Source organism: Pistacia vera, unplaced genomic scaffold (assembly GCF_008641045.1).
Source record: "Pistacia vera cultivar Batoury unplaced genomic scaffold, PisVer_v2 Contig333, whole genome shotgun sequence".
Lineage (NCBI taxonomy): Eukaryota > Viridiplantae > Streptophyta > Magnoliopsida > Sapindales > Anacardiaceae > Pistacia > Pistacia vera.
This window is the reverse complement of record NW_022196150.1, coordinates 954,053-1,098,231: the sequence shown is the minus strand read 5'-3', so window position 1 is coordinate 1,098,231 and position 144,179 is coordinate 954,053. Positions and strand designations below refer to the sequence as shown.

The following is a 144,179-nucleotide window of genomic DNA, read 5'->3' as shown; positions in this document are numbered from 1 at the left end:
GCACACAAAAATTTCCAACAACATCACCAAGAGACAGAGTAGCCGAAAGCAATGGAACTAACATCCCACAACATCATGTTTAATATCAATTTCTTTGCACAACACATAAAAAGTAAATCAAAACTTTAACATGCAAGGATTATTAACATGCAAAGACATCAGTCAACATTTTTAAGGAAAAACAATTTTGGAAATATAAATTTCAGTGACTAGCAAATACACATAACCGATAATAATTGATTCCAGTATACATCCCTTATACATTTAAGTAAACCCCACTTGCAAAACCCATCAACTAGGGGAACCCAACACAAACACAGTCAACGACACATATCGACGTACAAGGAAAGCTCACACAAAATCTGTCAAAAAAACAAAAACAAACACACAAATTAGGGATTAGGGATTCATTACCAACCGACGAGGATGAGTGATGGCGACTGGCGACTATGGTACTGCCGAACCAGGAATGGGAATGACTGACGAGTGACGAATTGACGAAGTGACGAATTGATGAAGTGACGATTAATCGAAGAGGGAGACACTGAGATAGGGAGTTGAACTTTAGGCACGAAAAAGACTGATGACTGATGAGAGATTGAGAGGCAGGAGAGATTTGAGTTACTGAGAGTCTGAGAGATGAGATGCGGCCATCGCTGAGACTGAGACTGAGACTGAGAGATCAGAGATGAGATGAGAGTGAGAGGCGTGAATGCGTGATAAAAACTTAGGGATTCAAATTCATTAGTGAATTGAATAGTGAATAGTGACCAGCAAATACGGGTTCACCCGTATAAATCGTGAGTTATTGGACCAGGTATGGGTACAGGTCTCAAAAAATGGGTTTAATATATTGGACCCGTACCCTATATCTTTCACCCGGATATGGGCCGACCTGCGGGTCCAGACCTGTTTTGCTAGGTCTAGTATTTAAGGACATCTGTTATTACTGTCAACCAAGCACATTAATAATTTAAACCCGATAATCTACAATGTAATATTTCTTTTCGGTAATCTTATTACTAAGATAAAAAAAAATTATATGATCCAAACGGCCCCTTAATGTATTAGTGGAATCATAAAAAACTTTAAGAAATTAATAAAAAAGTTTGCAAACTGTCTAATCATCATAGCTGACAACTTCCTTCGGATAGTTCTTCTAGTTAATGAAATCTGTAATTTGTCTTGCGGTTGGCAAAGCTTTTTCCAACGTCAAGTAGGAGGAGTTCCAATGGATAGGCATGTCTATACCTAACTTCAAAGGTCGAACCAGTGGGTCCTCTTGCTTACAATATTTGACATACTCCTACTATCTTTTGTTGCTACCGCCGACGATGAATCCGATAGCTGTGCGTACCCTCTCAATTGTCGAATTTATAGCTTCTAAACCTACTTTAACAATCAAATTGATGATATGGCAAGCACATCTCTAGTGAAAATTTTTGCCTTCACCACGCGAATCCAATCTCTTTTCAAATAAAGAGATAGCCGCAGCTTTAGCAGCTGCATTATCTAGCATTAGCGCTACAACTCTATTAGTTAATACATATTCTTGTAAAACTTCAATAATTGTAAAATAAATAGTGTCAGCATTATATGCAGAACATAATGGTTTAAAACCTGTCAATTGTTTTTTTGTAAACCCCAACTATGATATAAATAATGTATTGTGATAGTTAAAAAATATGTTTTTGATCTACAAGCCCATATGTCTGAAGTAAGTGCAATAGATATATTCCTAAAATTTTGAAATTCCTTTTTAAGTTTAACATTTATTTTGTCATAAAGTTTTAGTATGTCCCTTCTACTTGTACCTCTACTAACGGTGGTATATGCTGGACAAAATGCATTTTTAATCATGTGAATAAAATATGGATTTTCAGATAAAGAAATGGGAGAGTCCATAGCAACTATGTATCTTGCTATTTCCTCTCGTGCTTGGAGTACATTGTATTGCCATGTTGACAGAGTTGATGATTGTGGACTAAAATTAAGTTTAGCTTGAATTTGCTTACCAGGTTTGGTTGAAGATGAACTGGACAACTACATTAATTAGGGATACTTCTTCTCCAAGTGTCACCGCATGGTCGAAATCCCGTTCTCAGCATTGATAATGGTTGTATAGAAATTACATACCATGCATGTTTCTTCCCCACCCCCCCCCCCCACCCCCCCCCCCCCCCCCCCCCGCCCCCCCCACCCCCCCCCCCCCGCGGTTTGTCTTTGTCGTTTTGATTTGGTGAAGTATCGCCATACCCCAGACAGACCCTCTTGATGGCCGAGGTCAATGTGGAGTCCTAGCTCGCTTATCTTTGTTACACCCAGTCCCGACTGAATGTGGTTATTGAATTGCAGTTACTGCCTTTGGAAAGGATAAAATGGATGAACCCTTCCATTTCTCAGTAGATGGAATGTAAAACTCATTTGAGGATGATCCTTCGAATGCATAATTTCGGAATCCACATAAACTATGATAAAATAATAAATAATTAAAATGAAAAAAATTGAATAATAATATGAATAAGAGATGAAATGAAAATAGAAGAAACTGAATAATATAAATAAATAATATATGAATAAATAATAAATATAAATTGAATTGAAGAGAATATGAATGAGAATTGGAGTAGAGAGATGAGAGTTGGTGAAAAAAACTGTAACACCCCACTTGAATACGTAGCCACTGTTACGGTATGGCCTAAAGAATTACTGAATTGCCCCTAAATGAGTTTATATATGATTCATGTTCTTTGGTTGAGTTTAGTTTTGGGTTCGGTTGAGTGTGTACCCTAGAATTGATCAAGACTTAGCAATTTTGGAGTTTCAGTCTTCGCCGGGGCGAGGGAGAAGCTTCGCGCGGCGAGTTGGTTCTGTGTGGGCAGTGTTGGTTCTGGGATGTTTGCCGGGGCGACAGAAAATTCTTCGCCGCGGCGACGATACGGCAGAAAAGTTTCTTGAGTTTTCTAGAGAATTCTTCTTTTGGGACACACATGACATTTACCCCTAATTAGGGAAAAGTGGGGAAGTAAAATGAAAGGAAATTTAATAGAGATTGTGTTGATGGGGGTGTATTTGTAAAGAATCAAGGATATAGATGAAATTTTCAAGAAAGAGTAAGGGCAAAATGGGAAAGAGTGGATATTATATGAGAGTTAATAAGGGTTGAGTTCTCTAAACCATTCATTTTACCCATTTCCACCGCCTCTTCATCTCCCATTTTCTCTCAATTTCTCACTCAATTTTCTAAAGGATTTTTGAGAGCTTTGAGTTGGAATTTGACAAAGAAGTGATCCTAAGCAAGAAGAGGTAAGAACCCTACTTTAGAGATGAGTTTTTTCATGTAAGGGTTAAGTTCTTACTAAGTTTATGCTTAGGAAATAAGGGAAAAGTCATGATCCAACAAGAGTAGAGAGCTTTAGTGGGACTACCAAGTATGAGGTAAGTAAATCCAACTCAAGCTAAAGTTTAAGAAATTCTTAAGTAGAGATTTATTTTGCATGTATATATGATGCTTATTGAGAAATTGAGTGAGAGATGTATGTTATTTGTTGAGAAATTGAGTTGAGAAGAGTATTATATTATGTTGTTGGGTATTTCCTTTATGGAAAGTGTTATGAGTAATAGTTTGAGATGAAATTGGAGGAGATTGAGTATGTATTTTGGGAGTGTTTTTCTATGATAGGGTTTATGCCCATAGAAGGGAATTACTTCCAATTCTGGATGGTTAAAAAGAGAAGGAGAGTTGTAGTTAGAGAAGAGTTTTTATAGCACATGAGTTGCTTGATGAAATGCCTAAGTGAAATCTGCCCTGTCACTGCCGTGACTTTCTAAGTGATTTTTTGGCATGTTACGAATTGAACTGGGCTGAGACACAAAACATAGAAGTTATAGTCCTGTTTCTAATCTTAAAACGAGACCAAAACCGTAGCAATCCGAGGTGGATAACGCAAGTTATGGTCTTTAGTGTGACCTGTGCAGAATGACTGTTTTGAGGAAATCTTGCATTTGGCATTTCAAAAGTGCATTAATAAGTATGAACCATCCATATGCATAATTTGTGCATTAAGAAGTAGTTGAGAAAGAATATAGAATGTGAGTATGAGGCTACCTGTGAGTACTAGCTTAAGAGTAAGAATTTTGAAGATAAGCTATACTATAAGTAATAGCTGAGTAAGAAAGAGTAGAGAATGTTGGAATAGAACTCTTAAGAGTAAAGAGAATGAGAATACTCTGATAGTAAAGAGAAAAGTTGAGAAAGAGTAGAGAATTACTCTAAGAGTTAAGCTACATTATGATGAGTAGCTAAAGAAAAAGTAGAGATCTTGTGCACAGAGTTAAAGAAGAGAATAGAATAAGTTGTGCGATGGGGAACCTGTGAGTGACGAGTAGAGTCACGCAGAGTGGAACACGAGGTTCCAGCCGTGCCTCGGTTAGATAAGGCCGTGACCATCACGCAGAGTGGAACAAGGTTCCAGTCGTGCCTCGGTCAGATGGGGCCGTGACATTCAGAGAGAGAGAGATTGTACATCATATGGCCAAAGGTTCGAATCATGCATAACTAAATCCGATCGGTAGCGAATTGAGCGGAAGTAGTAGAGTGGTAGCACCCAGCCATGCCTCCGGTCAGATGAGGTCGTGACATTCCAATGAGTAAGAATGAGAAGGAAAAAATAGATAGAACAGAGATGAGAAAAAGCTAAGAGTTAAGCTAATTATGAGTAGTAGCTTGAGTATGAGTACTAGCTTGAGAAAGAGATGAGCAAACATAAAAAAGAATAAGAGAGAGATAAGAGTATAGAGTAGGTTATGCGATGGGGAACCCGTGAGTAATGGGTAGAGTATTCCCGCATGTACGCGCATTGAGAGAGCGGCATGAGTATGAGATAGAGAAGTGGTGTAGCCCGTGAGAGTGCATGCGGATGAGGGCTATACCCGAGTACCGAGAGAGAGAGATATACACTCACGTGGCCAAGGGTTCGAATCCATGCATAACCAAGTCCGATCGGCTAGAATGAGAAGAAGTCACATAGAGCGGGGAGCGAGTCCCGACGTGGCATCCGGTAAGATGAGGCCGTGACTACTAAAAAGAGAGTTAACAGAAAAGAGTTATGAGAAAGAGACAGAAATGAGAATGAGACAATAGAAAGAATTAAGAATGAGAAAGCTTGAGAAAGAATGAGATATAAAGAGAGAGAGAGTATGAGAAAGAATGCGAAAGTTTAAGCTAGTAAGAATAGAGAGTAGAAGAAAGAAACATGCAGTTCGTTATATAATTTCATGTAGAGCTTGTACCAGCGAGAACCATGATTTTTTCATGGTGAGTATGATGAGAATAAGAGAACCATGATTGTCCTTCGTGGTGAGTAAGAATAAGAGAAAAAGAACAGAGAATAAGAATAGAGAGAAAGAAAGAAAAAAGAGAGAAACAGAGTTAAAGGAGAATAACAGTATTAGAAAGAAAGAGAAAAAACAGTGACAAATAGAAATAGCAGAACAGTCGAGTAAGGAAAGAACCAAAGAGTGAGTTGCGGGGATAGTAGTAGAGGATTACTTACTGAGCATTGTTGTGCTCACCCATTGTTCTTCTCTGTTTTGCAGGAAATAGGAGCAGCGGTCGGATGGACGTCGAGGGTAAAGAGTATTGGCACCACTGTCCACCAGCTATGATATTTGTATTAATTAGAAAGTTTTTAATACATGGTATTTTGTATTTATAAAGAAGTATATTTTTATGAGTAAAGAAAAATTTGAGCCCACTATCTTTCATATTATATACATATCTATATTTTACATGGTACGTATTATAAGAATAGTACTAAAGAGGAGTTGTTACAAAAACGGAGGTGTGGGATTAATTTATAGTGTAGGTTTTGTAAGTAATTGACCTACCATATGCAGCGGAAAACAAAAACTCAATCGGTAAATCAATTACCTTTCTTTGCTTAGATCCAAGTATAGATTATACCGTTTAGATGTTTATAAACAAAAATCTGTATAAAGTAAATCCATTCAATGATTAGAATACTTACGTACGTTTGGAGGATCCTTCGAATATCTTTGATTTCGGACAGGAACACTGTTCATAGCTACTGTTCACCGTCTACTGTTCACATGATTTTTCACCAATTGATCCAAAGTAGGATCGCACTCACGGAAGTCCATATGAAGATAATCCACAGGACCCTTGATTATTTTTCTAGAACAATCAAGCGCTTCAAGAATCAAGAAAGAAGAACAAGCGCTTCAAGAATCAAGAAAGAAGAACAAGAAAAGTTTTCTTCTTGAGAGAGAGAGATAGGGTGGCTAGGGTTTTAATTGAATGAATAATTCTATACTTGTTTTAATTTTAAGTTGCACTTATATAGTGCAACAATTCAAACCCTATTCTACATAAGATAGCCATAGGCTCTAACCCTAGTTCACCCTTACAACCAAACACACCCTTTATGATATTTTTATTAATTAATTATTATTATAATTAAAATCAATTAATATATAATAATATATTAACATTTAATTAATTAATAATAATTCATTTAAATATATATATATACAGAGATATATTTAAATATAATCTCACTAATTTAATTTTAATATTAAAATTAAATATAGGCAACAACATCAGCAAATTTAATTGTACTGTGAAATTACCAAAATACCCTTTCGTCCTAAAAGACGAAAATACCCTTGTCACAAATTGATTATTAAATTATCTTCTAAGTGTGTGACCCGTTGGCTCTTCATCATATTAGTAGTGTGTAATATCGCGATTAACACAAATTAATCGTCTCACTATGCACATACCAAGATTGGCCCCTAACATGGCATCATGGCCACCCGATAGATTCGGATTCAGCGAAACCACAACCTATCAATGGTATGGTTACCGTGCAATCAAATCCTTTCATCAACTGTTATCTCATCGAGTCCGAGGTACATAAATAATGTTAACCTCAGATATCCTCGACATGTTTGTATTCAGTTACTGGACCAATGACATGAATATTAAATTGGATTGAGCATCAACTCAATCCCACTATGGCCATATATTTAGTGTCATTGCCATTTACTGAATTACTTAGTGAGATAACTTCTCCCATACCTAGGAGCGATGAATCCTTTGTCGATCCACTGTAGTCTCAATACACTTCTCAATGTAGCCAATCACTACCGTATTGATAGCTCTGAATAGAACTACGTTGGGCTAGTGTCAAACTATACCAATTGGTGCACAAGGCGCTCCGGTGATCTCAAGTCTAAGGATCACATGCACCACCATCCGTTAGAGGATTTATTCCATAGACATTGGGGTTACCATCCATATGGAATCTTCTGGTGGGTTTGTCCAGTGAACTTGCCTCTAGCAAGCACCCATGCATTGTACCAGGTTATTGGCAAACAACCTTGACAAGTGAGATCAGTCACTGGCTTTCGACAGAGTCATTCAACACTATGATAGCCTTACCGTATTATCTGTGTCCTTGGTCAGAATAATACTGGGGCTATGGACGTTTCTAGAATGGCCACCATATGTAATTATAGGGTTCTCACTATCAAGATTTGAAACACTTGATACCCTTGTCATAGTTCTACAATCCTAAGGACGTATATCAATACATATAATATAATTTATGAGATATAGTAGAATATGCCTTTTATTGATAAATAAACATTTATTACAGAGTCAGTTTTACAATAATTGATTGGCTCTAGGGCACCTACTCTAACAATCTCCCACTTACACTATAGCCAATCATTCATGTATTTAATATCGAATGACCTTAAGTGTTTTTCATGCTTCTGCTACGACAAAGGCTTCGTCAATGGATAGGCGAGATTGTCATTAGTATGCACTTTACTGATCTGTACATCTTTCCTTTCAGCCATTTCTCTAATGAGATGAAAATATCTGAGTATGCGTTTGGACTTTTGGTGAAACCATGGTTCCTTTGCTTGAGCAATTGCTCCATTGTTGTCACAATAGACATCTATCGGATCAACAATCCTGGAAACCACAACAAGTTCGGTGGCGAACTTCTTAATCCAGACTGCCTCCTTGGCCACATCGGAAATGCACTATACTCATCCTCCATTAGAGAGTCCGCTACACTGCTTTGCTTGGAGCTCTTCCCGCTCACTACACCCCCATTGAGACAAAATACAAACCCTGATTGCGATCGATAATCATCTTTATCCGTTTGGAAACTAGCATCATTGTATCCTCTTACAGTGAGCTCATCTTCCCTTCCATAAACCAAGAACATGTCCTTACTCCTCTTTAGGTGCTTAAGGATGTTATTGACTGCTATCTAGTTTCACTCACTTGGATTCGATTGATATCTACTACAAGTGCTTAACGTACATGAGACATCAATCCGAGTACATAACATGGCATACATGATGGATCCAATTGCTGACGCATATGGGATCCTCTTCATTTTATCTCTCTCATCGTGTGTTTCAGGACACATATCTTTAGAGAGATAGACATCATGTGACATCGGAAGAAATCCCTTCTTGGATTCTTCAATATTGAATCTCTTCAGTATCTTGTCAATGTATGTACTCTAACTTAGGCCAAGCAACCTATGTGATCTATCTTAGTAGATCTTTATTCTGAGGATGTAAGCTGTTTCTCTTAAGTCTTTCATGGAGAAGCACTTGGATAACCAAGTCTTTACCGATTGCAAGTTCAATATATCATTCTCGATTAGAAGTATGTCATCGACATACAACACAAAGATTGCCACTGTGCTCCCACTCACTTTCTTGTAAACACGAGGCTCATCTTCATTCTTGATAAATTTGAATTCTTTTACGACCTCATCAAAACGAATGTTCTAGCTCCTTGAAGCTTTCTTGAGTCCATAAATGGATTTCTGCAACTAGCATAAATTCTCAACCTGCCCATCAAGAATGAAACCATCGGGTTGTGTCACATATACATCTTCTTCAAGGTTTCTGTTCAGGAAAGCCGTTTTGACATCCTTTTGCCAAATCTCATAATCATGATATGCAGCAATTGCAAGCATAATCCAGATGGATTTGATCATGGCAACCGGCAAAAAGGTTTAAATATAATCTCACTAATTTAATTTTAATATTAAAATTAAATACAGGCAACAACTTCAACAAATTTAATTACACTGTGAATTTACCAAAATATCCTTTCATCCTAAAAGACGAAAATACCCTTCTCACAAATTGACTCTTAAATTATTTTCTAAGTGTGTGACCCGTAGGTTCCTCATCATATCGGCAGTGTGTAGTATCGCTATTCACACCAGTTAATCGTCTCACTACACATAGACCAAGATTGACCCTTAGCAAGGCATCATAGCCACCCGATAGATTCAGATTTAGCAAAACCACAGCTTGTCAATGGTATGGTTACTGTGCAATCAAATCCTTTCATCAACTGTTATCTCATTGAGACTGAGGTATAGAAATAGTGTCAACCTTAGATATCCTCAACATGTTTGTATTAAGTTATCGGACCAATGATAGGAATATTAAATTGGATTAAGCATTAATTCAATCCCATTGTGGTCACAGATTTAGTTTCATTGTCATTTACTAAATTACCCAGTGAGATAACTTCTTCTGTACCCAAGAGTGATAAATCCTTTGTCGATCCACCATAGTCTCGATACACTTCTCAATGTGGCCAATCACTACTGTATTGATAGCTCTGAATATAACTACATTGGGCTAGTGTCAAACTACACCAATTGGTGCACAAGGCGCTCTGGTGATCTCAAGTCTAAAGATCACATGCACCACCGTTAGAGGATTTATTCCATAGACAGTAGGGTTACCATCCATATGGAATCCTCTGGTGGCTTTGTTAAGTGAACTTGCCTCTAGTAAGCACCCATGCTTTGCACCAGGTTGTCGGCAAACAACCTTGACAAGTGAGATCGGTCACTGCCTTTCGATAGGGTCGTTCAATACTATGATAGCCTTACCGTATTATCTGTGTCCTCGGTCAGAATAATACTAGGCTACAGATGTTTCTAGAATGGCCACCATATGTGATCATAGGGTTCTCACTATCAAGATTTGAAATACTTGATACCCTCGTCACGGTTCTACCATCCTAAGGACATATATCAATACATATAATATGATTTGCGTGATATAGTAGAATATGCCTTTTATTGATAAATAAACATTTATTACAGAGTCAAATTTATAATAATTGATTGGCTCTAGGGCACCTACTCTAACAGGTTTGGGGGGGAAAATGAAAACAAAAAAACCCCCCTCCCCCCCAAAAAAAACCACATGACCGTTGGCTACCGACGGTCACGTGTAATTTATTTTACTTTGTTTTTTTTTTTAATTTGGTAAAATAACAATTTAACCTTCAATTTCTTTGTCAATTTCAAAATTTACAGAGGGTTTTTGGATATTGTCTAGGGGCTCTTAGAAAAAAGAAAAAGGGGTTTGGGCTTGGGCCTTGGAAGAGGGACCGAACCAGGGCCCAAGCCCTCCTCAATGGGCCTGGTCCAGGTTTAAGACTAGGTCTCCTAAGACCAGTTTTTTGGGCCGATTTTTTGGGCCTGGTCCTAAATGCCTAGGTCGAGAATTAGTTATCCATGGAAAATAAGAAAACTAAAATATTATTCATAATAACAAATAATAGAAGCGATAAGAAAAGCTTAGGAAAACTTGGTTGATCAATGGAGTTGTTGTAGACTTCCTCCAACTCTCTTCTCCAAGCCTTTTTCAATCTTTCTTTCTCCCTTTATTATTGTGTCTCTTTTTTCTCTCTATTCTTTGTATCCCTAAAAATAGCTAAAGACATCTATTTATAGTGTTGTGGTTGTAGGAGTAATTGGAACATTCCTATTCAGATTAGGATAAGAAAAATCAAATTAAACTTAGCAAAATTCGCATAGAATTAGGATTCCAAGACACGAGCTGCGATGCCACTTTTTCCACGCCATGACACGTGTTCAAATCATAATGACTTGAGAGTGATATGTCATAGTGCCAAATTTCCCATGCTACGGGGAGAATAAATCCCATAACCAGACATCCAGACCTGAGACTGCAATGCCACAACACCAAATTTCCCATGCCACAGTGCTTAAAGATTTCAAAATTTGAGGATGATAACTTCTGAATCTGACAAAGTTGTAAACATACGAGTGTTATCCCTATGAGTCAGCTTCCAAATGGTTCAAGAATCATCAAAATCAAAGGTCTAAAGCTTAGGTTATCATCAAAATACCAAAGCATGTTCCAAACTCAAGTATGTCCAGGATTTGCAATTCATACTCAAAATGTCATAACTTCCTCGTTTCAACTCTAGTTCTCAAACTATTCATTTCCAATCGTCAAAAATTCTATTGCCAACGTCATTCTTCATCCAAATATTATTTTTGAACATTTATGACCTGAAAACACTCCAAACATACCCTATTAAAATTTTAATTAATTATAATTCATTTGTTGATTGGTCCTACCCTTTCAATAATTTGTAGTGTTAGTAAATGGGTAATTGTTGCATGCAGTTATTTCTCATTGGCAGCTGTCTTTGATGTAAAGGCAACTACATATGTAATGGGAGAGGTTATAGGTCCCCATTAATGCAATTTTAACCCAATATCATCACACTGGAAATTGTAGTTAATTGGAAGACTATAAAATTTTGAGGAGACAGAAGCATGAAGATTAAACAACAATTGCTGTGATGGGAGGTTAGTATTAAAATTAAATTACTTCTGCAATATTCCATGAGTGTTTGTAACATGTATATAATTGATAAATTGCGAATATATACATGTGTTGATGGAATTGAAATATAACTTGTGGCATGTTGTTGTTTTGCCATGACTTTTGAGTATGTTATGCCTTGTTGACTAGTGATATATACTGGAATTTTTAAATGCAAATTTGGAGTATATTGCATGAAAATTGTAACATTTTTATATTAAAACCTGTTATTGCAAATACGACATGACTTTTACTATAAAGCATATCTATTTTAGCTTTCGATATCACTAGAATCTTGTGGAAAGAGCTTTCTAACAATATATTATTTGCCAAAAATAGAGTTCGGATTGTAAAGTTATCAATAATTGGAATTGAAAGAAAATTATCGTTTTACCCTTTCAGTTACATCTTAATCCATTGAGATCATTTTTCAACTAATGAATAATAAAGACTATCGTGACTTATACGAATATAACATATCAATTTGATGAATTTAATCAGTAAATACTTGGACAAAATTTGTTAGGAATTAATCATAGCATAACGCAGTGGAAAACAAAATTTAATCGATTAAAACCTAAGGCCTAAAATCCTTATAAGATATTAAATGTTATTTACATGCCATAAAGAGATAAACGAACCATTCAAGGTTTCAATTTCATACCAAACATGGGCAGCTCCTTCAATTGATTGTAGAAAATGCTACCACTTCAAGAGTAGAAGTGAACGAATGGTAATCCACACAAAGACAAGAATCCACACAAGCTCAATTTGCTAGAGTGATGATGGTGGTTCAAAGAAGATGAAGGGAAGAAATTTTCCAAGAGAAATTTTCGCTCTCTCTCTTGGCTTGGGCGGCAAGACTTTCTCTTATGAGAGAAAAGGGAAAATTGCCCTTTTTATAAGGCGACCCTAATCTCCATTTGGAATATTTTTCCAAAAATATCACTCAATAATATTTAATATTTATTCCTAAATAATTAGATATAATTAATTCCCCAAGAAAGAGTTAGATGGGCATTTGATTATTATTATTTTAATCATTCAACAATAATAATTCAATATTTAAAACATATATAAACCAATATAGATATAGATATAGATATATAATGATTCTTTATTTATTTAAAATATGCATACACCAATATATATATTTAAATAAATATGTAATATTACAAATTAAATCCAATATGAAATTGCACATAGGTGATAACCTTTCTAGCAAATTTAATTGCTCCGTAAGATTTACTAAAATACCTCTTCATCTTGAAAAGACAAAATTGCCCTTATTCGTTATCTTCCTTTAATTGTCTTTGACCCGTAGGCTCCTTATCATGTTGGCAGTGGGTAGTATTGGGATTAACACCCTATTAATCGTCTCATTATACACATACCAAGATTAGCCTCTAGTAAGGCATCATGGTCACCCGACAAATTCGGATTCAACGAATTAGCTACTTGTCAACAGTACGGTTACCGTGTAATCAATCATTTCATCATCTATTATCTCATCATGGTTTAAAGCACAAAAGATGTCAGCTTCAAGTATGAAACACCTTGACATATTCATATTTAGTTATCAGACTAATCGACCATACAAGCAACAACTCGATTCCACTGTGACCATAGAATTAAGGTTGTTGCCTTTTATCGAATATCTCACTGAGATAATATCTCTTGTACCCAAGAGTGATGAATCCTATGTCGACCCACCATAGCCATAATGTACTTCTCAATGTAACCAATCACTACCATACTAATAACTCTAGATAGGATTACGTTTAGATAGGTCAAACTACACCAATGTTTACACACAACGCTCTAGTGATCTCAAGTCTAAGGATCACATGCACTATCATCAGTTAAAAGATTTATTCCATAGACACTGCGGTTACCATCTATATAGAATCCTTTGTATGGGCTAGTCTAGTGAACTCGTGAATAACAAGCACCTATGAGTCACATCAAATTGTCACCAAACAACTTTGACATGCGAGATCTGTCACTACCTTTCAGTAGGGTCATTCAACACTATGATAGTCTTACAGTATTATTTAATGCCATAAGTCAGAATAATACTGAGGCTATGGACGTTTCTGGAATAGCCACCAAATGTGTTTATAGGGATCTCACAATCAAGAATTATAACTGCTTGATTCCCTCGTCATGGTTCCACCACTCTAAGGACATATATTATTACATACATATGGTGTATTATTTAAATATATAAATGATGCCTTTTATTAATGGAATAACACAATGCATAGAGTCAATATACAATATTTGATTGGCTCTAGGGCACCTACTCTAACAATCTACCACTTGCACTTATAGCCAATCATTCATGTATTTAATACCAAATGAAGCTAGGTGCTTATCATGCTTCTGCTATGATAGAGCTTTTGTAAGCAACTATGTAATGTTTTCATCAGTAGATACTCTTCTTATTTGCACATCTCTTCTCTAAACAATTTCCTTAATAAGACGGGATCGTCTAAGTATGCGTTTGGATCTTTGATGAGGCAGCAATTCTTTAGCCTAAGCAATGGCCCTATTGTCATCACAAAATAACTCTACTAGTTCAATAATGTTGGGAACCACACCAATTTCAGCAATGAACTTCTTGACCCAAACCGCCTATTTGGTTGCATCTGATAATGTAATGTACTCAGCCTTCGTTGTAGAATCAGCTAAAATACTCTGCTTTGAGCTTTTCCAGCTCACTGCAGCTTTATTGAGACAAAAGACAAAACCTGATTGAGATTGATAATCATCTCTGTCAGTTTTAAAATTGGCATCACTGTATCCTCTTACAGTGAGTTCATCTTCTCCTCCATAAACCAAGAACATATCTTTAGTCCTCTTCAAGTACTTAAGAATGTTCTTGACTATTATCTAGTGACGCTCATCTGGATTCGATTGATCTCTACTACAAATGTTTAATGCATAAGAGACATCAATCGGAGTACATAATATGGCATACATTATAGATCCAATAGCAGATGCATATGGGATCCTAAGACACATGTCCTTTTAGAGATAAACACCATGTAACATAGGAAGAAATCTTTTCTTGGATTCTTCCATACTGAATATTTTCAGTACATCATGATGTATGTACTTTGACTTAGGCCAAGCAACCTATGTGATCTATCTCAATAGACTTTGATACCAAAGATGTAGGCTGCTTCCTCTAAGTCCTTCATGGATAGGTCTAGGCCTAACCCCTTGTCAAATTTCCAAAACCCCATATTTAATATCAAATTGACAATAAATGTAGGGTTTAAAATGTAATTTGATAAAAATTTAAAAATTGTATCGTTGCTCACAATCAAATTGGTGGTGGGGAGGGGGTTGCATTTTCCCCCATACCTAAACTATAAATAACCCCTAATTCCACCCATTTTCCTCTCAACTCCCAATCTCTCATTCTCTCCATTCCAGTTCTCAAACTCTCTTCAATTTAATATATTATTCAATTTATTATTTACATTTATTCATTATTCAATTTTATCTATTATTCATATTATTATTTATATTGTTCAATTTCATTCATTTTAGTTATTTATTATTTTATCATAATGGATATATTCCCCAAATTATGGATTTGGAGGATCATCATCCCCAAATGAGTATTATGTTCTAGTTCCTCCATCCACCCAAGAAATGGAAGGGTTCAATCCATTTTCACCCATTCCAGACGCAACAATTTTGAATTCAGAAGTGGTCGAGACTGTGTCCAACCAAACACAGGTGAGCTGCAACACCATGATAAGACCGACAAAGAGGGTCGTGTCTAGGGTATGACAATTTTTCACTAAAGCAAAATGGCCAAAGCCAAATGGGTTGGGGGAAGAGACGTGCGGGGTATGCAATTTTTGTCAGACCATGATCAGCACTAAGAACAAGACTTCTATGATAAGGCAACACCTGGAGAAGAAACACCCCTAATTAATGCAGCAAGGTTCAACTTCAACCGGAATCGATAAGCAAATACAAACTCAACTTCATTTTAATCCACAATCCCCAACTCTCTCAAACTGGCAATTGAATGCACTCGCTACACGAGAGGAAGTAGAAAAATATATAGTTGCTACAGACTCTCCAATTCTTTATCTCAAAATGTATTTTTTGTTGATATGATTAGAAAGGCTTTTTGTCCACAATATAGGCCTGTTAGTTGATAATCCTAGGATTATACTATTTTATCTATGCTTTTTGGCTGGATTTTGGATACTTTTTCTTAAGTTTGTGCCTGAATTGCAACTTAATTTCATATATTTTATATTTCAAGCCAAAACGTACAGTTAGAGCTAACACTAAGCGGAATTGAGTTTCTGGACCTAGAATCAAGCAAATTTCAGGATTCAGGAAGGTTCTAATGTGGATTCGAAGCACTATGAAGCTTGTTCCTATTGGAGATCACAAAGATTGAAGATTCAAGCAAAGAACCAAGCGGAGGGCAGTTTCTTAAATTCAGAATAGTTCAGAAAAGTTTGCCGTGGTTAAGTATATTCTTCGCCATGGGGAGAAAGTCTCGGGTTAGATTGTTCAATAAAAGCCAACTTGATGCCGCGGCGAAGTTTTTTCTTCATTGTGGCAAAAACTGCAATTTACAGTTTATTAAAACTATGCATTTTAATTGTATGGGATGAGTCTTAGGGTTAGGGGTTGACTATTTAAGAGAGACTTAGTTATTTTGAGAAGGAGTTCGACACTGTTTGGAGCAAAATGAGAGAAATTGGAGATTGGAAGCCTTTGGGTTCATCAAATAGGGAAGATTCACTCTTTTTTCATTATTCCATCATGTTGAACTTTGATGTTGCTTTCATATTCTATTGCTTGGATTATGTATTTATTCTTGTTTTAATTGAAATTTAATTGTTGAGCATGATGAGACTGAGAAGTGAATCATGCATTAGCCTCTTAGAGTAAATACCATTGATTGATTGAACACTAGAAATAGGTTCGAAGATCCATAAAATCAATTTAGGATTCCACTTAGCTTAACAAACTTAGAACTATTAACCTTCATTTTGTTGGTTGCGGAAGTTAATAGGAATAAGTAGGAAAACATAGCATGAGAAGGTATGTTTTACAGGTTAGGGTGTCCGATTTATAATCCTTGCATGTGAACTTAGAAGTAACAGAAATTGTAGATTAATTCCTAAATCCTAGTGAAGTCAAAACCCTAACCGCTTTGTCTTAATTGATATTTTTCTTGAATTGATATTGCTTTCATTATTTTGATTTTAAATTATGTTTTGAGTTTTGTTTTAATTTCAGCTTAATTGTCTCCCGCAAATCCAACCATTTTTTGTTTGATCCAACTTGATACAAATTAGGAAAATTAGTACTTGACACGCAATCCTTGTGGGAACGATACTCTACTCATCATTCTATTACTTGTTGCGACTAGTAAACTTGCTACACATTGCATGTTTATGAAAATAGACATCAAGTTTTTGGTGCCGTTGTCGGGGATTGATTTTTGTTAATATTAAGTTCTTCTGGTTTTAGCTAGATTGGAGTATAATTTAGTTTTAATTGTTTTCTAGTTTAGTTCTGTTGTTTCTTTTCCGTCGCTTGTGATCTCACACTCTCTTTCTTTTTGTGTAGTTTATGCGAAGAGCTAGACGTCATCCAGTGGTTCCTATTGATCCATAGATTGAAAGAATCGCAAGAAGACTTAACAAAGAGAGAAGAGAATGAGAAGTGATAGTGATTGAGATGGCTGAAACCAGAACTTTGAGGGAATTCTCAGTTCCCTCTGTTGACGGTAGTGGTCCAAGTATCACTAGACCACCAATGCAGGCCAATAATTTTGAAATAAAGTCAGCTCTCATCCAAATGATACAACAGTCAGTACAATTTAGAGGATATATGAAGGAAGACCCAAATTCACACATTGCAAACTTCTTAGAGATCCACGATACCTTCAAGTCAAATGGAGTGTAGACGACGCCCTCAGATTAAGATTATTTCCTTTTTCATTAAGGGATAAAGCAAAGGGATGGTTAATGGCACTACCAGCAGGAACAATCACAACTTGGAATGAATTGGCACAAAAGTTCCTGACTAAATACTTCCCTCTAGCGAATTCTGCAAAGATGAGAAATGATATCATATCATTTCTCCATGAAGAGAATGAGTCACTTTATGAAGCATGGGAGAGATATAAGGAACTGTTGAGAAAGTGTCCATACCATGGTTTGCCTATTTGGATGCAAGCCCAAACTTTCTATAATGGGTTACTAACAAATGTGCAAATAATGGTGGATGCAGCATCTAGAGGAGCATTGCAAAACAAGACACCTGAAGAAGCATATGAGTTACTTGAAGTCTTGGCAAGTAACAACTATCAAAGACCTAATGAAAGAATTCATTTGAAGAAGTCTATGGGTATTCATGAAGTTGATGCTTACACGGCCATTTCAACCCAAGTTACAACACTTCAGAAGCAATTACAGGGTATACAGGTAAATTCTATTCAAACACCTCAAACGACATGTGATTTTTGTGTAGGTAACCATGTGAGTAATGAATGCCAAGTGGGGAACACCTTTGCTTCAGCTTCTTCATCGTTAGAACAAGTCAATTATTTGGCAAAGACAATAGAACAATCATTTCTCCAACACGTACAATCTTGGTTAGAGAAATCATCCAAACTTGTCTTGGGGTAATCAAAACAATCAGAACAATAAGAATAATCAGAATAATCAATGGAATCAAAGAACAATGCCAAACAATCAAGTGGGGTGCAAAATCAACCAAGGGATCAATGAGTTTCGAAATTGGAGGATATGTTCGAGAAGTTCATGCAAGAGACCATAGGTCTTATGAGTGAGACAAGGGCAAATTTCAAAAACCAAGGGGCGTCCATTCGAAACTTGGAGGTACAAATGAGGAAATTAGCCAAAAAGCTGAATGAGCGACTACAAGGTTCCCTACCAAGTAACACGGTGACAAATCCACGTGAACAAGTAAATGCAATAACTTTAAGAAATGGAAAAGTCTTGGAAGAGGCTAAACAAAAAGGGAAGGATGAGAACCCACCAAGTAAAGCGAAGGAAGAATCCAATGAAGAAATCGAGGAAGAAGTCATGGTTGAAGAGAAGCCAACGAGTCCCAAAGAAGAAGAACCGAAGAGGGAAGAGAGGCCAAAGCAAAAGAAGGAAAAATTGCCATTTCCTGAGATACCATTGGAGTTGGCACATCACACCCCTCTTGTGCCTTTTCCTTAGAGGCTCAGAAAGCAAAACCGGGATAAGCAGTTCATGAAATTCCTTGATGTATTTAAAAAACTGCACATTAACATTCCTTTTGTAGATGCCTTGCAGCAGATTCCAAGCTATGCTAAGTTCCTCAAGGATATTCTAGCAAACAAGAGAAAGTTGGAAGAGGAGGAAACAATGATGCTTACAGAAGAGTGTAGTGCTATTCTACAGAAGAAGCTACCACTAAAACTTAAGGATCCAGGGAGTTTTACTATCCCTTGTGTCATAGGAGATATTACATTTGATAAATTTTTGTGTGATTTGGGTGCAAGTATAAATCTAATGCCTTTTTCCGTTTTCAAGAAATTAAGGATTGGTGAAGTGAAGCCTACAACCATATCCTTACAGCTTGCAGACAGATCCATCAAGCATCAAAGGGGCATTATTGAAGATGTACTGGTTAAGATGGATAAATTCATTTTTCCAGTAGACTTTTTTGTGTTGGATATGAAAGAAGACAAGGAGATTCCTCTCATCTGGGGATGACCATTTCTTGCTATCGGAAGAGCCCTAATTGATGTACAAGAGGGGAAGTTGATCATGTGGGTGCAAGAGAAGGAAGTGAAATTCAATGTCCTTGAGACTCTAAAAGTTCCATCGAAGCAAGATTCATGTTTCAAAATTGACTCGGTGGATCAGTCGGCAATTAAAACTTCCAATATTGATGATCCTAAATCGCCAATTAAGGGATGCATGGTCAAGTCAAGGCAAATCGAAGATGAAGACCATAACCCAGAAGTTTACACAACATACCTAGATGGGTCACAATCGATCAAATGTCTTCACAAGGGACGAACTTCTCAGTTCAAGAATGCTGTTGGAAAGTTAAAAAATCAGAAAGTTGTTGATGAGAATGCTCGAACCCTAAAAGGAATGACCAAAGGATGGAAATGGGTGGTTAAGTTCTCAACAAAGACCCGATGTGACAAGAATCATCAACAATTGAAGCCTCAGTGTAGGGAAAATGTTCGAGAAGAGATGTATCTGGATAGTCCAGATTGACGAAGGACTTGAGAAAGTCGAGCTTCTAACTATAAACAAGCGTTTCTTAGGAGGCGATCCAAGTGTTCTCATTTTTAGTTGTGTTAAATTCATTTATATGTTTTATGACTTAGGAAATAGTTTAATTATGTTTGTCTTTTGGTGTTTCAGGTGAATGATCAAAATGTGGCAAGTATTGGAATTTTCCAGATTTTGCCGCGGCGAAGTTTATTCTTCGCCGCAGCATTGTTTACACTGCCAAAATTAGACTTAATGGAATTCCAAATTTTGCCGCAGCAAAGTTTATTCTTTACCACGACATTGTACACACTGCCAAAGTACGCTGTAGAGAGAAAATTCCATCGCAGTAGCATCAAACGTATCACACAAATGATTCAAGAACTTCGCCGCAGCGAAAACTGCTTTTTATATAAACTCGTGGTGGCTCTTCATTTTTCGCGAGAGCTTCCAAAAAATTCCAAGAACCATACACTTCCACCTTCAATCCAGAGTGTTTCCAATGAATATTCTTCCCACTACTCCACTCCTTAACCCTCATAAACACTAAATCATCTCAATTTTTCAAGGATTGAGTAAGAATTCACGAAAACCCTAGGTTTACTAAATATTGGGGATCCTTCAATTTGGGAAGAAATTGGTGAAATCAAGGGTGAATATGAGGTGGGCAAGGTACGAATTGGTATATCTAGTGTTGATTTCAATCAAATTTCAGTTATTCTTGCTTTATGAATTGATTGAAGTGCTTGAGCTTGATATTGGCGTGAATTGATTGGTGATTTTGGGTTGAAATTTGTGTGTATTGAGGAAGTGTGGGTTTGTGATTTCGAAGTTGGTTGGTTGAGTTTGGACAAGTGGTGATTTTGGGGTGTAAGTGTAAGTGTAAGTTTTGAAACCTTAGGGTGAATTGAGGAAGTGATTGTCGGTTGTAGAAATTGTGCTTTAGTGTTGAATTTTCAAGTTGAATCACTAAGTTGGGGGTAGATTTGAGTGAACATTATTGAAAGCCGAAATGCTACTCAAAATGGTTGCTCGGGGTAAAGGAAAACAAGTCGACAATAGATTTGTGAATGAGAAGGCTAGGCAGCATTACGAAGGAGCAATTAAAAGAAAAGAAAAAGGTTTTATTGTTGAGAGAGGATTGACCACAGTCGATGCAGAAGCTTGGATCCAAGGGAGAGGTTGGGATCTCTTTCTACTTGAACCGAAACATTTAGCCATAGAGCCAATCGTAAGAGAGTTTTATGCAAACTTCCCTGAGTGTGAGCCTGGGCATGTATATGTGAGGGGTATTAGGGTGCAAATTAGTGCGAAGATTATCAATGAATTTTACAAGATTGATCAAATTGACTGTGATGAGTATGTAGAATTCAAAAAGTAGGAGATTAACCAGGATGAGATTCTTAGGGTTATTGCAAAGCCGGGTACATCTTGGGAAATTTTGAAGAAGGGAAGGAGAAGCATAAAAGGGACTAATTTGATCCCTATGGCTAGAATTTGGCAGTACTTTATCTGTGCGAGGATGGTTCCAAAAACGCACTACAGTATAGTGGTTTTTGAGTGCGTAGTTTTACTTTATGCCATTGCCACTGGAAAGAAAATGGATGTGGGGAATATCATAATGGAGAGTATACGGCATGCAGCTAAACCAGGGCGAAAGAGCTTTGCCTTCCCACATCTCATCACTAAGATTTGCACTTGAGTGGGAGTAAAGAAGGTAGATGATGAACCATTTCTTCATCTTGCCCAAGCCTAGGATCAAAACTATTATTACAAGCTCCTAGAGCATCCTACCAGTGAAGGAACCAGCTCTGACTTGAAAAGACCAAGAAATACAACAACTGCCACAACCTCTAGTTCAACATCCACGACAAGGGAGTTGTTGCAACAAATCTTGGACAAAGTGAACATAATGGAACAACATCAAGATTGGATGGCAGGTCAGACCAGAATGTTGTATGAGATGCAATACAACTGCTGCATCAATCTAGGCATTAATGTATCAAACTTCCAATGGCAAGATTGGCAAGAGGAGGAAGAAGATGATGCCATGTAAGAAGATGATGACATCGAAGGAGAAGAGAAGATGACGAATGAAGCCTGAAAAACTTGTTTTTCTATTTTCTGATTTCATTTCTTTTTGTCTTGTAAATTGGAACCTATTTCCTTTTGTTAGATTGTTAATTGTTGTTATTTAAATTTTCTGGTTTAGTTTGATAAGGTTGAGATTAGGTTGTAATTTTTTTTCTTATTAATCAGCAGAGATTTCTAACATAGTGGGCCCTGTAGATTTTCATTTGTTTTACAGATGATGATGATGAGGAAGCAAAGGAATGGGTGTGCATGATGTTGAACGAAAATCAGCCTTCACGGATTAATCAAGGAAATATCTCATACCCTTTAATTCAGTTTTTCTATTCTTGAGATGTGCATGATGTGACATTGGGGACAATGTCATTTTAAGTTTGGGGGTAGGAAAATTTGAAAAATTTTGTGTTTAGTTTGTTTTTGTGTTTTGTATTGTTGTTGCCAATGAGGAATTGCATAAGTCTATGATGAGAATAGGATTGTTGAGATTTTATTTATGGAAAATGCTAAGCATTGCTTCAGGTTTAGGTTGGTTGATGAACTTTTCTTTTCTAGAGGTTTGTTGAGTGGTTCAACCACCATTTTCATTATTTCGGCATGCTTAGAAACATTTTATGTGGTTAGGTGAAATCTTGATAATGTTGGTGGACTCTAGAACCTAGTTGAGAAGTGCTTGAGGTGAAATTCTAGGAATAGACATTATTGAGGAAATGATTTTTTTTCAGAACATTTGAGCATTTCCAGCCGACCATGAATAAATTTTTCCCTAGTCACCCATTTGAGCCTTATGAGATTATCATTGTCCTATTCTTCTTGTGCAACCAAAAATGCCTAAACCTTTCACCCTAAACACGTTTCACAACCTTTAAGAGAATTCTGGACCTAATGCAGGACAGAAAAGAGCTTGGAAAGTTGTGTGAGATTTTGACGAACCAAAATCATAAGTTCAGGGGTCGTAAAAAGGGCAAGAAGAAGAGGTAATTGACCTCAATAAATTGATGTTACAGTCTTTAAAAAAAAAAAAAAAAGATTCTTTAGTTCAATTCAAAAAAAAAAAAAAATGAGAAATGCATAAGTTTGAAGGTTATAAAATGGTTGACACCTTGATTGGTGGTTGAGAAAGAAAGCAGAGATTGATGTAGCTCTTAGTGTTTGTATAAGGAAAACCGAGTTTTCTTACTTTGTTATTCTATCCTTGTCCTTGGAGCCCACTAACCGAGCATAACGTTACAAGCTTGTAAAGACCTTTTGATCCTTAGTGATGTCTAGTCCACATTAGTGGAGAGTAGTTCGATACTTAGGCTTATGGAGTCTACCACCATTTGATAAACTTTGCATTTCTATATAAAATAATCTGAGAAGTCGGAAGGTGGACTGAAGTGGGGATTACCTACTCAGGAGGCCAATAGAGAAAGATAGTCAATCAATTAATAACTTCTTAGAGTGTTAAGCATTTTCTCGTAATAATGTTTCAACAACTTTTGAGACTTACATCAATTCTAGGCATATCTTTTTGTTTGATTTTGATTTCAAATTTTCATTTTCAATTTTGTTGTCTTTTTTCGTTGGTTAGTTATTCTTCTTTAGTCGAATTTTGTGCCTGATGCTCGAGGATGAGCATGCCTTAAGTTTGGGGGTATTTGATAATCCTAGGATTATACTGTTTTATCTATGTTTTTTGGCTGGATTTTGGACACTTCTTCTTAAGTTTGTGCCTGAATTGCAACTTAATTTCATATATTTTATATTTCAGGCCAAAACGTGCAGTTAGAGCAAACACTGAGCGGAATTGAGTTTCTGGACCTAGAATCAAGCAAATTTTAGGATTCGGAAAGATTCTGATGTAGATTTGAAGCATTATGAAGCTTGTTCCTATTGGAGATCACAAAGATTGAAGATTCAAGCAAAGAAGCAAGCGGAGGGCAGTTTCATAAATTCAAAATAGTTTAGAAAAGTTCGCTGCGGCGAGAAGGTCTCGGGTCAGATTGTTCAATAAAAGCCAACTCGATGCCACAGCAAAAATTGCAATTTACAATTTATTAAAACTGTGCGTTTTAATTGTATGGGATGAGTCTTAGGATTAGGGGTCGACTATTTAAGAGAGACTTAGTTATTTTGAGAAGGAGTTCGACACTGTTTGAAGCAAAAAGAGAGAAATTGGAGATTGGAAGCCTTTGGGTCCATCAAATAGGGAAGATTCACTCTCTTTTCGTTATTCCATCATGTTGAACTCTGTGTTTACAGCTTTTATTTTGATTTGCTTTAATTTTAGTATGAACTAACTCACTTTTGGGTTAGGGTTTTGATGTAATTGGGATTTTAATGTCTAATCAATAAATTGATGTTGCTTTCATATTCTATTGCTTGGATTATGTATTTATTCTTGTTCTAATTGAAATTGTTGAGCATGATGAGACTGAGAAGTGAATCATGCATTAGCCTCTTAGAGTAAATACCATTGATTGATTGAACGCTAGAAATAGGTTTGAAGATCCATGAAATCAATTTAGGATTCCACTTAGCTTAACGGACTTAGAACTATTAACCTTCATTTTGTTGGGTGCGGAAATTTAATAGGGATAAGTAGGAAAACATAGCCTGAGAAGGTATGTTTTACAGGTTAAGGTGTCCGATTTATAATCCTTGCATGTGAACTTAGAAGCAACAGAAATTATAGATTAATTCCTAAATCCTAGTGAAGTCAAAAACCTAACCGCTTTGTCTTAATTGATATTTTTCTTGAATTGATATTGCTTTCATTAGTTTGATTTTAAATTACATTTTGAGTTTTGTTTTAATTTCAGCTTAGTTGTCTCCAGCAAATACAACCATTTTTCGTTTGCTCCAACTTGATACAAATTAGGAAAATTAGTACTTGACAAGCAATCCTCATGGGAACGATACTCTACTCATCATTCTATTACTTGTTGCGACTAGTGCACTTTCTACACATTGTATGTTTATGAAAATACACATCATTAGTAGAGGTACAACTAGAAGAGACATAGGAAGACTTTATACTAAAATAAGTGATAAACTTAAAAAAAAAAATTTGAAAATTTTCAGAATATATCTATCGCACTTACTTCCGACGTATGGGCTACTAGATCAAAAATAGATTTTTTTTTTTTTTGAGTGTCACAATACATTACCTAGATCATAGTTGGAGTTTACAACAAAATTTGATTTGTTTTAAACCATTACATGCTAAACATACTACTAACACTATTTATTTTACAATTATTGAAGTTTTGCAAGATTATTTATTATTTGAGAGAGTTGTGGTGCTAACGCTTGATAATGCAACTGCTAACATCGTGGCAATTTCTTTATTTCAAAAGAAATTGGATTCGCTTGGTGAAGACAATTTTTTTTACTAGAGATGTGCTTGCCACATCATCAATTTGATTGTTAAAACAAGTTTAGAAGCTATACATGTGAGATAGATAGGGTGTGTGCAGCTATCAGATTCATTGCCGATAGCAATATAAGATGGAATGAGTATGTCAAATATTGTTGCCAAGAAGAGCCACCGGTTCAACTAAAGAAGCTATGTTGCGACATGAAGTATGTCAAATATTGTTGCCAAGAGGAGCCACCGATTCAACTAAAGAAGCTATGTTGCGACATGACTATCTATTGGAACTCAATGTACTTGATGTTGTAAAAAGATATGCCAACTACAAGACAAATTACAGATTTCGTCAACCGGAACAACTATCCGGACGAAGTCGTCAATGATTTTGATTGGACGGTTTGCGGTATTTTTCATGCATTTCTTAAAGTTTTTTACGATTCCACTAATACATTAAGTGGTTTTTATTATCCTACTACTAATTTAGTGTAATACTTTCTCTCTAGCTAGTATACTCAGAAAATAACGGTAAAACTCACAAAATATATATAAGAAAATATACATGTAGATGAGTATAAAATAATGGGCCCATAACTAATTTTCTTTAAATACAAATCTTTATAAAATATAATAAAGTCACAAAATATCAACTCGACAGTGTTGCCCAACCCTTCCGCTATGTGACATTCCAAGCGACCACATGTAACACCCACACGGAGGTATGTAATTTAATTTATGTTTTTATAGCCCTTAGTTGATTTTTGTTAAAGTTATTTTGAGAAAATGTGAAGAAAACGCCTTAAACTTGCATTAAGGGTAAAATGGTTTTTTCACTCAAAATTAGTTGAAAAAGTGAGGAGTGAAAAGAGAGAGAATTTCATGTAAAATGCAATAAAAATGAGGGTATTATGGTAATTGACTAAGGGACATAGATGAAATTTTCAAGAAAGTGTAAGGGCAAAATGGGAAAGTATGTTTATAAAATAAGATATTAAGGGTTTGTAACCCTTATTTCTCTCCGTCCACCGCCACTTTCCTTCTCCATTTTCTCTCAACTTTTCACTCAATTTTCCAAGGATTTTGAGGGCTTTTGAGTGGATTTTAATAAGGTTTTGATCCTAGGCAACAAGAGGTAAGAATTCTTGCTTTATATATATGATTTATCTGTGTAGAAGTTGAATTCTTATTAAGTTTATGCTTAGGGTTAAGAGAAGGTTTGAATCCAACAAGAGTAGAGAGCTTTAGTGGAGACTACTCAAGCATAAGGTAAGTAAATCCAACTCAAGTTAAAGTTTAAGAAATCAATTGAGTAGAGATTTCTATAAGCATGTATATGTTATGATTGTTGGAAAATTGAGATGAGATTGGTGATTATTTATGCTTGTTGTTGGATATATTTGAGTATGAGAAGTGTTTTTGATTGTATGATGATGGATTGAAATTCGGTTGAAATTGGAACAGTTTTTGGGAGTGTTTTGCCGTGTAGGGATTGTGATGATACATGAGAGTTTTACTCTCATTTTGGATGGTTTAAGAAACAAGTAGAATTATAATTAAAGTAGAGTTTGTACATGCACACTTACTGTTTGATGAAATGCCTAAGAGAAGCATGAGTATGAGTAGAAACCTTAATTTTTTGCAACATTGCATAATTACATTTCATGAGTGCATTTAAGTAAGAATTCTAAGCATGAGTCATCCATATGCATATATTTGTATATGTGTAGTGACTTAAGAAAGAATAAAGAATTTTAAGAATAAAACACTCTAAGAATAAAGAGAAAGAAAGAATAAGCACTAAATAATTAAAGAAAGAAAAAGTAATAAAGAAGAGAAAAGAATAGGTTGTTGTGATGGGGAACCGTAAGTGCTAAGAAGAAGTTTCCACAAACACGCCACCTTAATTGAGTGGTATAAGAAGAAGAAGAATTGTACAACCTGTAAGAGTGTATGTGGATGAGGGTTGTACCAAGAAAAATTCCTACATACACGCCACCTTAATTGAGTGGCCTAAGAAGAAAGAAAGAATTTGTACGGTCCGCAAGAGTGCATGTAGCTGAGGATTGTACTCACTCACACGGCTAAGGTTCCAAATCCATGCATCAACCGAGTCCGATCAGCAAAGAATAAGAAAAGAAAGAATAAGAAAGAATAAGAATAAGAAAGAACAAGAATAAGAAAGAATGAGAAAGCTTGAACAAGCAAAGAAAAGAAAAGAAAAGAAAAACAAGAAAGAAAAGAGAAGCTTGGGCAAGCAAGACAAGAAAGAAAAGAAAAGAATAGAAAGAAAAGAAAAGAAAAGAAATAGAATAAGAAATAGAAATAGAAAGAAGAAAGAAAATGCATTTTTGTGCATTATTGCATATGCATTTCATTCATCCATATTACCATGAATTCCATCATGGTTAGAAAGAATAAAAAGAAAGAACAGAGAGAAGGAAAGAACAACGAGAATTAGGAAGAAAGAAAAAATAGTAAGAATTAGAAACAGAGAAAGAAAAGAGAAAGAACTAAGAACGAAAGAAAGAAGAAGAGAATTAAGTAAGGAAAGAATCAAAGAAGGAGAAGAGATAATGGATTTACTTACTGAGCATTTTTTGTGCTCACTCCATTGTTTTTCCATGTTTTGCAGGAAATAGGTGAGCAGCGGTCGGAAGGAAGTTGACAAGCTGAGAGAATTGGCATCACTATCCACCGTTGCTAAAGTTTTTGTACTTGTTATTTTGGTATATGTAAAGAATTATATTTTATAAGTAAAGAAAAATTTGGGCCCAACTATTTTTCATATGCTAAGCATGTATGTTTTTATTGTATATATTCTAAAGTATACTAGTAGAAAGAAGTCATTACACCGCATCTCACCTATTACCTGTAGAAACATTGAAAATAATGGGGTGAGCTCTAATTGCGCAGCAAGTAAACCCGCTATGCTACCCTTCTCTCTCTGTTGCTTAATTTCTGAATTTCTTTCCTTACATCACACTTACTTATTCTTCTCTGTTCTTTCTTTGTTCTTTTTCTGTTCTTTCTCTATTCTTTCTATACTTTTTCTCTATTTCTCTCTGTTCTTTCTCTATTCTAATTTCCCACTACTCAAGATAATGGGCATGGTATTATGCATATATATGATGCAAATGCACAAATGTGTAGAATGTGCATTTTCTTTTCTATTTTTTTTTCTTATTCTGTTTTTTGTATTTCTTTCTATTCTTTCTTTCTTTTCTATTCCTCCAATTCTTTCTTTTCTTTCTTTCTTTCTATTCTTTCTTTCTTTCTTTCTTGCCAATCGGACTCGGTTGAGGCATGGATTTGGAACCCTGGCCGTGTGAGTGTATTCTCTAATTCTAGGTACAGTCCTCATCCACATGCACTTCTAACGGACTGTACAATTCTTCTTTTTGAATTCTGAGACTGGTCACTAAAGGCAGTGTGCATGCGGGACTATGTCACTCACGGGTTCCCCATCGCAATAACCTTCTCTTCTTTTATCTTTTTACACTTCTTTAAGTAAAAATTTCAGATATGAACTTCTTTAGTATTCTCATTTCTTTATATTTACTCTTTAATGTTCTTGAATGCTTTTTCATGCTCTTATGAGTATGTATGCATGTAGATGGGTTCATGCTTATAATTCTTTCTAAATTCACATGTTTAGATGCAATAATGCAATATGGGATGCAAACATGTCATTCTCTGCCATCTACAAACTCATCTCAATATAACACATAATCATACTCATACATGCACTTCTCTTTGACATTTCATCAAACAACTTATGTGCGCAAGCTCTAATTTGTCTGCACTTCTACTCGTTTTCTAAGCCACCAAAATTTGGAATAAAATCTTCTAAGATTAACGCCAAACCTGTCAAATATGTACACTCCATAATTTCTACTCCAATTCTTCCATAATTCATCCAAACTCTCATCAAACAACAAATACACAAACACTACTTATCATGGATAAGTTCTAACCATCATTCAACATCAAATCCATCAACAATTCTTCATATGAAAACACATATATGCATAAAAGAAATTCTCTACACAATATTGCTTCAATCATAACTAGGGTAGGATTTACTTACCTTAGATGTGAGCAATCCAACACTTTAATAATTTTCTTTGATCCAACTCTCTTTCTCTTAAATCCTATGAACACAAATCATCAAAATTCAACATTTTAAAATTTAAACTCACTTCTTAGTGCAAGGATCTTACCTAAGGATGCTTGGGATTGAAATTCCACTAAAAATAATCCAAAATCTATGAATTTTTCTTGAAAAAGAATAGAAGAAATTGAGAGAATTTGGAGGCGAAGGTGGCGTGAAAGTGGAGGAAGAATGGCTAGGGTTTCATTCTTCAACTCTTGATCTAACATAATATTATTTATAGTTTCCCATTTTACCCTTGCACTTTCTATGAAATTCCATCTATGTCCCTTAGTCAATTACCATAATGCCCTCATTTTTATTGCATTCTCCATGAAATTCTATCTCTTTTCACTCCCCACATTTTTAACTAATTATGAGTGAAAAGACCATTTTACCCCTCATAACAATTTAAGGGATTTTCTTCACACTTGTTCAAGATAACTTTAACAAAATTCAATTAAGGGTATAAGGGCATAAGTAAAGCTATGTACCTCGATGTGGGCGTTACAATTCTCCTTCCCCCCCCCCCCCCCCAAAACAAGAATTTCATCCCCGAAATTCAAACGAACAACTTAGGATGGCGGTTCTGCATATCTTGCTCTACCTCCCATGTTGCTTCTTCTACCTTATGATTCCTCCATAGGACTTTTACGAGTGGAATACTTTTACTTCGAAGCTCTATAATCTTTCTGTCTAAGATCTGTACTGATTGCTCCTCATAAACGAGATTTTCTTCTAAGTCCACTTCTTCTACTTTTAGTATATGGGAGGGATCACTGATATATCTGCAGAGCATCGAAACATGGAACACATTGTGCACACTGTCCATATTAGCTGGTAGCGCCAACTTATAAGCTACCTTTCCAATTTGTTGCAACACTTCAAAGGGGCCAATGTATCTAGGTGCTAACTTTCCTTTACCGCCAAAACGTATTACCCGCTTATAGGAAGAAACTTTAATAAACACTTTATCACCCACTGCAAATTCCACGTCTTTTCTCTTTAACTCTGCATAGCTCTTTTGTCTATCTTAAGCTTACTTCATTCTACGTCGGATCAACTAGATATCTTCTATCATTTTCTAGGTTATCTCCGGCCCAAGAGTTGTATGTAACTCATCTTTCTCTCCTACCTCATCCCAATGCAATGGAGATCTACATCGTCTACCATACAAGGCTTCATAAGTAGTCATCTTAATTGTAGACTGATAACTGTTATTATAGGCAAACTCCACCAATGGTAACATCTCATGCCAAGTCATACCATAATCCAAAAAGAGATCATATGCATGAAGACAAGTGTATGTTTTACATGCATCCATACTTTTATGCTTTTAGCACTAAAAAAATTCTTTAAAAAATTAAACTCCAGTTTAATATGTTAAAATTTTATGATTATGATTTAAAAAAAAAAAAAAAGAATATACATGGGGACCTGCGTTGACTTCACCAATCTTAACAAAGCGTGTCCGAAAGACAGCTTTCCCTTATAAAGAATCAACCAGCTCATGGATGCCACCTCTAGGCACGAGCTACTGAGTTTTATGGACGTATACTCGGGATACAATTTAATTTTGATGTATGCACCGGACGAAGAGCATACCTCCTTTGTTACAAATCAGGGGCTGTACTGCTATAGGGTTATGCCCTTCGGCCTAAAAAATGCTCGAGCAACTTACCAGCAGCTGGTTAACTGAATGTTTTTCCAGCAGATCGGAAAGTCGATGGAAGTCTATGTTGATGATATGCTAGTCAAGTCGTATGTCACTTTAGATCACATAGCGCATCTCGCTAAGATGTTCGACATCCTCCGAAAGTACAGAATGAAGCTTAACCTTCTTAAATGTTCCTTCGAAGTTTCTTCGGGAAAATTCCTGGGATATATGGTTAACCATAGGGGAATAGAGATCAACCCCAAGAAAATCCAAGCTGTCCTCGATATGAAAAGTCCGACCAACCGAAAACAAGTTTAGAGCCTCAATGGGCAAATAATGGCACTCAGTCGCTTCATATCGAGGGCAACAGATCACTGCTTGCCATTCTTCAACATACTCAGGGGCCAATAAGAAGTTTGAGTGGACTCCCCAGTGCGAATAGGCATTCCAGAGCATTAAAGAACACATTGGAAAGCCATATTTTCTATCCAAGCCTCTCCCGCAATAAATTCTCCTCCTGTATCTGTCCGTCTCTCAGTACGTGGTCAGTTCAGCTTTAGTTTGGGAAGAGAGCAAGGTTCAGTGGCCGGTATATTACGCGAGCAAGCATCTATTGGATGCCGAGATATAGTATCTGGAAATGGAGCGATTAGCTTATGCCCTGCTGATCACTTCTAGGGAGTTGCGACCTTACTTCCACGCCCACACAATTCATGTAATGACCAATTACCTACTTAAATAGGTCCTCCACAAGCCAGAGGCATTGGGTAAATTGCTCAAATGGGCCATGGAACTAAGTTAATTCGATCTAAAGTACAGACTAAAAGCAACCATCAAAGGGCAGGGTGTTTCCGATTTCATCTTAGAATTTTCATATCATCTGATCAAGGAATCCAAGCAACAAGCCAGTGAAGTCAACCTGGAAACTGTTCAGAACTTGTCGACCTGGACCTATACGTCGATGGATCATCGAACAGGAAAAAAGTCAAGGCAGGCCTTCTCCTCTTAAGTCCCGAGGGGACTCGTATTCATGGCATCCTCCGATTTGGGTTCAAAGCGACCAACAATTAGGTTGAGTATGAAGCTCTGCTCGTTGGGTTACGATTGGGTAGAGAAATGGGATCAACCGCGATCAGCATCCACAGCGACTCCACGCTGGTTGTCAACCAGATTTTGGGAGAATATCAAGCCAAAGAAGAAAACATGATCAGCTATCTGAAGAAAGCTAAGGCCGCACTCGAGCCATTCAAGCACTTCACGATCACATAGATTCCTAGAGATAGCAATTCTGTAGCAGATGCCTTGGCAAGGATAGCCTCATCAGTGGATTTAGATGCACTAGAAAGTATTCCTGTTTGATTCATAGAGGCCCCCACTGTCAGCTCAACCGAACAGGCCGTGAATGTGGTAGAATCAGTTTCTTGGATGACCCCTATCATTTAGTATCTCCGAGATGGGACCTTACCCAACGACAAGGTTGAAGCAAGGACCCTACGAACCAGAGCTGCTCGTTACACACTTATAGGAGACCAGCTGTATAAGCAAGGGTTAAGTGCCCCTCTCCTCCGATGTGTAACCGATGAAGAACCAGACTATATCATGAGGGAGATACATAAAAGGATCTGTGATAATCTCACGGCCACACGATCTCTCGTTAACAAAGTTGTTCGTCAAGGGTATTACTGGCCCCTGACCCAAGAAAACACCTACAACTTTGTTAAAAAGTGTGACAAGTGTTAGCGGTTTGCGACCATACTGCGAGCTCCTTCCTACCAACTGATAACCATGACCAGCCCCTAGCCATTCACCATGTGAGGAATCGAACTCATTGGTCCTATGCCAGTTGGTAAAGGGGGAGTCAAGTATGCGGTGGTTGTGGTAGATTACTTCATCAAGTGGGTCGAAGTAGAGCCATTGGCTGCGATCACCACCAAAAAGCTCAAGGACTTCATCTTGAAGAACATTGTGTTCTGCTATGGGATTCCTCATACCCTCATCTCTGACAATGGGAAGCAGTTTGATAACAAAGAATTCAAGCAATTTTGCGACAAGCTGGGTATCCATAAAAAATTTGCCTCAGTCGCAAGACTGCAAGCAAATGGTCAAATTGAAGTTGTCAACAAAAACATCAAACACACTCTGAAGGCCAAACTTGGCGCAACCAAGGGAAATTAGGCCGACAACCTTCCTGAAATCCTATAGGCATACAAGACTACTCCAAGAACCTCTACCTTAGAAACCCCTTTTTCGCTAGCATATGGCTATGAAGCAATGATCCTTGTGGAGGTAGCGACTGGTTCATTTCGGAGAGACCTGTACAACGAGACAGACAATGAGATGCTTATGTGCGCAAGTCTGGATTTAGTTGAAGAACATCGCAGCAAGGCTCAGCTAAGAATAGTAGCCTATCAGCAACGCGCAAAAAGATTCTTCGACTCTAAGGTCAAAAGAAGAGACTTCCAGACAATCTCGTTCTAAAGGAAGTCCTTCTCAGTATAAGAGAACCGAGTGCAGGAGTTTTGGGACCGAACTGGGAGGGCCTATATAGACCTGGCAAAACGGGCTAGTGGGTTAGGTACAGTCCGGGTCTAAATGGGTACGGGTCTTAAACGAGTCGATCTAAATGGGTCTAATACTTTAGACTCGTACCCTACCCTATACGGGTATGGGTGGACTTGCGGGTGCCCGCTTCTCTGGTGAAGTTCCTCTTGACTTTCTTCACAAAGTACTCAAGGTGACTTTAGGACCTTTCCTACGAATCTCAACCGCTAATCTTTGTTCTTTATTCTTCCTTCTTCTTTGCAATCTCATGTGCCAGATCCCACCCCTCCATCCTCTATACCACCAATTTCACCTCGTACTTCTTTGTCACAACTCACAAAAGGCGGCCATGGCTGCCACCTCATCATCTTTATCACCATTCTTCAAACCAAACCCAAACCTAAAAGCAAATACTCAAAAAAGAACAACCTCAAAATCTTCAAATCCTTAAAAAACAAAAAGAAAATAAAACTTGTTTCCAAAATTACACAATGTTCATTCTTCCCATAACTCAACCACACAAAACAAACCCAAAAAAGAAAAATTCTTAAAAGCTCCGAAATCTTGAGAAACACGAAGAGAAAACAATTTGAAGAAATGGAAATGTGTTGCTCTACAACCTATCTTGATGAACCAGAAGTGAGAAGGGCAGGGTGAATTCAAGTTTTTTTACGCCATCAATTCGATCTATTATACTAGTAGCCCCTTAGTTGCAAAGAAGAAGAGTGGGTTGTTGAAAAACTCTTTCAGAAGAAAAATTAGTGGGTTAGGGAATGGGAATGAATGGAGATTGTGAATGATTTTGATAGGAAAGAGGCAGACTATGAAATGACAAGAGAAGAGAAGTTAAGTTTGGAGAGAGAGAGAGAAGGCAAACAAAAGTCAAAAGGTGTTTTAGACGTCTGCTCACACGCAACGAAAGACAAAGACAAAGAATGCCAGGGTTTTTTTCTTTAAATTAAAAACGGGTACCCGCAGGCACCCGCGGGTGTACCTGGTTTACCTATTTACAAAACGGGTAAGGTCAGGTACGGGTCTTAAAAAACGGGTTTAATAATACAAACTCATACCCTATATAATTTACTCAAGTATAGGGTCAACCCGTGGGTCCCAACCTATTTTGCCAGGTCTAGGCCCATACCGCATCACCAAAGTGATAAGACCAAGGACTTATCATCTCAAAAGGATGAATGGTTCTGAAGTACCGCGAGCTTGGAATGTTGAACATCTCCAACCATATTATCAGTAATTCCGAACTCATCTGTCCTTCTAAAGATTTTACTTTTCTTAATCCCTATAAATAACAAGTGTATGATTCTGTTCTTTTGTAATCATTTTTACATATGTATAATTCTATTCGCATAGACTTGTACCAATGTTATTGTAAACAGTTAGAATGCGATCTCATGTGTAACATATATAGGGCACAAAAATTATAAGTACTCATGAAAAGATTAAAGAAAGCCATGTCTTTATTTATTAATAAAAAAGGAAAGTACATAAGCAAGCAGGGCAAAGACTACAATAGCAGATCACTGATCCTCGTCCCCAGCTCCTGGAGGGATGACCTCAGCATCCTTAGGTTGGTCACTGATAACCTGTTTAGGGCGGGCTCCTCTAGGACATACTCCGGATGCTCTTCTCCCAGGTTAAGTTCCTGAGTCGCTTCCTCATCCTCGGTATGCACCATGGCAACAAGGGAATCTCGGTACTCATTGGGGAGGTCAGACAGATCGATCCTTGGGTTCTTCGACCGAAGGGCGAAGATGGACTGAATCGTCCATTCTGCAGCCCTCCTCTTGAGCTCCAACTCATATGGTTGCATCTCCACAATCAGCGAGGTGACATGACCTTGAGTGAATTGGAGCTCGACACCGTTGCTTCTCAATGGTCTCCCACAGCTCAACCCTTTCCTGTTCTACTCGCAAGGCCCGCTTGAAGTTCTTTTGTAGCTCCTGCTCTTTCTCGCTAGCCTCCTTGGTGAGTCTGGCCACTGTCCTTTGGAGGTCTTTCACTTCCTCTCCATGCTTCTCTAGCTCGGCCTTCTGAAAGTCCACCGTGTGAAGAGCAACATTCCTTTCAGACAAATACTGGTTAGCCTGAACGGTGGATGAGTCTCTCTCTGCTTGTGCGACCTCTAATTCCCGTGTAAGCTGCACATTCTCTTCCTACAGCTTGACCAGTCCCTCAGTAGCCCCCAGCTAAACCTTCTGGACAGACAGGTGCATAGAGAGTAGGGCTTGCATAATGAAGAGAATAAAGAGTTAGTTCATTTTCTATGAAAAGCAAATATAAAAGTCCTCGCGGAGGATAGCTCGTTTACCTTGCTCTGGTACTGGAAGGACGTGGACATCAAGTCCATGGGATTGGAGGCCACGAATTGCTCGAATGCCTCTACGAGTCCACACTCCAGCAGAGTGAAAACTACTGACTGCAGATAGTAAGGAAGTTAGCCCATCGAGTCTAGCACGGGCATGCTCATGCCTGCAGCAGGTAGAGTCTCCTCTTGGGCTCCTTGCTCGACCTCTTCCCGGGACCTGGAACCTCCCTTTGCCTCATCTATAGACTCTCTAGGGAAATGGAGATATCGGTCGCACCCCTAGATGGCCCTCCCAAGTGGAACACTTGGTAAGGCTACGACCTCTCAAGCTAGACGCCCAGTCCCTCAATCTCAGACTCCGACTCTTCAGTTTGAAGTTGCTTCCACTTCTTGGACTTTTGGGCCATGGTCTTTTGCTTTAGGCAAGCAGCCGAAGGCTGGGAAGTGCCCACAGTTCGGACAAGAGCACCTGTCGGTGTCCCTTTGAGGGGGGACGGTTGGGAGCCGCTCCAATTGGCTCGGTGACCTCTAATCGGGGGAAGGAGAACTGTCTTGGGCATGGCATTTTGGGCACCTTGGGAGGCATGGTCGCTGCATACAAACATCGTTAGCAAAATAGTTCGCTGCATGAAGAATCAAAAGACAGGCTAAGGTTACGAAGCTTACTGGATGTGGTCTCTAAGGTCGCTTCGGAGTTGAAGAAACTATACTTTCGCAAATTTACGGTTGTCACGAGCAGTCTTGCGTCGCGACTCTCTTCGTGCAAAAAACCGAAGGAAGTGATTCTGTCTGGATCCTCATGGAGTGATAACCTGGTCATTTTGTTAACTGTGAAGAAACAGAGAGCTTATTAGCAAAGATCAAAAAGTAAGTTCGTGAACTCAAAAGAAATGAGAACCTACTCAGCTCTTGAAAGTGGCAAATGCCATCATATCGAAAGAAAAAGAACTTCATCTCGTACGCCCATACGTTGCTTGGGTAACTATGTATTCCCACTTCGATTGTAGGATGCTTGGAGAGGTAGAAGGAGTCTTTGTCCTTACTCTTCTTCAGGGTGTACGAGCAACCGAGCTCTAGCGAGATTAGCTCACCTAATCTGTTTTCGCTGCATGCGATATACATAGCCACGACTATCATATATGCATTTGGCGTGAGCTGTAGCAGTGCAATCCCGAAATGATCGAGGACAGACCTTACAAAAGGGTGGAAAGGGATCAACCCGTCACTCTTAAAAATATTCTCAGAGATCATAGCCATTCCTTCTAGCAGATTCTGAGCTTTGTATGACCTACGTTGGAAGACCTCTACGCTAATAGCGTATTAGTCTACCACCTTCTGAATCTCCTCGGCGGTAATCATTGAAAGAATCTCTTGAGGGGGAGCCGCGGGAGCATCCTACACAGGTAAGCTGGTTCCCTTCTTGGTCCTGGTCGTTGGGGAATCCATTCCTCTGCGGTCTGAAAAAAGTGACATGCAGGAATCACTCAGTGTCGTACACTATTTTATACGATGACGTGGAGGAAAAAGTAAAAGCTTCCTCCCTTAAACCCTAGAAAAACCCTAAAAAAATGTTTTAGAGCCACCATCAATGGCTCAAACCCAAGGAGAAGATTTCATCTCCGATCAACTACCGGCATACTGTCATCGCATAGCAACTATCTAAAACAAGAAAAAATAATAAAAGTGGCAGAGGAACCATCCTTACCTTTTGAAATGAGAAGATTAATCCTCCTGCTCCGAATATCAAGCGCGCACCAGTCTGAAAGAAAAAGAACCAAGGCTCACGAAAGTTTTTGCTCTCTTTGAAGAAGTGAATATTGTGACATTACTTGAAGTGAGCTTGGGGTTTTAGAGTAAAGGAAGTGGCGCTTTGGTTTCTCGAAGTTAAACAACGTTTGGGCGGAAAACGCATCTCATCGTTGATTGTGACCACGTGTCGCAAATCAGCGAATAAGAGTGATCGTCACACTTCGAGAAACCAAATCATCATTCTCTTCCATTGAAACACTTTAGCGATGAGTCGTTTCCCTCCTTCACATTAAATGCACCCACGTCCGCATTTAATGCTCTAATAGGGAATGTCGTTTTAGCATGGCTCACATTTAATGCACATAGTTGGCAGTTATTGCATACAGGACACGTCTGTTAGAGCAAAAGTTGTTCCATCAATGCATCAGCTGCAAAAGTGCAACAGATAACATCTGAAGAGGTCATTACATAAAACACTCTTTATTTTATGTCAGTCGCGAAGCAACGTGACTCTCCGACCTCGTCTTATGTCAGTCGCGAAGTGACGTGACTCTTCGATCTCATCCTATGTTAGTCACAAAGCGACGTGACTCTTCAACCTCATCTTATGTCAGTCGCTAAGCGATGTGACTCTTCAATCTCATCCCATGTCCGTTGCGAGGAGACATGACCCTTCGACCTCGATGTACATTAGTTGCGAAGCAACATGATCCTTTGCCTTCGGCAAAAATCTTGCTAAGTGTAATCAGGTAGTGAATCTTAGTTAAAACCAGAATCCTCGTTGTGACATTGAATAAGGTCTAAGAACAGGTCGCTGACTTTTAAAGTGAAGATCGATTCACGTCGCTTGCATGAGAATGTTTTCTTGACCTCTTTGCAACCAGGTCGGATCGACCAGTATCTCTTCAAACACATCAAATCAAGGCATAATTATATAGTTTCCAAGGTTCGGTTCTGAAACCTTAAAAACTAGGGGACTTCTGTTATGCCTAGAAAATGAGGGCTAACGCAGAACCTTGTCAACGTAAGCGGTCAGAGCTTAGGTGGATCCCGCAGCTGTTCAGATGTAGCCACGTCGTATACTGACGTGAGTAGCATGCTCCTGCTAGTGCAGTGGGTGTGCGCCAGAGTGACAAAAGGTTGGAGCTGCTTCACGTGTTTAATCCCTACGCACGTCGAGTAAATCACTCGAGCAGGTGAACAACGGGACACAAGGAAGGATTTATACGGCTATCTGACCCACTCACAGATTTAGTTATCATTACCTTAATTCATCCCACTATAAATAGAGGGCTCCTCTCCCGTTTGTGGGATTAGCTAATTTCTCTCTAGAACAACATACATACACACACTCTCTCTCTTGTAATCATTTGTAAATCAGCTTGCTGAATGCGACATAATCTTATATATTAATACAATACCAATGGACGTAGGATTCGCTTACATAAGCATCCAAACCACATTAAAACATTGTTCCCCATCTTTGACTCACTTCAATACCCCTATACACGTGTGTCTTCTGAGCCAGCTCAGCATTTCCCACGTGCGATTAGTTGGTGTCAAAATCAAGCATTAACACCAGCAAACATATATATATTTATATAACGACAGTGACATTGAGGTTTTTATATTTGGAGATTAGTTCTTATTTATATATATCAAGGCACAAAATTTTTATCTTTACTATTCACTCGGCTCTCCTCCTTTATCAAGAGTTAAGATGGGAAGAGAGCAAATCCAACCTCAGTCTCCTCTTCAACTCCTCTCCAGGAAGTTGATAAATCTGGCAATTCCAACGCCTCATGACCTTCACAATTGGAAAATATCAGCCCTTGATCAATTATATCCTTCACTTTATGTCCTCTTCATTTTCTTCTATCCTAATTTCAATGAAAAAAATTTCAATTAGCCGGCAAGAAGTTGGACAATTCACTATCCAAAATTTTAGCCCTCTTCTATTCTTTAGCAGGAAGATATATTAATGACAATATTTCAATAGATTGTAATGATAATGGGGTTGAATTTAAAGAAACCCTAGTAAATGGCAAGCTTTCTTCAGTGCTTGGGATAGATGTTGATTGCAGGCAGCTTAGCCAATTGATTACTCACCAATTTGAATCACCTACTAGTCCTTTATAATTAGCAATTCAATGTAACATTTTTTAGTGTGGTGGATTAGCTATCGGTTTGAGCATTTCACATAAGATAGTTCATGGATTTTTGTTCACTAAGTTTATTAATGCATGGGCTACTTCATGCCGATTAAGGCTCCATAAAGTTGATCACCCAAGCTTTGATTTACCTTCGCTTTTGCCCACAAGAGATGCGGTTCTTGAAATTAAGCATGTTCCATGATTTAATCTCAGATTGAAGACTGCATGGAGGACATTTGTTTTTGATGGTTTTGCGATATCTAATCTAAGGAAGATTACAAAGAAGGCTGCAAAGAATCACACAAATCTTCAAGGGTGCAATTGGTGATAGCAATTATTTGGAAAGCTCTCACGAGGGTTTCTCAAACTAAACATGGGCAATTGAGGCCTTCTATAATTTGTCATACAATGAACATGAGAGGAAGAACAATCCTTCCAATCTCAAATGATTGTTGTGGAAGCCTGTAATACCCCATATTTCTATGTATTTTTGGAATTTATTGGTTGTTTTTGGGGAAAAATTGTAAGAAATTGAAACTTATCAGGGGTGTTATGGTAAGGAAATAAGAACTAGGAGGACCAAAGGAAATTTGGCATCAAAGGGACACATTCAGGCCTCAGACCTGAGGCTTGAATGCCATGGAAGGAATTTTGTCTGCCTCGACAGGAAGCCCAAGTGTGGGGGGCCATATGTTAGCTTTTAAAGTATAAATTGGGGTCCAAGAGTAATAATGTAAAGTTTGTGGACTATTTGGTATAAGATACAAGTATAGGATGGCAGAACATATAAAAATTTTAAGGACTTATCTGATATTTGGCCAAATAGGGATGCATGCAAAGTTTGCCGGGGGTGCATGCAGAGAAATTGCCAGGCGTGATTTGTAAGTTATCAAAGCTTTTGTTCTATGATTTCGGGGGTTGAAATGTGACAGCCAAATTCTTGGGGGTGCAAAATGGCCAAGGGACTTTGGACCCAAGTAAAATTTTCCTGGGCACAATATAAACCCATTTTAGTTCATTTTATTACAACAAATGAAAGAAGAAGCAAATCTGAGTGGTTGAGAGGAGAGTGTCGAGAAGAAGATAATAAAAGGAGGAGGCGGAATTGAGTGATTTTGGTGGAAAAAGAGCAAGTTCATGCTTGCATTTTCCCTAACCTTCTGTATTTCATTTTCTTGTTCTTCTTATGGGTGATCCTAACTTCTTTTTGGCAAAATTTGGAAACAATAGGAGAGAGGAGCCAAAATTTGAACACTTGAGCTGGGAAGGAAGATTTTGATGAGTGGAATAGTATTAAATATGGGTGAGCGATTTTGGGTCACCCATATTGGAATACTATTTCTTAAAACTGGTTCCTACCTAGCAACCGATCGATTCCAATTCCAATTCCTAGCAATTGGAATAATGTTTCTGGTTCCTACCTAGGTACTTGGACCTCAGTTCTAGGTCAAGTTCCCTGGTGGGTTCTGGTTCCTTCAATGAGTAGAACTGGTACCTACCCGTATAGTATCGATTCCAACCACAATGAAATAGGAGCCGATCCTATGAGGGTCGGTTCGGATTCTTACCCGGAATTGGCGGTTCGAGTGCCTGCTGGTTTCAGGTAAACCTATTACCCATGCTTACCCCTAGTATTAAACTTGCATTAAAATCATGTTTTGGTTGGAATGATCATATGTATGTGCATAATCACTTGATTGTGATTTTATTTTAACTCGTGAGTTACGAATTTTAATAAATTGGAGATTATCTTTGCCATGCATGTGCTTAATTTTAATAAATATCTTTGATTGTGTTTGGAATGAGAGTATGGAATTATGGATTTATATATATTGGTTAATTTTGGCATGTGTTAGGGCCAAAAATCGTCCTTGGCCAAATAGGAAAATGGGCCCGACACTAAAGAAGAAGCCAAGCCCAATCCCGATATGACCCAACCGGATTAGGCCCATTCGGTACAAGATATAGCCAGCCCAAACCACATGGGCACTAGCCTCCTAATCCAGTCTATTTCCTAGGTCCATGGGCGAATCCAGAGCCCACGACCCCCTCAGATACTTTCCTACTCCCGATCAATCTCCCATTCAAGGTCACCTTCCTATCCTGATCAATTTCTGCTCGAAGTTACTCCTAATCAGAATACACTTCATGCGACACTGGTAAGACAGCTTACCACGGCCCTAATTTCTAGGGTTTGCATCAGAGTCATACTAGGACTCCTACTTCTACCAGGATTGGGAGACCAGACCGTCACTATATAAGCGAGGCCAGCCCTCTCACAAAGGAGACGACAATATACCTTCACACTGAAAGCTTGATTGAGAGCTTCAAATCACCGCGCTAGTCATAGTCCCCGACTAGACTTCCGGTAACCTTTTACTCCTAGCCTTCACTATATTAGCCTTTCAGCCTTGCTGACTTGAGCGTCGGAGTGTCTACGGCAAACACCACCTGGTGTTTCCGTTCGCTTCACGGTGGGTTCTCTACGTGTGCAGGTGCAGCAAATCGCTAGTGGCGTCAACCTCACAGGATCAGACCCCCTTCTGTACAGGTAGATTTTTACGTCTACAACATGCATGTGCTCAATTATGCATATACATAATATTGGTGAGTAGTTTTCAGTTATGAGAATTTGTAATGATGGAAATTGGTTATTGCTGTGGAAATTCAGTCGGTTATGGGAAGGGCTGGTGGGTTTTGAAATTGACTGGAGAAGTAGATAATAAATGGTAAGATTAGGGAATTAGATTGGTTGATGAATTGGAATGAAATTTTTTTGGTTTGATTTATTAAGTTAAGTTGAGTAAAATTCTGGATTTTCTTATTTATTAAACTCTTGATTGATTGTATGTTACGTGGAATGTTGGAAATAGGATTGTAAATCTGAAATTGGTGTAAATGTATTTTTATATGAGACTTATTGAATTGCATTTGAACGGGGATTGCTTTGGTATATTGCTTGTAAATGGTAAGAAAAGTTGAAAAGGGAAAAAGAATGAAAATTGTGGGCTGGAGCATTACACTGCCACGACGGAGATATTTTCCTACCGCGGCATTGTGCTCTGGGGTGAAAATGGGAAACTGTCATGTTTGAGAGTTATTTTTAGGGGTTGACTGGGACCGTGAGATATAGATATTTATTGGGTGCTCCATGAAATTTTCACATGGTTGATTACAAAGTGTTGTATATATATATGGTAATAAAGTTGAAAAGGGAAGAATGAAAAATTGTGGGCTGGAGCATTCCTGCCACGACGGAGATATTTTCCTACCGCGGCATTGTGCTCTGGGGTGAAAAGGGGGAAACTGTCATGTTGAGAGTTATTTTGGGGGGTTGACTACAAAGATTGAAAGTTTGGGACTGTGAAAAGAGATATTTTATGGGTGTTCAAGAAAATTCACATGGTTGTACAAGGTTATAATATTAATATAATATATATATCTATATATATATATTATATATAATATATATATATATATATATTTATACAATAATACTATACTTACGAAGAAATTTACAAAGATTTCATATAAAGTGATGGCAAAAAATGAATAGAAAAGTGAAACAAAAAGTCAAACTCATTAAATTTACTATTCCATTCATTTTTTGTCACATCATTTTATATTTAGATTTTTGTAAAATTCTTTGTAAGTTATTATTACTTATATATATGGCGGAGGCTTAGAGGAGGACTGGTGCTATATAAGTATGATCTCAATCCGAAAGATAAAACACATCCACATATGTTGCATCCCTATATCCAAACACATTAGAAAATATATATAATATATATATATATATAAATATATATATATTATATATAATATAAAATATATATATTAATAATATCATACATAAAATGATATTATTATATGGATCAATTCTTCAGAGGCATAAGCCAGAAATAACTCTGGCTAAATCATCTAAAGCCTTGTAAGAACTCCCACCCTCATTGATAGCATTTAAAGCTTTCTCACTTAGCTTCGTAAGTGAAATTCTTTCAGGTCGATTCTCACTTACTGACTCTTTCAAGATTTGAGCAAGATTCGTTGAGTCAGGAATCGTACTCAATCCCTCACAAACTCTAATAGCTACACCCAATTCATCCACAAGTTGTTTTGCGTTAAAGAAATGATCAGCTTGCATTGGCCATGCCAGCAATAAAACCTCTCCCAATAGACCCTCAAGAACAGAGCCCCATCCCAAATGAGTCAAGTATGATCCAACCGCTCGATGATTAAGTATCATTGCCTGTGGAGCCCATCCTCTTATCACAACTCCCCAGCCACACGATCTGCAAATCCAACCGGAACAATGCTCTGATCACCTTCTTTCCCTCCTTTCCGTGGATCTTTCACAACCCATATAAATTTGACTTCACTCTTCTCCAGTGCCTCACCTAAGCTTCCATTTGTAGCTTGTTCAATGTGATCTGACTTTCAAATCCCACATATTTTTAAAACTTTTGACCAAATAGAAAAAATACATTTTCTTAACTTAATTTTAAAATCTGAATACTCTTTATACATACATAAATATAGTTAACTAAAATGTCCCTATATGATAATAAACTTAAATTTAAATAATGCTAAAAGGAGACATTTATTTTATTTTATTTTAAATATTTTAAAACTAAATTCTCTTATTAATAATTAATGTATTTTGCGGTGGCCGAATTTTTTTTGGCAAGATTCGGTAACAATATTAATATCAAAATGATTATTTTTAAATGTTTTATCTATATTTTACAATTCATATATATGTATTCGATGATTCAATGTAAAAGATTGTTATTTGAAGGCCTCTAATGGGTAGCTAGCTGGTGAGTAAGTCAACATGAGGAAGAATTTGACCAAAGGTTGTTAATGTGGGATCATTAGAGCATGAGCATTTTTGCTTCCGGACTTTAATATCTTTCTCTCTTAATGTGAGTGATTGTAGGTAGAATAATGAAGGAATTGAAGCTCTAAATTTACAAGGAAAATTCATATCCACAAACACTAAAAATTGTTATCTACAAACACCTGTGGCATTCTTTGACCACTGAATATATATTTTCTCAATAAGATTAGTTGAAGCATCACTTCAAATGAATAGTTAATAATTAGTTTTTCAATATTAATACTTATATATGGGGTTTGGATTTTCGTATTTTAATTCAATAATAAGTTATGGGTTGAATTTGCTTTAAAAAGATTTGAAACGATAAAGATGTGATACAACACGAAACTGTTTCCAACATATATTTGTAAACAGAATTTATCCGAAAGGCTTCATAAACGATGAGATGATAAGAAGATATATTTAAGAATACAAGTTCAACTCCATGAGCTTGTGTAATTCGACTTCTAAAATACTAGCAATAGTCCTGATTCTTTCTACAACTATTGAATGGTCATTTTACTGCTATATGAATTATGCTAACAAGATTTTGCAACAAAATGGAAGGCTTTCTAGTGGATTTATTGATTTTTTATATTGAAAGGGAACTCGTTGAGAAATTTAACACAAAATCAACAACAATCGATGTACAAAATAAAATAAATTATTTTATTGTATTACTCAATTGGTTATATTAGATAGTTGCTGAGCTGTAAAGTAGTTAATTGGCTAGATTAGTTTTGATTAGTTGTCAAGAGTCCAAGTAGCTATTTACCTATAGTTCTTTGTATAAGTACTGCATTTACTTTACTTAGAATAATAAGAATACTACTTTACCAAAATTGTTTTTACTCTGTAAAACCTTGCATTACTTTGTTCATGGTATCAGAGCAATAGGTCCTTTACAAATCCATTGCTTTTCTACTTTTGTGATATACTCTTGCTTCTGGTCGTCATGGAACCTAATATAAGGAGCTCGAATTTTTGAAGTGAAAAAGCGATGGAATTTGATTCAGTAGGAAGTGGAGACAACATATGAAGCAGAGATCCTCTGTATCTGCAAAATTCTGATCATCCAGGAATGATTCTTGTTTCATCTCCACTAATGGATAAGAACTACTTATCTTGGAGTCGTTCGATGAAAATTACACTAGGAGCCAAAGTGAAGTTAGGGTTTATTAATGAAAATGTAAAATGCCTGATGAAAGTTCTCTAGAATTGAGCAATGGAGGAGGGTAGATTGCATGGTTACTTCTTGGATTTTGAACTCGATTTCACGAGAGATAGTTGAAGCTTTCCTGTATACAACCTCATCTAAAGATTTGTGGAAGGAATTGGAACAAAGGTTTGGTGAATATGTAATGGACCTTTGTTATATCAAATACAAAGGGATATCAGTTCAATAATCAAGGAAATATGTCGGTAGTACAATATTACACAAAGCTTAGGAAGTTATGGGATGAATTGACATGTTTAATGCCTGTACCACAGTGTAGTTGTGGAGCAAGTAAATCAGCGACAGAGATGACTTCTTTTAATCATTTGATGCAATTCCTTATGGGATTGAATGATAGTTATGATCATGTTCAAAATCAGATTTTGGTTATGGATCCCTTACTCACCATTAACAAGGCATATTCAATGATCTTGTGAGTTGAAAAGCAAAGACAGGTACATGTAGCATTAGCAGATAATCTTGAGAATAGTGCTATGTTTGTAAAAGCATAAGGTGTTAAGAAAGAAGCTATTGCCAAGATAGGATACAAGAGGAAGGATATGGTTAAAAAGTTAGAGAGGCATTGTGATTTCTACAATAATGATGGACATACGAAGGAGACTTGTTTCAAGCTTCATGGTTATCCAGATTGGTACAAAGATTTAAGGAACAAAAGGGAAAGACTCAACACAAGACTTATGCAAATATGACTTATACACCTCTGGAAGTTGAGAAAGAACTAGGTAATACTGGAATTAAGTGGGATACAACAATATTAAAATTAATCCAGCAAGAGTTGGCCAAGCTTATGAAAGGGAAAGCGTCAGTTGATGGCTCTACAATCGATTTTGCTCATTTTTCTGACTTTGCAGGTATTGGTCTAACACAAGCATTAAGTTTGATTGAATTGTTAGATTCAAGATCTTGGATTATGGATATAGGAGCCTCGAGTAATATGTGTAATGATCTTGCCTTGTTTAAAACCTATAATTCAATTCATAAACCCACACCTATATACTTACCAGATGGATCAATTAATTTTGTCCAACACATAGGAAAAGTCGTTTTGTAGCCAGCTTTAACACTTAATGAGTCTTTTGCGTATTCCAAATTTTAAGTTCAACTTACTTTCAGTAAATAAACTTTCAGATTCCGCACTCATCAAGTTTGTTTTTTATCCTACTCACTGTCTCTCATAGGACCTGCAAACTGAAGCAGTATAGGCAGTTGGCAAGTTAGTGGGAAGATTATACATTCTAGATAAATCCTCTTTGACAATAGAAACTATTAAAACATTTTTTCTTCACAGTTTGTATCTAGGTTTGAATTACTTGCTACAACACATACTTGTAACACTTTTTGTTTTGTCACTAATAATGTTCCAACATCGACTTTGTGGCATCAAAGATTAGGCCATCCATCACATGATATTCTTAATAAAATTTATGTTATCAAGCATTCTGATTTTGCTACTTTTATTTGTGATGTTTGTCTTGTGTCGAAACAACATCGATTACCTTTTTATCCTAGCACAACTCATTCTCACACAACTTTTGAATTGATTCATATCAACATTTGTGGACCCTATAAAGTAGCTACATTTACAGGTGCATATTATTTTTTTACTGTAGTTGATGATTTCAGTAAGGCTACTTGGACTTTTCTTTTAAATCATAAGAGTCAAGTAGTTCATATATTGACCACAATTTTTAGAATGATTAAAAATCAGTTCTCCTTGTCAGTTAAAAAAATCCGAACTGATAATGGAACTGAGTTTCTTAGCAAAGATTGTCATAGTCTTTTCCTTGTACATGGCATTTTACATCAAAGATTATGCACTTATACACCCCAGTAGAATGGATTAGTTGAAAGGAAACATAAACATTTGCTTCAAGTAGCTCGATCCCTTATGTTTCAATCAGCTCTACCTAAGTATTTTTTTGGGGGAAGTCATACTCACAGCTACATATATCATTAACAGGTTGTCCACTCCTGTTCTCAAATGGAAAATCCCCTATGAAATACTTTTCCGTAAACCTCTAGATTATTTTTTCCTCAGAACCTTTGGATATATATGTTTTGCTATCAACACACATCCACATAAAGATAAGTTTGCCCCCAAAGCTTATAAATGTGTTTTCCTAGGATATAACATTGGTCACGAAGCTTATAAAATGTTTGATATGATTTTCGAAAACTAAAAGTGTTGAACTCCATTTTGGTACATGATTGAGTTCCAACACCCAAAGACAATTTTAAGATTGAATTATACTATTTTTATTATTTGTTATTCATTGATTTGCTTTCAGATATTAGCATATTTTCTCAAGTTCTGATCGCTTGTTTCTGCCCTGCCTCGCAAGATAAAGTTTTCACTATGCTACTGTCCAAGAAGAAAATGTACCTTATTACTGGGAACATAAATTCCATTAGCCTGAAAATCTAGACTGATTGTTGAAGAACAAGCAAGCATGACACTAATAACAATGTGGTGAAAACATGTAAGAAAAATATCAGAATACTTTGCATGTTTCTCACACAGCAAATGCATCATTCTTAATCCAAATCAAGCTGGAAGTCCAATTCCCCTTTTCTAGTCGCCTAGCTTCATAATAGATTCATAAAGGTTCTGCATAATTTCCTTTGGATTGAGTTGACATCAGTTATAGTCGTCATTGATGCAAGGAATTCTTCGTTCTAGAAACATACATGAGACTTTCATCTCATACGGTTCCTCCTTATGTGCATAATGAGAATAATACAAGAAATAAAAAAAGATGAAATATTCTCCTTATTGAACGAAATAGAGACAACAACAGGAACAAAATATAATAGTAAAACAAATCAAACAGTAAACAAAGAAAATAACACGCGCGATTTACCCTGGTTCACCTAAAGTGGGCTACGTCTAGCTAAGTCAATATTATTGCAATATGCCTCACCTCTCTTGTTTATAATGAATGAATTGGTCTCACACCCACAATAAGAGAAAAGTATGTTTATATACTAGGTTTAAGAGACTAAACCTAGTTTTACAAGGATTCCTATTCCTAAGCCTAACCTAATAATGAATTAGTAACTTAAAAGAAATCCTACAGCGGTTATACATGGAAAAGCCCAAAACCGCCTATAAGCTCTGGGGTGTTGCCCCCGCGACCTCTACCTACTCACGGGGGAGTTAGCGGGGCACCCGCCCGCTGATCAGGTAGCGGGACCCCGAGTACGTCTCCGTTACCCATTAATGCTGAAGTAATCGACAAATCCAACATTCTCCCACTTGGGGAATACTTCACACAATGAAGGCCTACCTCATCAACACACCATGTAAACTTTGCTAAGCTCACAGCCTTGGTAAGAAAATCTGCAGCATTAACTAGTGTATTAACCTTCTCTAACAACACTCTCTAACAACACCAATTTTTCCTCCACCTTTTGCCTGATGAAATGGTATTGTATGTCAATGTGTTTTGATCGCGAATGAAAGACATGATTCTTAGCTAAGTAAATAGCCCCTTGATTGTCACACCCAATCTTCACAGCATCAAGCTTGAAACCAAGCTCTAAACTCAATCTTCGAAGCCACATAGCTTCCTTGCCAGCATGTGTCAATGCCATGTATTCTGCCTCAGTTGATGACAAAGCCACAGTACTTTGCCTTTTACTCATCCAACAAACAGCAGCACCAAATAAAGAGAATACATACCCACTTGTGGAACGCCTACTATCGAGATCACCTCCCCAATCTGCATGCACAAAACCTATCACATCTAGCTCATCCCCAGTCGCCATGCCTCCCTAACATAATGATAAATCCGAGGTCCCACGAAGATATCTAAGAACCCTCTTTACAGCACTCCAATGCTCCTTAACAGGATTTGACATAAAGTGACTCAAAACTCCCACTGCTTGTGCAATATCAGGTCGCGTGCACACCATGGCATACATCAAACTACCTACAGTACTCGCATATGGCACATGTGTCATTTCTTTAGCATCTTCCTCAGACTTAGGACACTGATCAGTAGACAATTTCACTGTTGAAGTCATATTCTTCAACACCTCCTCGGTGTACTCTCTCTGCCCTAACCACAATTTACAACTCTGATAATCTCTAGTAATTTGCATACCCAAAATAAAATTTGCAGCCCCAAGATCCTTCATGTCAAATTGTGCAGCCAACAAACCCTTCACAGAATTTATCAACTCCTTGCTATTCCCTATCAGCAACATATCATCTACATATAAGGTTAAAATAACAAAGACATTTTCTAACCTTTTTAGGTACACACAGTGATCCACGTTGCTGCAGCTAAAACCATGCTGAAGAACATAGGAGTCGAACTTTTGGTACCACATCCTTGGTGATTGTTTAAACCCATACAAAGGCTTCCTTAACCTACACACCAAGTCTTCCTTCCTTTTACATACAAACCCTTCAGGTTGCCTCATGTAAATTTCCTCCTCTAAATCTTCATGTAAGAATGCCGTCTTTACATCAAGTTGCTCAATTTCAAGATCATACGCAGCAGCAATAGATAGAACATACTTGATTGATGTTAACTTAGCCACATAAGAGAAAATCTACAATAATCAACACCCTCAATCTGCGAGAATGTAACGCCCCACTTGAGGTACGTAGTTATTGTTTCTTCTTTTGCTCTTATTTGAGTTGGTTTCTTGGTATTATTGTTTGGTTGACCTTTGTTTGAGTGGTGTGTTGAATACTTGCCCTGAAATTAGTTGAAATAGAAGAAGTTCAGTATTCCATGCTTCGCCGGGGCGAAGAAGAATCTTCGCCGCAGCGAAGAGGTGTTGAAGCCACAGGAAGCTGCTGGACAGTTTCGTCGCGGTGACAGAATGTAAAACCCCCCTCCAGTCAGGTATCCTCTGAATATCCCTCAAAGAGAATCCCGAGGATACATGTCTGGAGAACGAGTTGTATTTAGAAAAAATCTGTATAAGGATAATAATAATAATATCCAAAACATGCATATAAAATGTCACGCAGGATCCAAACTTATAATTTACAAACTTTAAGAAATTACACAATCAAAACATATTTATAGGGTGGAAGCTTCCAGAGGTATTTCACAAATATTTATCATTTACATTATTTATATCAAGATAAAAACATCTAGATGACAATAAATCATTTCCCCTCACGTGTAGTCCCGCTGTCTCTAGCATCCCTCGCTTCTAGTCTACCTGCAAAGCAATCAACAATGAAAGGGTGAGCGCTAATCGCTCAGTAAGGAATGATCTGTTTCATTCTAAATGTACTATTTGATCTTTATTTAAACATATTTGTTAACACACCACTTACCTTTTACATCTAGGTGTGCTTCCCTTTTCTTACTAATTCTTATGCTTNAACGTTTCCTCCATTGTATGTCTCATACTCACAAAACCATTCCTTGTGAGGTGTCATATGGAACGACGCACCAGTATCAACATACCAAACCGATTGGTCTGATCCAGCCATACATGCAGCAGCCACATACATATCACCATTTGATTCCCGTTTGTACGAAGTTTCAGCTTCCTTCCCCTTCACCGGTTTGTTTCTGCAGTCTTTCTTAAAATGCCCAAATTCCTGACATCTCCAGCATTTAATCTTACTTTTATCCTTGCTTTTAGATCTTCCTCGTGACTTTCCCCTGTCGCCAGACTTATTAGAATTCCTATCAAGGTTTCGTCCCCTAGTAGTTAAAGCATCCCTAGACGAACCCTCTGAACCTCTTCGCCGCATATCCTCTGCCAACAATGTAGAACATATAGATTCCCACGACATCTGTGTCAATCCTCCACCACCAATCGCAACAATCAGTTTTTCCCACGTATCAGGCATCGAGCATAACATTGTTACCACTTTCTCAGATTCTGTGAGTTGTACATCCACAGCCAGCAGTTGATTCACCAGAGTATTAAACTCATCCAGATGTGCAGCAACAGAATCCCCATCATGCATACGGAGATTGTAAAGCTTCTTGCGACGGAACAACACGTTCACCAAAGACTTACTCAGATACATATTTTCCAGTTTCTGCCATAAACCCTTAGCTGTATCCTGATCCATCACATTTGTTAGAACATAGTCCTCAAGACAGATGCGAATCAAACCTCTGGCTTTCCGATCCATCTTGTCCCATTCAGCAAGTGCGGCATGATCTGTCGCTGATAATTCTCCTTCAGCAGGATTAGACCCAAGCGTACTTGACACTCCAGTTCCAGACGTTTCACTCGTTGTAACAACGGCAGTCCCGACTGTCGGCCTATCATTCACAATTGCACCCCACAGATCCCTATCAACGAGTAGATCCTCCATCCACAGTTTCCAAAGCTCGAAGCGTTTGCCGTCGAACTTCTCAATCTCAACCTTTGATCCCGCCATCTCTAAATCACGATCTAATAGAACCTTGCTCTGATACCAATTGAACGAAATAGAGAAGCAACAGGAACAAAATAATAATAGTTAAACAAAACAAACAGTAAACAAAGAATGTAATACGCGCGATTTACCCTGGTTCACCCAATGTAGGCTACGTCCAGCTGAGTCAATATTATTGCAATATGCCTCACCTCTCTCGTTTACAATGAATGAATTGTTCTCACACCCATAACAAGAGAAAAGTATGTTTATATACTAGGTTTAAGAGATTAAACCTAGTTTTACAAGAATTCCTATTCCTAAGCCCAACCCAAAAAGGAATTAATAACTTAAAAGGAATCCTACTGCGGTTATACAGCGGGACCCCCGAGTGCGTCTCCGTTACCCATTAATGCTGAAGTAGTCGACAACTCCAACATAAATGAGGACACTAATGAAGCCATGGCAAATAAAGTGGAAATAAGTTATTCTTGTTGAGGCGTGATTTTGACAGCAACGACTATGCACGTGTAGAATGCTAAGAAGTTTTATGTGAGATGATTATGGAGAATGTTTGTGGTGTAGTAATGATACTTGTTTGTTAATACGTAAATAACAAATTGACAAGAGAAATTTTTAGAATACTTCAAATGCTATGAGCAAATCCTACGTTCACTGTGATTATATTTATGTTTTTCTTTTTTATCATTGCTAAAGAATACAAAGAGAATGATTTCTCAAGGTTACAAGACTTGAAGTGTTCTAAGAGAATGACAAGCCAGTCTCTTTCTAGTAGTGTGTATTTGCTATTTTTGTTGTAAAATAAGTGTGTTCAACCTCTGTTATGAGGAGTAGAGAATTGCCTATTTATACTCTTTTCAGTTCAATGTAATGAATGTTTTTATAAGTTACCCCAATTTGACGAAAATCTTCCTTCATTCTAATTCGTTGAGAGCTTTCATCCATATTCTTAAATTTAATGAAATTGCGGCATTTGTCTGCACAAAACATTCGTCTGAGTCGATTTAGGAATCAGACAGCTAATATAGTTTTGTCTTCAAGTGCTTGGTGAATCTTGGTCGGTGGAGATGCATGCTAAGATCTTATTAGTGGAGAAGTCTGTTGAGTCCTGATTGGTGGAGAAGTCTTTTGATTCTTGATTGGTGGAGATGATATCAGCACATCATTTTATGCATAACAATTCTCAGCACAAATAATGCGCACTTCTGAGAACTCAAAAGTAACAGAATAAAGATGCAAAAGAATATTGGAGCCACCTTTTCTTGCAGCTCAGGAAGTTGTTCATAGCCTGAACCCTCCCCTCCTTAAGAATCAGTCATCTCTTCACACTCAAACTCAACATGCTCTTTAATTTCTTCATCAGAGTCACTTAATTCTTCCTGTTCCATCACAATCCCAGGATTGGAATGATCACTGATATCATCAATGTTTCTAGTGCTTCGTAAATCCGACAAATGACCACTTAAAATGGCCCTGCCATAATTTTCGCCATAACGATAATGCATATAGTTAGTATGTTGAGTTTTTGTTCTGTGTCTAGAGTTTATAGCATTATTTGCTGACCACATAAGAATCTATGTAGTCATATCCCTGCTTCCTAAAGCTCTCTCCTTCGTGGATGAAGAACTTAGATGGATCTCCAAGTCCAGTTCGTTAGCTTTCTTATTAGATTTGCTTGCAGTTGAGGGTCTAGTCACTAAGTCACCATTTGCATTCTCACTTCTTTTCAGAAGTGGGTGGAAATCAAGGGCAGATGACGTTGTATTGGAGGACTCTTTGGTCTTCAAAGATTCATTGAAGCAACCAACACAACTGACTCGGCGGGGATTGTGGAAAAGACTCAGATTAAGTTGAGGCTGATTTGCTGAAAAGAAACTAAAAGAACTAGAAGCACTAGTGCAAGTGTTCAGAGGATAATATGGAAGACATCCATCTTCAGGAGCCTAGAACAATGAAGGATGCATCTGAAGATCTGACTGAGCACCTCTTTCGTCCTCAACAACATGAGATTCTTCTAGGTGTAGATTTCTGACAATTTCTTTCACTGAATTGTTTTTATCTCTTCTAGTTTTTGTCTTCAACCTAGTTGAATACTTTGCTTATTAAATGCGGAGTTCCCAACCTTACAAGATGAGATATAAGAGGAGTTGTACTTTTTTGTTCAGAACAGCCAACACCACAGCCAATGACAAAAACATTAGCAGATGATCCACGTTGGACACTTCTGAAAGTTGATTATGAGATTATACGAACAGGTGGTGGGAGATTAATAAGAGGAAAATCTGGTGAGTGTGCCTTGTTGAGTCTACGAGCCCTATATGGTGGTAAACGGACTTGAGACTTGGTCGTTTTTAATGAATGGTTTGGTTGCTGACTGGACCTGTCACGCCCCCTCTCGGGTAGACCTGAAAAAATGGGTGGGTGGGTTGGGCACAGCCTGGGCCTAGCAGGTATAGGACCAACCGATACGGGCTCAAAACAAGTTTGTTCTAAACGGCTTATGCAGGTATAGGTAGACCCACGAGTACCCGTTACTGTTTACTTAACAAGTCCCTAAATTTATTTCTTCTTCTCGTAACTTTTCTTTTTCTTCTCTCTTCTTCTTCTTCTCTCATTTTGTTTCCATTTTCTTTATTATCTCGTCGCCCATGGCTACAAGTGCCGCCATGAGAGCATCATTGCTGGCCAGATCTAGCCAGCACCTACCGTTTTGTTTGGTTTGATTTGAATTTTTGCTGGCTATTTGAGTTTGTGTGGACGAATTGAGATGGGATTGGGACGGAATGGTGACCTTTGATCGGCTTTGAAGAACATTGCACTATAGCCTTAATGGTTGACAGAATCTTGGCCACTTATGGCTTTGTGGCTTGCCTCACCGATGTTCCTGGCTGCTGCGTGGAGGTTATAAGGAAGATAAAAAAAATTTGGTGATTAAGGAAGATAATAAAAAAAATTATTTAGTGTGGAGAGTCGTGAAAGAAGTAATGGGGAGAAAATATGAGTTGATGATGATAAGAAAGATAGCAAAATTTGGATGGAGCTGTGGAGGAAGTGGTAGGGAGGAAGATAAATTTGGGTGTATCTGGGTTTGATGAATCCACGCATATGAAGACTTCGAATGTCAATGAATTCTAAAGCACTATCAGTGACCCAATCGGAAATTGCTAAATAAAAGTTATTTCATTTTTTATTTTAAATTCCCTGAAGTTTTTTATTAAAATTAATTTTTTCTAATTATGCGGATACTGATTACTGACAGCTATACTTGGTCCACCCATTTCAAAAACGGGTTAGGTCGGGCACGGGTCTAATTTTCACAAGTCCTTCAGAGTGGACTTGTACCCTATATATATTTGACGGGTACAGGTCCACCTGCAGGTATGGACCCATTTTGCCAGATCTACTCTCAAGTAACTCTATCCCATTAGATCCGAGTGTTCTGAGGGACTTAGGATTCCAAGAGGAGGGTGAGTATTTAGAAATATTTTGTAAGATTCCAATTTTAAAAACATAATTAAAAAGGAAATTAACATGAATTGCATAGAAATCCAAATCCTGAAATACAACCAAATGAGTTCTAAAAGCGTAAATACATAAAATTAAAGTTCTAAAACAAGGTTATATAGTATCAGACTACACTAAAGTTTTTTAAAACACGCTAATGATCATGCATCAATGCTGGTAGGTTTACGGATCGATTTACGCAGCAGAATTACAAAAATTACTTGATCCATAAACCTTGATTCCCCAAGATTAAACCTCGCAAAACAAGTCTGGAGTAGCGGGTCGACCCATACCTGAGTAAACAATATAGGGCACAGGTCCACTATTTTAGACTCGTTTTTTTGGACCCGTATCTGACCATACCCATTTTCTAAACGGGCAGACTGGGTATACCACCAGGTACCCGTAAAAATTTAAATTTTTTTAGCTATATCCCTAATTCCTAAAATTCCATTGTTCAACTCTCTTCGATTCAACACTCAATAATTCGACTCTTCTCCTCATTCTCTCCTCATCTAAAAAAGGTAGTATATGTTGATGACATGAACTTAATAGGAACTCCTGAAAAGGTCACAAAAGCTACTGAGTACTTAAAAAGAGAATTTGAAATGAAGGATCTCGGGAAAACAAAGTTTTGTCTCGGTTTGCAGATCGAGCATTGTTTAGATGGAATTTTGCTCCATCAATCAAATTATACTACAAAGATCTTTAAATGATTTAATATGGATAAATCTCACCCCTTAAGTACCCTAATGGTAGTTCGGTCTCTTGATCCTAAAAATGATCCATTTCGTCTTAAAGAAGACGACGAAAAGATACTTGGTCCTGAAGTACCATATCTAAATGCAATAGAAGCATTATTATATTTGGCACAATGTACGAGACTAGACATAACATTTGCAGTGAATCTGTTGGCAAGATTTAGCTCTGCACCAACTTGCTGACATTGGAATAGGATCAAACATGTCTTTCGTTACCTCAGTGGAACAAAAGACTTGGGATTATTTTATACAAGGAAGTCTGATAATGATCCTAAATTAGTTGGATGCAGATGCTAGCTACCTTTCTTATCCTCAAAGCCCGCTCGCAAACGGGATATGTTTTAACTTATAATGGTACTACAACATCAAGGCGCTCAACAAAACAAGCATTGGTTGCCACTTCCTCCAACCACTCCGAGATACTTACGCTTCACAAAGCCAGCCAAGAATGCGTATGGTTAAGATCTGTCATCCATCATATTAAAAGTACATGCAAATTGTCATGTACCTTAGATGCTCCCACAATTATAAATGAAGAACATGCGGCATGTATTGCTCAAGTCAGGGGAGGATATATTAAAGGAGACAGAACCAAGCACATTTCACCGAAGTTCTTTTACACACGCGAACTCACACACACGAACTCTAGCAAAATCGAGAGATTGATGTCAAACAAATACACTCCAATGATAATCTTGCAGATTTATTCGTTAAAGCCTTACTGACATCAACATTTTAAAAGTTAGTGTATAAGATCGGTATGCAGTGGCTCAATAAGTTACTAAACTAACTCTATCATTATGAGGGGGAGCATTGATCAAGAGAATCATCAATTAGGGGGAGTTTTTTTTAAGAACAGTTTATTGTACTGAACATATGTGCACTGTACTCTATTTTCCTTGATCAGGTTTTGTCATACTGGGTTTTCCTGACAAGGTGTTCAATGAGGCAATATGAAGCACATCCAACTTTATTGTGGAGTTGTATTTCTTTTCTTAGGTCTTTTCTCACTGGGTTTTTATTGAGTAAGGGTAAATATAATTATTTGTAAATGGTGGATGTCCAAGGGGGAATATTATAAAAAGGTGAACCACAAACCACCCCCCCCCCCCCCCCCCCCCCAAAAAAAAAAAAAAAAAACCATCCCTTTCATTCTTAAATTCCATGCAAGATTATCGCAAGCACCTCTCACTTCTCTCACTTTCATCCCTTTTACTTATTTTCTCCACTTTATCTTTCTTGAATTATTACTGAATAGCACCACTAAATTATAACAAGGATACAATAATTTAACATAAATCGTTGAGTTACAAAAGATGTTAATAAACTATGATATAAGAAATAATGAAATACGTTTTGCTAACTTGGTTAATACATAAGATGTCGGTGCGTGCAATAGTAAAAAAGAACTTCCCAAATTAGCGAAATCCCAGTTAAAGCAACCATAACCCCCTGTAGTATGATATATTAACCAAAACACCCCCTAAAGTTTCTAAAAAAACAAAAAGTCACCTACTGTTAATGAACTACTAGTGAACCGTTAAAATTTATACTGTTATGAGTTAGTAAATATTACTCAATTGCCATCTTATCATTTATTTTAACACCTCAAATTTAACAATAAAAGGATTCTTATTAGTTTAGAACCCTACAGTGATTTTTGTTAGTATATCATATCGATCTTAGGGTGATTAATTAAGCCATAAAATATTTAGGGTCCGTTATTTAATTCCTAGCTTGTGCTGTATTAGTTGCATGCAATAGTAATATATTATCATTTGCATAACTTTCTTGAATAATATTTATGGGTTACAGCTCTTGAATTCTGTCATTAATTTCTTTGCCCCACCCTCACCTTTCTCTGGAAAAGTTAGCAAGATTCAATCCACAAAGCCAAGTATTTGATCAGTGAGAAGAATTAATAGTTGCAGAAGTCTTTGGAGTAGGTGCAAATGCGGAAGAAATTGTTTTGAATTTGATAATAGGGTCTAGTAAAACCTACGAGAGATATATAATATATTGATAACTAGTTTAAACTTTCCAATGTACAAGTTGATCGTGTTAATGACTATTAGACTAAATATAATGTTGAGTTCAAACCCCTAAATTGGTTACATTTTTATAACCCGTTTATGGATGCGTGTTCTTGAAGTAGTCATTTTGACTTTGAACCGATATGTTTATAATTTTGTTTACTATGAAATCTATGTAACTAAAAATCCTGAATTGAAACTTTCTACACAAAAAATATGCTTTTAAACGAGGGTATTTGTGCTCAGACGGTTCGTGGCTCAAGATTTGCCTCCATGAAAAAAAAAAAATAGTAAAATACATGAATAAAACACCAAAATAGTGTTAAAATAAATAAATAAAAAGTGCCATTACCCAAACCAACTTCTCACAAATAAATTCAAATCAATCAAAACCATATTTAGGCAATCTGTAAGCATTGCACTATATATGGATGCGTGTTCTTGAAGTAGTTAGTTTGACATTGAACCGATATGTTTATCATTTTGTTTAGGGAGAATGACATTTTTCCACCCAAGGTTTCGCGAAACAACACTTTCGCACCTTTCAAGTTTCAAAATGACATTTTACCACCATCCGTTAGGTTCTATTATGTTTTTTTGTTAATATTTGACTGAAAATATGATAATACCCTTAAATATTTGACTTTGTAATTTTTTAATTAGCCAAAAAGTCAAATATTAAAAAGCCCCCCAAAAAAAAAAAAATAGTTAACCTCAACTAAAAAGTTTAGGACTAATGCTGTAAAATTATTTGAAATTAAATGACCTTACTATTTATTTATTTATAATGTCATCAAATATTTCATCACTATTATTCAATAATCTATTAAATTTAAAATGTTTTTCATAATACAATGTTTTTCATTTTTAATAATTAACATAGAAAATCAATATGCCTAATTAATTAAATAAATAAAGGGAAAAATATATCTTTACATTTGAACTAATAAATAATTGAGTAAAGACTTTGACATACCTAAATTTTAATTTATAATAAACTAATTAAGAAATAAACTATTTATGAGTATTTTTGTCTTTTCAGTCAAATATTAACAAAATCTGATGAAAGGTGGGAAAATGTCATTTTGAAACTTGGCGGGTGGAAAAGTGTTGTTTTGCCAAACCTTGGGTTGGAAAATGTCATTCCCCCTTTTGTTTCCTATGAAATCCATGTAAGAAAAATCGTGAATTGAACGAAGGTATTTGTGCTCAGACGATCCGTGACTCAAGATTTGCCTCCATGAAAAAAAAAAAAAAAAATTAGTAAAATACACATAAAATACTAAAATAGTGTTAAAAATTTTTTTTCCTTGAATGTTACATAACTAAAAGAATAATAACATTTACCCATTGAGATGGGTAAGCATTTTTTTTTATAATCTATCAAAACCCTAGTCAAACATGTCATCAATTGTCAAGATGTTAAACCTCTAATTCTAATATTTGATTATTTTGTTTACACTAGATTGATTAAGTGGTTTTTTTGTTTTTTGAACCCCCTGAGGTAAAATCAACAACAAGGTTCCCTTGAGATTTTAGAAATGATAAAAATCCTCCTACCTTTAGTTAGCCGTTATTGAACTTTTTTTTTAGATTTTATAATATGATAGGTTAATGAATATTTACTTAAATACCCTTGTTCCATTTATTGTATGAATGACTCTCTTCAAATGAGAAGTTTGACAATAAGAAATTTTGCATAGTTTTCAATATGTTCTGAAAACCGGATCGGGAATCGACTTGGCCAAAGGCCCGGTTCCCAGTTTTCACGGGATGTCAACTTGATGACATCAGCAAAAAGGAAAAAAACTTTAAAAATCTAGATTTTTTATGTAACTAAAATCTAAAAACCATCAAACCAACCATGCAATAATAATAAAACCATCAAAGTTTGATAGTTAATGTTTACAAATTCAATCCTCAAGTCTAAAGTTTCAAATATCATTAAAGGCATTACAAAGTACTATCAAATATGAATCCATCAAGCATCAGAATTACAAAATTACAAAATATCAAAATACCAATCCACCAACCAACATACAAAATTATGCGATATCAATCCATTCCACCAACCCAACCACAAACAAATTCAGCAACAGCTCACAGCAAGTGAAGGGAAAAAGTTGAAACCAAAAAGATTTGATCTGCCAGCAGCCATGGAACACATCACCCATCACAACATAAAAAGAAAACCAATCCCCACAAAAGCCAAAACTGAACTGCTGTATATCTTCAGTCTGAAGGAAAAGTTTATATTAGATGATCATTGTTGGAAGCAAAGAGAATCGTAATGGTTAATCAAAAGGATTGCATGTAATAATTGTAGAGGTTTGACATTATGTTAAAGGCATGTTCCAGATTCACAATAAGAAACCAGTGTTAAGAGTTTCAAAATTTAAATTGACAGATTCAGTGATTCACAATTTCACATCACAATAATACAATATTATGAACCATGATATGCAATATAAGACTGAGAAAGATAAGATGACTCTTAGTCTCTTACAGTAGTTTGTTACTTGGTCGACGGCAAACGGCAGCTCGCAGACGACGGCAGATGTGAAGGCTGAAATCTGAACTGAAGTTGAAGTAGTGACTGACTAATGTAGCAGACCAGCAACGGCAAGCAAGAAGTAGGCTTTTAGATGGCGACGACGATGATTGAAGAGGTTGAACCGTTGAAGACTTGAAGTTGAAGAATGAAGACTCTGAACTGAAGTTGAAGTCACGACTGACAAGTGACGAAACTGTAGTGTAGCAGACCAGCCACGGCAAGGAAGAAGTAGAATAGCAGACCAACAATGATTGAAGAGGTTGAAAACTTGAAGACTTGAAGGTTGAAGCTGAAGCTTGAAGGAGATCACGAATGGAGGAGGACTGGACTGGAGCCTGAAGAGGTTGATTGAAGAGGAGGAGATAGCAATGATTGAAAAGGTTGAAGAGTTGAAGAGTGTAGACTTGAAGAAAAAGCAAATTTCAAATTAGCAAAGTGGCAGACAGCTGAACCGCAAAAGCAAATAGAAATGGATTAAAAAAATTGGAGGTTTGACTTTATGGTTTTTTTCAAATTTTTAATTTGTAATTTGTCAGTGGACCGGATTGGACGTGGACTGAATTTATTTGTTATACTGATTGGACTGTCGGTTTGCTACAGTAAAACGGTCTAACAACGGTTTGAAACGATCCAACGTAAAATCATGGTTTTTTTTTACTCTTTTTAAACCGAAAATTCCAACAAAACCCGGTCAAACCAGTTCGACTGCCTGGTCTGGGTTTCAGAACATTCACTTTTCATTTCAATAGTTGTTGTGTTGGTTCTTCTGAGGTTGCTTCTTATTTTCTTGCTATTGAATATAATTATCAAAACTCATTTTCTCACATTTCCAACATATTATAAGGATTGGTTATGGTCCAAAACTCGAGTGCAACAGCTACCACTCACTTTTAAGTCCTGCAGTTATTTTTTCATTGCCAAAACAGATAAATTGGGTTACCAATTTTGTACTATCAGAAGAGTCTTGCAAAAGATTTTCCAAGATGAATTCATTTCAGGCCAACAAAAATGGGACTACTAATGCAGAATTTACAAGCAAAATGTAAGTCTGTACATTTTCTTCACTCATCACATTTACTTTTGACTTATCCCTCAAAAACTCAAAATAAAATAAAATAAAATAATAATAATATTCACAAGAAGACAAAAAGAAGAAGAAGAGCTTCTTTATAACCTAGTTAGCAGTTATATGAATCCAATAAATCAACAGAAGTTGGTGAAAAGAGATCAATTATCTCTGCCTCTTCAAGTACTTGGACTTCGCCACCAATTACTCATTTGCTAATTGGGAAAGATGACAACAAAAACCAGTACACGGTACCCAAACAGCTTTGTTTAACCTTACGGTGGAGGTTCTCGTAGTTGTTCCAATATTCAAACTTGTTTTAGTTTGGCAATGTACGCTTCCTTGGCTTCCTCACAGTGGGACTCAGGCTGAGTTGTTGGGCCATGTCTGTGGCATCCTTCTGTTCTGCAACCTTTTTCGTGGTAGGAGTTGTCTTCTTGAAGGATCTGTTGGCAGGAGAAGCAATATCTTTAGCAGAAGGGGCTTCACTGATTGTGCCCTCTGTATTCTTATGTTTTGTGCGTGCAGGATGACCCGGTGCACATGAATTTAAACTTAACCATGAACTGCTTGTAGTATCCTTCCCCATGGTTATCAATCCCAGCTTTAAGAAAGGAGAGGCGTTTCTGGGGACCAAAACACTGCCCTGAGCAAAAGAAGGGCTCCTTGATTCATGTCTTTGATCATTACTATCTCGGTCTCTCGCATGTTCCTCCAAAATACCACAGACCTCCTATGAACAAGCAAAAAATCACAAGTGAAAGCAGAAACTAGTATACAACAGCTCAGAATTCAGAAATCATTAACTTCACCATCGACCAAGAGTATAAGTATTCATCGACTAGTCAAGAAACCAAGGAAAACAATGAAAACCAAGGTACCAGATCAACCACAATTAATATAACAAAAAAATCAGTGATGTCTCATTATCACTGGCACATTTAGTGTGCAAGAGGACTGAAAATTCAGGCATAAGAGAATTACAGAGAAGTGTTGATAGATTGCTGCAAAAATCTGTTTTACCACAATAAAATAGTTCTAGCATTTCCCCAAAAATGACAAAATCTTCAACGCAAAATGTATAAACAGGGACACTAATGAAGCCATGACAAATAAAGTGAAAATACGTTAGTCTCAGCACAAATACTGCACCCTTCTTAGAACTCGAAAGTAACATAATAAAGATATAAAGAAATATTGAAGCCACCTTTTCTTGCATCTCAGGAATTTGTTCATAGCCTGAACCCTCCTCCCCTTCAGAATCAGTCATCTCCTCACACTCAAACTCAACATGTTCTTCGATTTCTTCATCAGACTCACTTAATTCTTCCTGTTCCATCACAATCCCAGGATTGGAATGATCACCGATATCATCAATGTTTCTAGTGCTTGGTAAATCTGACAATTGGCCACTTAAAACGTACCTGCCATAATTTTCGCCATAACAGTAATGTAAATTGTTAGTATGTTGAGTTTCCGTTCCCTGTCCAGAGTTTATAGCATTATTTGCTGACCGCATAAGATTTTGTGTGGTCATATCCCTGCTTACTAAAGCTCTCTTCTTTGTGGATGAAGAACTTAGATGGATCTCCAAGTCCAGGTCATTAGCTTTCTCATTAGATTTGCTTGCAGTTGAGGGTGCAGTCACTGAGTCACCATTTGCATTCTCACTTATTTTCAGAAGTGGGTGGAAATCAATGGCAGATGACGCTGTATTGGAGGACTCTTTGGTCTTCAAAGATTCATTAAAACAACCAACATGACTGACTTGGCAGGGATTGTGAAAAAGACTCATATTAAGTTGGGGCTGATTTGCTGAAAAGAAACTAAAAGAACTGGAAGTACCAGTGCCAGTGTTCAGAGGATAATATGGCAGACGTCCATCTTCAGGGGCCTGGAACAATAAAGGATGCATCTGAAGATCTGACTCAGCAACTCTTTCGTCCTCAACAACATGAGATTCTTCTAGGTGCATATTTCTGACATTTTCTTTCACTAAATTGCTTTTATCTCTTCCAGTTTTTATTAAATGCGGAGTTCCCAACCTTACAAGATGAGATATTAGAGGAGCTGTACTTTTTTGTTCAGAACAGCCAACACCACTGCCAGTGACAGAAACATTAGCAGATGATCCACATTGGACACTTTTGAAAGCTGACTGTGAGATTATTCGAACAGATGGTGGGAGATTAACAGGAGGCAAGTCTGGTGCTAATTTCACCAAGTGTGCCTTGTTCCGTCTACGAGCCCTATATGTTGGTAATCAGACTTGAGACTTATTGATTCTCAATGGATGGTTTGGCTGCTGTCCAGACCCATTAGGAAGAAGTTTATCTCTAATGTTTAAAAAAGAACGCCCAGAAAACCTGCTATTGGGACCACCCGGTCTCCAGTCTGCCAAAAATCCTCATGAACGTAACCTTCATCTGCATATTCTATGTAATCATCTCCACTATTATTACCTCCACCAGCATTTTCACCCTGAGGTCAGCAAAGAAAATAAGTACGTAAAGAATATCTATGAGAACATATCCTCAATGACCAATCAATTAGAAAGTTAAATTATAAGGCAAATAACCCAATTCCTAGCCTCAAGCCAAACTCCTTTAACTAGATACTAAACATTTTCACACTCACAATTTATCTCTGCAGTAAACTCAAACTAGATACTAACATTTTGACAATCACACGCCAAGGTATGAAAGCAATATAATTAATTCATAAAAAGCCCCACATTTGGTAGCTTTTCTTATTATTGTTATTACAGAATTCTCAGAATATATAACTTATGCTTTAATGCTCATTCTACTCACTGTTGCTATTATACTTGAGTTTATAAAATCATTAAAACATGATGAGGCAAGATCAAGTGCATAGAACAATATTTTGATTAATAACTAAATAAAAAAAAAAAAAAAAATTGTTAACAGTGTATGCATACCTATGATTATCGAAAATTTGACTTGAGCATTTCTTTTCAGTAGTTGATTTAAACTTTTCAGCGTATGCACAACCATATCCTGTGTAGCAATATCTGTCTCGCTCGGGCCTTCGACCCATTTAGGTCGGCAAATCAAATCATGTGTAGCGATATCTGCCTAGCTCGGGCATTCAACCTACTTGGGCCAGCAAATCATCAATCATACGCATGCGTAGAATCAAATCAATATCATGAAGGGGATGGGTACTACGTAGGGTGGTTTGAAAACCACTAACATCTCATACATACTCTCAAAACATTTTTCTCATAAAATATAATAATTTCATAACATCTCATGTAACCTAAAAATATAAATGCAAGTTCTCAAATGTTTTCAAATCTAACAATTTCAACCCATTTTCATTTCTTTTCAAACTGTTGCCCAAAAGCATCAAAATTTCATCTTTCTCGTGTCAATCAACAATTTCCAACAATAACATTGCAATAAAGCTTATTTATAGAAAGAAATTGAGCATATTAGGCAATTTAAAACAATAAACAAGTATAAATAAGCATTTAGGGTTTAGATTTTTCCACTCACATTTTAGAGACCCTTAAGTCGAAAAAGATTGAAATCCTCTAACAGTGCCCCCGCTTGCCTCCCTATATACAAAATCCAATAAATCCTCCATACTTAAGTCCCCCTAAGGTAACACCTCAATATTAAAATCATTGGACACTTCACACACCAAAAGATTAACCTAACTTCTTCTTTAACAAAACTGTCTCATAACCGAACATCAGTCGCTCTCGGATTTTTCATAAAAATTTCATTCATCAATTTAAGCCATAATTTTAATGGAGCATTCTAGAGACACATAAGTTGTTCCCATAATTTTCTCAAGTCATTCTAGAATCAATAACTATTTAAAACACAATTTTCTTTCAACTCATTCAAATCTGCCAACTGTTTCCAGAATTGAGGTTCCTGACTTGTAAAGTTCATAACAATTCAGCCCTTAATATAAACCTCATGAAACTCTCCAGAATTAAACTAGACACATATAGGATTCACCAGAATTTAAAATCACTCCATTTGGATAAGAATAGATGCATCAAATCATTTTCCAAAAATACATGATCTGCAGAAAACGAAAATTCTAGAATTTTCAGGGCAGAATTCAAAAATCTATAAAAAATTCAATAATTCGAATTTTTGAGTGACATAATTTTTCAAACACTCCTCAAGAAGTCTAAAACAACATATTCAAATGGTCAGGCTTCACAGTGTAACCCTCCATACCCAAATTCACATCTAGAACAAATTGGGTTTAAGAACAACATATATGCTCTAGCTACCTAAATTATTGCAATTAATCTCCACATTTCAGTTTTGTTTTCATGAATTTATACCAAATCATAGACTAAACAATCCAAAGAGATTCTTTAAACCAACTGAATCATAAATCACCAAAAAGGGAAATATCATGCTTTACTCACCTCCCATGTGCTTGATCTTCCTCCACTCTCCGATCAACGGCGTTTTGCTCACCGCCGGCCACTTTTCCAGCCACCTCCACCGCCCTCTTCTCTTCTCTCTCTCTCTCTCTATTCTCGTTTTTGTCTTTCTCTCCCTTCTTTCTCTTCCTGTTTCTCTCCTTTTTTCTTCTCTCTTTTTCCTTGTTCATCTCCGTTTTCCTTTTGTTTGAATGGTTACTGTTTATTAAAATATCTGAAAAGTTTATGTAGCCCCCACTTTTTTCGGATATTAATAGTTTAATACTCTCCAAAACTTTCAAATTATTACACTTTACTCCCCAGAATCACAAAATAAAATTTAATAAAATTCCATTAAAAAAAAAGGGGGGGTATTACAAGGAGCACCGAAATTCTTGAAATGTCTTATAAGGAAAAAGACTATAACCATCAGGACATTTAGAGCAATTACTATTTCTCGTTGTAATACAAATCAAGTCACCTGTACAATTAATTTAAAGAACAAAAAAGATTAATCTTCCCTTCTGCAATTTGATTATGCATGAAAGTTTCGAAAACAAAGTGGAAGGATTTTTGTACCTGAACATCCTTGGTGGTAATCTGACCTTTGGTCATCGCAAACACAATAATAATCGCCAGAGTTTAATTGTGTTAAACATATTTTATCCTCATTACAATTTGCCGAGGCTTACAGGAACAACTTTATCCCTCAAGACAGAACCAGAACGATTTGTGAATAGGTAGTCCGCCTCGAGCCATTCTTTGTCAGCCATGAAGGGCGACTTGGTGCATCCCTGAAGCTGGGGAAAATTGCTTAATATGTTTCCACCATTAAACGTTTGATTTGGAGAAAGCCTGCACCACAAGTCACAGCAGCTATATCGTTTATTAATATCACAGTTACAGAAAGAGTGGCACTCACCGCTGGTATTCAATGGATCATAACCGAAGGCGATTAACATATTGTAGGTCTTTGAAATGATGAAGGGACTGCCTGACAGTTTTTGAAGAAATTTCTGGCTGTCATTTAAAATATTTCCATCAGTGTTGACAACAGTCCTTTGGCTTGAATAATATTGGAAACCCTTCGAAAATAAACTGTATGTTCCATATTGATGCTAGTTAAGAAAGCTCTTGGAGAGTCAGAAGAGTTGTCGCAAGTTACTTCAAACCACTTATTAAAGTAGCAGCCTTCTCCTATTCCAAAGGGATACCATATGCGGAAATTACCATAAATATCTTGGCATTTTTGATGTGATGCTTTGATAGGCGATAGCAAGAGAATGATCTGCAAATACACTAGAAGATAAAGAGCCATTTGTTTTCTGTTGTCTTCGGGAAATTTTTGAACGGAGATAATTTCACCTAATTGCTCTTAAGAAGAGCCCAATTAGTCTTTATGTCGAACCTCAACTGTCTATATATAAATTCATTTATTTATTTTTTGTTGGTGTAGCAGCAAAAGATGAAACTTCACTTTACAAACCTTGGGTGGGAAAAAGTTGTTTACTCTTAATAAAAAATATTCTATTCCAAATTATGAAACATGCTTTGGTTTATTCAACAGTATCTTTAATATCTCCTTGTAAAATAATATTAAGTGAAAGACCTAGATTGTATTTCTCTAATTTTATTTTGACCTATTTATGCTTTACTGATAATATTCATGGGCAACGACCATTGCGAAGCCCCATGTTAAGTGTGAACGAAATAGAGACAACAACAGGAATAAAATATAATAGTAAAACAAATCAAACAGTAAACAAAGAAAAATAATACGCGCGATTTACCCTGGTTCACCCAATGTAGGCTACGTCCAGCTGAGTTAATATTATTGCAATATGTCTCACCTCTCTCGTTTACAATGAATGAATTGCTCTAACACTCATAACAAGAGAAAAGTATGTTTATATACTAGGTTTAAGAGATTAAAACCTAGTTTTACAAGGATTCCTATTCCTAAGCCTAACCCAAAAAAGGAATTAATAACTTAAAAGAAATCCTACAGCGGTTATACATGGAAAAGCCCAAAACCGCCTACAGGCTCGGGGGCGCTGCCCCTGCAACCCCCGCCCGCACACCGGGGAGCAGGGCACCCGCCCACTGACCGAGCAGCGGGACCCCCCAGTGCGTCTCCGTTACCCATTAATGCTGAAGTAGTCGACAACTCCAACACTTGGACGGTCCACTACCCAAGATTTGCCTATATGAAAAAAAAAGGTTAGTAAAAACATGAATAAAACACTAAAATCATGTTAAAATAAATAAATAAAAAATGCAATCACCCAAACTGAAAGATATTGGTGATTAAGCTGTAACTGAAACGAAAAACTGAAGAAATAAAATTCTGTTGAAAAAGAAGTGTGATTTTTCTGTTATTGAAGAAGACAAGTACCAACTCTTTTATAGTTGGTGAACAATGTAGAAAACACAGCGTTTTGAACAGACAAGACTCTAAAACGTTGCGTTTGATCTTCTTTGGACCATTACAAAGTAAACCCCCTTTCTTTACACCATTACAGATTAACCCCATTCAAACATACAGGACAACTCTTCTACACTTTATCTAATATTCCCTCTGAAACTAAACTTCTCAACTCTTCTACACTTTATCTAATATTCCCTCTTAAACAAAACTTCTCTATTAACATTCTAGATAAACCTCATTCTAACATACAAGGAAATTCTTCTACACTTTATCTAATATTCCCTCTTAAACTAGACTTCTCTCTTTTGATTACTACCTTCTTTTACTTCTGCATTTTTTACTATATCAGTCTACTAACACATTCAGCTTCTGCATTTTTCTCTTAGTCAGTTTTAAAAAAAAAAAAAAAAAAAAAAAAATTCTACTAGCACATTCAGCTTTCTGCATTTTACTTCTACATGTTCTGTTATATCATTCTACTAACACATTCAGCTTCTGCATTGTTCTCTTAGTCAGTTTTCTGCTGTGCTTCTACTGCATTGTTTCTCAGTCAGTTAAGTCAAGTAATTCTATAGTTACATTCAACTTATCCCTCAACATTTGAAACCTTGCTCCAGATAAAGGTTTGGTCAGAATATCTGCTTTTTGGTACTCAAACGCAACATACTGCACTGCTATAGCCTTCCTTGCAACCAGCTCTCTCACATAGTGAACCTCAATTTTTATGTGTTTAGTACAGGCATGAAAAACAGGATTTGAGGAGAGAGAGCCCCTGCACTCATATTATCGCACTAGATCACAGGAGCATGCTTGATATTAACATTCAACTCTTGAAATAATTGTTGTAGACAACTCTATGGTAGCTTAATTGAGTGACCTATACTTAGCTTCTATGGATGAGAGGGACACTACTTTCTGCTTTTTGGAACTCCATTGAACAAGATTGTTACCAAGGAAGATGGCATAGCCACTAGTAGATCTACGGTCATTAATATCACTTGCCCAGTCAGCGTCGGCATAGGTTTCTAGCTCTAGATGTGAATGTTTTGTAAATGGCAAGCCATGGTTCAGAGTTCCTTTAATGTACCGCAACACCCTCTTGCATGCTACCCAATGTGCTATAGTTCGATGCTGAAGAAACAGACTTAATTTATTCACCGTGAAGGCTAAGTCAGGCCTGGACAGTGTTAGGTATTGCAATCCTCCAATGATGCTCCAATAAAATGTAGGTTGGTCAAACAACTCTCCCTTTTATTTGCTGAGTTTAGTTCCAACAGTCATGGGGGTTGAACTAGGATTACAACCAGCCATATTTGCCTTTTCCAACAAATCTTGTGCATATTTGGACTGAATGAAAAGTAGTCCAGAAGCATTTCTTTTAACCTCAAATCCAAGGAAAAAGTTAACTGGACCCATCACCTTTAATGCAAACTGACTATTGAGGTCTTGGATTACCTTAGGGATAAGATCAGAAGCATTTCCAGTTAATAAAATATCATCGACATAGACCAATAGATACACTACCACTGATTCAGCAATGTAGAAGAATAGACTTACATCCGAAGTGCTGTTTTTAAATCCCCAAGACAGGAGGGCTGTTTTCAGTTTATCAAACTAGGCCCTTGGGGCTTGCTTTAGACCATATAATGCCTTTCTAAGCTTGCAAACTTGTGGTGGATGAGTGGGTGAAGAAAAACCTTCAGGATGCATCATGTACACTTGCTCCGTAAGATCCCCATTCAAAAATGTGTTGTTCACATCCAACTGATGAATCTCCCAGCTGTGATGAACTGCCAAAGTGAACATTATTCGAATAGTAGCAACCTTGACCACTGTTGAAAAGGTATCAAAGTAGTCTTGGCCAAGGGTTGGTTGAAATCCTTTAGCCATAAGCCTAGCTTTATACTTCTGTAGTGTCCCATCAGAGTTAAGCTTAGTTTTAAATATCCACTTGCAGCCAACTATGTGCATACCTTCCTCATATGGAACTAACTCCCAGGTTTGATTGTCAAGTAGAACTTGATACTCCTTCTCCATAGCAGACTTCCATTCAGGAATAGAGAGAGCTTCTTTAACTTGTTGAGGTTCCCTGAGAATAGGTTGAGTAGTGAGGAAAGCTTGAGCTGATGATTGTACATTTCCGGACTTAAGCCGTGTAACCATAGGATGTATACTAGTAGAAGAAATACCAGTGTGTGGTGTTGTGATAGGTAGTACAACTTCTAGATTAATACCACGATGAGCATTAGGAATGATATCTGAAGTTGTCACGATTGAAGAATGTGCAGGTACACCATCTGCATGGACTGGAGAGTCAGTAGGTAGTACAACCTGCTCATGTGTTGGAGATGCAATGGATAAGTCTACACTGATATGCTTCTCGGTAGTACTTCTGGAAGATATTGTGTTTATATTAACATTCCTACTAGTATCTTCTGAAAATTCTGTTGGTAGGCTTCCAGTGACAGTCGTGTCCATAGTCCTGCTAGAAGGAATTTCTATACAACCTGGGATGAACCAGGCAGATGATGTTCTTAAAGGAACAGAGTCAGACACTGAGTTTGATACAATAGTAGAAGCACCAAAGTCTGCAGCACCAAAAAAACCAGATTTGAAAGAAAACTCCTTTTCATTAAACTTCACCTGTTTGGCCACAAAAATTCTTCTAGAGTTTGACATACATTTATAGCCTTTATGAGATAGACTATAGCCTATAAATATGTGTTTTTCAGTGTGAAATGAGAGTTTATGTTTACTGTAGGGTCTGAGATATGGAAAAAAAACTACACCTAAAGACTCTAAGATCATGGTAATTAGCTTCTTGCTACATCAATACTGTGAGAGGAGATACAAAGTTGAGCACATTGGAAGGCAGTCTGTTAAGCAGATATATTGTTGTGAAAAAGGCCAGCCACCAAAAATTGAATGGCATGCTAGCATGAGCTAGGAGAGATAGGCCAAATTCAGTAATAGACCTGTGCCTTCTTTCTATTCTTCTATTTTGCTGGTGTAAATAAGGACCGGGATGCCTGAACATTATACCATGTTGGCTGAGATACTTAGAAAAAGACCGAAACTCCACACCCTAATCAGTTTGTAGACTTTTAATCTTAATACTGAACTATTTTTCTACAAAAGTATGAAACTGAGTAAACGCTTCAAATGCTTTAGACTTGACTCTAAGTGAATAAATGCATGTAAATCTGCTGAAATAGTCCAAGAAGATTATGTAATAGCGATACCCTTCTCTAGACAATATTGGGGCAGGTCCCCACAAATCAGAATGTATTAATTCTAATGGAGCCTTTGCTCGTGATAAAGAAATAGGAAAACTACATTGTTTTAACTTCCCAAACAGACATGCTTCACAAACAGAACTTGCATTGTAATCAGATGAATGTTTTACATGCATTTTATTTAATACAACTTGTACAGACTTAGCACTAGGGTGCCCAAGTCGAGCATGCCACAGTAATGAAGAAGCAGATACATCATCTGAAATATTGCTAGCAGGAGTTTTATTTGATACAAAAGATGTAATGACAGATTTATTAACTATTGGAATCACAGCAGAAGTAGCTTCTGATTTGTTACTAGAGAGTATTGGAGGACCAAATAGAACACCAGATCTGGAAGTATCAGTAGAAACATCAGCAACAATGGTAAAACATTGAGATGGAACCTCCAACTGGTACAGGCCATCCTTAACTGTACCTTGAAGAAGTATCAACTTGTTGCTTCTATCCTTTATCACACAATGATCAGAATAGAATTCTACTATCACATTATTATCCCGTGTTATTTGTGATATACTCAATAAGTTCTTGGCAATTTTTGGAACACATAAAATGTTTTGAAGATGCACAAGTGTGTTTGAATTAAGTGATAGGAGTAACATTGTACCTGTATGAGTGATCTGCAGAGATTCACCATTGCCAACCTGAACCTTAGAACCACTTGAATAGTTGGTCTTGTTCACCATTTTAGATGGATCAACAACCATATGATTGGATGCTCTTGAGTCCATGTACCAGGACTGATCCTTCATAGTTTGTGGTGTTGCCATATGAGAACCTGAGGCTAAGTTCACATCAAGGTTTGTACCACGATTAGTATATACTATATTAACTAGAGAACCAACAGAATACTGCTGATGGTGATTGAACCCTTGAGGAAGACAGGTGGTATTAACAGCTCCAGGTGTAATCTTATTTCCCAGAGGACATCCATAAGCAGTGTAAACTTATTTCCCAAAGGTCATCCATAAGCAATGTAATCATAATGAGCTCCAGCATCAATATGGAAAGATCTATCCTGAAAATTTGTCCCAGCAAAGAGAGCTTGTGCTTGTGCAGGATCGTTGGATGCTGTTGGAAATGAGGAATGAGTTGAACTAGGTACAGGATATGATTGATTATGACTTGCATTAGGAAATCCAGTTGTAGAGAACGCCTAGTAATCTTGATCAAATCAGTGGAAGCAGTGAATAGCTGAATGGTCGGGCTTTCCACATACTTGACACATTAATCTTGGCTTACTATAGCCTCTTCCTCTTCCTCGACCTCTAGAAAAAGGCATAAAACCTCCTGAGAAACCTTGTGGTGCATTGTTAAAGGCCATTCTATCATACTTAATTCTATAATTTCCCAAATGATTCAGTCTTAGAACTCTATTGAAGTGTTGAGAGTATCCAGGTCCAAAGTTAACATTCTGAGGAGGTTGTGATTGTTGAGCTGTCATTCCAACTTGAGGATAGACATTTGCTACTAAGTTTATCAGATGAGGTTGTGATTGTTGAGCTGTCATTCCAACTTGTGGATAGACATTTGCTGCTGAGTTTATCATACCAGGAGAGTGATTTTCCACACTTCCTGAATTATTTTGAGCACTAGAGGTAGATCCTTCAACTATACCACTTTTAGAGCCATTAAAGTAGATGCCATTTGTTCATGAAAGTGCAGCAATGCACTGTTTTGTTTCTCCAAACGCATTTCATCCTTATGAAGCAGAAATTGTGCTTCTTGAAAATTCGTATGACTTACATTGGATACAAGATTGGCTACTACTGCATCATACTCTGAGCCTAACCCATCCAATATGTATAACAACAACTCTTCATCACTAATGTGTACTCCAATATCATTCAATTCATCGCCTAACTCCTTCATTGTTAAAATATAGTCATTCATGCTTTGTGACTCCTTGTTAGTAACTTTTAATAAGTTTCTAAGATGAAGTGTTCTAGCCTTTGAAACAGACTGAAAATGTAATTCAAGTGTATGCCAAATCTCATATGCACTATTACATTTCGATACATGTCTAAACATGGATTACGAAATTGATGAGAGCAACCAACTTACTAAGAACTAATCAGTTTTCTTCCAATTGAAATACTTAGGGTTTGGTTGTTTAATTGAATGTTCAGTAACTTCTACTTTTTCCATTACAAATAGAGTAGGACAAGGATTTGTACCTAAAATGAAGCTATCTAGCTCATGAGAGGCTAGGGCTGGTACAATTTGAGAGCGCCAGTAGTTATAGTTCTTTTCTACTAGCTTTACGGAAAGATTTGGAAGTGAGGAGTGACCTGTAAAATTTTGAGATCTGCCATTACTAAGCTGTTCTGCATCAATCTTGGAAGAGTTAGCAAAGGATTTAGAGTTCATGTTTGCCATCAACGTTAGTCTTTGGCTCTGATACCATGAAAGATATTGGTGATTAAGTTGTAACTGAAACGAAAAACTGAAGAAATAAAATTCTGTTGAAAAACAAGTGTGATTTTTCTATTATTGAAGAAGACAAGTACCAACTCTTTTATAGTTGGTGAACAATGTAGCAAATGCAGCGCTTTGAACAGCCAAGACTCTAAAACGTTGCGTTTGATTTTCTTTGGACCATTACAAAGTAAACCCCTTTCTTTACACCATTGCAAATTAACCCCATTCAAACATACAGGACAACTCTTCTACACTTTATCTAATACAAACTAACTACTCACAAATAATTCAAATCAATAATTAGGTATTACATAGGTATTGAACTAATTACCATTAGATGTTTGATATATTTTTCTTGTATTAGTTAATGACTATCCTTAAATTAGTTACATTTTTTTTAACCAGTTTATGGACGTGTGCTCTTGGAGTCGGTTTGACTTTAAACCTACATGCTTATCACCTTGTTTACTATGAAATCTGTGCAATGAAAAATTTTGAATCAAGACTTTCTATACCAAAACTATTCTTTTGAACGAGGATATGTGTGCTTGGACGGTCCACTGCCCAAGATTTGCCTCCATAAAAAAAATTGTTGGTAAAAACACGAATAAAACACTAAAATCATTTTAAAATAAATAAAAAATGTGATCACCCAAACTAACTACTCACAAATAAATTCAAATTGATATTTAGGGTATTGAACTAATTATCACTAGATGTTTGATATATATATATATATGTATATATATATATTCATCAAACCCATTTTTCTATAACTCTAGAACGTCAGGATTCTTCCATCAAATTTACTCACATGTGACAGAACTAAAAAAATAATAATGCAGTGATCCTAGCATTTGAAATGAGTAATTATTTTATTTATAATCTATCAAAACCCTAATCAAACACGTCGTCAATTAACATTCATCAAACCCATTTTTCTATAATTCTAGAACGTAAGGATTCTTCCATGAAATTTACTCACATCTGACATAACTTAAAAAATAATAATATAGTGATCCTAGCATTTGAAATGAGTAATTATTTTATTTATAATCTATCAAAACCCTAATCAAACACGTCGTCAATTAACATTCATCAAACCCATTTTTCTATAATTCTAGAACGTAAGGATTCTTCCATGAAATTTACTCACATCTGACATAACTTAAAAAATAATAATATAGTGATCCTACCATTTGAAATGAGTAATTATTTTATTTATAATCTATCAAACACGTGGTCAATTGTCATGATTTTAAACCTCTAATTCCAGTCTCTCAACTCTTCTCCGTTTTTTTCCAGTCTCATTTATCTGCTTCAAGAGAAAGGATATGTTTTTAAATAAGGCAAAAGGGAGCATGATTTTTTTGTTTACACTAGACTAATTAACTGGTTTTGGCTTGAGCCCCCTGACATTTAATCAAAAAACAAGGATCCCCTGAGATTTCAGAAATCACAAAAATACCCTACCATTAGTTAGCCGTTATTGAAACGTTAGAATTTATAATATACAGTTAAATCTCGATAAATTAATATCCTTGAGACCATGAAAATTTATTAATTAATCGATGTATTATTTAATCGTATAAAAAATAATTTATTAATTTATTAAGGCATTTTTTTTTTCTTTTTTCAAAACATTGAATTTAACGCATGTACATATAGTGTATAATTAATGTGGTGTAGGGAATTGGAAATAACATCACCAGCCTAGCTTATAGCTAGTAGTTAATATGGTATAGGGAAAAGCTCTCAAATGCCTCCTAATATATATATATATATAAAAAGAGATTATTAATTTATATATCAAGTGGTACCTATGTGTGTTCTTTTTTTTAGATGTATTATCTTATAAATTTAGCGAATTATTAATTTATCACATTGGTCCCAAGTCGGGACCGACCAAAAATATTATTAAATCAAGGTTATTAATTTATCGAGATTTAACTCTAATATGTTATTAAATATTTACTTAATTACCCCTCTACTGTTTATTTTAACACCAAAAATTTAGGGGATTTATGTTATTTTTATAACTATAGGGAGATTTTTGTTATTTGGTTATACCTAAGGAGAGTTATTTATTGACCCACTGATTAATACTTTGAAGTCAACATATGTATGTCAATAATTTCTTGGAAATGCTTCCCGGATAAGAGTTTTAATGTTCCACTTTAGATGTTTAATTAATTAATTTCTTATATAGTGGAGATAACTTTTCACTTCTATTGGAAGATACTGTCTAAAAATGATCCAGCCAAAGACGAAAGAATATTTCCTCCATGGTCTGAGCTTACATTCATAAAATGCACAGGGAAATGAGTGTGAAAGTGTTAATATAGAACTGAAAATTTGTTGCTGAAACAAAGAAGAAAAATACAGCTAAAACTAAAGGTTTTTGTAACTTTGCCATTCATAGGCGTAGCCAAAGTACACTCATTGGGGTCACTTGACCCCACCGAAATTATTAAATTATTAAAAACAGGCATATATTTTATAGTAATTAAAAATTTTGACCCCACTAAAATTATTCATATTTCATCAACCCTACTAAGATATTTCTATATTTTATTAATCTCGGGATTTGAAAATACCTATATTTTTTTTTCACGTTTTCTCTCTTCCTTGGTTCTTCTCCTCTTCTCTCATACTTTCTTCTTCCTTTGGTTGGATTAAAAAAAAAAAAAAAAAAAAAAGACTACTTATTTGATAATATTGTCAATGAAACAATTATACAACGTTTTCAGAATATGAAAAATTATCGAGGACAATTATAAAATTGATAATTTGGTATGTATAACTTTTAAAATTAAAATTTTAGATTACATATTTTATGCTTATCACTTCAATATATATTTTATTATAAATTTATCAACTAAAATCTTTTGACATCATTGAGTAGAGCTGATACCATTCTAAGAAATTGCAGAAGACAATTATGTGTTGTTGACAAGATTTGGGAAAACCAAGGGAAAATTAACAAAGGAAAAAAAAGTTTCTTCATATTGTATATAGAACAATATTAAGTGGAAGGCTTAGATTGATTTCCAATGTGAAAGCTCCAGGTTTTCATGGCAGAAATAGTATTCCCCTAACCATTATGAGAGTGGCACCTTAACAATGATATTATTTGTTGAATATTTTGTCGTACTTATATGGTGTGCGTTCACAGTTTTCTCTAAATTGCCTTTTTGCAATTTCATTATGAGTGTGTGCACACATCGTTCTTCTATGCAAGCATCTGTTGTCAGGCACATTTTGTCAAGTGGCATTTTCTCTTTGTTGTCTTGCCCATCAAGCTAATTTTGACTCATGATGTTCTTGTGTGAGCTAACTTTACAAGTGTCACAATTTCCTTAGGTGATTCTAAAAAGTTGTAAGGCTTTGTCTATGGTCCCAGAAATAGAGAAAATATATGTTTGTGGTCCAACAAAAAGTTGGAATTCTTTTTGTCCTCCACGTGTTCAATTATGTCAAGCTTATGTCTTTTGCCTTTTCATTTCATGTGTGTGCACAGTGGATGTGTGCTTGCACGCTTATGTCAGACATTTGCTTGTTACATTTTATTTTGCAATTTACTTCGAGTGTGCACACACTTTTCTTCTGTGCTAACATCGTATGTCTAACTCACTTTTTCACATGTTGCATTTTTATCTTTATCAACTAAGATATTTTTGTCCATATGTTTTGCTATCATGAGGACCACCTACAAGTGTCCCAATATCCTCTAGTGATCTAGGTAAATAGGCTTTTTCCCTTTTTGGTCGTGGTCCTAGAAGAGTGGTGGAATCTTTTCCATTTTTGGACCAATATATGTTAGCCCTTGTTTGCAGACTTGGCAAGAATTAGGGAGCATGAAAGTAGCCTATATCATCTTCATTCTTGGTTATTTGTAAAGCTAACATGGTTATTCATATTGCTTGCGGTTTGAAATTTTTAGAGAGTTTATTCCTTAACATGTTCTATTTATGTTTTGGTGCTAAACCTTCATCATCTTTCATCTTTGTTGAATGGTGGCTGGAACTTGGTTCCATTGTTGATGTTGGAGGGTGGCTTTGGCATGTGAAGCTTGGATGGAGCTCAAGCATTCTCCAGGAGTGTTCCCAATGCGAAGTGATCCTTAAAGTGATGAAGCATTAGAGATTCAAAAGGCGATGTTTAGTGTAACATGGAATAGGAAGTTCTCTTTGCTATAGCTAAAATCAACTCTGAGTGATATCTTGTAATGCCTGTTGTCATAATGGATTAACTTTGACCTGGACGAGGTCCCATAGATGTAGGCTAAGAGTGGTTTTAGCCGAACCATGTATATGCTTGTGTGTTTTATCTTTACCATTTGTTGTTGTTGATTCATGCTTAACTTGGCATACCAATTAATCAACTTGGTAAAATCTTCCGTTGCATTTTAAAAATGGGTATCCAACCTTGAATAGAGTTCACCAACCCTAACAAATGGTATCAAAGCTTATTTTGATAAGTTCTTTCAGTTGATCCTCACCCATTTTGGTTGCTTTTATGTGCATCTGATTTTTTTTTTTTTTTTTTTGGGTCAAAATCTGGTCCGTTGATGTGTTCTGTTTTTGCGTCTAATGTTAGTTCGTGTGTGTACACCTGTTTGTTGTACTCGCATCTGCTATGTCGGTTGTCATGAATTTCTTTAGTGAAGGAGGGTCTGCTAATATACCACCTCTGTTAGAAGGTCCTAATTATTATCCATAGAGACCTAGAATGTGTGCTTTCTTAAAGTCCATTGATGAAAGAGTTTGGGTCTCGATTGTGAATGGTTGGACAACCTCGGTTGTTGTCGAAAATGAAGTGTCCAGACCAAAACCTATTGATGATTAGACTAAAGTTGAGTTTGAACTTGCTAATTTTAACTCAAAAGCCATCCATGCCATCTTCAATGCTGTAAATGTGAATGAAATGAACGCCATAGCCAATTGTGAGCTTGTTAAGGATGCTTTAGATAAGCTTCAAGTAAAAACTGAAGGAACTAGTGCTATCAAAAGAAACAAACTTAGAAGGCTTGTGACTGATTTTTGAAAATTTGGTTATGCATGAAGATGAAACTTTAACTGACTTTCATGGTAGGATTTGTGATGTGTCTAATGAGTGTTTCTCTTTGGGAAAAATTTATACTAATGCTAAACTTGTCAGGAAAGTTATTTGCTCTCTTCCTAAGAGATTAATGTCAAAAGTGACGACCATAGAAGAATGTCGTGATGTGGACTCTATGGACATTAATGAATTTATTGGTCTCTTCAAACCTTTGAGCTGAATCTAAAAAGATGGGACAGTTAGAAACCGAGCAAAGGTTTGGCTCTCAAACATGAGGTAGATTTTGAACCTTTTGAAAATGTTGATACAAGTAGCTTGGATGATGAAAAATGTATTTTATTCACAAAGAATTTAGCAAAGTTTTTGAAGAAAAAAATGAGAAAGCCATTTGAGAGTGGAAATAGTAAAAAAACTTTTGTGAAAAAGTTTTATGACCAGCCAACCCCCGTTACCTTTTCAAAAGAAAAAGAAAAGAAATTTAAGGGTATCAAGTGCTATGAGTGCGAGGGGTTTGGGTATATCCAATTTGAGTGTGCTAACACACTAAAAAAGAAGAAGGGTAAGGCAATGGAAGCCACTATGTATGAGAGTGACCAAGATAAGACTGAAAGTGAGGGAGTTGAGTCCATTGATTATGAAAATGTTCTAGCCTTTAATGTGAACTAAGAAGATGAGAAGAGTGAGTTTTCTGATGACTCCAATGATGTCTATGCTGAACAACGTACAAAAGACATATGACAAAATGTATGATCAATGGTTAAAGGTTGTTAAGAAGTTGCAATCCCTTGGAATTGAAAGTGTAAACTTGATGAAGGAGAAGAAAATTTTGTCTGAAAAAATTGTGGTATTGATTGTTGAACCAAGACTAAGACTATTGTTGAGAAATTTAATGCAGGTTCAATTAAGCTTGATGATCGAAGTCCTTGGGCAAGGAAATTCATTTGGAGAAAAGTATGGTTTGGGATTTACTCTTGATGCTGGCACATCAGCTTCTAGTGCACGCACAATATTCGTTAAAGTCACTAAGATTCCTATTGACTTTTCTACTAAAAAACGACTAATGAAAGTAAAGAAATTCATTCTCATCTATTATTTTTATAACAAATAGGAAAACATTAGACCCAAATGCTTTAAGTTCATTTCTTGTTTAAGAAAATGTCTTGAAAACTATGATTTGCTCTCTCATGCGAACACACATGCTAAAAATGGATTTTCTTTCAAAAGGATATGGAAACCCAAGTCTGATGTGAACTGTTTTGTATCTCATACCTCATTACTTGCATTTCAAAATGATCTTTGGTATCTAGATAGTGGTTATTCTAAACACATGACAGGAAATAAATCTTTATTGTCTAATCTTGGGTGCATTGATAATAGACATGTTATATGTAGTGATGGTAAGAAAGGCAAGAATCTTGGAAATTAATAAATGTAAGTAAACCCAACCTATTTTCATGTTGTAATTGATCTAGTCATTCAAATCTCACTTGTGTCCAAACATTCTCTATTAATTTACTTTCTTCAGGCAGTCAAAGTAAGAATTCAGATGTTAAGAGATTGGAGATGAAAAGTTAAAGCAGGAAAAGTTCACAAATGTAAGCTATTGTTTCCATTCTGTAAGCCTGCACAAATATCATTATTTCGATATTGTATGTGTTTAACTCCAGCATACACCACCTGTTCGATGAAACAACTAAAAGAAGAATAATAGTGTCATACTTATTTGTCTGGTTACCTCTCTTATTTGTCTCGCTAGTTGTTGAGAAAATAAGATTTTCAAAGAAGAATTTCATAGAGAGGTTTATATGTGAATGAAATGTGTTTTTATTTTTTTAAATATTGGGGTTTACACATTGGGAAATGGAAGATTTGAAGGTGCTTTGTCTTTTCATTTTCCACTTTCCTTTGCGTTCTTGGTCTTGTTGTTTTGGCTTGTTGCCGTTGGTGTTTTTGGGCTTGGGTCCATGGCATGGCTTGCTGGTTTGGTTTTGCTATGTCCAGTGAGTGGTGTGCTATTGATTGTGTTGATTCTTGGATGGCCTGGTGCTAGTTTGTTTTGTGGGGGTTTAGGGAGAAAATTTAGCTGCCCGGCCATCCCAAGTTTCAATTTAAGAAAATGGCCTTGAAAATGTTTTTCATTTTTTTTTTTTTTTTTTAATTTAGAGAAGATGACGTGGCATAGTTAGGATTAATTAAACACATAAAATGGGTTAAAATGAAAAGATTAAAACATATGTGGGCCAAATATAAATGATAAAAGTTTTTAAAATTTGAAATTTCTCAAAACAAGCCCCACCTATTCACCTCGCTTGATCGAAATTCATTAGGGCAAAAAGCGATTTCTTGAACCAAAGGTAGACTGTGATTTTTTCCAATCGAACCTACAAATTTGCACCCTAAAATCAATTTCTTGAACCCTAAACCGAATACAGTCATGATTTTCGATGATATAGTCATGATTTCAGATCGATTTCTTGAACCCTAAATGAAATTTGTGCAATTTTCGGCAATACAGTCCACATTTCTGATCAAAACTGCAAACTTTGACACCAAATTCAATCCAAAACCATGGCTAACACCCACAATAAGGAGGAAAACCCAACGCCACTTCGAATCCTAGATTCCAGTGGCGCAAGCAGTTCAATGGCTGCTCTGGTGGATCATCTGATCAGTGAAGGTGGTCCACAGGCAGAGGAGACGATGGTGGCACAAGAACAGAGGGAAGAATCGGCAAAAGGTTCTGAAGATGAGAAGCCAGGCGAGAATTCAGGCCAGGAAGAGGAGTCCGGCGAGAATTCAGGCCAAGAGGAGTCATCCGAGGATTCAGGCGACTAGGAGGAGGCCAATGAAGAAAGGGTACGTTGTTTTGGGAATATTTCTTGCACTATCGCTTAAGCAATCATTTGTATCACTTAAGCGATTAATTTATTTTACTCATGATCGCACTCATGATCGCTTAAGCGATTGATTCATCTTACTCTTGGTCGCTTAAGGGATTTTAGATCGCTTAAGTGATCTTGTCAAGGCAGAATCACAAATATAAGATCACTTAAGCAATCTTTTGTATCGCTTAAGAGATTCTTTCAGTTTACTCTTGGTCACTTAAGCGATCTTGCAAAAGGCAGAGTCAAGATCTCTTAAGCGATCCAAAATCGCTTAAGCAACTACAGTGGTAATTTTTTGTTGTTTATATTTTGTTTATTAGTTGTTTTGGTTTATTTTTGTTGCTAACATTTTGTTTATATCAATTGCGCAGATTGCGCGGACCGTAAATTGTAGAGACTACAAGTTGGAGCTTATAAGTGAGAAGGTACCCTACTTCCCTGTAAGGGTGACGGTGAGATCGAGTTGGGATGTTTTTGACAGAATAAAGGAAATTTTAGCTAGAATGAGACATGGTGCAAGAGATTTCCGTCACACTTGTTTTGGTCAGTTTTTAAGAATCGGAACAAATTGGAAAAAGGCATTTTGGGGGCAGGGAGTGCATTACATGTTGCTGCACTCAGTAAAATGCAATAAAAAAAAGAAATATGGTTCGTGGTGGACAGAAAGCCACTACAGTTTGGGATGATGGAGTATGCCTTGGTGACGGGCTTAGGATGCAGGGAAGTGCCAGATAAGGCAGAGGCAGACACAATAAGGACGAGTCCGAGAGCCATAAGGTTTCGTAAGAAGGTTTTGTAGGGGGCAAAGTCTATTACAGGACACATTTTAGAGGAGAGGCTAGAAATAGTTCGGTTTAATGATGGAGAAAAGATAAAAGTGTGCTTGCTATTGTTTTTACATTCTATCTTATTGGCTGGTGACTCAACAAAAGCTATTGAGAATGATTGGTTGTTGTTTGCAAGCGACTTGGAGTTCTTTAATTCTTATCCATGGGGACGGAAATCATTTGAGCGAACCATCAACAACCTGAAAAACTAGACATGGCGTTAAAGCAGGCCCAATGGGTCGGGATGGATAAACCAAGCATGTACAATTTGTTTGGCTTCCCATGGGCAATGCAGGTAAATATTAGTAGCTTTCTGTTATATTTTTTATAATATATGTGTTTGAATTATGATATGGACTGTTTTTTTACAATGTAGGCTTGGATATATAAGGTCATCCCCGTCTTCGCTCAGGCTGGGGGGAGGAGCAATAGTTTGGATGTGAAACAACAATTTCTTAGGATTTTGCGGTGGCATGTCGAGAGGTGTACCCATTGGGACTACGACCAAATAGACATTAAGATTGAAGCAGCTAGGGTAAGATTAAAGGATTAAGCTTTTGAATATGCAGTTGCTTTAAAATATCACTTCAATCTGATTGATTTTGTTTTTTATTGCAGGAAGTCGTCCGTCCCTTTCTCACCGCTACTGGGGATGAAGCGGAAAAGAACTATGTCACATCTTTCAAAGCACTAGAGGATGAAAGGGATGAACGGATAGACCGTCTGATGTGGGACCTAAAAGGGGTCACGCATGTGACGGCAGTTGCAGGACCACTGCTTGACAATGTGGCTGATGCCGAGGATTATGAAGCTCCAATGAGCGAGAGGCCCAAGGATGAGTAGGAGAAGAGGGATGAAGAGGTTCATATGCCTTAGCAAACTGGTACAACAAGTACCGCTTTGCCGAGAAGTCGGGGTCGGGAGAATGAGGTGGTTGACCTCATAAACGGCCTGTTTGAGAGTTTTACAACAGCCGTTTATGACAGGTTTGACAAGATGGAAGAGTGCATGAAAAAGGTGGGGAGAAAGTGGATAAGCTCGCAGAGAAAGTTGGCACACTAAAGGAGGAGATTGGTGGAGAATTAAAGGTGGTTGAAGTGCAAACTGGGCTGAAAAGAGAGAGCCGAAAGAGCAAGTTTGTAAAATCACCTTACATGGTAGTGACATAGGTAAAGAAGAAGAAAATTAAGAAACAAATGGAGGAAGAATCAGAAATGAAGGAGGTTGAGGAGGTTGGTGGAGGAGGGCGAGGTGGGAGGCGAAGGAAGCGGGGATGTAAAAATGGAGGAAGGGGGAGGAAGTGGGCAAGCGAAAATAGACTCAAATGTCGATTTGTATAGGCCAATAGAGGAAAAGAAAAAAAATCTTCTATGCCTATTACAATGGATCAAGAAGTAGTGCCCATATAAAGTGTAAGATATGGGATTATCCCCGGGAATGGTTTGAGAAGTTGTTGACAATGGGCACGTGGCTTGAGGACTCGATGAGTTATTATCTCTTAATTTTCCTTATTTGTGCCTATGTTTTCCACACTTATCTTGTTGTTTTTATTTGATGCAGCACATCGATGAGATACTGACATTGATAAGGCTACGACAGACTACTGATGGTGATCTATTGTATCTCGATTGTGCCATCACCGATGTGGCGTTTGGCCAAACGCTTGTTTCAGCATATCGCACTTTAATTAAAAATGTCGTTGCTAGTGGTGCAGCAAAAGGACCGAAGCGAAAAAGATTGGCCCCAATACAGTTGGACTGCATCCCTAATGATTTTCATTTTGATGACAGAATTATGCAGTATATACAAGGGGATCGGCCCAAATATGGCCACGGTTGGGCCTTTGTTAAAAGAGTGTACTACATCATCCTCGTCAAACAGATGCACTGGATAGCAGTCATCACGCATCTAGAGGAGGGTTGCTGAAGATCCTTGACTGCAACCCAACTATTTGTCGAGACAAGCAGTTGGAGGTCGAGTTGGAGCCACTGTCCAGGTTGTTCCTACAGCTGTTGTGTGACAGCAGGATGTTTGGGCACTTGGGTGATCAAGTACTAACCAGAAAGTGGCCAATTAAGCGCTTTACCGACCCAATAAATGAGTCAAGGTAAATTTTGTATAAAACTAACTTACATAATACAATTGTTCTGTAAGTTTATTCTAATGCTAATGTCTTCTTCCTATTGTAGTGCTAAATGTGGGGCATATGCCCTGAAATTTATTGAGTTCGACATGACCAACACCCCGATGGACGGCTTGAATGACGAAACAATGAGAGACTGTCAGGAGGGTTGGGCTGTCGACTGCTTCCATGGGCAGATGGATCCGTTTTGAGTGAGCAAAACCCAATCAAAGGGTATGAAAGTTGGACTTTGAATTTTGTAGTTTATGTGATGTTGATGTTGATACTTGGGTTGTGGTGCTGATGCTGCAAGTGTCATGCTTATATGGAGCTTTACCGAAAGACACGGACTGAGTGAACTTTTCACCTACCCACTATGTAACTTTTTTATGTGTTTTTTTTTTTTTATTTACAAAAGTTGACGTGTCTGCAAGTGTGTGCCAGATAATTTTGCAGGTTCCTAGCAAACAATAAGAGGAAACTTCTCAAAGGCTGGTTGGCATGAAGAGACATCTGCAATAAAGGCTGCTGGGAAGGCATGGTACCAAACAATGATCTTAGAGAGGTTGCTAGTAAACAGAATTTGAAAACTTCTCAAAGGCTGGTTGGCAGGAGGAGGCATCTGCAATAAAAGGATTGTGCAAAGGTGTTAATGACATTAAACTCTTTAGCATCAAAAAGTAAATTAAAGGCAGTGTATAGGAAATTCTTGTGCTGTGGCTCTTCTTGCGGTAGCCAAAAGCCTTGTGCCTGCAAAATCATTGTAAAGAATTGGATCTGACATTTGGGAGATATTTTTTTTGTCCATATAAGATATCTCATTAGCAGTTTGAATTTACTATGTATGGTGTGATCATTTGCTTAACCTAAGTTAGGTAATGGTTTTTTAGCGTTTTGTTTCATTTTGTGTATCACTACAACGTGTGATGTACTAGTGTGATTATTCGTTTCACCATAGTTGGGGCTAATGGTTAGCTTGTCCATATATTTCGATATTTGCCGCATCCCATGCCTACTTTTTATTTTGTGTTTCGATAAACAGGTTACATTGATGTCTCTTATATTTTGATTTGTGATGAATTAGATTGATATAAATTACTTAATTTTGCGATACAAATTCTTTTCGGATTTGGGAGGGAAATGAGTGATGTACAAATGTTTCCCAATCATAGTCATTTCAAAATTAATTAACTTAAAGAATGACATGGTACCAAACAATTACGTATATGACCGACCACATATATCTCTTAAACGACCAAGATTTTTCCAGATATGATCGCTTAAGCGACCAAGAGTCTATTACGAAGCATGACTTAAGCGATACATAAGATCGCTTAAGTGATTACCCATCTAGCCAGATGTTCATTCTGCCCCAGAAAATATCGCTTACGCGATCCCAAATCGCTTAAATGACAGAGACTCTTTTAGGAAGAATCGCTTAAGCGATACATAAGATCGCTTAAGGGATCATAGATCTGGGCAGATATTCGTTCTGCCTCGGACAAGATCGCTTAAGTGACTAAGAGTCTTTTACGAAAATCGCTTAAGCGATACAAATGGATAGCTTAAGCGATTTTCAATCTGGGCATCTGCCGCAGACTAGATCGCTTAAGCGATTACCGATCGCTTAAGCGACCAGGAGTAAAAGCAAAGAATCGCTTAAGCAATACAAATAGATTGCTTAATCGACCAGAGTAAAAGCAAAGAATCGCTTAAGCAATATAGATGGATCTCTTAACCAACTGTGTAAATACAGAGGATCGCTTAAGTGATCCTATGTATTCGGATATTATTTATTGTATTTCAGAGCATCGGTTAAGCGATTAACGCTATGCTAAACATATAGGGTTTATGATTCATTCAGTAGACTATGACCGTTATTATATTTATATTAAACATATAGTTCTGTTACGTCAGTATGAAACATATCAGGTGTAGAATGTTTACTTCTATGCTAAACATATAGGGTTTACTATTCGTTCAGTGGACTATGACCGTTATTATATTTATATTAAACATATAGATTCTTTTACGTCAGTATGAAACATATAAGGTATAGTATGTTTATGTCTATGCTAAACATATAGGGTTTACGATTCGTTCAATGGACTATGACCGTTATTATATTTATATTAAACATATAGTTCTTTTACGTTAGTATGAAACATGTAAGGTGTAGAATATTTACGTCTATGCTAAACATATGGGGTTTACGATTCGTTCAGTGGACCATGGCCGTTATTATATTTATATTAAATATATAGTTCTTTTATGTCAGTATGAAACATCTAAAGTGTAGAATGTCTACGTCTATGCTAAACATATGGGGTTTACAATTCACTCAGTGGACTATGATCGTTATTATATTTATATTAAACATATAGTTCTTTTATGTCAGTATGAAACATATAAGGTGTAGAATGTTTACGTCTATGCTAAACATATGGGGTTTACAATTCATTCAGTGGACCATAACCATTATTATATTTCAAAGGTAACCATGGAATCTTAGTGAACATATGTTCTTCTTCTTTGTTCAGAACATAAAGGGTGCGTTTGGCTGAATATTCCAATAAATATTACAAATCCTATTCCCAAAATATTTCTTTATTTAATTATTTAGGAAATATTAGTATTTTTTAAATAAATTTTAGACTCATTAACTGAATTAATTTCATTAATACCACCTGAAAAAGTTTAAAAATTAACAAAAATACCCCCACCCACCCAACTTCCCAGATTTTGGCGACCACCGACGGCTACAAATGACCAAAAATGGCCGATAATTCACAGATGTGACATTTTCTAGCCAGATCCACTGTGGATCTGACCAGAAAAGGCCACATCTGGCTATCATCGACTTTCAAAGAAATGGCCGACGTTGACGGTCAACGACGGCCAAATCTTGGGCATCATTGACCGAAAATGACGGCCATATATTTGGCCATCGCAGACAGCTAGATGTGGACTTTTTTGTCTATTGACGACTAGATCTGACCATGATCTGGTCTTTTCCGGCCACATCCGTGGTCGATCTGGCCGAAAAAGGTCATATCGACGCCCTATCCACCTTATCCAACCGATGTGCATCGTAACGCCCTTTCCTGGTAGGATTCCGGTGGTGGTGGTCGGAATCTAGGAAGTTGGGTAGGTGGGGGTGTATTTGTTAAATTTTAAAATTTTTCATTGGTCGATTAAGCGATCGTACTAAAAGGAACTTCGTTTACATAGGGTCACTTAAGCGATCATAGATATCGCTTAAGCGATTCTTTTCTTTTTCACTTGGTCAATTAAGCGATCATGGATAGCTTAAGCGATCATGTGATTGGCAAAATCAAATCTGCCCAGGTGCATGATCGCTTAAGTAATCCGAGATATCGCTTAAGCGATTCTTGTCTTTTTGTTTTGGTCGATTAAGCGATCGTGTTTGAAAAACCCTTTGTCGCTTAAGCGATATACTTAGTCGCTTAAGCGATCATAGGCGATATATACTTTTCTAGCTTTTCTCCTGAATTTTGACAAACTAAAATTACCAACACGTATTAATTCCATACTTTCTCCTCAATTTGACAACCTAATTCAAGTGTATTGCTTAAGCGATCATGGGCAATATATACTTTTCCAGCTTTTCTCCTGAATTTTGACAAACTAAAATTACCAACACGTATTAATTCCATACTTTCTCCTCAATTTGACAACCTAATTCCAAACTAAAATCACCAACAAATATTTAGGCCATGTAACAAGAAATATAAAGAATGATTTATTAAAGTTAACAATAAAATTTAAAACATCAATAATTGAAAACAATAACTCATCAACAGTTGGCCTTCGCAACTCCCTGAATTTCATCCTTCTTCGAACCTAATTTTCTGGATCTGCATGTGATTACTTCTGGCAACTGCTTCTCTTGTGGCCAGGTTGCTTGTAAATTGAGCACTTATTCATCTTTCGGGGAACCTTAGAGGCTGATGGAATACGCTTAACTCTTTTTCTCCCCTTTACTGTCTTCTTGAATAGCGGATGGAAGATGGATGATAATGTCAGCCAACCCTGGCGGCACTATCCACTGCTCTTCTGGAGGCACCGGATATATTGTTTCTGAATAAGCTAGCATATAATGATCTGCCATATAGAGACGGGAGCAAAGTTCCATGTAAATTCTTGAACCAAAATCTGGCTTCCGTTGGTGTTTCAGTACTGCTAGTGCATGAGGACAAGGTAAACGTTGAATGTCAAGCTCTTTACAGCTGCAAGTTTTACTAACCAGGTTAACTAGGGCATCCAAACCATAATCGCACACAGTGAACTCTTAAGCATTAAGAGGATAGGCAAACAATGCATTTGACAGTTCCATAAGTTCTCACAATAATTTTTCAGCTGACGGAACAAGGGTTGTAGTAAAATTATCTGACTCAGTACAACGCTCATGGAACCACCGTGACAATGTCCTTTGGATTGCATCAAAAAGTGTAACTATTGGAAACTCTCTTTCTATTAACAACTTCGAATTTATGGACTCCGCTATATTCATGGTCATGACATCAAACCTTCTTCCAGGAAAGTAAGCTCTACTCCATCGCTCGAAACTAACATCATGCTCAAGATACTTAGCAACTCTATCATCCTTGATTCGGATTTGCTAGAAGTGCTCCTCGAACTCATCAACCCGATAAGCTTTTGTTGCCATGTAGTATGTCTGAAAGAGGCCAACACTCTTAAACTTTTATTTTATGTTCTCACCAAGGTGCCTCATACAGAATCTATGATGTGCTTGACGGTAAATAGTGGCAATCCCCTTCTTTATAGAGTTATGCCTATCGGATATTATGCATAACTCGTCACTGTTAGGCACTATCGTACGTAATTGCTGAAAAAACCAAGTCCATGACTCATCATTCTCAGAGTCAACCACACACCATGCAATAGGATATGTGTGATTCTCGATGTCCTGTGCAGTGGCCACCAATAATGTACTTCCATACTTTCCTACCAGAAAGCAACCATCAACAGCCAACACCTTTCTCATGTTTACAAAACCCCTTATAGCAGAACCGTAAGCAACAAAAAAATATTTAAACATCATATTCCTGTCCCACTTCAAAGCCGTCTTGCTACCTTGGTTTGTCAACTCAAGCATATAACGGTACGCTTCTGATACTATGTACCCGTGCTCCGGTGTGCCCCTCACAAAATCTTATGCATGTTGTCTCCCTTTCCAACATTTCCAGTAACTAACAACACATCCCAACTCTGTGCACACAAGTCTCTGAATGTCTTTAGGAGATGGACCTTTCCCTTCAACGAACTGACTTTTGACAAATTGTCCAATCACATCAACGAACGCTTGTTAATGCTCACCTGAAATATGTCCCAAACCACATGTGTGCTCACGGGTATATGTGCTAAGAATAAATTTTTCCAACTCTGCCACCTTCTACAATAAACCTGCCATTTGCACTTTCAATCACGAAATGCAACCGTCACAGCCAATAAATTTGACTTTTTGGTGATGAACTCAAAATTACCTCTCACGGCAACAAGTTTTAGCTTCCTCACTACTTCCTCTTTGTTGTCAAATAAATACCCTATGCGCAACTCCGATCCATCCGTAAAAACATGAGCAGATTCACTACTACCTCTAATTGCCCCCTCGGAACCTACATAAACGACCATAGTGTTCTCTTCCTCACAATCTACGCCTTCTGCATAATCTATATTTAAAGGAATCTCTACATCTGTGGGAACATCTACGAGGTCCTCCTCCTCAATATTTTCATTCTGCCCCCCATCACCAACCTGTTCTACAGTGTCCTCCTTACCACCCAATTCACCGTCTACTCTTGATTTTTCAACTAACAAATCAATGGCTCATAGTTCAAATTAAAACCAGGCAAATCTCTACCTACTTCCTCGTTATCCCTTTCCTTTGAACCAACTTGTAACGGTTTTTCTACAAAAGAAACCCTTAAAATCGGCCTCGAACCATTATCGGTCATATCAATCATATATAACTTCACACTTTCATCCGACTTTAATATAGCAGGAGGTAACTTATAATGTTCAGGAACTCTGCTTAAAACATACTTCACAACTATATCACTACGCCAGCAACTCAAATTACCTCTTCTAATTATTTCATCAATCAACTCATCAAAACTAACCTTTGTGCTCATAGCAATTAGTATAACTTCTTTGCTCTTCTCAATCCACTTCTAGCTACTTTCTTCCTCCACCCACTCACCAAAATATTCAACACCCAAAACAACTTGTCCCACGTGTAATAATAGCCAACTACCTGTAATGCAAGAAAAAAAAATATTTTTAAATGCTGTACTAAGGGTTCAAATATTTTAAAAAGAATTTGCACATTCGCTTATATGGTCTGGTGTATCGCTTAAGCGATCATGGTTATTTATACTGGATCGCTTACTGGATCGCTTAAGCGATCCAGTATAAATAACCATGATCACTTAAGCGATCTTATGCCATTTACTGATCGCTTAAGCGATCTTATGCCATTTACTGATCGCTTAAGCGATCTTATGCCATTTACTGATCGCTTAAGCAATCTACTCTTATACACCAGACTTTTAGTAGATCGCTTAAGCGATCTTATGCCACATACTTGATCGCTTAAACGATCTATCTGCTGCATTACCAGACGTACCAGATTGCTTAAGCGATACACTAGATTGCTTAAGCGATCCATCATACCTAGAACACATTTTCAGTCATTTTCACCTACAATAGATCCATCATACCCAGAATATTAGAGTAGATGCCCTAAAGCCAATCAAGTATTGTAGAATTGACTTTTTGTAATAATGTTTATTAATCAATAAAAGGCATTTTATTCTATATCTCGTAAATCATTATTATTGCAATATGTATTGATGTATGTCCTCAGAATGGTAGAACCGTGACGAGGGTATCAAGTGTTTCAAATCTTGATAGTGAGAACCTTATGAGCACATGTGGTGGCCATTCTAGAAACGTCCGTAGCCCCAGTATTATTCTGAAGTAAGGGCACAAATAATACGGTAAGGCTACCATAGTGTTGAACGACCCTGTCGAAAGGCAGTGACTGATCTCACTTGTCAAGGTTGTTTGTTGACAACCTGGTGCAACACATGGGTGCTTGCTGTAGGAAAATACACCGCAGCAAATTCACTAGACTAGCCCACTAGAAGATTCCATATGTATAGTAACCTCAGTGTCTATGGAACAATCCTCTAACGAATGGTGGTGCTCCTTAGACTTGAGATCACCGGAGCGCCTTGTGCACTGATTGGTGCAGTTTGACACTAGCCTAACGCAATTCTATTCAGAGCTGTCAATACGGTGGTGATTGGCTACATCAAGGAGTGTATCAAGACTATGGTGGATTGACAGAGGATTCATCACTCCCGGGTATGGGAGAAAGTTATCTCACGGCGCAATTCAGTATATGGCAATGACACTAAAACTGTGGCCACAGTGGGATTGAGTTGTTGCTCTATCCAGTTTATAATACGGGTCATTGGTCCAGAAACTGAATATATAATATCGAGAGTAACCGAAGGTTGACACTATTTCTATGCCTTCGTCTCGTCGAGATAACTTGATTAAATGTCAATTGTACGGTAACCATATATTCATAGGTAGCTACCTTGCTGAATCCGAATCTATCAGGTGGCCATGATACCTTGCTAGGGGCCATCTTGTCTGTGTATTTGAGACGATTAATTGGTGTTAATCGCGATACTATCCACTACCGGTATGATGAGGAGCCTATGGGTCACAACACTAGAAGATAATTTAATACTCAGGAGAAGGAAGGATGTTTTCATCCTTTTTGGGGCGAAAGGGTATTTTGGTAATTTTACAGTGTAATTAAATTTGCTGAGGTTGTAGCCTTTATTAATTTATTAGAAAAATTAAATAAGTGAAATTACGTTTAAATATGTGTTCGCATATGTTTAAATAAATTATCATTATTGTTAAATGTTAATATATATATATATATATAATATATATATATAATATATATAAATATATTATATAATATATATATAATATATATTCAATTGATTTTAATTGAGATAATGATGAAAAAAATAAATATTTAATTGGGAGTGTTTGGCAACATGGGGGTGTTTGGGTTGTAGCCCAATCCTATTCCATATGGGAATAGGGCAACTAAAATAACACTATAAAAGAAAAGTTTTAGTTGAAAAATGTTAAGGGTTTTTTATTATTTCATTTTTTATTAAAAAGAGAAAAGCTCTAGCCCCAAAACACTCTCCCACGCCACTTTTACTGTTTGATTGAAAAATCAAACTTTTCCTTTGTTCTTCTTGATTTCTTAAGGCCAAGGAGGATCTAGCAAATCCTCCTTGGTTCTTGGTGATTGTCTTCGTGTGGACTTTTTGGTTCGATCCTACACTTGGATCGGTAGCAAACACATTCAGAGACATTATTGGTGGAGCCTCCAACGTGGATATGAATCTAAACTTTGGATTTACTTTTTCTGCAAATTCTTGATAAAATACATAAACTGTAAATTTTGTGCCTTGATTTTGGGTTCTAAGGAACGATCCATTGTTGTAAATTTTTGTTTTCTGCTATGCAACCGGGTCGTTTCCTAACACATAACACATACCCAGAACAAATTTTCAAAATATTTCACTCCTTTCAACTTCCATTACATCAAACATAGCCCAACAACCTAAACAACTAAATCAAAATCATAACCCAAACCCAATTCATGCTAAATCAAAATCATAACCTAGATCTTTGTAAATCGAAATATGAAATCGAAAGGGAGATACACATACCTGGACAAAATGTCAGGAGGAGGAGGAGGAGGAGGAGAAAGATCTGTGTTAGAGAAGATGTTAATGGCGGAGGAATGCGTTAACGTGGCAAGAGGAAGAAGAAGAATGTGTTTGGGTTTATTTACAAGAATTTCAACTCTTTGGGGACATATTATAATTTTTAAAAGATTATACAATTATTCATTAATCCTAATTAACCCCTAATCATATTTAATTAAGCTTAATAAAAAATAAGGCTATTTTGTTAATATTTACAAACTATATAGCTTTTTAATTAAATTTTAACTCTAAATGTCTTTTTAATAAACTACCCCTAGTTTAGGTGTTCTTATTTTGGTTTATTGGTGATTGTGTTAATACGAAGCTTTTAATGAAAAGTCAAATTGGTGAAGCTCTTCTGAAAATAGTTCTTAGTAAAAAGCTGACGGGATGGATTAATTGTGTTATGCTTTTGGCAGCAATCCAGTTCTCTCTCTCTCTCTCTCTCTCTCTCTCTCTCAAAAGGCCTCTAGCAGTCAAAAAGTTGTAAGTTTAGAAAACGAGTTAAATAAGTTGAAATTATATTTATATATCTGGCATATACAAAGTCACTCACCATTCTAAATTTCTAACGCTAAACAAAACTAAAATTTGATGAGTTATTTTTCTAATTAATTAAACCCACAAAAGTAAAAGAGTCTATTATGCCTTACTACACCCTATAACCACAAATTGATAGATTTATATGCAAATAATGAACGATTTAAAATTCCATTCTAATAAAGATCTTAGAGAATATATTTATTTATGAGAAAAATGATAAAAAGCTTAGAAAAATGATAAAGTAATCTTTCCTGCTGCTCGCGTTTGCTGCTTCTCGGCTTCATTTTCTCTTGGATCTGGTGCTGGCATCCTGCTCTTGCTGGTTGTGTTAGTTGGTCTTTGGGCTGGGTTTCTCTTTGCATTTGTATAGGCAGCCTTGCCTTTTGTTTTTCTTGGCTTCGTTATACATATATTAATTCCCTTGATGACTTGATGTAACTCTACTTCTTTTCATGAAAACGAAATCTATAATAATTTTTGTGGAGAAAATTAATGCCCACCAGAGCACTCAATTAGACCTTGGGGTCCTCCTCACAATGAGTGAACCCGAAGTTAAATTTCCTGCACATTTCTCAAATGGAATGGCCTTTTGTCACTAATTAATATGGGGTCCTAGCTCTATGAATTCTTGTTCCTTTGGTGCCTAGAATTTTTTATATTATCGGGTTTATAGAAGTTAAATTGTAGTATTAATTAAAGTATAGTTTGTTTTTGTCGTAATCTTTTGTTTTCGAGTTGGGAAAATAATAGTTCAAGGTCTGCAAATAACAGCACATTGTTGGTTTACACAATCAAGTGAAGTACATACAGAAATATAAGCGAGGCATGCAAATTTAAGAGTTGTTATAAGTAACCCTTCTCACACTCATATTGACAAAACGTTTTTCATTTATGTGAATTTATATTATATTTGGGGACTGGGACCTTGAGTCACCATGAGGGGATCTTTTCTTCTAATGAAATATGGTTTGACAGATTGGCCAAAATGATTAGTAAAACAAAACATCTAATCACACTACAATTGGCTTAGCATCATGTTAAATGTGTTGCCACTTGGCCTATATTACTCAGATTTCCATGCATTCAGTTACCTGAGTCCCCTCTTTCATTTCTTGATGCTTTTAATTTGATTTGATATATTTTATGATTTCCATCTGTGAGGAAGTCTTTGGTAAAGCTTATGGCTTTAACCAGAATTTTGCATTTTGTGTGACTCAACAGCATGATACAGCAGAAGCAACAGAGTTAAGGCGCACAGTTGAACAACAACAAAATAGAATTAAAGATCTAGAGGAGCAACTATACTATTTGAACAACAAAAGGACAAATGGACAAATGGTTCAGAAGTCTATTCTCTGAAATTGGTTTGAACCTTCCTGAAATCCCAATTCTTTGGTGTGATAATCAGAGTGCTGACTCTCTTGCATCAAATCCAGTTTTTCATGCTAGGACTAAACATATTGAACTTGATGCACACTATATAAGAGAACAAGTTGCTTCCAATCATGTGAAAGTTCAATATGTACCTACTGAACATCAAACAGCTGATATATTCACTAAATCCTAGTCTACTTCAAGGTTTGAAACAAACTACAAGTTACAACTATTGCTGGTACAGTTGAATCTCTTCCTGAGTCAACTAAAGATAAATAGAAGTGATAATCATATACATATTCAATACTGGGTATATACTACAATATTCAAGGTTTGTGTGCTAAAAGGGTTGCTAAATTGATGATCAGGTTGATTAATAATCAGTTACTGCTTGAGTTTAGTTGCCGCTGTTGTTAGTGTTGTGTGTTAAAAGAGGCTGCTTAATTGCCTGATGACAGGTTGATTAGGTTGATTGATAATCAGTTACTGCTTGAGATTAGTTGTTGCTGGTATAGTGGTTATTTGATGTCAGTTTACTTATCTAATGTCAGTTTACTTGAGATCAGTTCTATAGGTTGCTGTCATGTTTGCAAATGAAGTAAACTTCACTTGAAATCAGTTGTGTGTTAAAAGGGCTGCTTAATTACCTGATGACAGGTTGATTGATAATCAGTTACTACTTGAGATTAGTTGCTGCTGTAAACTTCACTTGAGGTCAGTTGGTGCTAATGGTAATCCATTTGCTGTCATGTTTGCAAATGCTGTAGTGTTCAGTTGATGTAAGTTTCACTTGGCATAAGTTGCTGTTGGTGTAGTGACAGTTTCCTTAAGGTCAGTTGCATAAGTTTCAGTTTTAGATCAGTTGCCGCTGGTGTAGTGTTCAATTAATGTTGTTGACAATCAGTTACCTGTGATGAAATACTCCTACTCAGTTTGTGGAAAGATAATAGTAAAAGTGGAAGATGATTGTACAAATGTAACAATTCCCAGTTCATTTTGAGGGAAGATGTCAGCAAGAACAAATGTAACAATCTTTCCCAGTTTAGTTTGAGGGAAGATATTAGTAAAGAAGTTAAGAGTCTTGTAAGAGTCTGTGTTAAAGCAGTTATTATTGCTGGTAAATGTTGGTTACCTTTCAGCTCAATATTGAGCTTACTGTAGCTTATAAAAGCCTCATTGTAAACTATACTCATTAAGTGAAAAATATAGAACATAAATATATTCAGTATACTCCTCTTTCTCTTCTCTTCATCGTTCCTTTTCCTCTGTTTTTTGCTCTAAACCTAACAGTTAGTATGTTGAGTTTCCGTTCTCTGTCTAGAGTTTATAGCATTATTTGCTGACCGCATAAGATTCTGTGTAGTCATATCCCTGCTTCCTAAAGCTCTCTTCTTTGTGGATGAAGAACTTAGACGGATCTCATTAGATTTGCTTGCAGTTGAGGGTGCAGTCACTGAGTCACCATTTGCATTCTCACTTCTTTTCAGAAGTGGGTGGGTGGAAATCAATGGCAGATGACGATGTATTGGAGGAGTCCTTGGTATTCAAAGATTCATTAAAGCAACCAACACGACTAACTTGGCGGGGATTGTGGAAAAGACTCAGATTAAGTTGAGGCTGATTTGCTGAAAAGAAACTAAAAGAGCTAGAAGTCTGAGTGCCAGTGTTTAGAGAATAATATGGCAGACGTCCATCTTTAGGGGCCTAGAAAAATAAAGGATGCATCTGAAGATCTGACTCAGCACCTCTTTTGTCCTGAACAACATGAGATTCTTCAAGGTGCAGATTTCTGATATTTTCTTTCACTGAATTGTTTTTATCTCTTCCAGTTTTTATTAAATGCAGAGTTCCCAACCTTACAAGATGAGATATTAGAGGAGTTGTACTTTTTTGTTCAGAACAGCCAACAGCACTGCCAGTGATAGAAACATTTGCAGATGATCCACATTGGACGCTTTTGAAAGCTGACTGCGAGAATATACAAACAGATGGTGGGAGATTAATAGCAGGAAATTCTGGTGAGTGTGCCCTGTTGAGTCTACAAGCCCTACATGGTGGTAAAGAGGCCTGAGACTTAATCGTTCTGAATGGATGGTTTGGTTGCTGACTGGACCTGTCACGCCCTCTCTCGGGTAGACCTGGAAAAATGGGTGGGTGGGCCGAGTATGGTCTGGCCCAATGGGTATAGGCCAATGGGGGGCTGTTGACTAGACCTGTCACGCCCCCTCCCAGGTATGGTCTAGGCCGAGATGGTTTATCTTCTTCTCGTCTGTCATAACTTCTCATTCGTACTCCTCTCTTCTTCTTCTGCTCTCATTCTCTTTCCATTTTCTTTATTATCTCGTCACCCATGGCTACAAGTGTCGCCGTGAGAGCATCGTTGTTGGCCAGATCTAGCTGGCATCTACCGTTTTGTTTGGTTTGATTTGAATTTTTGCTGGCTATTTGAGTTTATGTGGGTGAACTGAGATGGGATTGGGACGGAATGTTGACCATGGATCGGCTTTGAATAGCAATGCACTATGGCCTTAACAGCTGACAGAATCTTGGCCACTCATGGCCTTAAGGAAGATAACAAAAATTTGATGCTTAAGGAAGATAATAAAAAAAATATATATTTTGTGTGGAGAATCGTGAAAGAAGTAATGGGGAGAAAATATGAGTGGATGATGATAAGAAAGGTAGCAAAATTTTGGATGGAGCTATGGAGGAAGTGCCAGGGAGGAAGATAAATCCAGGTGTATCTGGGTTTGACGAATCCACGCATATGAAGACTTTGAATGTCAATGAATTCTAAAGCATCATCAATAACCCAATGAGCAATTGCTAAAGAAAACAGATTGTTTAAAGTTCTTGGAAGGGATTGGAATTGAAGAGAAAGAGATGAATGGTATCGAGGAGTTTGGTTGGTGAAAGTTGAAGGTACAAAGAAAAGAAAGGCAGAATTTCTTCAATATTGTAATTAGTCAAAGGGACACCTAAATTATTTCATTTTTTTTAAATTAAATTTTTTTTTTTTAAATTATGCGGGTACTCGCATGTGTATTCGGTCCACCCGTTTCAAAAACGGGTTGGGTTGGGTATAGGTCCAATTTTCACAAGTCCTTTAAAGTGGACTTGTACCCTATATATATTTGACGAGTACAGAGTCTACCTGTGGGTATGGACCTGTTTTGCTAGGTCTATTCTCAAATAACCATAACCCATCGGATCGAGGTAATCCGAGGGACTAAGTGTTTCGAGAGAAGGGTGAGTATTCAGAAATATTTAGTAAGATTCCAATTTTTGAAAACAGAATTAATATGGAGATCAATATGAATTGCATAGAAATCCAAATCCCAAAATACAACCAAATGAGTTCTAAAAGAAGGAATACATAAAATTAAAGTTCTAAAACAGTTTTAAAAAAAAAAATCTAGTTAAAGAAACATAATATCAAAGTACACTAAAGTTTGTAAAAAATGCTAATGATCATGCATCAATGCCAAGCTAGAGCGTAGAGTATGCTCCACATGAACCCAATCTACAATCCTGATGGGGGAGGATATAAAACAGTGAGCTAGGGAGCCGAATGAGTGCATAATACATTTTATATTAAAAGCCACACAACCATCACACGATACAACATTAATCACCATATAATATTTCCAGATGCCATGGAATCACATACCAAAATCATATAAAAACAAATCAATCATCACCACTATAGTAGTAACCAAGGACCTAAGTCATAACTCTCATGAGTCGGTCCCAACATAGACATATAGTTACACTACCCACAGTTTATCCTCAGGGTGGTACCATCCATTAGGGATGTTCAAAAAAAATGCAAAAACTGAACCAATAACCAAACTAAAAAAACCGGTTAACCGAAAAAATGATTTGATTACGGTTCGAAAAATTCAAAAAAGGGGATTTGCAATTCGGTTACCGGTTTGAGAAAAAATAAAAAATTGTTAACCGAAACCGGTTTTTTGAAGCAGTTTTAGAAATATATATATATAAAATAAAAATAAAAATATATATTAAATAAAAAAATAATTTCATTTCGAACTTTTATTTGTATCAATTTTTAATGTATTGTTACTAGTGGTCAATGGATATGTATGAATGTTTAATTTTTATTTAGATATATATTTTTTTATATTTATAATTTAATTTAGGAAAAGATTAAAAAAAATAAGTTTTATAAAAAAAAGGGAAAACCGGTTAACCGCTTTTTTTAAAGTGGTTAATCGGTTTTTTGGTTAATTGAAAAACCGATTTTCCCTCCAAATCGGTTTGGTTCAGAAAAGCGGTTAACCGAGCTTTTGAACACTCCTACCATCCATAGTCTATCCTCGAGGTGGTACCATCCACATTCTATCCTTGGGATGGTGTAATCATCACTAGATAACCATAATCAACCCACAATCTACCATATTTTTCATTCTCCGTTTAGTCCCAAACATTTTATATTTGTCAACCCCCTAAACTTTTGAATTTTGCAGTAAACCTCCTATACTTTTAAATCCTGTCAACTCCCTCAACGTTTAAATCCTTACAGACAACCTCCAAAATTATAACTTCCAAACATGACAGTTACACCCCTTATTCCATAATGCATAATAAACTAGTAAACTCCAACAATAAATAAATTTAAACATTCCAATTTCCAGCAAGAATATTTCGAAGCATATAACCTTCAAATACCCGAAATGCATGCCTACATTTCATTCCAAAACACAATAATATCTTCATAACCCAGGCAACTCATGTACCCAACAAGCAACCAGCATACACCACAAACTTAAATATATTAACAAATATAGCTTAGATCCACTCATATGAAAACTGGAGATGCATGGGTTGTGAATGGGTTTACTATCCCACTCACCTCTCAGCTCAGTCGAAGCTCCCTGCACTCTCCTCCACTCTTCTGTTCTGATCCTAGCATCAGGAACAACAATGGTTAGTTTTTCTATTGGATTGAATGAGAAATGAGAGATCTACCTCCCAAGCTGCATGCATGAATAACCAGAACTTGGGTTACAACTAGTCTGCTCTTTTTTTCTCCTCCCACTATATTTCATTTCATCTCCTCCATTTCTCTCTCACTCTACCATTTTCAGCCGAACCCATTCTCCTCCGCTTCTCCTCTTTCTTCTCTTCTTCTTCTTTCTTTCTATCCTGTCTTCTATCTTTTCTCTCTTATCTTTCTTTCTTTCTTCTCTTCTTTCTCTCCTCTCTTCTTCTCTGCTTTTTCTTCCTTCTGCATTTGGGCAGCCCCTTTTTTTAAATAATATATCTTCTTAAAATTATACAACTGCTCCATATTTCTTATATTTCTTGATACACCCCGCCACATCAGCTTTTATTGCAAAAATATCCCATATTTTCTTTTAAGTTACATGGAAACTCGACATCTCTTTTTCTTTTCATTTTTACCCCCAACAAAATTTTAAAAAATTGCATTATACCCCCCGAAAGCACCAATTTAATTAACGAAATTCCCAACAAATAAATTAACAAAAAGGTGGGCATTACAGGATCCATTAGGAAGAAGTTTATCTCTAATGTGTAAACATGAACAATTACTTAATTATTACGTAAATAATAATAAATTCCCTCTCTCATTTGCCTTCAACCACAAATAGAACATAGGACATAAAGAAGTTAGAACCTCTGCCAAAAGAGAAGTGGTTTTTTGTTGTAAGGGTGGACTATCATATTATTGTTTCTAAACTCAATATGCTTTACATAGAAAGATGAATAAACTAATATCCAAAAGATATTTACAGGGAAAAAGCAAAATACATATAAAGAAAAAGTCTCATAATTTTACTGAAATAAAAACTTCGTAAATCCTTTATTGTGTGATATGAAATGATACACGTCTATTGAGAAAGTGACAACATCAATAAACTATCTAGCAAAGGATAAACTATTCTCAAAGGAAGTAGTTAATTCACCGTGAACAAAATTAGTCTCTTCAATATTGATATGTTGCATACTTGAAGCTCTGATCCCAACCAATTCGATTGCTACCTCTCTCATTGTAGGTCTATTTTTTCCATTTGAGTCTAGACATTTTCTTATAAGATTGGCAATTGTCATAATCTCTTCTTTTTCACCTTCTTTCATAACTCGAGCATCAAGGATTTCAAATAGACGATTCTCTTTCATGGCACATAGAAAATATGCAACAAGACTTCTATCTTCCTCAATATCAGTTGAACGAATTGGCTTTTGTCCGGTTAAAAGTTCGGCAAGAACTACTCCAAAACTATAAACATCACTTTTCTCTGTAAATTGGCTCGACCAAAAATACTCTGGATCAAGATACCCGAAGGTCCCTTTTACTTGAGTGGTCAAATGAGTTTGATCAACTGCAACAGATCTTGAAGTTCCAAAATCGGACACTTTTACTCGAAATTTCTCATCCAAAAGTATGTTTGTAGACTTAATATCTCGATGATATATAGGCATGGAAGCAGCTGAATGCAAATAAGTTAGCACACTTGAAACTTCAAAAGCAACCCGTAATCGTAGTTCCCATGTGAATGGAAACTCCTCATTATGGTCATGTAAATTTTCAAAGAGATTTCTATTAGAAACGAACTCATAGACTAAAAGAGGCACTTTTGTCTCCAAGCAACACCCTACTAGTTGAACTATATTTCTGTGACTAATTTGTGATAGTAATATAACCTCATTGATGAATTCTTCAATTTTACTTTCATCCACTATCTTGGACTTCTTAATAGCTACAATTCTTCCTTCCGACAACATCCCTTTATACACAGTGCCTTGACCACCTTCACCAAGAACTCGATTGGCATGATAATTGTCCGTGGCTTTTTCTAATTCCTTCGAGGAAAACAATTTTGTTTTCTCAACGTTCCCACCATTTCTTGTAAATAACTTCTGCTTCAGTTTGATTGCTTTCCGTTTTTGTATGTACTTGTACAACCACCAAGTTACAATGATAAGTAACATCATTCCAAGCCCGGCACTGAAACCTGCACAATTTAAGGAAAAGAATACATCATAAATATTCGCGAGTTTTGCGTCAATGGTACTAAAGAAATGTACAGTATGTTGAAACATATACCTATACTGATTAAATATTTGACTGGAGTTTTTTCAATAAATATATCATCAGAACTTTGTGAAGGAGAGCACCATGTTTCTTCATCTTCACCTTGATAAGGTTCATAACCATAAGGACATTCGGAGCAATCGCTATCATTCTTCGAAACACAAAGCAACCCACCTACACAAAGTTGGAAGAAAAAAAAAAAAAAAAGGTTTTCAAGTAAATGACGATGGCTATAAACGTAATTAATAGAGTAACTCTTCCTTTGCATCCTACATAGCTGTCTGATCTCTGATTATCGCAAAGACAAAGATAGTCTGAGTTTAGTTGTATTACACAGTAATCGTCTTTGTTGCAATTTGTTTTGTGTGACTTATAGAGTTCCACACATGAACCTCCATATTTTCCCCATTCCAGAATTGCCGGAACGACTTCTTTATGTTTCAAAACATAAGGATTTTTTAGGTAGTTTGACTCAAGCCCAGCTTTATGAACTATGAAGGCAGAACTGCATTCCCTGGGAAAACTTTCAGAACAAATTTCTGATATGTTTACGTTGTCAACCTTACGGTTTCGAGGAAGGGTGCATAGGAAATCACAGCAATCATCTTTTTGCGTAGGATCACAAGTACAAAAAGAGTGGCAGTGACTCAGGGTTGAATCTTTCTGATTGAGATTGAGGTAGTTGTCGAAACCAAAGGCAGTGAATATATTGTCTGTATTCGAAAAGGAAAACGGGCTTCCGGACAGGTTGATGCTTGAATTGCGGAGGAAGTTGACGATTATCGAGTAAGAAGAATGAAGAATTCCCGTTAATTCTAGATGGACGCTGTTTAAGAAAGCCCTTGGAGAGCCAGAAGAGCTGTCGCAAGTTACTTCAAACCACTTATTGAGGTAGCAGCCTTCACCGATTCCAGCTATTTGGACATAAAATTTGTGATGCTTCGATTTGCCCAAGTAAGAGAATGATGTGAAACATTAACACCAGACGATGAGGATGAACAGCCATTTTGATTATCTTTAATTTCTTAATGGAAGTTTAATGGAGATTGAACACATATTTATAAAATCCCTGCTGTAAAATAATTGGCTAGGTGCGCTGCCGCCTGACTTTTAAGTTTCTTGTAAGACTTTTGTTTTTGTTTTTGATTATGTTTTATTATTATTATTATTATTATTATTATTATTATTATGATAAAGCGGGCTCAAGCCTAAAAACTAGCTCACGTTCGGCATGCACGGCCAGGTTCAAACCCAAGATCCACCTCTTTCACACTCGACGTGTCACACCAGGTCCAAACCCATGACCCACTATCACCCCAAGCAAAGATATGGCCAGAAATAAAATGTTAAGGGGTCAAAGTTGAAAGAATAATACAATTTTAAATTAAAATAAGCATACGTAAGGAGATTAAAGTTGGAAGAACAATATAATTTTAAATTAAAATAAGCATTTGTGTGGATAAAGAATTAGAAATAAAAGAATATATATTACTTGATCAATATAAAATGTATTAGTATAACCTGACAAATTGAAAGAACAATACAATTAACAGTACAAATATAAAATATATTAGTATTACCTGAAAAATTGAAAAAAAAAAAGGGTTTGTCAGCTTGATAGGTGGGAGAAAATTGTATTTGTGTGGATAAGAAAAAGAAATTTAGGAAAAATTTTGAAACCTAAGTTGTTGAATCAGTTATGGGCAATAAAGAAAGACCGGTCTAGGAAGTAGAGGAAAAGAGGTTTGGTTTTGACAGTCCAAAAAGAAAAAATGAGACTTAACTTATTTGATGCATTTGAGTTTTTTTGTAAACTATTTTTCATTTAAGGGTAAATTTGTAAAACTAGTAAAAATATTTCCCAACTTAAGGAGGGAACTGACCCTCCTTGACCACCCCTCCCTCCCTCCTTGGCCCCAAGACCCACCTCCCTCACACTCGACATGTCACGCCAGGGTCCAAACCTAAGAAACGTGCAAACGTGGCTAGGTTCAAATCCAAGACCCACCATCACAAACGTGGTTCTCTCATACTATGATAAATGAGGTTGAGTAAAACTTACTCTCAAAAGCTAGCTCAAGAAATGATAGAATTTAACCACATATATACGTCATAACAATCTATCAAATTAACAATATAAAACAAATTCAACTTCTAACATTCTAAGATCAAGTTCTGAATGGAAAATTAAAATTAATAATAAAATGTGAACAGATAGAAGTTTTCTTTGGGAAAATGACTAATTCATAAAAGAGATACTGATCAAGTAAAGAATTTTTTTTTTTTAAATGACTTTGTGCTGTGAGAAATCACTTATTCATATATCAAATATCAAAGGTTAATAACATATAAAATAAGTCATAAACTATACTAGGATAAAATAATTTAACGTAAATCGTTGAGTTACAAAAGATATTAATAAAATATGATATAAGAAATCATGAAACAAATTTTGCTAACTTGGTTAATAGATAAGATGTCGGTGTGCGCAATAGTCAAAAACAACTTCCCAAATGAACAAAATCCAGGTTAAAGCAACCAACTAGACCCCCCCGCAGTATGATATAATAACAAGGACCCCCTAAAGTTTCTGAAAAAACAAAAAGTCACCTACTATTAATGAACTATTAGTAAACCGTTAAAATTTATACTGTAATGAGTTAGTAAATATTATTCAATTGCCCTCTTATTGTTTATTTTAACACCTAAAATTTAACAATAAGAGGATTCTTATTAGTCCAGAACCCTAGAGTGATTTTTGTTAATATATCATATCTTAGGGCGATTAATTAGCCCATAAAATATTAAGGGTCCGTTATTTAATTCCTAGCTTGTGTTGTATTCGTTGCATGCAATAGTAAAATATTATCATTTGCGTAAATTTCTTGAATAATACTTATGGGTCACAACTCTTGAATTCTGTCATTGATTTCTTTGCCCCACCCTCACCTTTCTCATCCAGAAACCCATGTATTTGATCAGTGAGAGGAATTAATAGTTGCAGAAGTCTTTGGAGTTGGTGCAAATGCGGAAGAATTTGTTTTGAATTTGATAATACATTGATAACTGGTTTAAACTTTCCAATGTGCGAGTTGATCATGTTATTGACTATTAAACTAAATATAATGTTGAGTTCAAACCCCTAAATTGGTTACATTTTTATAACTAATTTACGGATACGTGTTCTTCAAGTAGTCGGTTTGACTTTGAACCGATATGTTTATCATTTTGTTTACTATGAAATATATGTAACGAAAAATCATAAATTGAAACTTTCTACATAAAAAACATTATTTTAAACGAGGGTATTTGTGCTCGGATGGTCCGTGGCTCAAGATTTGCCTCCATGCAAAAAAAAATTATTAAAATACACGAATAAAATACTAAAATAGTGTTAAAATAAATAAATAAAAAGTGCGATCACCCAAACCGATTTCTCACAAATTAATTAATTCAAATCAATCAAAACGATATTTAGACAATATATATATATATATATATATATACACACACACCCACTTGTCTATAATTCCATATCGCCAAAGTTCTTTCTGCATCAAATTTCCTTCAATGTTACATAACTAAAAAAATAATGACATTTACCCATTGAGATGGGTAAGCATTTTTTTTATAATCTATCAAAACTCTAATCAAACACGTTGTCAATTGTCCAGATGTTAAACCTCTAATTCTAATCTCTAATTATTTTGTTTACACTAGATTTAATTAAGTTGTATTTTGAACCCCCTGAGGTTTAATCAACAAACAAAGGCTCCTTTGAGATTTCAAAAATAATAAAAATCCTCCTACCTTTAGTTAGCCGTTGTTGAACCCCTTTTTTTTTTTAGAATTTATAATATGATAGATTAATAAATATTTACTAAAACACCTCTCTGCCATTTATTTTAATGCCAAAAAAAAAAAAAAAAAAATAGGGGATTTATGTTATTTACTATCACTATAGGGGGATTGTTGGGTTATACCTAAGGGGAATTATTGTCATTAACCCACTGATTAATACTTTGAAGTCAACATATATAGGTCTGCAATTTCTCCGACATGCTTCCCAGAAAAAAGTTTGAATGTTCAGCTTGAAAGACATAGCTAAACTGATAAGGTTTTTGTAACTTTGACATTCCAAGAAATTACAGGGGACTTGTGTGTTGTTGACAAGGTTTTGGGAAAAATAGTTTCTTCCATGGAAGAAATAGTATTCCCCTAAACATCATCAGAGTGACACCTTAACAATGTTAATATTTATAAAACGTTAAATTTATGTTGAAAGACATGAATACATCTCATAGCAAATAGGGGTGTTCAAAAGAACTGATTGGAACCAGAACCGACAGGTACTCGGGGTTTGGTTTCGATTCCTACCCGGAACCGGCCATCAACGGGTAGGTTTCAATTCTAAATTTTTGAAACCGTTACTGTGCGGTTTCGGTTTCGGTTCCTATAGTTAGGAACCAGAACCGTTCCGAGACTAATATAAAATAAAATTAAAAAGTAGGGTGGTTAGTAAAAACTTTTGTAAAAAAAAAAAGTAGTGAGAATACATTTATATTAATATTTCATAACATTTAAAATAAGTTGGTTTGACTTTTGAGTACCTTTACAAAGTAATGGAGTTTGTAATTTATAATTTGTAATTTTATTTTTGTTAACAAGTGCCAAGTGGGGAATATTTGTAAGTTTTTAACGGTTTTTTTGTCATTTTAAAAAATTTTAGGGGATAATAAATTTTATAAGGTACCCAGAAACGGAACCGGAACCATTGTTACAAGTTCCAGTTCTAGGTATCTAGGAATTGGAACCGTCGATTCCAGTTTCGGTTTCAAATTTCAAGGAACTGTCGGTTCAAGTTCCGGTCCCAATTCCTTCAAAAAATACAGGGTACCCAGAACCAAACACCCCTAATAGCAACTACTGACATGAGGTTTAACCTACACATCCAATCTGCTTATAAAGATAAAGTTTTCAAGGATTTGACAACAATTCAAGATGTTCAGAAAATAATAAGGGAGGGTGTTGAAAGCATACATATATCTTATAATTAGTTGATTGTTTGTACATCTGTTGTATGAATGACTCTCTTCAGATGATAAGTTTGACAACCAGAAATTTTAGATGAGAATAGTAAATTTAGATAAGCAAAAGCTGTTTGACAATCTCTTCAGGATACTATATCAGAGGGAGATAATCCTTGCCTCCATGATAGTTTTCATTTCAATAGTTCTTGTGTTGGTTCTTCTGAGGTTGCTTCCTATTTTCTTGCTATTGAATATAATTATCAAAACTCATTTTCTCACATTTCCAACATATTATAAGGATTGGTTATGGTCCAAAACTCACTTTTAAGTCCTGCGATTATTTTTTAATTGCCAAAGCAGATAAATTGGGTTACCAATTTTGTACTATCAGAATTGTCTTGATATTGAAGAGAAGTTGCAAAAGATTTTCCAAGATGAATTCATTTCAGGCCAACAAAAATGGGACTACTAATGCAGAATTTACAAGCAAAATGCAAGTCTGTACATTTTCTTCACTCATCACATTTACTATTGACTTATCCCTCAAAAACTAAAAATAAAATAATAATAATAATAATAATATTCACAAGAAGAAGAAGACCTTCTTTATAACCTAGTTAGCAGCTATATGAATCCAATAAATCAACAGAAGTTAGTGAAAAGAGATCAATTATCTCTGCCTCTTCAAGTACTTGGACTTCGCCACCAATTACTCATTTGCTAATTGGGAAAGATGACAACAAAAACCAGTACACGGTACCCCAACAGCTTAGTTTAACCTTACGGTGGAGGTTCTCGTAGTTGTTCCAATATTCAAACTTGTTCTAGTTTGGCAATGTACGCTTCCTTGGCTTCCTCACAGTCGGACTGAGGCTGAGTTGTTGGGCCACGTTTGTGGCATCCTTCTGTTCTGCAACCTTTTTCGTGGTAAGAGTTGTCTTCTTGAAGGATCTGTTGGCAGGAGAAGCAATATCTTTAGCAGAAGGGGCTTCAACGATTGTGCCCTCTGTATTCTTATGCTTTGTGCACGCAGGATGACCCGGTGCACATGAATTTAAACTTAACCATGAACTGCTTGTAGTATCCTTCCCCATGGTTATCAATCCCAGCTTTAAGAAAGGAGAGGCGTTTCTGGGGACCAAAACACTGCCCTGAGCAAAAGAAGGGCTCCTTGATTCATGTCTTTGATCATTACTATCTCGGTCTCTTGCATTTTCCTCCAAAATACTACAGACCTCCTATGAACAAGCAAAAAATCAAAAGTGAAAAGCCAAACCTAGTATACAACAGCTCAGAATTCAGAAATCATTAACTTCACCGTCGACCAAGAGTATAGGTATTCATCGACTAGTCAAGAAACCAAGGAAAACAATGAAAACCAAGGTACCAGATCAACCACAATTAATATAACAAAAAAATCAGACCACTGGCACATTTAGTGTGCAAGAGGACTGAAAATTCAGGCATAAGAGGATACAGAGAATGTTGATAGATTGCTGCAAATCTGTTTTAGCACAATAAAATAGTTTCCAGCATTTCCCCAAAAATGACAAAATCTTCTCCGCAAAATGTATAAACAGGGACACTAATGAAGCCATGACAATTGAAAATACGTTAGTCTCAGCCAAAATACTGCACCCTTCTTAGAACTCAAAAGTAACATAATAAAGATATAAAGGGATATTGAAGCCACCTTTTTTGCATCTCAGAATTTGTTCATAGCCTGAACCCTCCTCTCCTTCAAATCAGTCATCTCCTCACCTCAAACTCAACATGTTCTTCAAATTCTTCATCAGAGTCACTTAATTCTTCCTGTTCCATCACAATCCCAGGATTGGAATGATCACCAATATCATCAATGTTTCTAGTGCTTGGTAAATCCACAAATGGCCACTTAAAACATCCCTGCCATAATTTTCGCCATAACAGTAATGTACATTGTTAGTATGTTGAGTTTCCGTTCCCTGTCCAGAGTTTATAGCATTATTGCTGACTGCATAAGATTCTGTGCAGTCATATCCTGCTTCCTAAAGCTCTCTTCTTTGTGGATGAAGAACTTAGATGGATCTCCAAGTCCAGGTCATTAGCTTTCTCATTAATTTGCTTGCAGTTGAGGGTCAGTCACTGAGTCACCATTTGCATTCTCGCTTATTTTCGAAGTGGTGGAACAATGGCAGATAAGCTGTATTGGAGGACTCTTTGGTCTTCAAAGATTCATTAGACACAACCAACATGATTGACTTGGCGGGGATTGTGAAAAGACTCAGATTAAGTTGAGGCTGATTTGCTGAAAAGAAACTAAAAGAACTGGAAGTACCAGGCCAGTGTTCAGAGGATAATATGGCAACGTCCATCTTCAGGGGCCTGGAACAATAAAGGATGCATCTGAAGATCTGACTCAGCAACTCTTCGGTCCTCAACAACATGAGATTCTTCTAGGTGCATATTTCTGACATTTTCTTTCACTAAATTACTTTCATCTCTTCCAGTTTTTATTAAATGCGGAGTTCCCACCTTACAAGAATATATAGAGGACCGTACTTTTTTGTTCAGAACAGCCAACACCACTGCCAGTGACAGAAACATTAGCAGATGATCCACATTGGACACTTTTAAAAGCTGACTGTGATTATACAACAGATGGTGGGAGATTAACAGGAGGTAAGTCTGGTGCTAATTTCACCAAGTGTGCCTTGTTGCGTCTACGAGACCTATATGGTGGTAAACAGACTTGAGACTTATTGATTCTCAATGAATGGTTTGGCTGCTGTCCGGACCCATTAGGAAGAAGTTTATCTCTAATGTTTAAACAAACGCCCGAAAACCTGCTATTGGGACCACCCGGCTCCCGTCTGCCAAAAATGCCTCATGAACATAACCTTCATCTGCATATTCTATGTAATCATCTCCACTATATTACCTCCACCAGCATTTTCACCCTGAGGTCAGCAAAGAAATAAGTATGTAGAATATCTATGAGAACATATCCTCAATGACCAATCAATTAGAAAGTTAAATTATAAGGCAAATAATCCAATTCCTAGCCTCAAGCCAAACTCCTTTAACTAGATACTAAACATTTTCACACTCACAATTTATCTCTGCAGTAACACAAACTAGATACTAAACATTTTCACACTCCCACCGCCAAGGTATGAAAGCAATATAATTACTCATAAAGCCCCAAATTTGGTAGCTTTTTCTTATTATTGTTATTACAGAATTCTCAGAATATATAACTCATGAAATTAATGCTCATTCTACTCACTGTTGCTATTAACTTGAGTTTACAAAATCATTAAAACATGATGAGCAAGATCAAGATCAAACCTAGCTGGGAGAGTCAGCTACTCTATAGCCCAAGCAACAAATATGATGAATATAATATTTGAGTGTGCACATGTCTTTTATTCTTACAAGACACAACATAATTAATTGTTTGACATATCAAAACTCTTTAAGTACATAGTATAAAAGAACATGACTATATGAGTATCACAGGAAGATGTGAAGATCAAAAGGCAATTTAAAGTTCCTTTACTTCAAAGGTAGACTAACCTCCCTATCGCCAAGATGCCAATTGGCCAAATCAGCAGTTCTGCACCTTTTCCTAATTCATACACCGCCTTTTCTCCTTTTTAGCAGCGTCTTGCTTATAACACCTTTGAGTTCCAAGGGCAATACGCCTGCCGGCATAACAAGGCTGGATCCCTATGCGGGACAAGAAATTTCCATACAGACACACCACATCAAGTTTAAAAACCTTCAATCCCTGGATAAATTAAGTTGCATTAAATTCACATGACTCTGAATAAGATGCAATCAGAAGACTCCAAGAAAAGAAAAAAGCAGATTAAAAAGGCCCAATAAAATCACCTCCTGAATACATTCTATCTCTTTTGCAGTCAATGGAGAGGTTTAAAACCTTCGACATCCTGCATTGAATAACAAGAGTTTAAAACCATTTTCACCAATCAAAATTATTGCCCAACTGCATATATGATGCATAAATACAGGTTCAGTTAATGCCAAACCCTTTCAGCCAAAAAATCTAATTAACCAGTCACTACTTGCAATATTGTACAGCATTACAATACCATCAGCATTACAAAAATCATCACACCAGTATTGCCTTTTACCCATTCAACATGCTAGATGATTATTCACCTAATTAACAGGCAGATCCAATCAGGCTGCTTACAATTAACAGATTATGACAATATATCATTTCATCACTGGTATCTTTTGGAACAGACTTGTTTAAGTTCAATAGATACCACGGTATAATAAAACTTTGGTAATCATGATGTTCTTTAAAACATATGAAAGAAATATATAAAGTGAGAGATAGAGAAGCGATACACACAAATTGAGTGAAAAAAGGTTACCGAACCTAGTGTATTTAAAAGAACTGAGATAAGAATAGATTAATTTTTTTCTTCTAAGCAAGATATTATTTATACCTTAATGGGATTTTCTGGTGCTTTAGATGAGCAACGATTTTTTCTGCCTAACAATATCTGCCAAACAAAGGACATGTCAGAGTAAATACAATTATCTCCTATTTACAACAGTAATTCCCAACATTATTCAATCCCCAAGAACACTACCTTCAGAATACCATTCAAAGATATAAACTGATAAACAATGCAAGTCTGATCAGCAGACATTTTTAAAAGCTAAAGATCATAGTCCAACAACATCCATAATGGAAAAATGCAGCATGGAGTGACCATATCAATCTCACCCAACACAAAACTAAATTCCCTAAATTAAAGCTCAATCAGAACATTTTACTCATCACAAAGAAATCACACCTTAACCACACATGAAAAGATATCAGCATTTATTAATTATTATCAAGGTAAAATACTAGCTCTCATAACTCGAATGGCATACTCACAGTTCTGGATCAACTAGAACATGCTATTGCACTCACTTTTAGTTAACAATTGTAACATCTCTTACCGTAGACACCAAATCAGTATCTCAAAACAGAATGTCACATTATATCAACAAGGAGTTGTGAACCACAGGAAGGGTTAGCAACATTCAGTATGCCATAAATGTCAATGTCCTCTACTCATTAGACACAAAGCAACACGAAAGCAAAATGAGAGTTTCTCTTAATTATTGACAACAAATGCTAAGGCTTTTCAAAGAAAACTTTCAAATGTATCACTGCAGTAAATTTTATCCTCAAGTAGAGGAAGTACCACATCTTTAATGGATGAAAAAAAAACAATAGTGAACCTTGAATGCTTCTAGAAATAAATGTTAATAAATTTTAACTAGAAGGATCTTATAAAATAGTATATATATATATATATCATAAGCCCCGCCAAATATATTTTAGAAAGCTATCACCAGAACACCCCATTTCAGAAGTATATACTAGTTTTCTATACATATAGCAGTTTGGAGGGGGAAAAAAAGAGTGAAGCGCGCTTGCCTATTCTTTGCCACAGCATATTATTCCTTTATTCCTTAGCAAAACGTGCATGACTTATGGACAAGCACATGAAATGACAAGTTTACAGTTTTTTTATAAATAAAAATTACCAGGAAATGTTGTACTTGTTATCAGAGCAAGGTATAGCTACCTGATGTTTAGTTTTGCAAGGAAGAAAGCGTTGTTGAATTGCCTTCCAGTCTGAATTATATTCCATCATCCCCAGTGCCAACAATCTGTATTAAATTTCAATATAACAAAAATTAGAAGAAACCGTTTAGTGAAGAAGTCAATCAGTCACCAAAGAAAAGGCAAAGAAGCATGAAACTCCACTCATCCTCTGCATCAGTAAAAAGCACCCGATTTGCAATGGCCATAGAGGGTGGCTTGTGTGGAAATAATGATGGATTAAAAAGGGAAGAAACCTCTGCACTAACTTGGAAATTTCCCTAGGGACTAAAGCAACTGATTGCTTTTTTGTACTTTCGACAAGTGCAGCTGCCAGTGACTTCTTTGTTGGTTGCTCACTGGGAGAAGATGGTACTGTGTTGGTAGATGAGGAGTTTTTTTCTTTTGAAACTTCAGCATTAGCTTGACAATGATGTAAAAGGAAAAGGGAACAAAGGTTCTCTTTCAAAGCAAGTATCAGAACTGAATTCCCACACAACGTTTTCGATACTCTTGGATGGCTGTCAGAAAAATAATTAATCAATGATACAATTTCAAAAGTGAACCCTGACAAAAAGCAAATCATTGCAAAATCATGAAGAATAAATTTGATACTTCTACATGACATACCATTATAAACTTCATCCTGTATTTTCCAGCTAATTTAAGCGGAGCTACATCCAGAACAGATAGAACCGGACCACTTACTGATGGCACCCAAAATAGCCCTTTAAGTTGAGAAGATGAATCAAAGGCACTTTGTTCTGGGCCAAACTGGAGGACTGTATCTGGCACAGATGAACAAGTGTAGGAGACGGAAGTAAATCAGGATACGGCTCACTTCTGAATGCTATTACTTCATCACGTTTGTGAAGCATCTCAAAAACCAATCCTTGAACTTGGGAGGCAATATGCTGGCGAGAAGGATCAGAATAGAAAGTGAAAACACTTGAAAAGAAGTTGCACGCTCATGCATTAAACAATGCAACTGGGCTATCTGATGTGAGTGAAGCCATTGATTAAGTATCTCCTGCTGTGGAGGATATGCAGTTGGAGCAGTCCCAGGTATCAAAGTTTTCCCATTAACAGAAGGAAAGGGACAACAGGCAGTACATTAGGCAAAATTGGTAAGAGGGACGCAATGGCCTCTTTGTCTGTTCTAGAAGCTTCTTTTTATATTGTGCAGAGGCTTTTTGGCGTCTATTCTGCCTAGTCTCTGCCGTCGTCCAGCGCTCACTTTTTCGGTTTTCTCTGTTATACCTTCATCATAGTCACTCTCAAGCATCTCTTCAAGCTCTATCTCAAAATCTGCATCATTATCCTCATCTTCATCATCAATATTTTCATTCCCTTGGGTTGACAAGCCATCACCATCTTCACCCTTCAATACAGCACAAGGAACTTCCGATACTCTTCTTCATCGTCAACATTTTGAAGGTCATCATCATCATCTGTTTCCTGAAGAAATGCCTCAAGCTCATCAAGTGTGAAACTTGCAAGTGAATACCTGGCCCTAGTGCGCCTACAGATGGCATCCTCATCATCTAAATCCATCATGGGCTTCAACGAGTCTGTAGTATTACCCAGATCTCCTACCATGCCTTCATAAACCTCAACTCCACTGCTTATTGAGCCATTCACCTTCTCCAACAGCTTCTGCTTCTGATTGAGAGATTAATAAATTTTCTCTTCTGTTTTTCTCGGAACATCCATTCTGCGTTCAGTTTTTTCACATGGTCCTTTAGAAGAAACTTTCGCTTGCATCGTGATTTCCTCCTCAGCGTGGTCAGAATCTCCAACAATTTCAGAGCTCAAGCTTGAAGAAGCTTCGTGGTGAAGAGTCCCTTTCAAAAGGGATTAAAATCTACATCTTCTTCCTCATCCTCTTCTTCATCCTCATCCTGAGGATTCATTGGACTCTTACTGGCATCTGGCAGTGTATCATGTTCACTAACACACCCAACCTCAGTCAATTGCTGATTTGCAGTCAAAGGCATTTGGACAAAGAAATATACTATAGCAGATACTTAATAACTTCAAAGATGTCTATAATTGCTAACGATCCAAGCATCCATGAGAAGACAATCAAAGCATCACTTGCCACCCTGAACCAAGTAAAGAAGCATAAATGAACAAACAATTTGTAAAATAACACAATTAACAATCAACGCTACCCATGCACGTGCACATCTTCATCCTAAATTGCACATAAATCTCACTGACTCAAGAATTTAAAAAGATAATAATAATAAATAATAATAATAATATATTTTCCAATCAGCCAACTATATTTCTAACATCCACACATACCAAGAAATCCTCCAAACTCAATTAGCAAACTTAAGTTCAAAACTAGACCCAAAAATGAATCTTCTACAAAACTAAAAGACCCTAATTGAAATTTCCATAATCAAGGAATGCAAGTCACTAGCCCCACAACAATAAATATTTCAAATGGGTTCTCTTCCTAACACTCAGTAGAGATGTCAAAAACTGAACTTGATAAAAACCCATAAAAAAAAAAAGGGCTAAAACTCAAGCATTCAACAAAACACTGAATCCTGAAATAAATTATTCATCACAACTACGGGTTTTCTATCAAATTAACTTTACATGTTTATTCTGAGGCAACCAATTACAAACTTCACCTTTCACTAAGTCCAAGCGGCGACAATTGGGTATTTTTTTAATTGAACAAAAACATGAAATTGAATCAATTCACACAAAAATTATGATATTATATCATAAAAGAGAAAAAGGAGAAAAGAGAAACCTGGATGATGAAGAAACGATTGAACATTATTTGATATCTGAATATCAAATATAATGAAATAAAACCCAGAAATCAAAAGTAATAAAACGCTTCTTCTTCTTCTCCTTCAGTTTTTCTACGCAATGTTTTAAAAACCGACCCGGACAAACCCGGCAAGAGGGCCGGGTCCCGGGTCGACCGGTTTAACCGATTGAACCAGCTGGTTCAACCGGTGAACAGTAATTTGATGACGTCAGCACAGAATACATTTCTTTCCCAAATTTTATTCCGAAGTCCAAATCTAAACTCCAAAGACGAGCTGCCGTTGACCGTTGGAATGTGGGCTCGACTGTGACGGACGAACACTTGAACACTGAACAGAGCAGAACTGCAGAGAGAAGAAGAGATCGCGACTGCCCACAGTTCGTCATTTCCTGAGCAAAAGAAGGACAACGTTGGTGCAGCTTCCAGATCGACGGTGACGGAAGACAGAGCAGATCGGCGGTGAAGAGAGGAGTGAAACAATCGCGAAATGGTGAAGGGGAGACCACGAAGATTCGACGGTGAACTGGTGACGGCGAAGGCTAATGCGACGAGATTCACGGTGAACTGGTGAAGGGAGACTCGTGGATGATGAAAAATGAAAATGCAAAATGGTTCAGAGGAGTTCAGACTTCAGACTGAGTTTTCACTTTTCAGTTTTCAGACGAAAGAGAAGTGCGTGAAAATGTCAAAATGGGGGGAAATGTTCATACTGTTTAAGTGTTTAGTTAATAATTTATTAAATTTAATATTTTTTATTTTTTAAATTTTGTATTAATGTATTTGGCATGACCCGATTTGCAGTAAAGTTACCGTTTGGACTGACGGGTGTTTATAACACCCCAATCCAACCGCGGTCAAGTTGACAGAGTAATTCTACCGGTTATAAGGCTCATCCGTCTCGTTGACTGGCTGGGTCCTAGTTCAATTCGTTCAACGGTCGATCAGACCGGATCAGGTTTTAAGAGAAATGGAGGTTTTCCCTCGCATAAAAAAAATAAATAAAATTCTAATGGGCTTCAATCCTTCCAATTTGGGCCTCTTCAAGTGTCCTCAAGCCTTCCTATTTGGGCTTTTCCAATATCATCAGGCCCTTAAGCCCAAATCATTACTTGAGGATGGTAATGGATCGGGTTTAGGATCTCCTTAATTACCGCATTTTTTAATCTTCAATTGTAGACACATTTTGAGTAGAAAGACATATACTAGCTTACAGATCTAATGACTTTTTACTTCTATTTATTCGAAGAAAGTTTAAGACTCGTCCTGGTCTCCCAAATTTGATTCCGGTCCTTCTATTATGGTTTATTTTTTCTCGTGTATGACACTTTCAAATTCGACTTAGGTTGGTATCTAAAATTGTGCTCCTAACTAACATTTTTAAATAAATATAAAAGATTTATTAGTACAAATAGTATTTTACACGACTTAGTTCGATTTTCGATATAGTATTGTACATGATTTAGTTCGGTTTACAATTTAACCCAAACAACCAAATTGGGTTGGTTAGAATACAACTCAAACCAATCCTAGAGTATATGACTAATTTAGGCTAGATTATGAGTTAATCAATTTGGATGTAGGCCCAAAATTTATTTAATTGTACTTGAATCAACTTAAGCTCAAAACTTAGATGTTAAATAGCCCAAAAGATAATCAATTATGTTATATCAGTAAGTAATCAATTTCCAAAAACTAATGGGACAATTACTCATAACAATATGAGCCATATACTTCTATTATCACATGAACGGTTAAAGGTCCTTTATTTGATTAAAAGAATCGTATTATCTCTCATTATAATGTCTCTTTTTCTTTAACATATCCAAATGAAACTTTTTAAATATTACGGATGGAACTGGCGTCTCAATCTTGTTGAGAATTTTGCCATCCCTAGAAATAGTAGAAATAGAATATACCGAGTCTGTTTGTTACACTTTTTAAAAAATGTTATTTTGAAAAAGTATTTTAAGTTGAGTTAAGTTAAATCAAATTGGATGGATTTAAATATGAAAATGTGTTTGGTAAAATATCTGAAAATTATATCAAAGTTTAATAAATGCTAAATAATCGTTTAGTATATATTTTTTTTAAAGGTTTTTAAAACAGAATAATTATTTGGCATATTTTTTAAAAATATTTAGATTAAATTTTTAACCCTCTATATTTGTTAATTTAACTAAACACCCCCACAACAAAAGTTTAAAAATTAACTAAAACACCCCAACCACCCAAGAGGATAGCTAGCCACCACCATCGGAAAGTCGCCGGAACGATACATGATCGACTGGATTTAGGCGGTCACGTATCCATATAGTCGTTTCCAGCTAGATCCACCATGGATCTAGCCGTTGTTAACTGCCAAAATCTGGCCATCGTCAATACTAGATCTTGGCCAGAATTTGGCCATAGATCTTGCCGTTTTTTACTAAATTGACGCACGACAGGCCAAATTCGACCGATCATGCACCGTTCCTGCCAAGTCGGGCGGCGATGGTGATCTTGGGTGGATTAATTTTTAGATTGAAAGGAGAGAAATAAAATGAAAGAAAAATGTTTTCAGTTGAATAGAGTTGGATAATCTGAAAACAAGTCTCACCCTCTTTTCATTTTTAGACAAAAAATCTTATTTGAGTTGGATTAATTTTTGGATTGGATTGACCAAATAAATAAACAAACACATATCTTATTTTTTAATCCAAATAGGATAACAAAATAATGATTTTGTTACAAATAGGGGCTAAGCTTTTGTGGATTCAAACAGATACATCAATCCTTTCGCAATAAAGGGAGTTAGAGAAGTACATCAAGACAACCCACCCTTGCTAGCCCAAGTGGTAGGACAAATGTTGAGATGTGTGATTAAGGCATATAATCTTAAGGGATTAGTCGATATGCACACAAACAAGGTCGGGCACCCTATCGATGAGATGTTGTACTAGTCTTTACAGGGATTAAACTGATTAGTAGATGCGCATGCAAGTTGGCTTAGATACCCTGTTTCAAAAAAATAAATAAATAATACACCAAGATAAGTATATTAAGTAAGGATATATATAATCAAATTGCTTAGTAACAAGATAAGTTTTTTTCTGCTTTTTCCGATTGCCTTAGACGTCAAACTTCAAAGATTCGTATACAACTATACATACTTTACAACATTTCATATCTTTGATCAAAATTCAAATTAAGATTTTACAAGCAAGAGGTCTTCAACGATTTGATCTAATCATAGGCAATGTATAAAATAATATAATATTAACCTTTTTAGCAGCGTCTTGCTTAACACCTCGAGTTCCAAGGGCAAACGCCATTGCCGGCTAACATACAGGCTGGATCCCTATGCGGGACAAGAAATTTCCATACAGACACCCATCAAGTTAAAACCTTCAATCCCTGGATAAATTAAAGTTCACATTAAATCACATGACTCTGAATAGATGCAATCAGAAGACTCCAAGAAAAAGAAAAAAGCAGATTAAAAAAGGCCCAATACACACTCCTGATACATTCTATCTCTTTTGCAGTCAAGGGAGAGGTTTTAAACCTTCGAACATCCTGCATTGAATACAAGAGTTTAAAAAACTTTTCACCAATCAAAATTATGCCCAACTGCATATATGATGCATAAATACAGGTTCAGTTAATGCCAAACCCTTTCAGCCAAAAAATCTAATTAACCAGTCCTACTTGCAATATTGTACAGCATTACAAACCATCAGCATTACAAAAATCATCACACCAGTATTGCCTTTTACCCATTCAACATGCTAGATGATTATTCAACTAATTAACGGCAGATCCATCAGGCTGCTTACAATTAACAATTATGACAATATATCATTTCATCACTGGTATCTTTGGAACAGACTTGTTTAGTTCAATAGATAACAGCGTTATAATAAAACTTTGGTAATCATGATGTTCTTTAAAACATATGAAAAGAAATATATGAGTGAGAGATAGAGAGAGCGATACACACAATTGAGTGAAAAAAGGACCGAACCTAGTGTATTTAAAAGATGAGATAAGAATAGATTAATTTTTTTCTTCTAAGCAAGATATTATTATATACCTAATGGGATTTTCTGGTGCTTTAGATAGCAACGATTTTTCTGCCTAACAAATATCTGCCAAACAAAAGGACGTCAGAGTAAATACAATTATCTCCTATTTACAACAGTAATTCCCAACATTAATTCAATCCCCAAGAACACTACCTTCAGAATACCATTCAAAGAATATTAAACTGATAAACAATGCAGTCTTGATCAGCAAGACATTTTTAAAAGCTAAGAAGATCATAGTCCAACAACATCCATAATGGAAAATGCAGCATGGAGTGACCATATCAATCTCACCCAACACAAAACTAAATTCCCTAAAATTAAAGCTCAATCAGAACATTTTACTCATCACAAAAATCACACCTTAACCACCATGAAAAGATAATCAGCATTTATTAATTATTATCAAGTAAAATACTAGCTCTCATAACTCGAATGGCATACTCACAGTTCTGGATCAACTAGAACATGCTATTGCACTCACTTTTAGTTAACAATTGTAACATCTCTTACGCTTAGACACCAAATCAGTATCTCAAAACAGAATGTCACATTATCAACAGGAGTTGTGAACCACAGGAAGGGTTAAGCAACATTCAGTATCCATAATGTCAATGTCCTCTACTCATTAGACAACAAAGCAACAACGAAAGCAAAATGAGAGTTTCTCTTAATTATTGACAACAAATGCTAAGGCTTTTCAAAACACTTTCAAATGTACTGCAGTAAATTTTATCCTCAGTAGAAGTACCACATCTTTAATGGATGAAAAAAAACAATAGTGAGCCCTTGATGCTTCTAGAAAATAAATGTTAATGAAATTTAAACTAGAAGGATCTATAAAATAGTATATATATATATATATACATAACCCACCAGCCAATAATATTTTAGAAAGCTAGTCACCAGAACACCCCATTTCAGAAGTATATACTAGTTTTCTATACATATAGCATTTGGAGGGGGGAAAAAAAGAGTGAAGGCGACTTGCCTATTCTTTGCCAGCAGCATATTCCTTTATTCCTTAGCAAAACGTGCATGACTTATGGAAAGCACATGAAATGACAAGTTTACGTTTTTTATAAATAAAAATTACCAAAATGTTGTACCTTGTTATACAGAGCAAGGTATAGCTCCTGATGTTTAGTTTTGCAAGGAAGAAAGCGTTGTTGAATTGCCTTCCAGTCTGAATTATATTCCATCATCCCCAGTGCCAACAATCTGTATTAAATTTCAATATAACAGAAAAATTAGAAGAAACCGTTTAGTGAAGAATCAATCAGTCACCAAAGAAAGGCAAAGAAGCATGAAACTCACTCATCCTCTGCATCAGTTAAAAAGCACCCGATTTGCAATGGCCATAGAGGGTGGCTTGTGTGGAAATAATGATGGTTAAAAGGGGAAGAACCCTCTGCACTAACTTGGAAATTTCCCTAGGGACTAAAGCAACTGATTGCTTTTTTGTACTTTCGACAAGTGCAGCTGCCAGTGACTTCTTTGTTGGTTGCTCACTGGGAGAAGATGGTACTGGTGTTGGTAGATGAGGGAGTTTTTTTTCTTTTGAAACTTCAGCATTAGCTTGACAAATGATGTAAAAGGAAAAGGGAACAAGGTTCTCTTTCAAAGCAATATCAGAACTGAATTCCACACCGTTTTCGATACTCTTGGATGGCTGTCAGAAAAATAATTAATCAATGATAACAATTTCAAAAGTGAACCCTGACAAAAAGCAAATCATTGCAAAATCATGAAGAATAATTTGATACTTCTACATGACATACCAGTATAAACTTCATCCATGTATTTTCCAGCTAATTTAAGCGGAGCTACATCCAGAACAGATAGAACCGGACCACTTACTGATGGCACCCAAATAGCCCTTTAAAGTTTGAGAAGATGAATCAAAGGCACTTTGTTCTGGGCCAAACTGAGGACTGTATCTGGCACAGATGACAAAGTGTAAGGAGGACGGAAGTAAATATCAGGATACGGCTCACTTCTGAATGCTATTACTTCTCACGTTTGTGAAGCATCTCAAAAACCAATCCTTGAACTTGGGAGGCAAATGCTGGCGAGAAGGATCAAGAATAGAAGTGAAAACACTTGAATAAAAGTTGCACATCTCATGCATTAAAACAAGCAACTGGGCTATCTGAGTGGAGTGAAGCCATTGATTAAAGTATCTCCTGCTGTGGAGGATTGCAGGTTGGAGCAGTCCCAGGTATCAAAGTTTTCCCATTAACAGAAGGGAAGGGACAACAGGCAGTACATTAGCAAATTGGTAAGAGGGGACGCAATGCCTCTTTGTCTGTTCTAGAAGCTTCTTTTTATATTGTGCAGAGGCTTTTTGCGTCTATTCTGCCTAGTCTCTGGCCGTCGTCCAGCGCTCACTTTTTCGGTTTTCTCTGTTTTACCTTCATCATAGTCACTCTCAAGCATCTCTTCAGCCTATCTCAAAATCTGCATCTTATCCTCATCTTCATCATCATATTTTTCATTCCCTTGGTTGACAAGCCATCACCATCTTCACCCTTCAATCACAGCACAGGAACTTCCGATACTCTTCTTCATCGTCAACATTTTGAAGGTCATCATCATCATCTGTTTCCTGAAGAAATGCCTCAAGCTCATCAAGTGTGAACTTGCAAGTGAATACCTGGCCCTAGTGCGCCTACAATGGCATCCTCATCATCTAAATCCATCATGGGCTTCAACGAGTCTGTAGTATTACCCAGATCTCCTACCATGCCTTCATAAACCTCACCTCCACTGCTTATTGAGCCATTCACCTTTTCTCCAACAGCTTCTGCTTCTGATTGAGAGATTAATAAAGATTTTCTCTTCTTAGTTTTTCTCGGAACATCCATTCTGCGTTCATTTTTTTCACATGGTCCTTTAGAAGAACTTTCGCTTGCATCGTGATTTCCTCCTCAGCGTGGTCAGAATCTCCAACAATTTCAGACTCAAGCTTGAAGAAGCTTCTGGTGAGGAGTCCCTTTCAAAAAGGGATTAAATCTCATCTTCTTCCTCATCCTCTTCTTCATCCTCATCCTGAGGATTCATTGGACTCTTACTGGCATCTGGCAGGGTATCATGTTCACTAACACACCAAACCTCAGTCAATTGCTGATTTGCAGTCAAAGGCATTTGGACAAAGAATATACTAATAGCGATACTTAATAACTTCAAAGATGTCTATAATTGCTAACTGATCCAAGCATCCATGAGAAGCAATCAAAGCATCACTTGCCACCCTGAACCAAGTAAAGAAAGCAAATGAACAAACAATTTGTAAATAACACCATTAACAATCAACGCTACCATGCACGTGCACATCTTCATCCTAAATGCACATAAATCCCCTGACATCAAGAATTTAAAAAGATAATAATAATAATAATAATAATATATAATTTCCAATCAGCCAACTAATATTTCTACATCCACACATAACCAAGAAATCCTCCAACTCAATTAGCAAACTTAAGTTCAAAACTAACCCAAAATGAATCTCTACAAAAACTAAAAGAAACCTAATTGAATTTCCAATAATCAAGGAATGCAAGTCACTAAGCCCCACAACAATAAATATTCAAATGGGTTCTCTTCCTAACACTCAGTAGAGATGTCAAAAACTGAACTTGATAAAAACCCATAAAAAAAAAAGGGCTAAAACTCAAGCATTCACAAAAACACTGAATCCTGAATCAAGTATCTCAATCAACAACACACGGGTTTTCTATCAAATTAACTTTACATGTTTATCTGAGGCAACCAATTACAACTTGCACCTTTCACTAAGTCCAAGCGGCGACAATTGGGATTGTTTAATTGAACAAAACATGAAATTGAATCAATTCAACACAAAAATTATGATTATATATCATAAAAAGAGAAAAGGAGAGAAAGAAGAACCTGGATGATGAAGAAACGATTGAACATTATTTGATATCTGAATATACAAATAATTAATGGAAATAAAACCCGAAATCAAAAGTAATAATAACGCTTCTTCTTCTTCTCCTTCAGTTGTTCTATACGCAATGTTTTAAAAACCGACCCGGACAAAACCCGGCAAGAGGCCCGGTCGCCGGGTCGACCGTTTACCGATTGAACCAGCTGGTTCAACCGGTGAACTAATTTGATGACGTCAGCACAGAATACATTTCTTTCCCAAATTTTATTCCGAGTCCAAATCATAAACTCCAAAGACGAGCTGCCGTTGACCGTTAGATGTGGAGCTCGACTGTGACGGACGAACACTTGAACACTGAACAGAGCAAACTGCAGAAGAGAAGAAGAGATCGCGACTGCCCACAGTTCGTCAGTTCCTGAGCAAGAAGAAGGTACACGTTGGTGCAGCTTCCAGATCGACGGTGACGGAAGACCAGAGCAGATCGGCGGTGAAGAGAGGAGTGAGAACATCGCGAATGGTGAAGGGGAGCCCGAGATTCGACGTTGAACTGGTGACGGCGAAGGTAATGCGACGAGATTCACCGGTGAACTGTAAGGGGAGACTCGTGGATGATAAAAAATTGAAAATGCAAAATGGTTCAGAGAGTTTTCAGACTTCAACTGAGTTTTCACTTTTCAGTTTTCAGACGAAGAGGAATAGCGTGAAAATGTCAAAATGGGGGGAAATGTTCATACTGTTTAGTGTTTAGTTAATATATTTTATTAAATTTAATATTTTTTATTTTTTAATTTTGTATTAATGTATTTGGCATGACCCGATTTGCAGTTAAAGTTACCGGTTGGACTGACGGGTTGTTATAACACCCAATCCAACCGCGGTCAATGTTGACAGAGTAATTCTACCGGTTTATAAGGCTCATCCGTCTCGGTTGACTGGCTGGGTCCTAGGTTCAATTCGTTCAACCGGTCAGATCGACCGATCAGGTTTTAATAGAAAATGGAGGTTTTCCCTCGCATAAAAAATAAAATAAAATTCTATCTATTGGGCTTCAATCCTTCCAATTTGGGCCTCTTCAAGTGTCCTCAAGCCTTCCTATTTGGGCTTTTCCAAGTATCATCAGGCCCTTAAGCCCAAAATCATTACTAGGATGGTAATGGATCGGGTTTAGGATCTCCTTAATTACCGCATTTTTTTAATCTTCAATTGTAGACACATTTTGAGTAGAGACATATACATAGACTTACAGATCTAATGACTTTTACTTCTATTTATTCGAAGAAAGTTTAAGACTCGTCCTGGTCTCCCAAATTTGATTCCGGTCCTTCTATATGGTTTTTTTTTTCTCGTGTAGTACACATGGTTTGGCTGCTGTCCGGACCCATTAGGAAGAAGTTTATCTCTAATGTTTAAACAAGAACGCCCAGAAAACCTGCTATTGGGACCACCCGGTCTCCAGTCTGCCAAAAATGCCTCATGAACATAACCTTCATCTGCATATTCTATGTAATCATCTCCACTATTATTACCTCCACCAGCATTTTCACCCTGAGGTCAGCAAAGAAAATAAGTATGTAAAGAATATCTATGAGAACATATCCTCAATGACCAATCAATTAGAAAGTTAAATTATAAGGCAAATAATCCAATTCCTAGCCTCAAGCCAAACTCCTTTAACTAGATACTAAACATTTTCACACTCACAATTTATCTCTGCAGTAAACACAAACTAGATACTAAACATTTTCACACTCACACGCCAAGGTATGAAAGCAATATAATTAACTCATAAAAAGCCCCATATTTGGTAGCTTTTTCTTATTATTGTTATTACAGAATTCTCAGAATATATAACTCATGAATTTAATGCTCATTCTACTCACTGTTGCTATTATACTTGAGTTTATAAAATCATTAAAACATGATGAGGCAAGATCAAGATCAAACCTAGCTGGGAGAGGTCAGCTACTCTATAGCCCAAGCAACAAATATGATGAATATAATATTTGAGTGTGCATATGTCTTTTATTCTTACAAGACACAAACATAATTAATTGTTTGACATATCAAAACTCTTTAAGTACATAGTATAAAAGAAACATGACTATATGAGTATCACAGGAAGATGTGAAGGATCAAAAGGCAATTTAAAAGTTCCTTTACTTCAAAAGGTAGACTAACCTCCCTATCGCCAAGATGCCAATTGGCCAAATCAGCAGTTCTGCACCTTTTCCTTAATTCATACAACCGCCTTTTCTNAGCGGCTCTCTCTAGATTCTTTTTCATGATTTTTTCATCTCTTTTACTATAAATACCCTCTCCCTTCCATGCATTCAAAACAACAAGAGCTAAGCAAAGTACACTTTGTTCTCAAGGTGTTATTGTGTGAAGAGAGAAGCAGATTTAGCATCTATTCATATTGTGATAATGGGGGGCAACGAGCAGAAGAAAGGCTTTTCTCTATTCAGCATGTTGAAACCCAAGAAGCCTAGAAGATCTTCTGGTGAGTCTGCACGGGAGGATAACACAGGAAGTGGAAGAAGGGTGTGGCCAAGTGATGAAGACAAAGGCTCTTTGGTTGCTGACCCTCGTATCAACAGGAAAGCTACGGATTTCATCGCGAAGTTCCACGCGACTCGCTTCTCTGAATCTGAACTTCATGCTGTTCAACCGGGAGCTTGAACATCATATCAGAAATAGCTAGTTTCATTTACTAATCAAGGTCTATATCAGTTAATTAATTTCTTTCTTGTATGTCTTTGTTATTTATTCTTAACTCTTGTAATCATGTTCATAGGTTGTGAATCACAATAATGAATTCCAGAAAAATATTAATTTATTCACATCTTTTCTCTTGATCTTTCTCTTTACGAATTGAATGGCGAAGTTACGTGAAATTGCAAGCAATTGATGCATAATACTAAAGTTGAATGAACTTTCGCCCTTGTTATTGCAAGCCTACCTTTTCAATTTCATCGTTTCTTCCTTCGAAGTTACAGTAAACTTCCAAGAATGATCCCCATGGTTTGGCCTGCAGTATATTTCCAAGTATAAGCTGCAATGGTAAAGTTGAATGAATTTGAGCCCTTGTTACTGCAAGCATATAGTTTTCAATTTCATCGATTCTTCGCTTCGAAGATATTGTAAATTTCAAAGAATGATCCATGGTTTGGCTGCAATGGATTTGATTTTTACAGCTGTTGAGAGTTCAGTTTTTCTTGATCTCATGAGTGTTGGAGTTGTTGACTAGTTCAGCATTAATGGGTAACGGAGACGCACTGACCGGGTGTCCCGCTCCCTGGTGCGCGAGCGGGGGTCGCGGGGGCAGCGCCCCCGAGCCTGTAAGCGGTTTTGGGCTTTTCCATGTATAACCGTTGTAGGATTTCTTTTAAGTTACTAATTCCTCTTTGGGTTGGGCTTAGGAATAAGAATCCTTGTAAAACTATGTTTAATCTCTTAAACCTAATATATAAACATATTTTTCTCTTGTTATGGGTGTGAGAGCAATTCATTCATTGTAAACGAGAGAGGTGAGACATATTGCAATAATATTGACTCAGCTGGACGTAGCCCACATTGGGTGAACCAGGGTAAATCTTGTGTATTATTTTCTTTGTTTACTGTTTGTTTTGTTTTACTATTATATTTTGTTCCTGTTGTTGTCTCTATTTCGTTCAATGAGATCCTAGTAAAAAGCATAGGAGGTGCTTCTTGTTCAGGAATCTTACAATATTTATTATTCTTTCTTCCGTGCATGCATTATTGTACTTGGGTGCTGCATACTTTCTTTTAGATGCTTGATAACCAATTCATACATTGGATACTATAATCAATCACAAGTATAATAGCGTTTAGTTCAATTAATTACTACTTCAAATGATGAAAATTTGGTGTCCCTCTTGATGATTTGAAAAGCCAATTGATTGAAATGAAATGTTCAGTATGAAGAACAGACATGAAATAATGTTATGCATTAAAGTTATCCTGGGAAGTTGCTCCCAGGAGGCAATGACCGTATTGAAAAGGGATGGCAATGGTTGTTTCAAAACCCCCTGAAAATGAAATATTCTTCAAGTACAGTTCACATAACCAATTGCAATTATGTTACATCAATACTTTCTGGACTTCCATCAATTGGTCATCCGCGCACGAATCTTACCGCAATTGTCAATATTCTCTCCATCATTTGATTACCAGCTGCATAACTCTCTAATATTTGCTTAAGTTCTGTTGCAGTTGCTTAGCAATATCAAGACTGCAGAAATACTGATTTTTTGACACCCCATATGATAAGTTTTACTCTATTTTTGGCATTCTGGATTTAGATATTTTGTGTTTCTTTCTATGGATGGTTGAAGCTCTTTTAAACATCCATTCAAAGAATAATAGAAAAGTGAAAGTGGTGCCAGGCTAAAAGCCTAAAAGTAACTTTGCAATGGGGAAGTTGTTCACCTTTATGTACAGCTGGACTAAAGGATAACCATATATGTTTATGCTGGCTTCTCATTAGAAGAGCTCTGATGATTTTGAGCCCTCCAAAGTTTCTCTTTTCTACTCCACTATAATGCTTCTCTGTAGATATTAGCACTTTTGTTTTTTCCTTGTATCTAGCCAATCTTTCTGCATATATAAATATATGATTTTTTCTGCTTTTAGATTAATTAACACTAATCTTGCCTTTCACTAATTAAATTCTATAAACAAAACTCTCTTTTCTTCTTGTTTATTTACAGTTCATTGCAACTAAATCACTAACAAAACGTGTTTTATGCTTTTAACATCAAATTAGTTTATACCGAATGTTGCTACCAAGTTTTACCAAAATAGTGTCAATTCAACCTTAACCATGTTATTATTATTGTCCTTTCAATCTAAACCTTACACGTGTTTCAATCATAGCGGCTCTCTCTAGATTCTTTTTCATGATTTTTTTCAAAGCTAGCCCAACTTTTTTACTATAAATATAGTACTTTCCCTTCCATGCATTCAAAACAACAAGAGCTAAGCAAAGTATACTTTGTTCTCAAGGTGTTATTGTGTGAAGAGAGAAGCGGATTTAGCATCCATTCGTATTGTGGTAATGGGGAACAACGAACAGAAGAAAGGCTTCTCTCTATTCAGCATGTTCAAATCGAAGAGGTCTAGAAGACCTTCTGATGATTATGCATCGGAGGTTAACACAGGAAGTGGAAGAAGGATGTGGCCAGGTGATGAAGACAAAGGCTCTTTGGTTGCTGACCCTCGTATCGACCAGAAAGCTACGGAATTCATCATGAAATTCCACAACACCCGCTTCTCTGAATCTGAACTTCATGCTGTTTATCAACCTGGAGCTGCAACTGGGAAAGCTTGAACATCATATCAGAGATAGCTAGTTTCATTTACTTATCAACGTCTATATCAGTTAATTAATTTCTTGTATGTCTTTGTTGTTTCTTCTTAACTCTTGTAATCATGTTCATAGGTTGTGAATTCCAATTATGAATTCCAGAAAAATATTAATTTATTCACATCTCTCTTTAACTTTCACTTTTCAAAATGAATGGCGAAGTTACTTGAAATTGCAAGCAATTGATGCATAATATATACTAAAGTTGAATGAACTTTCGCCCCCTGTTATTACAAGCCTATCTTTTCAATTTCATCGTTTCTTCGCTTCGAAGTTATTGTAAATTTAAAAAATGATCCATGGTTTGGCTGCAATGGATTTGATTTTTACAGCTGTTGAGAGTTCAGTTTTTCTTGATCTAGTAAAAAAGCATAGCAGGTGCTTCCTTACGAATATTATTGTACTTGGTGCAGATTTTTTATTTTTTAGGGGTTAGCGGTTCCGGATACCTTGTATTTTTCGGGGGAACTAGAACCAAAACCACACAATATAAATTTCCAAAAAAAAGGAATCGGAACCGGAACTTGTCAGTTCCAGTTCTTAAATTCAAAGAACCAGAACTTGAAATGTAGGTTCCGGTTTCTTACCCGGGTATCTTATAAAAAATCAATTACCCTCTATTAGTTTAAATAATAAAAAAAATAACTTAAAAATTTACAAATACACCCCTAATAAATTAAGAAAACCTACATTTAGTAGTTTTCAACTTTCGATTACTCGTTCATTTGTTTCCAATGTGACTCATAAATCCTCTAATCTATAGGCAACACTTGAATTCAATCAATTCAATCACAATTCACATAAAATTTCTCAATCAAAACCAAAACACAAATAGGCTCCAAGTAGGTTCTAAGCCGAGTACCCATTTCAAGTTCTTTTCCCAGGTTCCGATTCTAAAACCTATAGGAATTGGAATCGAAACCGCATAGTATCGATTCCAATACAATGGAATCAAAACCTACCCGCACAATATCGATTCCAGGTAGGTTCCAGTTCTGGTGCCGATTCTACTCACTACCCTTGCTCACCCCTAAATTATTTTTCTTTTCTACTGCACTATAATGGTTCTCTATAGCTATAAGCACTTCTGTTTTTTCCATTATACATATATGATTTTTTTCTGCTTTTAGATTAAGCAACAAAAGGGCTGATTATGTATTTCTAAACTATCTTATTAATAGCCAAAAAAAAAATCAGATTCTTACAGTTGGAGGAGCACTGGGAAAATATCTCACTATGGCCAACTGTAACTTCTCATAATCCACACAAAAAATCAATGGCTTTTAATTAAATTAATTATAATAATTAAAACTCTTCATTAGCACACTACTTCAAAATTACGTGCGCAGGCAACTCTCTACATCCATCATCCATGGTGCATTTGCAAGTTGCAACACACCTTTTTGGCAGATTGCGCGAGCAGGCGCATGTGAGTATTTTGCTCCATTCAAAAATGAACTTTAAGTTACAAGACATTTATAATTTCAATACTATATGGTTAGCAAGAATTATACCTATGATAATAAAAGTATGGTGTAATTTGGTCACTAAAAATTAATAGTTCTTCAACTTAAAAGGAAGGCTCTGTCTGTAAAATATTGGGTTGAAAGTCAAGATCAACAGCCACCAGAAGATTTCTGTAGTTGTGGGAATCTGATCTTGTTGAAATTTACAGTGAAAATTTTGAAACATGAATTCAAGCCAACCAAATGAGGCTTCAAAACTTTATGATAGACTTCTGACCAGTCATGCATCTCCCACATTGGACCCCTTTTCTTGATTTCAATCAGCATAATCCCCAGAATTGATTCCTTTATGGTCTCTATTTCCCGGTGGTTTCTATGTTACTTTTCCTTGTGAGGCAAGGAACTCACACGCCAAAGAAGGGGGTACAATGATAGTTTTTGAACTGTCATTATAACCCTTGTTAAGAAAGGGTCATGATAGTCTTTGAACTGTCAAAGACCTTTTGACAGATCATCGACAATTCATATTATCAAAAATTTAGTAAAACTTTAACCCAATCCTTGACAATTATTAAACTGTCAATGATTTAGCTAAATTTTCAATTTCATTCAATAGCAAATCCATTAGCCGTAGTTCCAAAATGTGCAATTGACGTTCAATGTGACTCTTATTCGGCTGATGGTGTTGGCCCACAAATTGATGGATTTTAAGTTTTTGGTTTATGTTTGAGTGACAGAGCCTTTCTTACTCAAGTGGGCACATCATATATTTTCAAACCAAAACTATGTAAATTTAATTCCAATTCCATCAATTTTTCATAAAAAAAAAAAAGAAGAAGATATTTTCGGATATTTAATTTGATCAATATGCATCACAGTAACTCAACTTAACCCAATTAAATATATAGTCGTCTTTGGTATACAAATAAATTTGACATAGTTTATGTTTTAATGTGGCCACAAGAAGTGAGAAATAAATCTAAAAAAAAAAAAAAAAAAAAAACCTTAGCCCTATTTTTGTTTTGTTGGAAAAGGTAAATTTCATAAAAGAAAGAAAAACTATACAAAACTAGGGGCATACCCCAGAAGAGGTCTAAAGAAGACCATAACAAATATATTTATCTTTTTAAATATAAGAATGGGAACAAACATCCAATAGAAAACCCAACAAAGGAGAGAGATGGACACAAGCGCCCTAACGGAGCTCACTTGTTATGAGTCTTAGCTCTCTCATTGGCCTTACTAAGCCATAAGTACTATATTACTATAATGAGACATCTTATGTAACGAGACATCGAACAATTGATCGAATAGTACATATATTACTATTGCTTTCAATAAACAAAATAGAACAACAATATAAATTTTACAATATTGCATAAATAACAATGAAAAGTTATCAATTTAATAATGAAAAGTTTGATACATAGTTTTTGCCCTTATTGGCCTCTGACATCACTGAAATAATAATAACTAAAAAAAGTTTGATATGTACACCGCCCATTCTGCTTTGACTTCATCATAAAAAGACAATTTTTGAAAAAACCAACCTGCAAAATGTGTCCCTTGTGAAGACAAGAGCATTTGTTTTCCCTTGTCATGCATCATGCTTATAACTACCACATTATGGTTTCAAAAAGAAAAAAAAATAGAAAAATGTATGGAAGAAAATTACACAATTAACACATTCAAATATCCCAAAATCTTAAAAAGAGATTAAGCGGTCTACAAACAAGTTGCAGCTCTCACAGTGCAACAGCTTATTTAAATTTCTTAATTTAACATTCTAAAATATCAAGGAAATAAATGGAACCTAATAGAATGATTCTCTGATATTACAGAGAAGAGCCCACAAAAATTTCTGCAATGTGCTCCTTGAATGACCAAAAAGGTCTCTAACAACATCAATGCCATTCATATTCACCAGTGTAATTAAACTGCTCAAAAATAAAATAAAAAGAACAAACATTCCGCATCTAGTTCTACCTTTTCCTCTATCTTGGGGAGATCTCTAACTGTTATTCATATCAGACATTTCAGATAAGAGTGAAGTTAGTTTTTTATGTCTTTTAAGGGCAAAATGACAATTCCACACCGGAATTACCTCTTGCAGCAACAGGCATCTTTTTAACTGTAACATACAAGGAGAACATATGAAGCTGCTATTAAAATGGATAAGACTATTTAGAGTAATTTTTATACAAGGATTTCAACCTGTCCAGTAGCTTTATCAAGGTCAAACACTTTGGTTGGACTACTTTCAACCCAGGCTTGTCTCTCTGCAAGCATCAGAGTTTCCATTAAATCTTCATTGATGTGGATCTCTGGTTCGTACATGAAAGTGACAGTTGCAGCAGGTGACCATTTTGCATGATCTTTGCCAATCCCTTTTCTGGCTATTGCTCTAAGCCTCAGTTCTTGCCCACGACGCAACTTCACAATGATAATGCCCCTAGATGCAAAATAAACCAACTCAAATTCAACATGCGAATTATGTAGCCAACAGCATAAATCTTCACAACAGGCCAAAACATCATATTGCAGTTTCAAGAGGAAAGGGGAAAATCAAGGGAGAAAAGACAATTTTTGAAAAAACCATCCGGCAAAAGGTGTCCCTTCACTTCCCTCCAAGACATAATCTGGAATATCAGAATTTCAGTAATTTGACAAGTGTTAAAGTCTTCAAACTCAACCAAGACGATGAAGCAGTAGAGACCACAGAAGGAAACAGTTGCATGAAGAGAAATGGAAAATCACATAAAATCGTAACCAAATATATATGGCAACCTCCAGCCACTCTAAAAGCTAAACAAAACATAGAATCATCACTGGCCATACAAATAATATCGAAATATTAAGCCATGAACCCTCACAACAGAGCGACGAATTCAAAAGTAACAAAAATCCAGTAATAGACCAGCCTAATTATTAGCACTGAGTTAACCTATATATGAACTTTTTGACTTGATACCTAATCCCAAAGCCAATTCTTTATGATCAACTAGCAAGAATATACCTAAAATTCACATTCTTTCCAGTTTTAGTGTCAGCCTATAGATGTACATAAAATCAGTAGCTTGAGAAAGATGAAATGACAAGGATTATAGCACCACTCAGAAGAGTTGAAGAAAATGAATCCATTAGATAAATTCAACACCTTTCTGAGCAACAAAATGGAGGAATTAAGAATAAACTTATGCCATTCAAGAAGTCATTTGGGGATGGACGTGCAACAACATGGGAGACTGGTTTCTACAAGTTAACAAGAGAAGAAATACCAGAGCTGTTAAAACCAGGGCAACTTTCTAGCATAGCAAATAAAGCAATGAATGTCTTAGGCCATTAGAAATGTTATCTTACAAGAATTAAGTCGAATAAGTAAAACAAAAGCAAAAATGAAAGTATACAAAACCAAACATCCACTACAAAGGATGCATATATTATTAATTGTCAATAAATATACAGAATTTCAGAAAGGTGGGGGCTCATACTTTACAGAGTGCTCTATATTCTTTCCGAAGACGCTTAACACACTTTTTCTTTGCCATCTCACAAAATTGTACTAAAATAAAGTCAAGACCTTAGCTTTTCTTTTGTTTTGAGAACCTCCAATCTGTTGGCCCATATAAAAAGAGTGAAACGAGAAAGAAATTGATTAGGCAGTTGCTAGACCATATAAACACCCAAAATAAATTCATCAAAAACTCTCCATCACATGGAAAGCCACTATTTATCAAACAAACAGGATTCGAGGGGAAAAAGAGCGTAAACTCTGATCCAGGTAAAGAATGTGCAACACAACTTCCACATAAGACTAGATTACGAAACCATCCAAAGAAAATAAAGATGCATAATCAAATTGCCATGGAAAAAAGTTGTGTAAATCCACACGTGTTACATTCAACACCGGCAAGGACGGCAAGGCTACAAATGCATATCAACGAGTGTTTGTATACTTATGATATTGAACACATACACTAAACTATAAGTGTGGGTTTGTTTGCTTGTGGAAGAACTTTCTAAGGTGGAAGAACTAGTGATTACATGTAGCTGGAACTTATATAGCAAACTATTATTATAGCAACCACAGCATGTTACGCATACTTTTAGCTTATGTAATTGCATTCTCCCATATTTTCTATGCAATTGCAACAAGGTTTCGATTCTCAAGTCTTTGGCATAGCATATTTGCCCAATTCAAAATTCCAACAGGAGCAATGTCCTGCAAGTCATAGTAAAAAAATCTCCTCCTTTATTTAAGTTGCCAATTCGTACAACACTCAACCTTCCAACCCAATGCTCATAAATCTACAATGCACTCAACCATACACCCAGGTCTAATAAAAAGTCATGATTTCATGAAAAAGCAAAAACTGTCATAATTGGGATTGCTTAAAATGAGATTTCTAAAAATGAAATTCATTCCTTGATTGTATGGATGATATTTGTGGAATAAAATTTTAAAACCAATCAAACACCCCGATTTGGTTGTTTTATACAATCCCTAAAAAGTACACTACCCTGGTTTTGGGGGTTTTTAGCCATTCGAACCAGTGCATAAAAAATCTAGCAAGTAATGGTTTTGAACACCTCAAAACCAGTGGAAAAAAAAACTCCCAGCAGACCCTCTTTATTTTCGTTTTAATACTTTTTTTAAGAAGAGATTTTGTTTTTGGCGGAAGTTTTTTTCTTGCCCTAGGTTTGACTTGGTCAAATTTGGGGAAAATGGGTTTTGACAATGAACTTTGGTGTTTGGGCAGAAAGAATTTGCCTTAGCAAAATTTTAGGGTGGAAGCCTTAGCCAATTTGAGGTTTTTTTTTTTTTTTTTTTTTTTTTTTTTTTTTTTTTTTTTTTTTTTTTTTTTTTTTTTTTAAATCTTAATCCTTGACAGCTAAACACTGTCAAGGATTAAGAATATAATAGTCAAGGAATTAATTTCAATTTTCCAAAATCCTTCACAGTTAAAAATTTCAAGGATTAAAACTATAACAGTCAAGAAATTAAATTGAAAAACTTAATTTTTACAAAATCCTTGACAGTTAATAATAGTCAAGGATTTGCTAAAACAGTCAAGATTGTCTCAAATTCTTGACAGTTGAAAAACTGTCAAGAAGTTGTCAAGGAAAAGACTTCTTGACTGTTTTTAAAAACAATCAAGAAATTCTGTCAAGAAAGGCATTTTTCCTTGTAGTGACATTGAGATCAAGTTATGTGTTTGGATCGCTATCGACAAATTTTTTATCATATATACATTCTACATAGCGAAACTTTCAATCAAGTTCAAGAGGACATTAAACATGATGCTTTAGGATCATTATTGCACTGCATACAAGTTCTTTGCTGATTTACCACATTAAGATCAAGTTATGTGTTTGGATTGTTATCGACAAAAAATTTGATCTGATATAGATTGGTTCTCAATCAGAAGTACTGCAAATATGTGTATGATTCAACTAACATTATTATTAATAACAAAACCTGTGTGCATAGAAATTATTAAGTACATAAGCTTCTAGAGGGCTAGGAGCAATATGATCATAACAATAAGATCTAGAAAACAAGCACTAAAATAAATATCTCAAGATCAACACACATCAATCAATCAAACACAATTTTTTTCTCAAGGGAAAAAGGGATTAGATCAAAGAGAATTATGATTGGTATCCCCAAATGGCAAGATCATACCCTCCCCACCAAATCCCATATGCTCAAGTGGGCTTATCTCGTCCAGATGAAGCTAATCCACTATGATAAACACTTATACTTCAATTACAAAATCAAAGTTAAGCATCAATTGCAAAACACTTCTTGTCACTACTAGAAAAACCCCCTTTTTTGATATAATGAGTTGACAAATTTTCTTGACCGTTCTAATAACCTATCAAGAATTATAATTCTTGACAGATTCTTGATAGTTTATGAACTGTCAAGAATTTGAAATAATCCTTGACCATTTTGGATGATTCTTGACATTTATTAACTATCAAGGAATTGGTTAAAAATAAATTTCGTGAATCTTATTCTTGACTATTTTATTCTCAATCTTTGATAGTTAAAAATTGTCAAGGATTAAGTATATAAAAAGCAAAAAAAATTGTCTTATACTTGTCCCGCCCTTTTTTTGCCTCCCATTTTTCATTAACTATTCCACAATTTTTTCCCTAAAACTTATGCTTACCTGCTATTTCACTCATTTGTACAAACCCTCATACTTGACCTATTTCTGACACTGGAAAAAAAGTTCTTGTTTCTACCACTCTTGTTTAGTAGATGACGACTCGTTCACTGACTCTGGTGCTTACTCTGTGCCTATTCTGACAAGTTCTTAGTGAGGCATATCCCCAACATCCAAATGTAGAGATGTTTAGAAAAATGTAGAAACTAAACCGAACTGGTTTTTCAGGTATCTGGTAAACCGGTTTGGTTTTGGTCCATAGAAATACAAAAAATTGAATTTCCAATGTTATTAAAAAAAAATAAAAACTAATCAATTTTTCCTTAAAATTTTAAAAGTAAACAATTTAAATTAAAAAGTCCCTAAATCTAAAATTAAAGAAACACAAAACCTGAAACTTGGTTTTATTAAAAAAAAAAAAATAATAATAAACAATTTTGCTCAAAATTCAAATTGTTTAAACCCTTAAAATTAAAAAAAGTAAAAAAATTAAATCAACACTCTCATTAACTTCTCCACTCCATAGTCACTATGTATACAAAATCCCCAAACCACTAAAACCCCACCGCCAACGGGGGCAAAAGATTAAAAGGCCTTGTAGTTTTTGAGTCTTTACTAAATGGCCTTATTTTTTATTAAGACAAATTAATCACAATTAAACACTAATCATGGCTTAATTAGGATTAATGAAGGCATTGAGTAATCTTTCAAAAACTATACTATGTCCCCAAAACCCTAGAATTGTTGTATTTTAACCCAAACCCAAATCAAAGAAATTGCTCCCCTCCCTGCCGCCATTAACGTCTTCTTCTTCCTCCACCATTAACATCTTTTCTGTTGAAGATCTGCCTCCCCCTTCTCCTGACATTTCGTCTAGGTATGTGTATCTCTTCTTTGCATTTTATATTTCCATTTACAAAGATTTAATGATGGATTGGGTTATGATTTCGATTTAGTGGTTTAGGTTCTTGGGTTGTGTTTGATGTAATGCAAGTTGAAATGAGTGAAATTTATTGACGATTTTCTTGCATTGTGGGTAGCTGGGGGTGGTAGCACCGATTATAGGTGGAGATGGCTAAAAATGTATTCTGGAGCTGATGGATCACTTAAGCAATCTGATATAAGTTTGGTATGTGGCAGCAAATCGCTTAAGCGATCAAGTATATGGCAACAGATCACTTAAGTGATTAGACTTATATATACCAAATCGCTTAAGCGATATACTGGATCGCTTAAGCGATATACTGGATCGCTTAAGTGATTCAGTAAGCGATATACCAGATCGCTTAAGCGACTCTGCAGATCATTTTTGAAATTTGTCAACCCTAATATATAGGTTAATAATTTATTTTTTTTTTTTTTTTTTTTTTTTTTTTTTTTTTTTTTTTTTTTGCATTATAGGTACTTGGCTATTATTAGACATGGGACAAGTTGTTTTGGGTGTTGAATATTTTAGTGAGTGGGTGGAGGATGAAAGTCGCTGGAAGTGGTTTGGGAAGAGTAAACAAGTTAAAGCAATTGCTATGACTACAGAAGTTAGTTTTGATGAGTTGATTTATGAAATCATTAGAAGAGGTGGGTTGAGTTGCTCACGTAGTGATATAGTTGTGAAGTATGTTTTAACCAAAGTTCCTGCAAATTTTAAGGTACCTCCTTTTGTATTAATGTTTGATGAAGATGTGAAGTTATATATGCTTGATGTGGTCGGTGATGGTTCAAGGCCGATTTTAACGGTTTTGGTTGTGGGTAAACCTTTGGAAGTTGGTTCAAAGAAAAGGGAGAACGAGCAAGTTGGTCTAGAGAATGCTGGTTTTAATTTTAACTACGAGGGCATTGATTTCTTTGTTGAAAAAACATGAGTAAGCAATGATTTGAGTGGTGAGGAGGACATTGTAGAAGAGGTTGGTCATGTGGGGCAGAATGAAACTGTGGATGAGGAGGAAACCATACATGTTCCCACAGATGTAGAGATTCCTATAAATACAGATTATGTAGAAGGGGTAGTTTGTAAAGAAGAGAACACTACGGTCCTTTATGTAGGTTCAAAGGCAGCAATTGCGGGTAGTAGTGAATCACCTCATGTTTTTACTGATGGACCAGACTTGCGCGTAGGGTATTTATTTGACAATAAAGAGGAAGTGGTGAGGAAGCTAAAACTTGTTGCCATGAGAGGTAATTTTGAGTTCATCACTAAAAAGTCTAATTCATCGGTAGTGACGGTTGGATGTCGTGACCGAAAGTGCAAGTGGCGGGTTTATTGTAGAAGGTTGCTGGAGTCTGAAAAATTTATTATTAGCACATATACTCGTGACATGTGGGTTGGGACATATTTCAAGCGAGCATCGACAAGCCTCCGCTGATGTTACTAGACAATTTGTCAAAAGTCAGGTTGTTGAAGGGAAAGGTCCATCTCGTAAGGACATTCAAAGATATGTGCGTACAGAGTTGGGATGTGATGTCAGTTACTAGAAATGCTGGAAAGGGGGACAACATGCACAAGATTTTGTGAAGGGCACGCTAGAGCATGGGTATGCAGTATTAGAAGCATACCGTTATATGCTTGAGTTGACAAACCAAAGTAGTAAGACGGCTTTGAAGTAGGACAAGAATATGAGGTTTAAATATTTTTTTGTTGCTTACGGTGCTGTTATAAGGGGTTTTGTAAACACGAGAAAGGTGTTGGTTGTTGATGGTTGCTTTTTGACCGAAAAGTATGGAGGTGCATTGTTGGTGGCCACTGCAGAGGACTTCGAGAATCACACATATCCCATTGTATGGAGTGTGGTTGACTTTGAGATTGACAAGTCATGGACTTGTTTTTTTAAGCAATTACTTACGATAGTGTCTAACAGTGATGACTTGTGCATAATATCTGATAGGCACAACTCCATAAAGAAGGGTATTGCCACTATTTACCCTCTAGTACATCACAAATTCTGTATGAGGCACCTTGGGGAAAACATAAAACAAAAGTTTAAGTGTGCTGGCCTCCTTTAGACATAGTACATGGCAGCAAAAGCTTATCGAGTTGATAAGTTCGAGGAACACTTCCGGCAAATTTGAATCAAGGATGATAAAATTGCTAAGTATCTTGAGCATGATGTTGGTTTTGAGCGACGGAGTAGAGCTTACTTTCCTGGAAGAAGGTTCAATGTCATGACCACGAACATAGCTGAGTCCATAAATTTGAAGTTGTTAATGGAAAGAGAGTTTCCAATTGTTGCCTTTTTTTATGCAATACAGATGACATTGTCAAGGTGGTTCCATGAGCGTCGTACGGAGTCAGATAATTTACTATAATCTTAGTTCCATCGGCTGCAAAATTATTGCGAGGACATATTGAACTATCAAATGCACTGTTTGTCTATCCTCTCAATGCTCAAGAGTTTACCGTGCGCGCCTATGGTCTAGATGCTATAGTTAACCTTCTTAGTAAAACTTGCAGCTGTAAAGTAACAGCATTGAAACAACAATGCAAGCCGGATTTGGTTCAAGAATTTACACAAAACTTTGCTCCCCTCTTTATATGACAAACCACTACATGTTGGCTTATTCAGGAACGATATATCTAGTTCCTCCAGAAGAGCAGTGGGTGGTACCACCAGAGTTGCTTGACATTATCATTCATCTGCCATTCAAGAAGACAAAAAAAGGGAGAAAAAAAGTTAAGCGTATTCTATTAATCTGTGAGGTTCCTCATAGGATGAATAAGTGTTCAATTTGCAAGCAACCTAGCCACAAGAAAAGCAGTTGCCAGAATCGATCACATGCAGATCAAGAAAATTAGCTTCGAATCGATCAGAAGCAAGCAACCTAGCGTTATCAGATCACTTAAGTGATCTTCTGTTTAGATTTGTAGACAACAGCAGATTACTTAAGTGACAGCATGTCGCTTAAACGATCTGCTATAATCTACAGGTCTAAACAACAAATCACTTAAGTGATCTGTTGTCGCTTCAACGATCTACTGTTCAAATCAGATCTAGTGAACACTAGATTGCTTAAGCGAACACCAGGTCACTTAAGCAATCAGATGAACTTATTAATGCTACTCCATTTAACAGGTAATAGACACATAGATGTTATTCCGTTTACTTGTTCACTAGTTTCTCTTGGCTATATGTCAATCTTTTGTGATGTAGTAAACTGATTTTATGTCCTTGTATTTCTAGTTATGTCATCAAGAAGAATGATGAAATTGAGAAAGTTTCCAAGGCCAACCATTTGGTTAAACTTCAAACTATGATGCTAGCTTCACGACAAGAGACCACCTAGTCACCCTTGAGCTCTTCTCAAGGTTTAACACCAAAGACGCAGTTCAGCTTCAATAGTTTGAAATCCCATCAAGCATCACCAATAGAAACCCACGTTCCAACATCATCATTAGAGGTGGAACAAATAGGCCGGGTTAGGCAGGTTAACCTTAACCCGGCCCGCATTAAGACGGGTTCAATCCGGACTGCCTAAAAGGAGGGTCAGATTGAACCTGTCCCACATATACCCTGCCAGGCGGGCCGGGTTTTCATATGTCAACTTGGCGGGTTAAATTTTTTATTTTAAAAAAAAACCCTCCAACCCGCAGGTCAAACGAAAAAAATTAAATAATAATTTTTTTTTTTTTTTTGCAAATACCCCTTTTACCCTTGAAATATAGCCGTTTTATAGCAGTTGGAGGGGTCTTCTTCGTCATTTTCTTTTCCCCTTTTTTTCTATAAATAGGGCCTAAACTCTAATATTTTCTCACATCCCAAATTTTCTCATTTTCTCTAATCTCTATTGAAATCTCTCAATTATTCTCTTTGTTGTCAATTTGCTGTTATTTTAATTTTTACTAGTATTTGCAATTTTCAATTCATATTTCCAAATTCCAATTCTCGTTCTTTAATTTTTTATTTCTTCTATATCAATTTTTTTTTTTTAACTAAAATGGATAGATATTTCCATCCCATCGATTTCAATGATGAAGGAAACTATCCTAGTCCCCCTGAATTTACTAACATAAATGCAGTAGATTCAAATATTCTCGCTTTCCCAGTCTCAGAATCCAATACACCTCATAATATCCCCTCGATTTCTCCCCATGCTGCTACAACTCCCAGTGGTTCTAGAAGTCGTCCTCGTAATCTTCATCCTCGTCCAACTTCATCCAAGCAGAAGCGAGTTCATCAACTGTTGTCAAAACCAACTACAGGCACACATTAGGCATTTGGGTGTGTTTTGATAAGTTTTACAAGATAGAAAATGGAGTTCAAGTGAAGAAAGCAAGATGCAAGTATTGTGAAAATATTTATAAAGCTGATTCAGTTAATAGTACTAGTACTTTAAAAAGGCATGCTAATAGACATATTACTCAACATGGAAATAGATAAACCAATCAAACTCAAATAACTAATATGGGTACTACTTGGCGTTATAATTATGATGTATATAGGGAATAATTAGCTTTATATATTGTTGCAACTGATCAACCTATTAATATGGCTGAAGATAAATATTTTGAAGGATTTATTAAAAATTCATTTTTTCCAGGATTTAAAAGTTATTCTAAAACTGCAACTAGAAATGATTTAATAAAATTGTTTGGGAAAATAAAACTAGAATTAAAAAATAAAATACATAGTTGTCATGTTAGTGTGGCTCTAACCGCTGATATTTGGAGTGGTAGAGCTAAATAAAATTATATTTGTGTGACTAGTCATTTTTTGATAACGAATGTAAATTAAATAAATCTTTATTGGGATTTAGATTAATGGATGTGGATCATAGTGGTCAACAAATTTATAATAAAATTGTTGAAGTTTTAGAAGATTATGATGTTGTTAATAAAGTGATAAATTTAACTTTAGATAATGCAAGTGCTAATAGTACAAGTATAGATTTTTTTTAAATTAATTTTCTTTTTTATGACAATTTGAAGTTTTTTCACCAATGCTATGCATGTCACATTATTAATTTAATTGTGAAAAGTGGTATGAAAAAAATTAGAAATAATAT

The 144,179-nt window shown here is 36.3% G+C and overlaps 2 protein-coding genes, 1 non-coding gene and 1 pseudogene across 5 annotated transcripts; all 4 read right to left on the bottom strand.

The window, feature by feature from the left end:
• Positions 1-17,831: 17,831 nt before the first annotated feature.
• LOC116137808 lies at positions 17,832-17,938 on the bottom strand. Its single transcript, XR_004129226.1, has one exon. It is a non-coding gene; the product is annotated as a small nucleolar RNA R71 (small nucleolar RNA).
• A 25,961-nt stretch (positions 17,939-43,899) lies between these two features.
• Positions 43,900-44,467, bottom strand: LOC116137764 (annotated as a pseudogene).
• A 17,858-nt stretch (positions 44,468-62,325) lies between these two features.
• LOC116137720 lies at positions 62,326-112,371 on the bottom strand. 3 transcript variants are annotated; one of them, XM_031423408.1, is made up of 5 exons: positions 66,838-66,988; positions 65,359-65,533; positions 63,932-64,898; positions 63,625-63,841; positions 62,326-63,150 (listed from the first exon to the last, which is right to left on the bottom strand). In XM_031423408.1, exons 3-5 carry the CDS (start codon positions 64,390-64,392, stop codon positions 62,737-62,739), a joined length of 1,092 nt encoding a protein of 363 aa, XP_031279268.1. In that variant the 5' UTR covers positions 64,393-64,898; positions 65,359-65,533; positions 66,838-66,988; the 3' UTR covers positions 62,326-62,736. The 3 variants fall into 3 exon arrangements, with proteins under 3 accessions (XP_031279268.1, XP_031279265.1, XP_031279267.1); XM_031423405.1 differs by having other exon boundaries at positions 63,625-64,898; XM_031423407.1 differs by lacking the exons at positions 65,359-65,533; positions 66,838-66,988 and adding an exon at positions 112,319-112,371 and having other exon boundaries at positions 63,625-64,898.
• A 21,451-nt stretch (positions 112,372-133,822) lies between these two features.
• LOC116137763 lies at positions 133,823-139,053 on the bottom strand. The gene is made up of 5 exons (XM_031423459.1): positions 138,948-139,053; positions 134,606-134,648; positions 134,224-134,461; positions 134,043-134,140; positions 133,823-133,946 (listed from the first exon to the last, which is right to left on the bottom strand). The coding sequence occupies exons 1-5, from the start codon at positions 139,051-139,053 to the stop codon at positions 133,823-133,825; spliced, it is 609 nt and encodes a 202-aa protein (XP_031279319.1).
• Between the last annotated feature and the right edge of the window lie 5,126 nt (positions 139,054-144,179).

What these genes read in the sequence shown, in the direction of transcription:
- LOC116137720 (XM_031423407.1), bottom strand. Translation starts at nt 64,392, where the DNA reads ATGCACCTAGAAGAATCTCATGTTGTTGAGGACGAAAGAGTTGCTGAG. An exon ending in TTCCTGAGATGCAAGAAAAG is followed by an intron (nt 63,151 to 63,624) that starts GTGGCTTCAATA and finishes GCTTGTTCATAG; the next exon opens with GAGGTCTGTGGTATTTTGGA.
- LOC116137763 (XM_031423459.1), bottom strand. Translation starts at nt 139,053, where the DNA reads ATGTCAGGAGAAGGGGGAGGCAGATCTTCAACAGAAAAGATGTTAATG. An exon ending in GGGACACCTTTTGCCGGATG is followed by an intron (nt 134,462 to 134,605) that starts GTTTTTTCAAAA and finishes TTTTGCATCTAG; the next exon opens with GGGCATTATCATTGTGAAGT. An exon ending in ACTTCACTCTTATCTGAAAT is followed by an intron (nt 133,947 to 134,042) that starts GTCTGATATGAA and finishes ATTTTTGAGCAG; the next exon opens with TTTAATTACACTGGTGAATA.